Genomic DNA, 144,179 nt, shown 5'->3' on the forward strand with positions numbered 1-144,179 from the left:
AAGTGACTGCTTTGAACTGTCAAAGTGCTTACCCATTCCAGTTACAAAGTTCACCCACTACCAACCTCCCAGGAATTAAGCTACAAGATATCTCACAAATTGTTGCAAACACTTTGCTTTCCAAGACCTTTAAATCATCATGAAGATCACAGTAGGTCAGACAGCATCTATGGAGAGAGTGCAAGCTAACGTTTCAAGTCTAGATGACTCTGATGAAGAGTTCTCAGTACAGATTCCAACATCTGCAGTAATTTGCTCCTACATTGTCTTTAAATCATCCTGTCTGTTCAAGAAAGTACAGCCTCTTGAGGTAGAAACCATTAATCAAAGAACGGAATTAGTTGTAAGCTGTAAAAATGTGATCTGTAAAAAAAATCTTTATCTGTAACCAGTCTTTGTGTGGGTACATGCATGTGAGACAAAGTGAATGACTTTGTTAATTTGGGGTAAATGAGTGGGAATAAATAACCTTCCTTAGTTTACACTCATGAAACCTTGCTAAGGGTTATCTAATGGGAATACTTATTCCAAAGGTAGGGAAAAAAAACACTCTTTGCATATGAAACATATTGATTACAGACAATAAGAAAGTGTGCATTCTGTCCGCGACAGGATCATGAACTACTTACGTGTAATTATTAAGGTGATATTATTGTTCATGAGTTTAGTTAAGCTTTGAGATCTCATTTCTTTTGTGGATTAAAATCACTCAAAACATAAACTTATTACTTCAACTGTAAACATTTTGCCTTTTCTTTCACTCTATGTTTTTTGCTTTGCTTTGCCTATTGTCCGAATGTATGTCATTTCTATGGCTGTGCTGTTTATTTCTGTGTCGGTTAAGTTCATTTCATTGTATGCCTTTGTAGATGATGACCCGAAACAGAATTCCTTCTCTGAATATCCAGCCTGATATAACAGTAGCAATAATTCCTAAAATGCTCCTAGCGAACTTGTTCCAGATTATCTGCTGGTTAAAGTCTTTTTTATTCATTCAGGGGTCAGCAGTTTTATTGACTAAGCTAATATTTGTTGCCCATCCCTAACTGCCTTTAAGAAGGTAGTGGCGAGCTGGCTCCTTCAACCACTGCAGTCCATTTAGTGTTGATAAAACCACAATTCTGTGAGGAGAGTTATCTTGAACTAGCCAAGAACTAGACTTAAGAGATAACAAAGTGTAGAGCTGGATGAACACAGCAGGCCAAGGAGCATCTTAGGAGCACAAAAGCAGATGTTTCGGGCCTAGACCTTTCATCAGAAAAGGATGGAAGAGTCTAGGCCCGAAATGTCAGCTTTTGTGCTCCTAAGATGCTGCTTGGCCTGCTGTGTTCATCCAGCTCCACACTTTGTTATCTCGGATTCTCCAGCATCTGCAGTTCCCATTATCTCTCTCAAGAACTGGACTTCCCAGGTCCTTTTCCTAGCTGTTCCCCCTGAAATGTTGGCAACTTTGTCTTCCCCTCTCTATTCATACGTAAATGAGCTAGACTGGGAGGAGGAAGAGAGAGATGACAGCCCTCAGAACCCCCAGATTATCAGCCTCAAATGCAGCGAAGGAATGTCCCCCAGATTAATTTTCAAGTGTAACATTTGTCCCAGGGGTAAATTAGAACTCCACATTAGCAAAGTGTAAGTTGCAACAAATGTTTGATATTTGTAACAATGATCCATTAGCTGGGTTATTCGGTATTATTATTTCCATAGTTTGATATGCAGCAAATATGTACAAATTCCACCTGTCTTATTGTACTTCAGCAGATAATCCTTCTCTCACATAGTTTCTAATCAGGTTTCAATCCAATATAACATTCTCATGACAGATGTTCTTTACAAGTTTTAATAATCTGGCTATTAGAATACCTCCTGTGTGAAATGAAACATGAGAATTAGATACATTCCTCACTTAAAATTCCCATTGTCCCTGGAAGCTGCAAAATTCTAGCAGTCAATCACTAGAACAAGTTTAAGAATGTCACTTGAATTCTCCAAATCAAGCAATAATAACATATGGTTTATATTCCAATTTATCACTGTTTTGTGGGCATTGCCAGTCTGAATTGAATTAAAGCTGCGCAAATTTAACTTTAATTTTATGTTAAAACATTATTGAATTACCAGATTTAATGGAATTGTTTGTTCGATTAAATTTACAATGTAAATTATGTAAAAACAGCTCAACATTTGTGACAAAATCCATCATGAGAATGAAAGATTCCTTTTGGCAGGATGAAAGAGAAAAGGCAAAATACATCGTAGGATAGAATTCTAAGGGGTGTCAGAGACATAAATACCTTCAGTAAAAGTGCCCTAGGCCAAGGTTTAAAGGGGTACGCTACCTCTCTAAATGTATGAAACATTCTATCAACCCTGTGCCTTCACACCCCACACACTCCCTTGTCTTATCCATGCCAATCCATGCAACTTAAGACACTAGTCCAAACCTGAAGGCCTTTCATATTACTGTGGAAAATTAGTACCTACGTCCACCCAGCACCCTTTATCCATGTCATTGAATATTGACAAGTAAATATGCACAAAGAAGAAAAATATTGTTCTGTTACTACAATATTGCAGACTGCACTCTATTGGGAAAGACACTGCCATTCATACAAACACTATTGATAGTTCTTGAGGTAAATAAGGTGAAACCTATTGTCACTTTTTGACAATTTGAAACTTTCTGAAGGATTTATGCATCTTTTATGCACCATCTTTTCCAAATTTACTTTCCAAATGACACTGGACAATCATTCCCAAGGTATTCTGGGAGTATATTCACAGGGGGATCCCCGATCTCAAAAGTGGTTCTCTGTCTTTCTAAAAAACTGCCCTGAGAACAGATCAGCTCTTACCTGGTCTATGCTGCACACTCTGGGTCACAGACAATAGGCACTCCAAAATTTGTGCATGTGTGAACAACAGACTACCCCTGTAAAAATGGGTTGAAGATTGCTTGGTTGATTTATTGTCAGTTGTACAGAAATACAGTGAAAAGCTGTGTTTATCAACAGTACAGGCAGATTATAGAAATCAAGGATGCACAGATCAGAGGTTGTAAAACGACTTACAAAGTGGCATACAGGTTACATTGCACAGGGTGTGCACGAGGCAAGATCAGCGTTAGCAAGATCAGCATTATTTGAGGCTAGAGAGTCCATTCATCAGTCTAATTATGGCCAAGAAGAAGATGTCCCTGAACCTGCTGGTACATCTGTTCAGGCTTCTGTATCTTCTGCCTGATGGAAGAAGCTGTAGGAAGTCATTACCGGGCTGCGATGAGTCTTTCATGATTTGGTAGCTGGTCCATGTCAGGAAGCCCATGTAAATGGAGTCCATGGATGGAAGGTTGGCTTCTGTAATGGTCTGGGCCATGCATACACCACCCTCTGTAGATTCTGGCAGACTTGGGCAGAGCAGTTGCCATACCAGGCTGTTATGCACCTGGACAGTATGCTTTCAATGGTATATTTGTAGAAGTTAGTGGGGGACCTTACGGACATAACAAAACTCCTCAGCCACCTGAGAAACAAGAGACGTTGTGCCTTCTTGACTTTTGCACCTTTGTTGGAAGCCCAGGACAGGTTGTTGGTTATCATCACTCCGAGGAACTTAACGTTTTCTGCCCTCTCAACCTCAGTTCCTTTGATGCAGATGGGAGTGTGTTCTCCAACTTTCTTTCTGAAGGACTTAAGTTTCCTAATCTCTTCTAGCATGCTTGCAGCTACAGAGGCAACTTTTTCTGGTGCAAACCTAGGCCATTATGCCTGGGATGGACATACTTGAGGCAATCTTCAATTGTCCGACCAATGAAAAAGTAATCTGTGACGAGGAGAAAATAAATCTTTTAAATGAATTTTAGACCGAGGTTGTGATGGAATCTCATGAGGGTTTACAGATTTCTTATGTTGATATTATTGGTGACTCTCACATGCCTTGCACATTCTCATTACTTTCTTGTTCTCATTGTTGATCCATGGCCAATGCAATTTCCCTTGCCAGGTACCTTCTTCGTTCTATGCCATATGCCCATGATGTAACTGTGACAATGTATCTTGGCAAGGAGCTACATGTACATGCTCCTGCTTCCTTTGCGAATCATATCTCTTGAAATACCTAGTTCATCTCTGTATGTGAAAACAATCTGATTGTAACTGACACCTCTTGCTTCATGCAGGTATCCAGCACATACATCCTCCATGTCAGAATACTGCACGTGCTTTCTGTTTGGTTGTGACTTGTTGTGATTTCTAGCCACAAGCTCGAAACCAAATTTCCTCTATAGGTAAACTCAATGCCCCTTTATACCACATGACTTGCAAAAAATTTTGAAATTCTGAGAACAACTTCACGGTAAGTACAACAGATTGCTCTTCCCACACAGTTTGCTGCTTTCTGTGTCCTTGTTACAGTGCCAGTACTCATAACTGCATGTAATTCTTGTAGGGACATTCTTGTCCAGCTACAGTGGCTTCACATTTTCTCTCAATTATTAGGAGTGTTTCAACATTATGACGTTTCTTTTTTTACCAAGGTCACTTTTTGTAAAATTTCAATCAACGATGAAGCTATAACCAGTTCTATTATCAACTCAGACAGCTCAGCTCCCAAGAAATTGTGGTTATTTCCCATTTCAAATCCTCTTTGATGAACTGATCAATTGATTCTTGTAGCTGTTGTCTGTAAGGCATCAGATCCAAACAATAAGTTCTGAAATTCACTTTTACACTAAGGTGATCTTATAGCATGGTCCACAATTTAATAAAGTCCTTCCTATCCTCCTCAGGCAAGGACTGCAGTGTTGACTCTGTATGATGCCTCAATTACTAATGGCTATTTTTATTTTCACTGTGGTTGCCCAGTTATGAAAATCTTACAAATAATTAAATCCAGAGCAGAATTCAATAATTATATACATATAGTGACCTGCCTCCTTCAAATTCACGGCTCTTTGCGCATGCTGATAACTTGGAAATGCATTTCTGGACTAGAGCACTTCAAGACATTGTGGAAAATCTCCCTGAAGACTTGTGCTTGCTGGAAGTTAACTTTGAAAAGTGGGCCAAACACTGCTAAGACTGTCATTTCAGCCTTCTATGTGACTAATCCAAAGGCCAGGGAAGAACTCCACATCCAGTTCTGTGGCCAATAATTTACTGTTGACTAAAGGCCAAAATATCTTGGACACCATTCTTGCTATGCCTTTACCTACTGGCACCAACCAGTCTTCCGACATCGGAGTCAAGGCGAAGATAATCTTGAATTTCATGCAGGAACTGGCAGATACTGTTGGGGCTAGAGAGACAACACATCGCAGAATTCCCACTGACTCCCTCTTGCTTGATTGCATGGCCCTCCCTGCCAAGAAAGTCACTTTGATGGGTTACACTAAATTCCTCCCATAGTGTGACTAGGCAAGAGGAGGTATTTCTCATTGCATTTTTCATTCAGACCATAGTCAGAGTCAAATTTGACACAGTGTTAATAGATAATGGCTTGGATGTTTTCCGCAGGAGAGCTTGAGGTTTCTTTAACAGATCACTGTCGTGAATTTTCCTGAGTCACACACCAGCAACAGAGATCTGGAAGGAAAAAGAAATGAATGTACTCAACAGACCTGATAGCATGCTTGGAGAAACGGGGAAAGGATGAGACTTGATAGAGGTGTACAAGACGATCAGAGGCATAGATAGAGTAGACATCCAGAGACTTTTTCCTAGGGTGGAGGTAGCTATTATAAAGGGGCATTAGTTTTAAAGCGAGTGGAGGTAGATATAGGGGAGACGTCAGAGGTAGGTTCTTTACTCAGAGAGTGGTTGGGACATTGAATGCATTGCTGGAGAGGGTAGTGGAGTGGGCTTCATTACGGGCATTTAAGCAGCTTGAGATAGGCATATGGATGATAGTATAAGGTAGGGACGGAGATTGGATAGACTTTAGGTTTAGGACAAACGTTGGGCACAACATCATGGGCTGAAGATGTACTGTGCTGTATTGTTCTATCTGCTTCAAGCGCACACTTTAACTCCGGCCAGATTGATGAAAAGGGCCAGTGAACAGGGGAGCATAAACAAGCAGCAGAGGCTCATAACTGAGGGCCAATGATGGGAGGTTATGACAGTGCAAGCTGTAAGCTCCCAACCACCAGAGTTCTGCCTGAGATAGCACTGATGAGATCAGACTGTTTTGGGGGCAAAAAGGGGCTGGAGGGCACAGTGGCAATGACTGAGGTGGTGATAGAGAGATTGGGGAACATTGTGAACGTGTTGGATAATAGCCCGGCACAACATTGTGAGCCAAAGGGCCTGCACTGACCTGTATTGTTCTATGTTCACTGTTGGATTTGAGCAGGGAGTAAAGACACTACAGGTATGATTAAAGCTGGAGGAAGAATTGTGAGGTGGTATTGGCAGTTGCAGGGCAGGGGACTGTCTAGTTCTTCCTGGCCAGCAGGAAATAGCAAAAGGAACAGATCTTTGAAAATTTGTTTCAAATGGAATTTTCTATCTCAGATTTGCAGTTAGAAAACTCATAAACAAGGGCTACCCCTCACTCAGTGTTACATTTAAGTCACGCACTGGTCATGTCAACGGTTCTCATTATTGGATCCCCAGCAGCCTTTTATAGGAACCTCATCAACGCCTGAATTTGCTTTACTACATACTAAATTAGTGCAAAATAGATAATGTTGGTTTGTCTGAGTCACATATTTTAACCACCCCGTCAAAATGGGAAAGGAGTTGAGTTAAAATTGAGGGCTAGAATCTGTTAAAGCAGAATAGATAGCATTATATTTACTGTTTGCAACTTTTTTTTAATATTGGGAGATGCAATTTTGGATTTGTGCGAAATTCTTTACAACCCAAATATGGCTTTTGAGTTAATGAAACTCTAATTTTATGAATTCTATATACCTTCAATATTCATTTGCCTATCTAATTTGATTTACAGTTCACTGTGGCTAAGTATTCTGATAAGGATATATGATGAGACTACTTGATGGTAATACATTAAGTATAATAATTGGGAAGAAAGCTAGCTACGATCTGATAGCCTGATTAGTTGGGCCTTCATAGGATCAAGAAAATGTATAGATTGCGCATTGCACATTGGTCTCAGTGTTTGAATTAATGCAACCTGTACTCATTTTGAATTTGTCAGAATGACAACTTGGTTTGTGATTTAATCGAGAATCGATGCAAAACCTCTGTACTAATCAGAGGGGATCTTCTCTTCCGGCATGAATTAATTCAGCAACTTCAAAGATTTATTTCGCTTCTACCCAGAGATTTTTCACCTCATTCACTGAATGAAAACATTTAATGTTCTGCACTACTTCTACTTACTCAGTGTCCCCATGATTCTATCGATACGGTTGGTCCAGAGGTTAAATGCTATTGGGACAGACTTACATCCTCTGACTCCATAGAGTGAAAATACGAAGGGGCCAACAATAGAGCCACCCCTTCAGTTGTAGCAGAGGTCATAAGAAAAACTACTTTGCAGGATCCATATTGTTAGTGGAATGAACATTAATTTTCTCATTTCTAACTTGCCTTATTCTCTTTTGGAAACACACTGCCATCTGGCACTTGAATTTTTTTTTAAATGCCAAACTATTTTTGCAATCCTTTGCAGATTAATCGGTTTACTTGGATAGTCAAAGTGTTATTAAAATGTTCTGGTCTGCAACAAAGGCAGATTAGAGAAATTAACATCATAAAATTTGTAAGTCTTGTCAAAATAATATTAAGTTAAAAGCAAAATGTTTGAATGGCAAAGTTCAATTTGCTTTTGAGAAGCAGTAACAACACGGAAATGAGGCCCAGAATCTGCAGAGTGATGCAGGCTCCTGGGTGTCAAAGGGGTCTCCAATTTTATTCATGGTGTTAACACCTGACCAGCAGTATTAAAGTACCAAAGGATGGATCTGAGCCCAAGACAAATATTAACATCCGATCTAAGTGCATTGCATTGGCAGGTGAATACCCAAGACGTGCCTGTGAAAGCATTGCCTCCAGATATCAGAGCCCAAGGGATCGATGTCACTCTGACCCTGGATAAACTGCTGACGCAGAAATGTCAGAATGTTCTGGTGGGCACAATATCATCAGGATGACTAACCTTATCCCTCAAGCATTCTCAGGGTTAGCAAATTAAATTGACTCTGTTTGAAGGGGTGATGTAATACATACTAAATGGGTAACGATAAACAATTCTGAATATGTATTAATAGCAATAAGAGTAATGATTAATATTTAAGGACTGTTTTGGGCAGTCAAACCAAGAATTAGAATTTTTTCAAGTAATTAAATGGGAACGAATGTGATAGCCATGTTTGCATCCGAAAGGTCATTTTGTGTTCACAAGACTAGAACGAAAGTATGTTTTATATCAAATAATGATTGTTAATTCACAGGCTGGAAGCATGAATTAAACTTCTAAAATCAGAGACATTGAAAGAGATTGAAGTGATTTGAAATCACAGCCAAAGTTGCATACCCCAAATGGAGTAAAATGCAAAATATTGCACATTTTACATTCCAATCCATTGGACCGGAGATTGCAGGCATTTTCTGCTGACTGTGTTTTCAGCAGAGAGATATGTAAAATTGGTTGGTACCAGTTGGTTGGCTTGTCACCTTCCTGCCTATCTTTGAGCTCAAAAGAACAAAAAGGAAGTATGGCACAGGAACAGGCCTTTTGATCCTCTAAGCCTGTGCCGATTATCATGCCCTGATGAAACTAAAAAACCTTCTACACTTAATCAGTCAGTATTCACCTATTCATGTAACCATCCAGATGTCTCTTGAAAGTCTCCAACATACCTGCTTCCACTACCTCCTCTGGCAGTGCATTCCAGGCTCTTACCACTCTCTGCATGAAAAACTTTCCTTGCACATCTCCCTTGAACTTTTGCCCTCTCAGCTTGAGCCTGTGACCCACTGTAATTGAAACTTCAACCCTGGGAAAAAGCCTTTGACTATCCACCCTATTTAGGCCTCATAATTTTGTAGACCTCTAGCAGGTCACCTCTCAGCCTTTCTAGTGAGGACAACCCTAGTCTTTTTAATGTTTCCTCATAGCCAATGTCCTCAAGGCTATGCAACATCCTGGTGAACCTTCCCTGCACTCTCTCCAAAGCTTCTACATCTTTCTGGTAATATGGCAGCCAAAACTGAGCACAATACTTGAAATGAGGCCTAACAAGGGTTTTATATAGCTGCAACATGTTTTGCCAACTCTTGTACTCCATGCCTCAGCCACGAAGGCAAGCATGCCATATGCCTTCTTAATCCCATTGAAGACCTGTGTTGCCAATTTTAAGAACTGTGGACCTGCACACACAGACCCATCTGTATGTTAATGCTCTTAAGTGTTCTGCCATTCACAGTATAATTCACACCCACATTTGATTCTCCAAAAGGCATCACCTTGCACTTGTCCAGATTAAACTCCATCTGCCATTTCTGTGCCCAACTCACCAGTCAGTATCTTTTCACAATCATCAACACTATCAGCAACTCCACCAATCTCTGTGTTATCTGCAAACTTATTAATCAGACCACCCACATTTTCCTCCTGATCTTTTATATATACTACAAACAACAGAGGACCTAAGACTGAATCCTGCAGATTACCAGCCTCAATTCTGAAAAACACCCTCCCACTGCTACCCTCTGTCTTCTACGACCAAGCTGCTATAAATGGACGGAGGGGAGGCACTGGAATCAGCAGTTCACCTATCAGCAGTGGCCATTACTGAGGATGTCATAAGTGATGACGATTGGAGCGCATCACCTAATGGAGTGCACAATACCCATAATTAACCAATTTACCCAGGTGAGAATGTGTTATGGCTGAGCGGAAGGCCTCCAATGGATGTTTTATTCCAGCTGACCTTTCTACTAGGATTCACAAGCTATCAATCCCCCTGTGAATTTCAGCCCAGTGTGCTTGTAATATCCATTAAAACCAAAGACCTCAGGGATTTGTAATGACCCACATCTCCATTAGCAATGCATTAAGGCATTTACCCAAGGTACGAGATGAAACATGAAGCTTAATCTCTTGGATATTGAGCCCCTCACTAAGAGAACTTCCCAAATACAATTTATTAAATTTACCCTTGGAATATATAGAAACAGCTTATTTGAATTCACTGGGTGAGAGAAGTGCACTTTATAAACCATTCCTTTGTATGTTTAAGTACCTGTTGTTACTGTAGATCTGAGCACATAAGCTGAGGCACCGAGAGAGAAGACCCTGGTGGATGTCCCCCTTTCTCCCTCTCTCTCCATGCACCTAGTAAGATTCAAACTCTGTTTTCTGACCATGACCAGATAGGGATGATCCTGCGGTGGCATACTTCTTAAAAGAATTCAACTCAGCATGACCTCTCTTGCAGAACAACTGAATCAACCAGCCATATCTTTAAATTGGAAGCATATGGGTGATCGAAAGGAAGTCATAACACCACTCAATTTTCACAGAGTACATACTTTACTTACATTTTAGAGACCATAATTTGATCAGCTTATTCTCCCCACTCTGTAATTTAAGAGGGTGTGCATATTCAAAAATCAGAACATTTTTCATTATTTTACTTAGAATGGTAAAGAATGCTAAAATAAACTTCTTTTGTTGTTCAACTTAAGAAAACTTATCAATGATTCTTTTATGGTAACAAATGCAAGCAGTTAAATACTCACTGAATTGCAAATCTATCCTTTTCAAAGCAAACAAAAATTCCTTTGGAATCAAGTGAGGAGAGGGAAAAGAGGGGAGCTGTTTTGCAGTACTCCCTTCACCTGAATGTAACAAGACATAGGTTTATGAAAATCAGCAAAAAAATCTAATAATGTTGTGCAGAAGAATGTTCACTCAATGAGTAAATGTGAAATTTGCTACTATGTTCAAATGGATGGCAAAGATTAATTTAGGGGCAATTCAATAAGTACACAAGGGAGAAAGGAAGGGGGAGATTTGTCGATAAGGTGAAATGCTGTAAAGTGGGAGGAAGATCATATGGAGCACAACCATTAAACTAGCTTAATTTATGTGAACAGCCCGTATCTGTACAGTAAATAATATGCATCAGTATTTTATTGTAAGTGTGGGAGGTCAGGACAACCATGAGAGTTTGATCAAAACTGATGCAGTATTATAAATTTCAGCAGCTCAATATAACATCTGATATATACTACCGGGGCATATCTGATCTTACAGTTAATATTCCCTCCAGGAATTATCAGCAGTGTTAACTTAGTAAAAACATAATTATTTTATGATTTCTGTAAAAAGAAAGGCTAGTTGTGATATTCAAATTTATTTCTGGCAACATTTAGGCAGCCTCATGTTTTGATTCAGGAACATTTTCTTGCACAATATGACTGGAACACAACCCTCAAGCGAACTACAGAATGGATGTAATATAACAAAATGCCATGTTTTCTGCACCTAAAATGAAGCAGTAAGATAGGAAATCTACTGAGGACAACACTTCATATGTAAATGGTCGATTTCATTTTGTTTTACCGTAACATGATAACCATAACTTGATTTCTGTTGTTACCATAGCAGGTCCTAAAATAGAATATCTGTGTGGATGAAAATATTACTGCAAACCTTTACCAATCAACTTCATAGTGCTGCAACTGTGAATGCCTGTCATCTGTTCTTATGGGTGCACACCAGGAAGTTCCATTCTGACTGAGAGTAAGATGACTCCATTGAAATGCTTTGTTGTATCAGAGAAAATCACAAGATCTGTTTGGATGAGAAAGGTCCTTCAGGCCATTTAGCCCTGTCCTTTCACCATGACAATTCCAACATCACCATATTGCAGTATTTAAAAAATGTGTAAAATCCACATGCCACTAATTTGACATCTTAGGTTTGGGAGATGGAGTTGAAATATTCAGCATAGTGTATTGCTTTTAAAAAGACCAAACTAGACCTTGGTGTTTATAACCAAAAGAAATGTAATGTAGGTCCTGACAGTGTGATATTGTGCAGAATACTGCAATACAGAATGAATACCTGGGAATAAATTTTCATTTGGTGTATGAATAACCATTCATGTCATTTCTCTGGCAATTCTGTCAACCTTTTACTGAGGTTCTAGTGGAAGGTCAAGAGAAACTCTATTGAAATTCTACCCTCTTGAATTCTGAGACGTTCTGGAAATATGAGAGCTTTTATATTTCAGACAAAAAGGCATAGATTAGATCTTATTAAATATCTGTTTTCAAATATTCAAGCATGGACTAGCTAAATTCATGTGACAAATTCCATTACTGGCATGGATTCAAGCTCAGAGAAGGAATGGGTAATAGAAAACATAGATTTAATTATTTAAGTCAGTACAGAATGTATAGAATGTGATGAGTGGGCAGACAATGAAGATAGATTGGCATTGATTTTATGGTAATAATCATCACAAGGCTATGAATGCTCACCGGAATCATTCAGAATTGTTATGGCACAGAAGGAGGCCAATTGGCCCATCATTCCTGCAAGTTTCAAGATTTTGCAGTCACCCTCTCTTTAATGTTAGACTCTTATCAGTTTCCTGACTGATGTTAGACAAATTAGACCACAATCCCCTAACTTCCCTCTCTTAACTTTTGCAAAAAGTGGAGCTCCAGACATAAATATCCAATCTAAAGGATCACTTCCTGAATTAAGAGAGGTTTGGAAGATTGTAGTTTGGCCATCAGCAATGTCACCACCTAGTTAAAACCCTGGGTTAAGTTTTATGTGGAATACAGGACATGCACCCACTAGCTGTGACATCCACTGATCAGTAGCCTACCTGCCGCACAGCAATATGGGCATCCTTACTTCATCTAGAGTGGGACCTCTTCCCTTTTGGAACAAGAGGTTCCACTCGAGAAAGCAGTTGTATAGTCTCAACAGTGCCAGGATTGAGTAATAACCACTGCCGAGACGACAGTCAGATTTGAAGACAAAGTACTTTGGATCCTGGTGCTCAGCTAAAGCCAATCACATTGAATGACCTTGTTGCGCACACCCCAGCAAAGGTCATAAGAGTGTTAGAAACCAGGAGGGGAAGGACAAAATAGAGACTACAATTTTGATGGTGTGTTCGTTTGCACAGGGGACATTCCCAAAGAAATTCGCCATCTTCTTTCCTGCCAATAGCCCATGCAGTGAAAGTTGCTTTGTGCAGAGAAAGTTTGCCATTTCCCTGCCTTGCCCAGGCAAGTGAAGAACTCCAGCAATTTGGAAGCTGCTATGTTCTCCAACGTATTCTGGAGAAGCTCAGCCTGATGCTTTTTTCAACCCCTTATAACATACAGGGCAGAGTGGGGGTGGGCAGGAATGGCCCCCTAATTTATTTTGTGTGCCTGCCCTGCTATCAGCCAGCATGCTGGGATACAAACCAATCTGTTCTGGATTTGTCACTCTTTGAAACTGCTACAGAATTCTTCCATCTCTTCTTTCGCACCATGATTTGCAGATCATTTTATTAAGTAAATGCCTTCTTACCTCAGTGAAGAGTGGCTGTGTATTCACTGTCATTAAGTGTCTTTAGCATAAGTTTCACAACACTGACCTTAAATAAAGATGATATCATTGCATTAGACCAAGACTGTAGCTGAAACTCATTTAATTAAAAAGCCTAAAAAGCTCTGATGCAGGGTCTAGGCCCGAAACGTCAGCTTTTGTGCTCCTGAGATGCTGCTTGGCCTGCTGTGTTCATCCAGCTTCACACTTGGTTATATTGGATTCTCCAGCATCTGCAGTTCCCATTATCTCTAATTAAAAAGCCTACCTTGTTAGCTGCAAATATGTTCCTTAACTTATACAATAGGTATGGTCTCAGCAAATACCAGAGAGATGTCAGTTTGACTAGCTCCCACGGTTGTAAGGTCAATCACATGATGGTGCCACCTTCCTGTTGTCAATCTTCTCCATGTCCATCTTGCAGGTGGGAAAAGGTCAATGTCTTAATCAAGTACAAGAACATTTGTTGCTTGCAATTTTTCTCAAGGAAAGCCTGAAAAATGCATTAAATGCTGCAAATCTGCCAAATTAACCAAAGTAAGTATTTCATTCCTCTGACATGTCAACTGTGCAAGTTCCTGATGTTAGAAGAGGAAATGAGCAGAACTTGCTGGTTCCCATGTGATTCTAACGACAACGTGAAATTCTAGCAGTGCATGGAAGACAAATGCGATCGTGTGGTGGGGAAGATCTTTTCATTGGTGAAACCCACCATCAGGTACTGATAGGCTATCAAAGAGGTTTATGGTCAAACAGGGAGGCTCTTTGTCACACCCACAAATTTCTTGTCTAACGTCATTGCTAGTAACATAAACCAAGGTGGCATGCTTGGTTTTCAAAATTTAATTTAATTTGCCAATATTTCAGTTCTGAAGAAGGGTTGCCAGACCCAAAACATTAATACTGATTTCTCTTCACAGATGCTGCCCAACCTGCTGAGCTTTTCCAGCAATTTCAATTTTTGTTTCTGATTTACAGCATCCACAGTTCTGTCAGTTCTCATATTATGTTGGTTTCATGTTTCTATGTGTGCATCATCATTATTGTTGAGAGTTAAATGCACTGGCACATGGTTGGCACACATTAACATTTACAGAAGAATTATTGACATTTCTTTTTCACAGAAAAAAACAATAATGTGTTTTTATGTTCACTTTTTATTGGATGTGGTATTATGTTCAGTATTGAACTTACTAGACTGTGGGACATGGCAAAACTTGTAAGCTCAGCAGGCCCTTCCCTCTGCATTTTTAGTACAAGATTTGAACACTCAAAAGTCTCAAAGATCATGAAGCAGGGATTCTTCATTCCACAGGCATCAGTTCATTACAAACAAGCAAGAAAATCAAAGATAAACAAGTACTTTTTATACAATACATGGAATGACTATGTAGGATACATTGGGCTGAGGAAATCCTTTCCCTGTTCCCTTTCCCTTTGCAAACGCCATTTATCTCCACCACCAGCCTTGCTTTCCATTGAAGATCTGTTAGAACTACTCTAACTCTCACCGTCTCCACCTGCTGGTGGAAAGCAGAAAGAAGTGGTCAGCACCTTGCTCAGTGGTCTCCATCACTGTTGCCACCAACTTTTTGGAAGACGTTATACATTGTAAAGGTCATTATTTGAGATTATTCTCAGCCTGGGTAAAAGAAATGTTGTAGGTGAAATAAAAGCCCTACAATGACTATACTAGGAAACACCTTAAGATGAATTCCTTGAGATGTCATAGTCAAAGAGTCATAGAATTTTACAGCATGGAAACAGACTCTTCAATCCAACTCATCCGTGCTGACCAGATAGCCCAAATTCTTCTCGTATCACTTGCCAGCATTTGGTCCATTTCCTTCTAAATTCTTCCTATTCATGCCCCCCAGTCATTTTCACTTTCGTTGCACAATTGTTTCTTTTTATTCATTGATGGGATTTGGGTTTTGCTGGCTGGCCAACATTTATTGCCCATCCCTAGCTGCCCTTGAAATCATGGTGGCGAGCTGACTACTTGAATCACTGTTGTCCACCATTGGGAGGGAGTTCCAGGATTTTAACCCAGCAACAGTGATGAAGTGGCAATAAATTTCCAAGTCCTATGGTGAGTGGCTTGGAGGAGAACTTGCAGGTGGTGGTGTTCACATGTATCTGCTGCTCCTGTCCTTCCAGATGGAAGTGATTGTGGATTTGGACGGTGCTGTTTAATTCATTGTTGATGAATCTTCAGAACATCTTGTAGATGGTACACACAGATGCAACTGAGCATTGGTGGTGGTGGGACTGGATGCTTGTGGATGTAATGCTATTCAAGTGGGCGCTTTGTCTTGGGTGCTTTCAAGCTTCCTGAGTATTACTGGAGCAGCACTCATTCAGGCAAGAGGGGAATATTCCATCACAGTCCTGATTAGTGCCTTGTAGATGGATGACAGACTTTGGGGAGTCAGGTGGTGAGTTAGTTGTGCTGTATTCATTGCCTCTGGCCTGCTCTTGTAGCCAATATGCTTATTTGGTGAGCCTAGTTGAGCTTCTGTTAACCCCAAGGACATTCAGTGGTTTTAGCTGCATTGGATGTCAAGGCATTGTGGTTAGATTACCTCTTTTAGATATGATCATTGCCTGGCATCTGTGTGGCACAAATGTTAATTCCCACTTATCAGATTGCTCAGATCTGACACTGTTCTTTTGATCCTCTCGCTTTCTTAATTTGAGTAACTGTTTCAACCAAAGCCAGTAATTGTTACATGCCCCAATCTCACCCTTCGTCCTTCTTCAGATCTACTACTCCTCAGAGCCATCAGCAACACTCCGTATCCGCCCATTACGCTAATCTTTCCCTTCCTTGTTCCAAACTTTTACCCACACATCATTCTCTCCTTTTCCTCCTTTGTGTTGTAGAGCTCAAGTTAGAGTCATGGTGAATGTAGTCAACAAGCAACTATCTCTGAAAGGACTTACCCTTCCTACTTCTTTCTGCATTTTAGCTGGTTCTGTCCTAGGCCTCAAGGTTTAAACTTAATTTAAAACAACTTTTCTGTTAAACTTCACTAAAGGACTTTTGGAAGTTGAAGTACACAATCCTATGGATTTAGCACAATCAGTTTAGGTTCTCATTTCTTCAAGAGCAGAGGTGGGGATTCTACAGTGCACCTCCTGATTCTCTAAGACCTGCTCACTATCTACAAGGCACAAGTCAGGAATGTTATGGAGTAATCCCCACTTCCTCGATTAGTACAGCTCCAAAAATGGTCAAGTAACTTAACACCATCCAGGACAAAGTTGGACTTGTTACCATTGTACAAACTTGGTGAAACAGCACCTCCAGTATTGCGTTAAGTTTTGCATTTCTTATCTAAGAGAGGATATGCTTGCCATAGTAGGATTACTACAGACATTAACCAGACTAAGTCCTGGGATGGCAGGATTGTTTTTTGAGAAAGGATTGGGGAAACAAAGATTGTATCCGCTTGAGTTCCAAAGATGAGAGGCTGCTGTATATTACTAATTTCAGAGTAAATCATATTCAAGGCTTTGGATGGGTCAATTGATATGGAGTTACTTAAAAAAGTAACTTGATTCTCAACTAAAAACATATTAGAAGCCTAGAAAAGATTTAAAAGATCAGTTTATTTTTTAATAATATGTACATTTAATTGTAATGATGATCTGAATTTTCCTTCCTCAGTATTAGCAAATGTTGAGACATTGAGGCAAGAACGAATATTGAATCCTGAGGGCCAAGGATGGGGATAATGGGACTTGGTCATCAGGTGTGTCATTCCGATGGCAGATAAGGGGAGAATTGGGGCCCAGGTGGGGTGGTGGTATTGGTTGCAAAGATTTCAGCTTCTGGGGCAATGGGTGGAATTGGGGCCCAGAGGTAGAGAACAGTGTCAGGTCCCTGGAATAAATCTGGGGGTAGGGGGTGGCAGAGGTGGGGCTGACAGGTCGGGTTGTCAGGTCCAGCAGCAAGGGAAAAGTGTTGCGTTTAGGGGGAAGAGGAGTGTTTGGGATTAAAGAGGTATAGGGTGAGGGGAAGCCCAGCAATAGAGAGACATGTTGAGTCTGATATTAAGAATGGGTGTGTTGTCACATCCAGGGAGAGGGGGTAATGTTGGATTGGGTGGCATGTGACCCCTTCGATTAAATGGATACTGTTGAAGGGTTCCAGGTGTATTGGATTTGCTCAGCAGAGTCTTACATTGCTCAGGAAATTTCCTGGGAGTGTTCCAGATCAGAGATTGCAAGAAATCCACAGACACAGCTCCCATCTATCCTGCAGGAACAATTATGTGGCTATTGAACAATCCAGGCAGTTTTGTTCAAGCGTTTCATCTCCACCTCATCAGGACATTTTGAAGAATGCTAATATAAAAGCCAATAATATTTCATACTATATGAGAGGTGAGTGCACTTTTTTTTGAGGGAGATATGAAAGTTGAAAGGAATTCAAGAACATAAGGCCCTGTGCTGAAAGTCTAACCAGCAGCAGTAGGGTGAATGAAGTAGAGGGCCAGAATTCTTGAAGTTCTTCAGGTCAGACAGGAATTTGATATGCGAATTTTAGAACTGAAATTTGCTGACCTGGGAAAAGCTGGGGTGAGTTACTAAAGATCTGAGGAATTAACTGGACAAAATGCAAATAAGGATATAGATTGTCTTGATGTTAATGAGTTCAAGTTTCTGAAGGGAGGAAGACGGGAAGCCAGGCAGGAAATTATTGAAATGTTAAGTCTAGAGATAATGAAAACTATGAACATGGATTTGAGCAGTTTCTGGGCTGAGGCAGGGTGAAGACAGTCAAAAACATGGAGGTGAAAGTAGGTAACCCTTGTGACAGGAATGATAAGAAAGAACAGAGTTTTTGTCAGGGGGAAAGAAGATAATTCTTCCCAATGTTCAGTTAGAGGAAATATGAGTTCATCAAAGGCTGGATGATGAACAAGAGTGGGAGAAACCTTATTTAAAAACACCCCAATTTTGTTGACAGAAAGACCTTCCACTTCTGAATATACACGTTATAGGATGCTTTTACTGTCTACAAATATCAAGGAAAGGGGCTCTGCAATATGTTTCAGCTCATTTTAAAATCCTGTTGCAGCCTTGCAAAACCTTGCACAACTTTACCAGATAAAAAGTTTTGGACTTGGGCACTACTCAAGAGGAATCCTAGTTAAACTAAAAGCAGAACATACTGGAAATCATCAGCGGGTCAGATAACATTTGTGGATCTATAGGAGGTGCAAATAGGATGGTAGTAACTTGAACAATAGTTACTCTGAAAAAATGGAATCAGAAGTTAAGATTTGAAATCATTGAACTTGATCTTGAGTCAGCAATTCCGTCAAGTGCTTAATTGCAAGATGTGGATTGATTTGTCAAGCTTATGTTATGCTTCTTGGGAACAGTCCAGGAGATGGCACAGAGAGATTAGGGTAGAAGTGGGTTGAAGAGGTCAGGTACAGTGATAGCCCAAGTTGTGTTTGGTTTCCACAGTCCAGAGGCATCAATCTGGAGGTGGTGGAAATGGGATGGGAAGATCTATTGAAGGTGAAGTCTGTATAGTTGTTAAATTTTCTTGCCCTTATCATCCTTTTTTCATCATGGAACTTGAATTTCTGTATACTTTTATCCTCTACAAAGACAACTTGAGACCTCTTCACTTCCTCTTGAACATAGATACCACTGGTCTCAAACTCCAGGGAGGGTGGGCCTGACAAATGAGGAGAGATTGATTAGTTTGGGATTGTTTTTGCTGGAATTCAGACGAATGAGGTGGGTATCTGATAGAGACTTATAAAATTCTAATAGGACTGGACAGGGTAAATGCAGGGAGGATGTTCTTGATGTTGGGTGTGTCCAAAACCAGGAATCACAGCATGAGGATTCAGATAGATGATTTAGGACAGAGATGGGGAGACATTTCTTCACCCAAAGAGTGCTGAGCCTGTGGAACTCATTACCACAGGAAGTAGTTGATGCCAAAACATTGAATGTATCCATAAGGCGACTACATATAGCACTTGGGGTGAATGGGATCAAAAGTTTTGGGGAGAAAGTAGGATCAGGCTATTGAGTTGGATGATCAGCCATGATTGTGAAGAATGGTGAAGCAGCTTGAAGGGCTGAATGGCCTCCTCCTACTTGTATCTTCTATGTTTCTATGTTTTCAGATTGAACAACTTCTCCACTTGCTTTCTTTGAATAAAATATGTTACCGGGGGAACCCGAAGAGGCTCTGCCAGCCTGAGAAATGGCAGCCTCAAGCTCATCAACTCCTGCCATTACAATTGAATGTGTATTCCTCTCGACATGTGGGAGGCCTTGCCTAAAGGTAGCCCGCCAATCTCGGAGGTCTCGAGAGACAGCTGGATATGTTGGGTTTGAACATGGAGCAGTGACCATCAGGTCTGCGATTTATGCTGCTGATGAGGTGGAGGTGTTGGTGCAGACTGGTCATTTCTTAGGAAAGAATCTGTTGCAGATTCTAATAGAGCCACCAGATATTCAATGACTGTCAGAAGTGAAGGTAAATACTGGTGTTGTTGCAAATCCATTTTATAAATGGAAACTCTGCACTCTATCTCTCCTGCACTCTCACTCATTAAGGGAGATTTGCAAGTGCAACTAGGGCCAGTCTGTTTTCTTTGATTGCAACTATCAGGTTTTCTTGTGTTTCTCATTCTTCTAAAATGTTACAAAAACAATAATAAGTCATCCTGCTGACAGTGAACTTGTTGAATTGAGCACTTTCTCCTTCTCCACTGTCACTGCAGGCTATTGCAGCTAGCTTCAGCCAGAATAGACCTTTTAATGACTACATTCTAATTTCCAAACAATCAAGTAGCCATGAAACAACAAATAAAATATGTAGTGGCTATATTAAGGTCAAATACTGTTTGTGTTACTCTCACTTGTCAAATTTTGTGAATCCAGGAAGGGTCCATTTGTAGTTATAAAAATAGAAATTGCTGGAAAAGCTCAGCAGGTCAGACAGCATATTGGAGAGAAATCTGAGTTATGTTTTGGGTCAATTGACTCATCCTCAGAACCCTGAAGGTCTGAGGAGGGGTCATTTGACCTGAAACGTTAACTGTGATTTTTCTCCAGACCTGCTGAGCTTTTCCAGCATTTTCTATTTTTGTCTCTGATTTATAGCATCTGCAGTTCTTTAGGCTTCCATGTGTAATTATTTTGGAAGGCAATTACACTTTTGGTGACCAGAAACCCTCCTTTGGGATATGCTTAGGATTGGATTTTGTAACTGTGTCCATAAACACAAAAACATTTGTTGTATTATGGCATAGGTTGTAGACCATGTAGGCATTGTACCTTTATGGCTGTTGTGCAAAATGTGATATTCCAGTATAAAGGTTCCTGCTTCAGCCTGAATTACTGTTTATGTGTAATGTGTTCATTCAGTCAGCAAAGTGGTGTACAAATAACATCATTAACCACAAAACTTCACATGTGTCTGTGATATTATTGTATGCTGTAGTAATGTAGCCATAGTCCCAGAGGGCTAATGTGTGATTAGAGAGAGATAACTGGTGGTGGCTTTAACCTGAGGGTGACTACACCTCACGTAAGTTGTGAGGTTGAGAAGGTAGGACTTTCATGGTAGTTGAATTGAACCCACACTGGAATTGAACCCAAGCTCTTGGCATCACAAACCAGCCATTCAGGTAACTGAGCTACCCAGCCCCTTTTAGTCTGTGGTGTATGTTACACGGACTAACATGTGGAAAACCATGGAGTGCAAGAATGTTCTGACCTTGGAGAAAGGCTGTGTTAAGTGCCTGATGTACTCATTAAGCAGTACATGCAATTGGTGATAATAAAGTGCGGAGCTGGATGAACACAGCAGGCCAAGCAGCATCTCAGGAGCACAAAAGCTGACGTTTCGGGCTGAGACCCTTCATCAGAGAGGGGGATGGGGTGAGTGTTCTGGAATAAATAGGGAGAGAGGGGGAGGCGGACCGAAGATGGAGAGAAAAGAAAATAGGTGGAGAGGAGAGTATAGGTGGGGAGGTAGGGAGGGGATAGGTCAGTCCAGGGAAGATGGACAGGTCAAGGAGGTGGGATGAGGTTAGTAGGTAGGAAATGGAGGTGCGGCTTGGGGTGGGAAGAAGGGATGGGTGAGAGGAAGAACAGGTTAGGGAGGCAGAGACAGGCTGGGCTGGTTTTGGGATGCAGTGGGGGGAGGGGAAGAGCTGGGCTGGTTGTGTGATGCAGTGGGGGGAGGGGACGAACTGGGCTGGTTTTGGGATGCGGTGGGGGAAGGGGAGATTTTGAAGCTGGTGAAATCCACATTGATACCATTGGGCTGCAGGGTTCCTAAGTGGAATATGAGTTGCTGTTCCTGCAACCTTTGGGTGGCATCATTGTGGCACTGCAGGAGGCCCATGATGGACATGTCATCTAAAGAATCTCTGCCTCCCTAACCTGTTCTTCCTCTCACCCCAAGCCACACCTCAATTTCCTACCTACTAACCTCATCCCACCTCCTTGACCTGTCTGTCTTCCCTGGACTGACTTATCAGTCCAGACCTATCCTATGATGCAAACCTACCTCCCCACCTATACTCTCCTCTCCACCTATCTTCTTTTCTCTCCATCTTTGGTCCGCCTCCCCCTCTCTCCCTATTTATCCCAGAACCCTCACCCCATCCCCGTCTCTGAAGAAGGGTCTCGGCCCGAAACGTCAGCTTTTGTGCTCCTGAGATGCTGCTTGGCCTGCTGTGTTCATCCAGCTTCACACTTTATTATCTTGGGTTCTCCAGCATCTGCAGTTCCCATTATCTCACATGCAATTGGTGATGATGTCTTTAATCTGCAATAACCTTTGAAAAAAATAATTCATTGTAGCAAATAAACTGTTTATATATTTAATCTGATTATATATATATATCATCAGAATTATCTTAATCTGCTAACATTCATTCCTGACAGATTTTCTAAACTGATTCAAGCACAATCATCTGTGCTTGTTTTGCGCTCTTGTGTCAAAAATGCAAGACAAAAAAAACTTTCTTCAAATTTAGTAGGTTTCAATTCTTAACATCCTGACTGAGCTTACCCATATCTGAAGAAGGGTCCAAACCCGAAATGTAAGCCTTGCTGCTCCTCTGATGCTGCTTGGCTTGCTGTGTTCATCCAGCTCCACACCTTGTTATCCCATAACTCAAATGCCAGGTTTGTGTCGGGAGATTGCCATGTTCTAGTATTGATAGCTGCTATGTTCTCATGGGATCAATAAACCAAAAGGATCAAACTTATTTACTGACAGAAATAAAAAAAGCAGGTGGGCAGAACATCACTCTGTATAACTTTCCCTTTAACAATCAAAAAACAACAAATATCAAAGATGAATTGACGGGCAACACATTCCCCTCTCCGTCTACATAAAAATGAGATGATCTTTGATCCAGAATCAATACAATCTGGAGTTCCATGAATTCTTTAAAAGGTCTATTGATTCTGTGATTGTCTTTAAGAACTTTTAAAAAATCTTTTTAATAGTTTGCTTCAATGTAAATAGATCAATTGTAATTTTCCTGAATTGTCAGAACAACTGATCCACATGACCTGGCAACGTTCTACCTTTAAGCAGGAACGGAGCTGAGAAAGGAGCAGAGTTGCTGGCAGACACAATCATTGAAGACAAAAAGGGGAGTTACATGTAGACGAGGGTGAAGCTACTAGTGCACTGATGCAAACATGTGAGAAGCCAGTCAGGGACAGAAAGAGGAGTTGCTAAATTTTGTAGAAGGGAAGAAGTAAGTTTTTTTTTCCCCAGCTGGAGGGTTATTTTTCTATACGGCAGCTCTTGAAGTCCTTGTGTGAACTAGCTAAGATGGTCTAACTTCTGGAGTTAGAACTTATAGAAGGCCTAACTTCTGGAAAGCTGAGTAAATACTTCAGTGATGCTAAAGAAATGGGCATTTTACCAGAAATGACAAAATGGTGAACTGAGGTTTTAGATAATAAGATTACAAGATACAATCATAGAGTCATAGAGACAGAGATCATGTAAACAGACCCCTTGGTACAACTCGCCTGTGCTGATTAGATATCCTAACTGAATCTATTCCCATTTGCCAGCATATGGCTTATATTCCTCCAAACCCTTTCTATTCATAAACCCATCCAGATGCCTTTTAAATGCTGTAATTGTACCAGCCTCCACCACTTCCTCTGGCAGCTCATTCCATACATGCACCACTCTCTGCATGAAACAGTTACCCCTTAAGTCCCTTTTAATTCTCTCCCCTCTCACTTTAAACCAATGCCCTCTAGTTTTGGACTCCCCTACCTGGGGAAAAGGCCTTGACTATTCACCTTATCCTTATATATTTCCAAATGCTTTACTATTATATCATTCAGAATAGAGTCTAATACCTTTCCAATGACAGGCTTTAAACAAACTTACCTGCAGTTACCTGAATTTTTGTCTTCTTCGCCTTTTGAGGAAAGGTATTACAGTTAATTGTTTTCTAATTTTCTTGGACGTTTTCAGAGTCTCAGGTTTCACGGAAAATTACTACCAGCACATGCACTAACGCTAGCTAATTTGTTTAAAATCCTTGGTTGAAACCCATCAGGTTCACAGCACTGTCTAAAATCTTTAGCATACTTGTTTCTTCCCAATCTTTTCACTCTCAAACTGAAAGCTACATGGTATGGTTGCTGTTTCCTAGCAGATCTTTTGCTCTGAAATTGAATGACGCTTCAGACCCAGCTCCTCAACTCAGGTCTGAATTTGTTAAGCTGCAAAAACTTCCTAAAGCTGAGTTTATCCTAGATCACCTTTGTGCCTTGCAGCTCTCACATGCTGCAGCATAAACACATCACCTGTCCTACCATCACTGGGTCATATTTCATTTTAACCTTATTCATTTATTATTCTAGAATCTCTGCTCTTCATTGTTTTTTTTAAATACCAGTGCCAATTTTGTACTTAACAAATTAAAAAGGAGAGAAAAGACTAGAGACCTAAACATAAACTGAAGGCCTTATTTTTACTTTACAGTCGTAAATATTGGCCAAAGCTACTTGTCTGAGTTAATGTTTTAGGTCTGGTGACCTTTTCTCAGAACCCTGAGATGTAATGTTGGAATTTCTGGGATCATGGTAAATTTTAATGGAACACACGATATCAGATAAGCTTTGAGATTAAGAGTATTTTTTTTAAAAATTGAGAAAATTTAATACACATTCTCATTGTATTCAACAATTAAGTTTCCACTTCAGGACAGTAATTATCCCATCCAGCTCCCAACCATATACCTGCGTTCCCTACTCATTCAGGATGCCTTGCTGAAATAATGCTCAAAAATTAAATTCAAAATAGTAGCAACTGGGAGGAAGATTGAAACGGTATTAGCAGTGTTGATATTGTAATGACTGGGGAAGTAACATCCATCGACAACCTGGGTGGTTTTAATGTAGGGTTGGGCTCTAAGGATCCTTGAACTTAACAAAGTACCTCAATGGAGAGCCGAAATAAGCCATGACACTTAACAAAACAGGTAGTTGTTTACAGGTTGCTATAGGCTTTACTTTACATTTTGACTTGGGTCAGAGCACTGTAAGACCTGTCGTGTGATCTTCTCCTGCTTGTGGTTCTCCACCATCATGATGTAATTGTCCTTTTTGAAGTCATCATTCTGCAATGTGAGATAACAAGGTGTCGAACTGGATGAACACAACAGGCCAAGCAGCATCAGAGGAGCAGGAACGCTCTGAAGAAGGGTCTAGGCGCAAAACGTCAGCTTTCCTGCTCCTCTGATGCTGCTTGGCCTGTTGTGTTCATTCAGCTCGACACCCTGTTATCTCAGATTCTCCAGCATCTGCAGTTCCTACTATCTCTTCTCCATGTCACATGGGTTTTCGGCTCTGCTCTTCTTTACCCAGTCTTCTCGACGACTTGTTATTATGTGATTAAGGTAATTTTGTATGTCCAAAAGGTATGCTTCAAACAAAGTCAATATAGCTTCATAACAATTCAATTAAAAATAAGAACCAACGAGGGTTGCAATCATACTTTAGCAATTGTACTATTTAACTGAGTCCATTATACACACATGAACAGTTTAAAATGCGTAAAACTAATCACCATGAGGACCTGCAGTGCTATCAGTTATTTCTAAATGGAATGCTAAATGCTGACTATAATTGAATATAATCCCTTTGAATATTATAAAATTATTACAATCAAATTCCTAGCATCATTTCCATTTGGGGAAACAGAAGGATTCCACATTCCAGTAAGTATATTTTAAAAATTAACCTTGTTAGTATGACCTATTGTCGTCCTTACAAGGACATCCTATAAAACTGTATACAACCTTGCATGGCATCACCCCATCCCCTGAACAACATGAGCTGTGGTGAGTATTTTAGGAAAATTGGATGAGATGTCCAGCGAGGATTCCGGATGTTGCCAATTTCCAGCCAACTGTTGGATGGCAAGATGGGATTTTCATTCATTAGTGACGAGAGGCCTTGACATAGATTATATATAGCCCATCATTATTACCCAATTTCACTTCATCAGTATACAGTTTCTCATCTCCCACCCATTGAATATAAACTAGATGTGGGCAATTCCCACCATGAAAGTCAATATGTATGCCTGGTAACTTCAGATCAGTACTTGTTGCTCTTGACCCTTATTTTGAACGCTGGGTTTCTGACACCTCAATGCGCACTCCATGGGTAGTGATTACACAAACCCTACTTTCATAAGTATTGGCATTGTAATGCAACAGTCTTACTGTAGCCACACTCCACTCCTCTTAGTGCAAATTCATTTTGTGCCCACTTTCGTTCTCACATCATCCCTGTGTTGCCCTGCCCTGTTCTCCTTGTTTTGCTTTTGGGCACTTGAGCTCCTCAGTCAGAGTTTATAGCTTCACAGTACTTGATTTCCTTGTCTTCTTGGGCTGGGGATGGTGGGATGGTGGTAGTGGTGGGTGTCACAAAGTCAAACAGCTTGTCATGTTTGTCAGCAATCATCATTCAAGGCACTGGGCATGTTGCTGTCTAGCACTGTCCTATGTCTATGTTACATCTTTACCATGTGCCAGCATCTTGCAAAGTAAACACACAGCATATACTTCAAGCAAACAGCCGTATCTCAAATTCTAATGGAATAATGATCGGTCAAGTCCAAACAGGTAACCTTCAGGCAGGGGTAGTCCTGGTACAGTAAGTCAAAGACAGTCTTCGATATCAACCCACAGGCTTGAACAAGGTTAGCTGGCTGCTTGGAGTAGTCAGGATCATCTGAGATGTGGGCTACTGCTAGCCACAGGGGTCCAGTGCAATCAGTCTGGGATTCACAGGAAAGTAGTTGGGGAGCTAAATAGAAATTGGTCAAGGTTTTGGTCGCTCATCATTTGGGATTGTCTGGTTTGCTTGTTCAAGGACTATCTTGGGATCTAACCGCTAAGCATCAAGGGAGTGGTTGTTAAGGGCCACTGCTGCAGCCAGGAAGCTGGTAAACAACTGTCGAGTCAGAATCGTAGGATGCTGAGTGGTTTATAATGGCTAACAGGACAACTCATTACATATGGGAGGTGCTGATGGAGAATTGAAGGGAAAGAGAAAATATGGGAGTAGGCGTCATTGACATTTAGCTGTAGGGAGAGTGTATTGCCTGATCTGGTACGTTTACTCGCAATGCCTGAGGTTATGTCTATAGTGGGCTGTTGAGGATTTGATGTTAACATGAATTGCAAATGCTGGAGTCAGAGGCAACAGTGTGAAGCTGGAGGAACACAGCAGGTCAGGGGGCATCATGAAGTAGGGTAGTCAATGTTTTGGGCAGAGGCCCTTCATCAGGACAGGTGGAGGGTCTAGGCCTGAAACAATGACTCTTCTGCTCTTCTGATGCTGCCTGACCTGTTGTGTTCCTCCAGCTCCACAGCTGAGAATTTGGTAGCTGGATTGAGTGGGGATTTTGGGAAGTTCAAAGCCTTTGAGGTTGATGAGCAGCACTACCAGGGTGTGGACATTTGGAAATGAGCCTGAAACTAACTTCTTGAGGAGCAACTCTGTTTCCTTCCATCATGTTGTCCATGTTCAAATGCAACAAGATCTGGTCAATATCCAGGCTTGGGCTGACAAGTGGCAAGTGATAATTGCCCGGATAAATGATAGGCAATGGCCATCTCCATGGAGGGACAATCTAACCACTGTCTTTGACATTAAATACAATCACTGGACTTCCCCACGATCAACATTTTGGGGGTTACCATTCACCACAAACTCAACTAGACTTGTCACATAAACACAGTGACTCCAAGAACAGGCCAGAGGCTAGGAATATTGCAGCAATGGGCGTAGAAGGATGGGTTAGTAAATTTGCAGATGACCCCAAAGTCAGTGGAGTTGTGGATAGTGCGGAAGGATGTTGCAGGTTACAGATGGACATAGATAAGCTGCAGAGATGGGCTGAGAGGTGGCAAATGGCGTTTAATGCGGAAAAGTGTGAGGTGATTCACTTTGGAAGGAGTAACAAGAATACAGAGTACTGGGCTAATGGTAAGATTCTTGGGAGTGTGGGTGAGCAGAGAGATCTTGGTGCCCGCATACATAGATCCCTGAAAGTTGCCACCCAGGTTGATAGGGTTGTTAGGAAGGTGTACGGTGTGTTAGGTTTTATCGGTAGAGGGATTGAGTTTCAGAGCCATGAGGTCATGTTGCAGCTGTACAAAACTCTGGTGCAGCCGCACCAGATTGTGTCCAATTTTGGGCCCCACACCTCAGGAAGGACATACTAGCCCTGGAGGTTGTCCAGCGGAGATTCACACGGATGATCCCTGGAATGGTAGGTTTAATGTATGATGAACAGCTAAGGATCCTGGGATCGTACTCATTAGAGTTTAGAAGGTTGAGGGGAGATCTAACAGAAACGTACAATATAATGTATGGTTTAGAAGGGGTGGACTCTAGGACATTGTTTCCATTAGGCAGGGAGACTGGGACCGTGGGCACAGTCTTAAAATTAGACGGGGTAAATTTAAAACTGAAATGAGACGACATTTCTTCAGCCAGAGTGTGGTGGATTTGTGGAATTCATTGCCACGGAGTGCAGTGGAGGCCGGGACCTTGGATGCCTTCAAGGCAGAGATCGACAAATTCTTGATCTCACAAGGAATCAAGGGCTACGGGGCGAGTGCAGGGAAGTGGAGTCGAAATGCCCATCAGCCATGATTTAAATGGCGGGGTGGACTTGATGGGCCGAATGGCCTTACTTCCACTCCTATGTCTTATGTTCTTATGGTCTTATGGAGTATTGTGTACAGTTCTGGTCACCGCATTATAAGAAGGATGTGGAAGCATTGGAAAGGGTGCAGAGGAGATTTACCAGGATGTTGCCTGGTATGGAGGGAAGGTCTTATGAGGAAAGGCAGAGAGACTAGAGGCTGTTTTCATTAGAAGAAGGTTAACAGGTGACCTAATAGAGACATACAAGATGATCAGAGGATTAGATAGGGTGGACAATGAGACCCTTTTTCCTTGGATGGAGATGGCTAGCATGAGGGGAAATAGCTTTAAATTGAGGGGTGATATATAAAGGACAGATGTCAGAGGTAGGTTCTTTACTCAGAGACTAGTAAGAGCATGGAATGCCCTGCCTGCAACAGTAGTAGACTCGCCCAGTTTAAGGGCATTTAAATGGTCATTGGATAAATGTATGGATGATAATGGAATAGTGTAGGTTTGATGGGCTTCAGTTTGGTTTCACAATTTGGTGCAACATCAAGGGCCAAAGGGCCCGTACTGCACTGTAATGTTCTATGTTCTATGTAACTCACCTCCTGACTCCTGAAAGTGTGCCCACCATCTGCAAGGCACAAGTCACTGACAGAATATTTCCCACTTGCCTGAATGGGTTCAGGTCCAACAACACTCAAGAAGCTTGACATCATCCAGGACAAAGCAACCCACTTGATTGGCACCATATCCACAAACATTCACTCCCTTCACGACCAATGCTCAGTAGCACCACTGTACAATATACAAGATGCACTTCAGAAATTCAACAAAGATCCTTAGACAGCACCTTCTAAATCCACGACTACTTCTATCCAGAAAGCCAAAGGCAGCAGACATATGGAAACACCACCACCTACAAGTTCTCATCCAAGTCACTAAGCATCCTGACTTGGAAATATTTCACTGTTTATTCACTGTTGCTAGGTAAAAATCCTGGCATTCTCTTCCTTAAGGCATCATAGGTCAACCTTGAGCATGTAGACCGCAGTGGCTCAACAAGGCAGCTTATCACCTTCTCAAGGACAACTAAGGATGGACAATAAATGCTGGCCAGCCAACAACACTCACAACTCATGAAAAAGAAACAAATGTGCAATAGAGCTGAAAATGGCTGTGACAACACAATGGGTGAGTTAAGTCATAGAAGCATAGAGGTCTACAGTGTGGAAACAGGCCCTTTGGTCCAACTTGTCCATGCCTCCCAGTTTTCTCAATTAATCTAGTCCTATGTGCCTGTCTTTGGCCCATATCCCTCCATATTTATCCACCACTACCTCTAGCAGCCTGTTCCAGACACTCACCACCCTCTGTGTGAAAAAATTGCCCCTCTGGGCCCTTTTGCATCTCTCCCCTCTCACCTTAAACCTATGCCCCCTAGTTTTAGAGTCCCCTGCAGCGGGGAAATGCTGTTGGCTATTTACCTTATCTGAGCCTCTCATGATTTTGTAGACCTCTGTAAGGTCACCCCTCAGTCTCCTACATTCTGGGGAAGAAAAGTCCCATCCAATCCAACTTCCCCTTATAACTCATACTTTCCAGCCCAGGTAGCATCCTCGTAAATCTCTTCTGCACTCTTTCTAGTTTAATATTAAATGTTTTGGTATGTGAAGGAGGAGGTTTCAATTTCAAGTATGTGAGGTCCTTCAAAAGGCAACAGCTTTCGACAGACACCAATGTTTGAAAGCTGAAATACAGCTATCCTACTGTCTAGAAATCAGATCTTTGCCCTAAGCACACTTGAGCACACCATGAACAATATAAGTCAATCCCATTACTAGCTATGATGCACAAGCAAAACTTTGCCACTGGAAAGTTTGACGCTACTTGCCAAATTGCAATTTATCCACAACCTGCACATGGTGCAGGAACTGCTCACTTCACACTTTGAACCATCAAACATTGTGTAGCATGAAGGATGACTATGCTCTGTACCTTCAATCTTGTAGTTGTGGGTAGACAGATATCCACGTACAAATATGGTAATGTTTCACCCATTTCACCTATGTGCCCCCAGTAGGTCTTTTTCAGTCTTTCCCTCTGACAAGATTTCAGTGCAGGTTCCACAGCTGAAATGGATGGAGTTTGCCCAATATTGGAGCCCTGTGGCCTTGGAACTTGGATTGGGTGACCCTAGCACTATTTGTGCCAAGTGCTTCTAGGCATGCTGACCATGTCCTGCCCAGAGTCAGATGCACACTTTTCAACCAGACCCTCCTACAGGCCCAGGGTGGTAGGCAGGAAGGCAGTGGAAACTGTGGCTGCCTCCGGCGTGTCTTAACAGAAAACCTCTAGAAGGCAGTCCACAGCTGGCTGCTCGCTGGCACCTCCTGGAGAAGTGTGAATTGGACTGAGGTCAAGTGGGAGTGTAGTCCAGCAGAGACAATACTTCTTACTTGATTGCCAGTCTTGCTCCTTGCCAGTAAGGTCCTTCCAGTGATCTCCAACATCCTCTCTTTCTAGAGGAGGGGTGTGAAGAACTCATTGACGCACCCACCTGGCTCTTTAGGCTCCTTTTATGGACTGCTTTCTCTGGGAATGAATCAAAGGGAGGGATTGAATGAGATGCAAGTGGATGGCACAGCTCTTAGTGCTGGTGCAGCTGAGGTGTCTTGAGTGAATGAATGAGCAGCGCAGAGGGTATGCACGGCTAGTTGCGTGGGGGGGGGGATTGCACATGGGTAAGAATGAGTGAAAGAAATGCTTCATGTAATATCAAGAATGGTGGAGCATGAATATTAGTGAGAGGTGTGTGCAGTGGTAGAGATAGAGTGGGGTCTTAGAGTGAAGGTGGTGACATTTACCCTGGCACAGCAGAGAAGGTTCAATAAAAACCGAGAAAACTGCAGAAGCTGTAAATCAGAAAAAAAACCGAAGTTGCTGGAAAAGCTCAGCAGGTCTGGCAGCATCTGTGAAGAAAAATCCAAGTTAACGCTTCGGGTTTGGTGACCCTTCCTTAGCAGAGAATGTTGTTGACCTCCTTGCAGGACTGTAGGGTATATGACCGCCTTGCTGATACCACACTGTCCCAAGTGGACCAGGCTGATAGACAATGGTGATGTGGATATCCCTTCTGGTCCTGGGGGCAAGTGCATCAGCACCAGTTTGCTGGGCTTCCAACTTGTTGCCTGCGAAGCGGATACCCTCTTGTCTGCCATGGTCAAGGCAACTGTTTCAAACTGTATTTTAGCTGTTGACTATCAACATGTTACCAGGAGACACATGGCCTTTTAAACATGGTACTGGCAGTAGGGATCCCAGGATATCCCAGCAGTGGTAAGAATCGGGCGGTCATTGGATGAACATAGGGGTATTGTACCCAGTTAGTGAGGCAAGTTTGGAATGATTGCGTGAGAAAACCCTCTAAGCTTCACAGTGAAGAAGCCTCCATGCAACTTGATAAAAATTGCACTTAGTCAGTTTCTGGGAAGATTAAACCCTTAATTTTCCTGAATGCAATCACCAAGATGCCAGCTGCTTCAGGGCAGCCTAGTATTTGCAGAAAAAGCTTCAGACACAGGTTGAGTCCCTTAAATGAGTATATTTGTTTCAGAGGTAATTCTTGAATGCAGATTCATTTTCTTAACAAAGTGGCAGTCATCTCACAGGTATCTGAGCTTCCTGCCTGCTATGCAATAAACCTCGTCTCTTGTATGCCATAAAAAATGGGTATTACACAGTTGAAACTCTGCGTCAAAAAACTTTCTTTTGTGCTACACGTGATAAACAACTGGCTTCAGATTAGTATTTAGAATACGTTACAGTGGCATCTTATCAGTACATCAGCTTGAAAAAAATGGTCATATGTAGACACAGACATGTGTAAACAAAATAAAATTCTCTTAATTAGCACTCTGCACTCACATGCACCTAATGGTACGTTGATAGGATTTCAATATCTGATATATAAAAAACTTTAACATCAGCACAGCTGTGGAGATAGGTGTTTATGATATGGAAACAGACAGTTAACATTCAAAATAGCATGTATGATGAAAGCCTGGATGATCTGTCATGGCCTGCCGCTTCAGGCATTCCTCAAAGACAGGAAAATGAAATGGTTACTCATTGAGTACAGGCACACTTTGTACTTCTCAGATTCAGAACAGTAGTAAATCCTTTCTAAAAATACAGTTAGTCCCTTCTCTGACATTTTCTATGAGAGTATTTCCAATTGTTACTTAACTGCCCAATAATACTTTTCGAAACAAAGTTGAATATTTATTCTTAACAAGTCGCTTGGCTTTGCCTTTGGAAAGACTGATTTTTCTCTTTGTAAGGATTTAAATGGTTAAATATATACCTTCCTTCTGCTACACCTTTATTTGTGTCACTTACTCAAAGATGAAACTGCTTCAAGGGTTCTGCAGTGTAATCCACTTGGTGAATTTGCCATTTATTAGAGTCTGATAGACAGCTAGTGATGTTCCAATCAGAGTAACTGTTGACATACAGGATAGTTTTGATTGCTTCCGTGCCAGTCTGATGCCAGGTATGCAGGTTTTATATTTCAATGATTTGGCAGACGCAGCCAAACAACATGTCCTCTTGACCATTCACAGTAAGCACTTTGTGATTGTGCTCAACCAGTCTGCACTTGCAAACGTCAGAAAAATCATGTCCGACAGAACTGCAGATTGTTTACAACATAAAAGGAAGCCATTTATCTCATTGTGCTTGAAACAGCTCTTCAAATGAGCATCTTTGCCTCGTACCAATTTCCTTCTTTGTCCCTGTGCCATTGTAGATTATTTTCAACCAAATAATCACTCAATGCCTTCTTTAATGCCTCAATTGAACCTGCCTCCACCATACTTCCAGGCAGTGCATTCCTTTTGATTGTGATTCTGCTGTTGGACATTTACTACATAAACCTGACTGTGCTTATAATTACCATAAGACCATAAGACCATAAGACATAGGAGTGGAAGTAAGGCCATTCGGCCCATCGAGTCCACTCTGCCATTTAAATCATGGCTGATGGGCATTTCAACTCCACTTCCCTGTGCTCCCGCTATAGTCCTTGATTCCTTGTGAGAAACCCATGCAGGCACAGGGAGAATATTGCAAACTCCACACAGTCACCCAAGGCTGGAATTGATGACAGGTCTCTGGAGCTGTGAGGCAGCAGTGCTAACTATTGAGCCACTGTGCTGCCACACAAAGAGGTTTTCTCTTCCACAAATGGTCTTCCATAACGGCAGTGGACACAGGACCACTGTTAATTGTCAATCTGAGATGGATACATTTTTGTTAAACAAAATTATTAAAGGGTATGGGCCAAAGGCAGGTGCATGAATTTAGGCCACAGATCAACAATGATCTCACTGAATGGTGGAACAGGTTCAAGGGGCTGAACGGCCTACTCCTATTCCTATGTAATGTATTTGTGTGGATAGATGCTAAATGTATTAAAACACAGCATCCTGTTCTTAGTAGAAAAAGGCATTTTTACATATATGCTGCCTTTTTCATTGGCATAAAGGTCCGGGGAATTGCAAATCCCTGATGCATTCACCATGGTAACATACTGATTGATCAGAATCTATCTGCCTGGCCTGAGATTTTCAGTTAATTTTGGTTGACAGTTAATGTCAAAGAAAGCAAAACACTGCATTTGCTGGAGATCTAATGTAAAAACGGAAAGTATTGGAGTAACTCAGCAGGTCTGATAGCACGTGTCAAGTGAAAAACAGGAGAATGCTTCAAATGCAATCTGCCTTCTTCACAACAATGTCATCCTTTTTCTCAATTACGACCACTCCCCAGGGCGTCTTGTTTGCATGCAATTGATCTCAGTACAACTGATCTATTTAATATCATTCATGCCTACTGTTAAAACCTATTTTTACCCATATCCCCCTTCCACTATCATTTGCCTTACCTTTGTCTTTCACTGTGGTTATACATTGTTGTCAGGAGGCCATGGGCCCAAAATTGGACATTCCAAACTGACCCACAGCTAAAGAAGTCAGCGTGAATCAAGGAAGATTGGCCAAACTAAATGAAACAGCAGCCACACCTATTGGCTACAGAGAGCAGGGGAAACCAAGATCAAAGAGGTCACAAAGGCTCAGGGGGAATGAGTTACGACCAGCCCGAGTGTTGTGAATTGGAGATGTATCAATCAGACTTTCCAGCACCCTCTTCCAAGCAGTGCCTGAGAACGTGTACTTTATACCTCCTGGCATGGCAACAATGAAGAGTTCTGGCCTGACCCCATGAGATGTTTTGGACCTCATTCATTAACAGGATGCAGAGCTGGGCAAAGAAGTGGCAGATGGAATTCAACCCAGGAAAATGTGAAGTGATTCATTTTGGAAGGTTGAATTGGAATGCAGTATATAGGGCTAATGGCATGATTCTCAGCAGTGTGGAGGAACAGAGGGATCTTGGGGTCTACATCCATAGATCCCTCAAAGCTGCTTCCCGAATTGATAGGGTTGTAAAGTAAGCGTAAATTGTGTTAGCTTTCATTGGCAGGGGAATTGAGTTTAGGAGCCACGAGGTTATGCTTCAGCTCTATAAAATCCTGGTTAGACCTCACTTGGAATATTGTGTTCAGTTCTGGTCGCCTCATTGTAGGAGATTTACCGGAATGCTGCCTGGACTGGAGGGCAGGTCTTATGAGGAAATGTTGAGGGAACTAGGGCTTTTCTCCTTGGAGAAAAGAAGGATGAAAGGTGACTTGATAGAGGTGTACAAGATGATGAGAGACATTGATAGAGTGGATAGTCAGACACTTTTTCCCAGGGTGGAAATGACTATTATGAGGGGGCATAATTTTAAGATGAATGGAGAAAGTTACAGGGGAGATGTCAGAGGTAGGTTCTTTACACAGAGAATGGTGGATGTGTGGAATGCACTGCTGACAGTGATAGTGGAGTCAGATACATAGGGACATTTAAGCGACTCTTGGATAGGCACATGAATGATAGTATAATGTAGGGTATGCAGAGTAGTTTGATCTTAGAGTAGGATAACAGGCTGGCACAACATCGTGAGCCAAAGGGCCTGTACTGTGCTGTACTGTTCTATGTTCTATAATGTTATTGGCAAAAGATCACAGAAAATTCTGGAAGTACCAGGGTGAAACGGAATAAAAACACACACAGGTATGGAAGCCACCCCTTCAGCAAAGACTTGCAGGAAGATTTGTGGCAGAAGACCATGTGACAATCCAAGAAGACGCAGGAGAAGATCCGCCCAGACCTGCAAGACCTACTTCCATGGAAGTGAGCCAGGCCTATGTCAGAGAGGAAGGAGATATCAATGGCCCAGCTCAAACATGTAGATCATTGTGGGTAAGATCTTTTCTCAGGCGGAGAGAGAAAGATAAAGAGGAAATAATCTGCATATTTTGGAAATGCTCACATTGTGTTTTTAGTAAGGGATAAGAGGGAAAAACACATTTGATCTTATCTTTACCAATGTGCCAGCTGCGGATGCATCTGTCCATGGCAGTATCAGTAAGAGTCACCATCGCACAGTCCTTGTAGGAACAAAGACCCACCTTCACATTGAGAATAACCTCCACTGTGTTGTGTGGCACCATCACCATGCTAAATGGGACAGATTTTAAACAGATCTAGCAACTCAAGACTGGGCATCCATGAGGCACTAGATATTTCAGCTTCTACTCAATCCCCACTTGCCTGGATGAATGCAGCCCCAACAACACTCAATAATCTTGACACTATCCAGGACAAATCAGCCTGCTTGTGTGGCACTGCGTCCACAAGTATTCACTCCCACCACCACGGACGCTCAGTAGCAGCAGTGTGCACTGTTTACAAGATGCACTGCTGAAATTCACGAAAGATCCTCTGAAAACACCTTCTAAACCCATGACCACTTCCATCTAGAAGGACAAGGGCAGCAGATACATGGGAACACCACCACTTCCAAGTTTCCCTTCAAGCTCCTCACTATCCAGGCATGAAAATAATCACTGTTCCTTCACTGTGGCTGGGTCAAAATCCTGTAATTCTCTCCCGAATGGCACTGTGGGCCAACCTACAGCTGGTGGACTGCAGCAGTTCGAAAAGGTAGCTCACCACCACCTTCTCAAGGGCACCTAGGGATGGGCAAGAAATGGTGGCCAGCCAGGAATGCCCACATCCCACATAAAGGAATAAATTTTTTAAAATGTTGCTAATAAAATTGAGTTGAAGTATAAAGTGAATTCTGTGTCCCTTTGTCCACTTCACCAATAAAAGCATGAAGTGTTTTCAACATATAACCTGAGTGAAGTGTCCAAACCATGGAGAATATTGCAGCCCTTGATTAGAAATGTTTGTATACCCTCTGAAGTTGAAACCCACCAACTTTAACAGACAGCCTGTACCTGAATTAACAGAGCAGCTGTCGCATATGACGACCAGGATTCAAGTGGGTGGAAGAGATTGAGTCATAATCAAGTACTTGTAATGTGAGAAGGACAAGCAGCCAGAAGTGTACAGGATTGGGGATCCACTGTAAAGGAAATCAAGCACAGGCTAGTGCAGGGTCAGGAACCTGCAGGAAACAGAGGCAAAGAAGCTGAATGCAGGGTCAGAGGACACATCAGGTGTTGAGAAACCAGACATTGGGGTGAGGGCCCCTATTGAGGAGGTAAAATTAATTTTAATGTGCTTGAGCCCCGTGATCCATTCTGCCTTACCCAATCGTCAGATTGTGGGAGCTAGGGGAGCTAGGAGAGGTGATGGCTTTGTGGTATGATTACTAAACTCTTAATCCAGAGATCCAGGTAACATTCTGGGTACCTGGCTTCGAATCCCACAACGGCAGATGGTGGAATTTGATTTCAATGATAGGATCAGGGACTCCTGAGGTAAGAGATAGCAAGAAGAGGCTGAAGTCCCAAAGAAGTGGTAAAAGCAGCTAACGCAGGGTCAGAGACATATGAGAGAGAGCAGTAAACTGAAACAACAGGAGAAATGGCAGAGTGCCTAGAGTGTAAGGAGATACTGAGAAAGTACCTCAATTTAAAAATGGATGCATCGATCCTTGCAGTCAGCAAATATCAGGTCCATGACCCATGGGACTGAAAATCTGAAAGGAATTGTGTGTTAAACCTCAGCAAAGTTAGAGGTATAGCCTTCTGCATAGAATAGCTGATAGGTAGAGAATGGGAGAAGGTGAAGCTCAGTTAGGAGCTGGAGGAAGTAAAGCAGGAACTGGAGAAAGTGAGAGGCAAAGCAACCGATCAGGAGCAGAGGACTTGAGACAGTTTCAGGCCCAGTGTGATAGAATGCACCAGGAGGCACAGCTTACAGTGAGTGATAGGGACCCAGCCTGAAAAGGTGTGGGCAAGGTGATGGAGAAGTGTAAAAACCTACAGGTTATGCTCAGAGTCCTGCACCAGGCAGGCAAAGGAAACAGAGCCTGCCTGTGCACCATTCAAAATATTTTTGAACAGCGTCTGCAAACACAACGTTCTCCATGGCCTTGACAATGTTGAGGAGGCAAAATTATTATTAATGTGCTTGAGACCCATGATCCATTCTGCTTTACCTAATCCTCAGAACATGGGAGCTGGGGGTGGGGGGGGGGGGGGGGGGGGGGGGTGATGGTCTTGTGGTATGATTGCTAGACTATTAATCTAGAGACTCATGTCATATTCTGGGGACCTGGCTTCGAATCCCACAATGGCAGATGGTGGAATTTGAATTCAATTATAATAAATGCATATTTAATATTGACCATATTTGACCAAATGCATATTTACTGTCAAGAGGAAAACTCCATCTGATTCACTAATGTTCTTTAGGGAAGGAAATCTGTCATCCTTACTTGGTCTGGCCTACATGTGACTCTAGACCCAACGCAAAGTGGTGGACTCTTAACTACCCGCTGGGTAAATAGGGAGGGACAATAAATACTGACCTAGCCAGTGTTGCCCACATCTCATGAATGAATAAAAAAGGCTGAAGGCCATGAAAATGGCAATCCTAGCAACAGTGGAATACGAAAGGGGAGGCCTTGTGCAGGTACTGAATAAGTATAAGCGCTGATAGGGAGAGCACCCAACCACATTTTGCAGGTGCCTGTGGACACAGTGCAGAGGGGTCTTCAATAACCTAGCTCAGATTACACTGACACCACAAAAGATGACATATTGGACTGAAACACATATCTGACAAGGCACTGAGGCAGTGGGAAAATCTGGTGAAAATTTTCATCCCATAAACAAACCCTCTGGGCAATTAGAGATGGGCAATAAATGCAAGCCTAGCGTGACACCCTCATCCTATGAATGAATAAAACAAAACAGATGACACTATGTGCTAAGATAACAAGGTGTAGAGCTGGATGAACACAGCAGGTCAGGCAGCATCAGAGGAGCAGGAAAGCTGACGTTTCGGGTCTGAAGAAGGGTCCAGACCCGAAACATCAGCTTTCCTGCTCCTCTGATGCTGCCTAACCTGCTGTGTTCATACATCTCCACATCTTGTTATTTCAGAGTCCAGCATTGGCAGTTCCCACTATCTCACACTATGTACTAAGGAAGTTGGCCTGAGCTTGGGAGAAAAAGATTCATGAATCAGTGTATCCTAAATCGGGCAAGGGTGTAATCTACCCAGTAAAAGCCTCAAACCCCTGCTCACATTTGAAGTAATGAAGGGAGCAACCAAAGCAAGGGGAGCTATTATCAGAGCCATCCCCCTCCACATGCCCATCCCACATTGAGAGATAGAGCAGGGAGCACTGAACCAGCAGCCATCACTGCAAGGGGAATGGTATAATTGTGGGGCACACAGGCCACTTCACATGGGACTGTCAGTCTCAAGACACTGATCCGTTCTGCTGGAAGGGCTGAAGAGAAAAGCAGCAGTTATCTTAGTGGGGGGGATCACACAGTCAAATTTAATGGAGGAAATCCCACTTTCTAACTCCATTACTCCCCAGCCCGGTTGGATCCACTCCTCTAAGTGTGACACAGCTGTGCTTCTCCTCAATGGACATACTGTGCCAGATGGGGCAGTGTGGAACGACCCCATGTAGAGACCGAGGTGGAAGGCTGCCCTGATGAGTTTTACGGGACACTGTGGACTCCAGAATGACACTTTACGCATCCCAAGATTTTAATAACACACGGCACACCCATAAGAAAATTCTTTTGAGCAGATTCACTAGACATCTAAAAGGCGGGCGGAGCAAAGGTCTACAGAATTTAAACTGGGAGATATAGTCTTCCATCACCCAGCAGTGTCGGTTAATCTCCATGTAGACGCTGAGCACGTTTTAGGCTCAGGCCTTATGAGGATGTGTAATTTAGCATTATCAAACTTAACAAATGCCTGAGCTCAATGAGATCCCAGTGGAGATTGCAACAGGCACACATGCACAAAGAATCTGTACTATGGGGGCATTGTGGATTAGACCCACTGAATTGGGTAATGTAATGAGAGGCATTGATAGAGTCGATAGCCAGAGACTTTTCCCCAGGGCAGGATTTACTGCCACAAGGGGTCATAGTTTTAAGGTGTTAGGAGGAAGGTATAGAGGAGACGTCAGAGGGAGATTCTTCACCCAGAGAGTTGTGAGCGCATGGAATAGTTTGCCAGTGGTAGTCGTGGAAGCGGAGTCATTAGTGACATTTAAGTGACTGCTGGACATGCACATGGACAGCAGTGAATTGAGGGGAATGTAGGTTAGGTTATTTTATTTTTGGATTAGGATTATTCCACGGCACAACATCGTGGGCCGAAGGGCCTGTACTGTGCTGTAATTTTCTATGTTCTATGTTCTATGTTCTAATTGACTGAAGACACAGCAGCACAGGCAATTCTCACAGAGCACAAAAATTTCTTTGCCAGTCACAAACATGACTGCAGTCATGTAGAGAGTGAGGTAGGGCTAGAAGCACTGGACCCAAAGTTACAACGATAATATGTTTTCCCCAAACAGGCAGACGGGGAGGTCGCTAAGGTCATTAGCAGCTTGATTGATTGATTTATTATTATCATTGTACCGAGATAGTGAAAAGTGTGGTTTTACAAACTCTACAGGTACATTATATCATACAAAGTGCATTAGGTAGTAGAACTGAGTGCAGAACATAGAGTTACAGCCACAGAGTGTAGGTGCAGGGAAAGAAATCAACATTAACATTTGAGAGATCTGTTCCAAAGTCTGATAACAAGAAGGTAGAAGCTGTTCTTGAATCTGTTCGTGCATGTATTCAAACTTTTATGTCTTCTGCCCAATGGAAAGGTGTGGAAGAGAATATAACCATGGTGGGCGGGTTCTTTGATGATGTTGGTTGCTTTCCCAAGATGGTGGCAAGTATTGATGGAATCATGGATAGAAGTCTGCTTTGCATAATGGATTAGGCTATGTTCATGACTCTTAGTAGTTTCTTCCTGTCTCGGGAGGACCAGTCATCATACCACACTGTGAAGCATTCAGATTGAAAGCTTTTTATGTTGCCTCTATAAAAATTGCTAAGAGCCCTTGTGGACATGCTGAATTTCCTTAGCCTCCTGAGGAAGTAGAGGTGCTGTTGTGCTTTCTTGACCGTCCCGTTGACATGGGCAGACCAGGACAGATTGTTAGTCATTGTCACTCCCAGGAACTTAATGCTGTCAGCCATTTCACCTCAGCATGATTGATGCAGACAGGAGTGTGCCCTCTACTCTGCTTCCTGGAGTTAATGATCAGCTCCTTCATTTTGCTGACGTTGATGGAGAGATTGTTGTTTTTACACCATGTCACTAAGTACTCACTCTCTTCCCTGTATTCTGTCTTTTGAGATCTGACGTACAACGATGGTGCCATCAGTAAACTTGTAAGTGCAGTCAATGAGAATTTGGCCACACAGTTGTGAGTGTATAAGGAGTACAGTAGGTGTCTGAGAATGCAGCCTTGTGATGCACGGGTGTTGAGGATTATGGTGCAAACGTATTGTCACCCCAGTATGGATGGGGAAGCCAACACCGAGGACTGGGAGTTTAGAAATGAGTTTGTTTGGAATTATGGTGTTGAAGACCGAATTATAGTCAATAAGTAAGAATCTAAAGTGTTTGTTAAAGTTTATGCACATTTGATAGAGCCAGGAGTTCTACACCCTGTAGCATCTACAAATAATGTGGGCTGCACGGTGGCTCAGTAGTTAACAGTACTGTCTCACAGTGCCAGTGATCCTGGTTCGATTCCATCCTCGGGTGACTATCTGTGTAGAGTTTGCACATTCTCTGGGTGCTCCAGTTTCCCCCCACAGTCCAAAGATGTACAGGTTGGGTGGATTGACCATGCTAATTGCCATAGTGTCTAGAGATGTGTATGTTAGGTGAGTTAGCCATGAGAAATGCATGATTGCAGGGATTGGGCAGATCTGGGTGGAGTGCTCTTCAGAAGGTTGGTGTGGACTTGTTGGGTCAAATAGCCTATTTCTACTCTGTAGGGATTCTATGAATAACTCGCTGATATGGTCAGTTAAAAAGATGGATAGCTCATGGTGGCGAACCATTGATTACGGAACAACCAGCCTAATCATGGCACCGACAGTGGTGACTAGGCCCACAACCATGAAGCAGCAGGCCCCATGGGCAAAATATTTCACCGTACTAGACACTGTTAATGGATTTTGGTCCATCCCCTCCACCGACACTGCCAATATAAATTCACTATCACATTTCTGCACCAATGAAATCATGGACCTTCCTGTACCAGGGTTTTCACAATTCTCTGCCAATATCTCATCTGGGGCTATCTAAAGGGCTAGGGACATTGGCCTGAGTGGATTGCTTAGTGTGGATGATCCCCTCCTGCTGACAGAGCTAAGGCGTAAGCATTTGACACTGTGAAAAGAACTGTTAACCATCCTCACCTCCCCGGGACTAAAGGTTAATCCCAAGCAGGCCCTCATCATGAGGTCCCATGTCTCATATTTGAGAACTTTGAGAGCTCAGTGAAACACAACATAGGGAAGCACATCAAGGCCATAACCTTCTTGCCCCTCCCCAAGGATGAGAGCTCATTGGGTTCCTCTCTGGGTTTAGTGCGATATAGTCAGAACCACGTCAATGGTTTTGCCATTAAAGCCGCCCACTCTCTGACCTACTTAAAGGAATGCCCCAAGTGAATGGACTGAACAGCACTTGGACATTATTTCCAAATTAGTACAGGCTTCTGCAGCAGGTACCTGACCCAGAACTACCCTGCACCTGGAACTTGTAGCCATACCAGCAACTAGGCTTCTGCAAGAATGACAGAGTAAACTCGGACTGGTAGCCTCTGTCTCCTGGACTCTTTCACCAGGACAGCACGACTTCTCTACATGTGGGAAATATTTGGTAGCCATGTTCCGAGCAGTACATTTTGCCTTTATCATCTCTCCCTAACCATTCCGATGGAGCACACCCCTATTGAACACACACACACACACACACACACACACACACACACACACACACACACACACACACACACACACACACACACACACACACACTTGTTGCCAGGCAAATTCAATAAAACCAAATCTTGCAAGGAGTTTTGCTGAAACTCCTTTTCTCAAGACCAGACAGAGTTACAAAAAGTCTGCACTAGTGGAGAAGGATGGGGGGGTATCTAAACTTGGTCAGACATAAGGATACGAGGATAATAACAAATGCCACCTAATGCCCTCTCCAGGATGACGACATACATCCTGTTGGTCTACATCATTGGCTGGATTGCCAGGATGCAATTGTTGAAAATGTTAATTGGGCAAGTGTACCATATCCCAGCTCAATGTCATTTGCCCCACCAGCGGCAGGCAATTGTGAAGATGGTGTTTTGTTGATCCATCCCAGCAATTCTGTGATGTTTGAGTGTAACAACCAGTCGACTGTGTATAGGAAGACAAATAGGAATTCCGATATCGCTACTTGAGCACAGACCCATGGGTGCTTGGTGGGGTTTTTCCACAAATGGATGTGCAGAAATGGGAGTTTGGCTATTGGCTGGAGAAAGTACTAGAAATTCTGCAACAAGCCCCAGGAAAGTCAAAAGAGGAACTACGTGCAGTCCGAAATTAGAAATGGGATAAAAACTGCCAGGGGTGTATCCAAGATAACAAAGTGTGAAGCTAGATGAACACAGCAGGCTAAGCAGCATCTCAGGAGCACAAAAGCTGACGTTTCGCGCCTAGACCCTTCATCAGAGAGGGGGATGGGGAGAGGGTTCTGGGATAAATAGGGATAGAGGGAGAGGCGGACCGAAGATGGGGAGAAAAGAAGATAAGTGGAGAGGAGAGTATAGGTGGGGAAGTAGGGAGGGAATAGGTCAGTCCAGGGAAGACAGACAGGTCAAGGAGGTGGGATGAGGTTAGTAGGTCGGAAATGGAGGTGCGGCTTGAGGTCGGAGGAAGGGATGGGTGAGAGGAAGAATAAGTTAGGTAGGCGGAGACAGGCTGGGCTGGTTTTGGGATGCAGTGCGGGGAGGGGGCGAACTGGGCTGGTTTTGGGGGAAGGGGAGATTGTGAAGCTTGTGAAGTCCACATTGATACCATTGGGCTGTAGGGTTCCCAAGCAAAATATGAGTTGCTGTTCCTGCAACCTTCGGGTGGCATCATTGTGGCACTGCAGGAGGCCCATGATGGACATGTCATCTGAGGAATGGGAGGGGGAGTTAAAATGGTTTGCGACTGGGAGGTGCAGTTGTTTGTGGCGAACCGAGCGGAGGTGTTCTGCAAAGCGGTCCCCAAGACTCTGCTTGGTTTCCCCAATGTAGAGGAAGCCACACCGGGTACAGTGGGTACAGTATACCACATAGGCAGATGTGCAGATGAACCTCTGCTTAATATGGAAAGTCATCCTGGGGCCTGGGATGGGGGTGAGGGAGGAGGTGTGGGGGCAAGTGTAGCACTTCCTGCGGTTGCAGGGGAAGGTGCCGGGTGTGGTGGGGTGTATCCATACATGTTTGTCTGAAGACTACCCCAGGACCACTAAATGGGGTGGTTTCGTATCACACAGACAATACCTGGTACGACAGCATACACCGTGAATTGGTACCAATGGTGCGAGTTATATCAGGAATATATTGCCAGAGTGGTGCCCTTTCCAACTTCAGAAATTATATTTGAACCATCAGCTATTAGGATGGGAAACATATAAGACCATAAGATATAGGAGCAGAATTAGTCACATTTGGCCCTTCAAGTCAGCTCTGCTATTCAATCAAAACTGATATGGGTCTTACCCCAATTCCTCTTGTAACCCTTTACCAGTCAAGAACCTATCTCTCTCTCTCTCTTAATGACTTGGCCTCCACACCCTTGTGTCATTGACATGAGGAAGGCCAGAGCCAGGTCAGTGGGAGGTCGTAAAAGAGATGTGTTGAATGATTTAGCAACAGTTTATGGAGTCGGAATATCCACAATCAGTACACTCAATTTGGCTAATTTGGAAAATAAGCTCAGATTTTTAGCCCAGCAGGTTAAATAGATCTTGGATAAAATTAATCTGGACGGTTGGCAAGCTATCGACGGGGGAGTAAAAGAAACTCAGGCAGACCAGCACTTGGTGATGATAGCGAGTTTTGAGAAGATTTGTAGCTCAGGTTGAGGTTCTGGATGTCAGATTGCTCGCTGAGCTGGAAGGTTAGTTTTCAGACGTTTCGTCACCATTCTAGGTAACATCATCAGTGAGCCTCCGACGAAGCGCTGGTGTTATGTCCCGCTTTCTATTTGTCTGGTTAGGTTTCCTCGGGTTGGTGATGTCATTTCCTGCGTTGGTGATGTCATTTCCTGTTCTTTTTCTCAGGGGATGGTAGATTGGCTCCAAATCAATGTGTTTGTTGATGGTCATCAAAAAACACATTGATTTGGAGCCATTCTACCATCCCCTGAGAAAAAGAACAGGAAATGACATCACCAACGCAGGAAATGACATCACCAACCCGAGGAAACCTAACCAGACAAATAGAAAGCGGGACATAACACCAGCGCTTCGTCGGAGGCTCACTGATGATGTTACCTAGTATGGTGACGAGACGTCTGAAAACGAACCTTCCAGCTCAGCGAGCAAACTCACATCCAGAAGTTGGTCATGATGCTAGAAAAGCATAAACAAAATTGACGAGGGAGATGGATGATGATAGAGGGCAGCAACAATGACACTGTGCAGCATCTGTGGCTCATGGGCGATCCAATAGTTGAGAGAGAACCTTGAGCTGGATAAACAAGGACAGGTCCCGTCTTGGTTCAGTGACGAGCGCATAGAGCACTTGCTCTGTGGGAAGAGACACTCCAATATTTCAGATTTTCAATTGCAGTGAATGACTTGGGTCTGTTTTAATGACAATTGTAAGAGGGCCCTGGAAAGGCCATGCAGATGGTACTGGGGAGCCCGATCATTGAATCAAAATGGGTTAGAAGTCTTTGAGGTGGAAAACATTGGTGTGATCCAGGAGAGAGTATGGTCAGAATATGACAGCACCCTTCTCATGCTTTTTAGAAAGAGGGAACGCTTGAAGGTACCATCAGGATGAATGTCAGCAGGCTAAAGAAATAATTGTAATTACCACATGTATTAAAACGCGTATTCCTTGTGTAGCTTTCAGACAACTTCTGTTTTTCACAAACTAGCTGTGTGCAAATTGCCTGCTAATTCTTTATTTAGGTCACAACGGTAGCAACTGATCAGCTATAATTGCCTGTGGAATTCTTTGTGATGTTCTGAGGTCATGAAAGCAGCAATAAGGATGCAAATTTGTGTATATTTTATGTATACTAACTGTTACTCTGCTTATGATGAGAATAAAAAGCTTTAGAATGGGGTTTCCCACAATATGGGTGACAGTAAATAGAAGATTGCAATTGTTATTTTGTACCCAAATTATTTATCCAGATATCACACATTGTACTAGGTTTGCCTGTCAACTCAACAGTGGCCTTAATGATTTTCCTCCTAACGTTGCTCATATAGTACAGGAACTTCAGGTAAGTTGCACAGTTAAATGGAATGTACAAACTTTCCTGGCCAGGTTGCACTGCATCATTGTTAGCCATGTGCAAATCACATGTTTCCATCTGGTTCCCTATTGAAAATTCATCAAATAACATAAATTTGCAGCATTTCAGCCATAAGTGTAACATCTTGCCATTTTTTGAACAAGTAACCTTTTAACGACATGGTGCTGTTAACTATTGCTGGGAACCTCTCAGCAATGAAAGTGAATCATTACAAGTGTGGATTCTCATTTCTTTTGGGGATCCTAAAATGTCAAGTCTTAAAAATTCTTTCTTTTTTTTCTTTGTTTCTTTCACTCATTCTTTCTTTCTTTTGTTTGTTCTTTTTTCTTTCTTTTGTTCTTCCTTTCATTCTCCCTTCCTTTCTCTCTTTATTTATCTTTCTGTACCTCATTTGATATTAAGTTCATGCACTCAGCTTTATTTTTCTATCTTAGTTGTTGAATGTTTGGTTTACAATCCTTCAATCTGATCTTAGGCTTAGAGAGACACTCTGTACTTGTCCTGCTCAGTCAGTGTTCAATGCCTGATATATCTCACTGCACAGGTTTCACTTCACACTTTCTGCAATTTGCCAAGCAATGTTATTAAACATGTAAATACAGAAGGGCATCTCAACTAACAGAAGTGCCATTAGGAATTCTCCATCATAATTTATATCAAAATAGAGTCTAACGACTGATCACTACAACATTCCTCTGCCTCTGGGGAGGAAGAGGGCTGGTGTTAATGTCAGGAACAAAAAAAAAGTTGCTGGAAAGGCTCAGCAGGTCTGGCAGCGTTTGTGGAGGAGAAAATAGAGTTAACATTTCAGGTCCGGTGACCCTCCCTCAGAACATGGGTGGTAATATCTCTAGACTAGTAATTCAGAACACGAGGCTAATGTTTTGAGGACGTGGATTAGAATCCTTTCATGGCAGATGGTGAAATCTAAATTCAATAAAAAATCTGGAAATACAAAATGGCAACCATGTAACCGCTGTCAATTATTGCAAAAACCCATCTACTTCAAAAATGTCCTTCAGGGAAGGAAACAGCCATCTTTACATGGTCTGGCCTACATGTGACTCCAGGCCCACAGCAATGTGGTTATCTCTTAACTACTGTCTGAAATGACCTGAGTTAGCCACTCAAATCAAGGAGCAATTAGAGATATAGGGATCAAGGCAATAAACACAGGCCTAATCAGCAACACCCACAATCCATTAAAACAAAAATCCACCCTTCAGTACCATGTTCTCAAAAAATAACAGAAATTGCTGAAAAAGCTCAGCAGATCTGGCAGAATCTGTGGAGTGAAATCAATGTAAACATTTCTGATTCTGTGGCCTTTCCTCAGAGCTCAACAGAATGTTAGCACCACGTTCTGTCCTGGTTCACATTTTAGTTTAATTAGTGTCTCATGTGTGACCTTTCCAGGGTTTCTTTAAAATTCAAACAAACAGTTGGTGCCAGAATAGTTACTTCCTGAGTACTTTTTATTTACCAGGTATTGGTTACAAAGAGATGAGAAAATAGGAGCAGGGGTAGACTATTTGGCCCTTCAAGCCTGCTCTACCAATCATTATGATCATGGCTGATCATCCAACTCAACAGCCTGTTCCCACATTTCCTCATATCCATTGATCCTTTTAGCCCCAAGTGATATATTCTAAATGATTTATCATGCATCCTTGTAAACCCTGGTTCCGAACTCCCATGACATTGTTAACATCCTTCCTGCATCTGCCTGCCTTGCCCTGTTAGAAGTTTATAGTTTCTATGAGATGCCCTCCCTCGATCTTCTGAACTCCATTGAATATAAGCTTAACTGATTCAACCTTTCCTAATATGTGACTCCTGCCATCCCAGGAATCAATCTGGTAAACCTTTGCTGCACTCTCTCTATAATAAAAACATCTTCTCAGATAAGGAAACCAAGATTATGCACAATATTCCAGTGTGGTCTCACCAATGCCTTATACTATTGCAGCAAGACATCCCTGTGCCTGTACACAAATCCCCTCTCATGTTAGACCACTTGCACATTTGCTCACTTTCATGTTACCTCACTTCTATGTAGCACAACACTCCAGCTGGATTGTTACAATTGCCAGACCATATTGAAACATTGAAAGACAAGCAGTTTGCTATTTAATGTGAAACCTTAACTTTTGTACACTCTTCAACACAATCTAACCAGTGTTTATTATTGCAAAGTTGGTATACTACTTGTGGATTGAAAAGCAAAATATCCACCAGAGAAGATTTTCAACTGTTGAAAAGGAGTTATTAAGTTTGGTACTGGACTTACAACATTTTAATGCTTATGTTGCAAACAATATCTCGGAGACAGTTGTGTACACTGATCACAGCCCTTTGACATTTTTGGAAAGACTTAAAGATAAGAACACCAGACTGTTTTGTTGCAGTCTTATGTTACAATCAGTTAATTTTGATATTGTACATGTTGAGGGTCATAAAAAATTTATTGCAGATGCATTATTGCCAGTTTAAAAGGAAAATGTATATGTAAGATAGACACAGTAGTGTTGAATGTTATATATATGTATACGGAATTAGTATGATTAATGACCTATGATTCTAATAATAATGGTGTTAAGATTTGGAGAAAATATATGAAGCCATCTTTTCATAATGATGGTTCATTTTTTTCTTAGGCGGGAGACGTTCCAAAGTTGGTATTGTACTTATGGATTGGAAGGTAGGACATTAGGATTTGTTTGTAAAATGATTGTGGGAAAGAGTGCATGGTCCCTTTAAAAGGTGTGTCTTTTTAGACTTAGAGATTTTTAAAAAATGTTTGCAGGTAGCAGGAGATGCAGAGTTTTTGAAATTGAAACATTTTATCAAAAGGTTATGCTGTTAGCAGGTAAAACAGCATTTTTACCAAGATAACAGGTTTTTAAATTTAGCGAATTAATTTAATCCAGTCCCTAGATACCAAAGCCCAATTAAATTTAAATTTGATGGTTTTGACAACCTCTGATCAATCCTATTATAAGAAATTAACAGGTCATCAAGTGTATAAAAGAAGAGGGCATTTGAAAATTAGTGTGAGAGCAACTGCTATTTGTTAAGTGAACAGTTCCCAACAGCCATCAGCTGTAAAGAAAGAGAAAGAGAAAGAGAAAGAGAAAGAGAAAGAGAAAGAGAAAGAGAAAGTCATTGATTCTCACAGAAATCTCTAAGCTCTCAGTGTAAGCACAATCTAAATAAAGATACTACAGAACTCTTAGCTAATATTCTTGACACAAGAATTTGACGGAGGAAGGCATTTCTGACTAGAGAACAGCGGAGAAAGGAAAGAACATTCTAGAAGACTTATCCTGGCTATAATTTTGAGAGGCTAAGTTTACCCTTATTTTTCTTATTTCTTTGGTTTATATAAGTAGGACTTATATTTATTTAAACAGCATACTATTAGAAGTTTGCTTTATTCAGGAATAATTAGTTGATAAGGCTAGAATCGTTCAGTTTGTCAGTAGTTCTATTAATTTGCTCATGGTTACAGTTAGATAAATAGATTGTTGCTTATAAAGGTGAGTATCAAGGATTTTTCTGTTTAACCACTCCTTTAGAAGTGTTTGGGAGTATCACAGGCAGGTTATACCATTTTTCACATATCCTTTAACAGATTACGAGGCAAAGTGAGTTTCTCTGGGTGTCTTGGCTTTAATTATCAGAGCGATGTCAACCAGCCCCTACGTAACATAATCTATATCCTATGGACAGCTGGAGTTTGTATAATGGATGCTTTCCATTTATAGTGAGTGTCTGTTTCCTGTCAGTGGACTGCATGTTGAAAATGATAGAGCATGTGGCCAATTGTCACTGGGTTTGATATATTATTGTGCCATATAATTAGAATTATTGTAGTACATGATTTTGAACTGTAGATAGATTGTCCCACATGATTAGAGCTAATTATGTTATGACATCTGTTTTTGATTTCATTTCATATTACAGGACAATAGTATATAACTGACTTTAGAAACAACATAACTTACATTTGAAATTAAAAGCATCTCAACACTAATCATCCATACTCAGTCAAATCCTGTCATAACAGTTAATTTCTTAATTCGCCAAACTGCAGAAACAGGCCACAGGCATTAACATGTAGAAAATTGTTCAGTTATGTCCAGTATGCCAAAGCAGGATAAATCCACCCTGTAGTTTACCGTCTGATCAGTCTACATCCCGTCCTCAGAAATGTGATGAAAGGGATTGTTGATAGTGCAATCAAGTGGCGCTTGCAAGCAAACAGCCTGCTCACTAATGCTCAGTTTGGGTTCTACCAGGACTACTCAGCTCCTGACCTCATTACTGCCTTGGTTCAAACATGGAGAAAAAAGCTCTAAACCAGAGGGGAAGTGAGAGCACCTGCTCTTGACATCAAGGCAGCATTTGACTGAGTGTAGCATCAAGGAGCTCAGTGGGATTCAGGGGAAAAAATAAACTCTCCAGTTGGAATTAATCCTGGCATATTGGAAGATGGTTATAGTTGTCGGCAGTCAATCATTATGCTGCAGGACATGACTTCAGGATTTCCTCGGTGTAGTGCCCTAGGCTCAAACATCTTCTGTTGCTTTCTCAATGACCTTCCTCCATCATAATGTCAACAGTGGAAATGTTCACTGGTGATTACACAGGGTTCAACCTTAGTTGCAAATCCTCAGAGACTGAATCTGTCTATGTCTGTATGCAGCAAGACCTAGACAACATCCAGGTTTAGGCTGGTAAACAGAAGTGATAGTTGTGCCACACAAATGCTAGGCAATAACTATCTCCAACAAGACAGGTTTTGACCATTGCCTCTTGATAATCAATGACATTACCATGCTGAATACATATCAACATCGACGGGATTATTATTAATGATTGAACTAGACCAGCCATATAAATACTGGGGCTATAATAACTAGGTTAAAGGCTATGAACTCTCTGGCAAGTAACTTGTCCCCTGTCTCTCCAAAGCCTGTCTACCATCTAGAAGGCACATGCCAAGAGTCTGATGGAGTACTCTCCAGTTGGATACATGAGTGCACTTCCAAAAATACTTAAGGAGGCTGACAAAGCAGCTGGCTTGATTGCCACTCCATCTGTCACCTTCAATATTCACTCCCTTCACCACTGATGCACAGTGACAACAATGTGTGCCTTCTCAAAGATGCATTGTAGTAACTCACCAACATTCCTTCAACAGTACCTCACAAACTCTTGAACCATACCATCTAGAAGGACAAGGACAGCGTATGCTTGGAAATACCACCCGCAAATTCCCTTTGTAGCCACCATCCTGTCTTGGAAATATACTGCCATTCCTTCACTATCACCAGGTCAATATCTTAGAAATACTTTCCTAAGAGCATTGTGGATGTTTGTGTAACCCATTAAATTGTGTCAAGACAGTGACACCCACATCCCACGAATTTGTTTTACAAAACTCAATTTGACCTGCCACTACTACACAACATTGCTCATAAGTCATAGAGTCATACAGCATGGAAACAGACCCTTCAGTCTAACCAGTTCATGCCAACCATGTCCACAAACTAAACTAGTGCCACCTGTCTGCACTTGGCCCATATCCCTTCAAACATTTGCTGGACAAGCATATGGACGTACATGGAAAAGTGTAGGTTAGATGGGCTTGAGATCGGTATGACAGGTCGGCACAACATCGAGGGCCAAAGGGCCTGTACTGTGCTGTAATGTTCTATGTTCTATGTACTAATGAATTTATGTGAACATCTTTTAAACATTGAGACTGTACTTTCTCTGGCAGTTTATTCCACATAGAAACCATTCTCTGTGTAAAAAGATTGCCCCTGGTGTCATATCTAAATCTTTCTCCTCCCACCTTAAAAATATGCCTACTAGTTTTGAATATCCCCAGCTCCAGGGAAAAGAGCCTTTTTACTAGAACAGCCCAGTTTCTTTGTTTCTTCATCAGTGTTCTTTCTCATGAAGAGGGATATGTACATTCATCGTTCATCTTTCCCTCATGCATAATGCTACACCTTTCAACAGAATTTGGTAGCTACATTAGCCTATGATCCATAGGCCTGATTTCTGCTCAAAACATAATCAAAAAACTTGAAGATGGTTTTCTCAACACTCCTATTTGATAGTTAATAAAAATAGTAAAAACGAAGTGTTCTCGCACTGAATCCTTGTGAAACACTACGTTTGTCCCCGACTCCGTTGAGATTCATATCTGTCTACCATGACTTCCGGCCAAATTTAAGGAATGAAGCATTATATTTTCAAAATAAACATTGAAAAAATCTGATGGATTAGTATTGGAATGAAACCCTGTATGTAAACATGATCCAAAGAAATGACTTCAGCTACAGTGAGAGACCCAAAACGATCAAAACGATTGCTCAATCTATCTTCCCAGAATATACTTTAAAAAGTAACAGGCAACAGAGATACATAAGAACGTAACAACCAGGAGCAGGAGTAGGCCATCTGGCCCCTCGAGCCTGCCCCGCCATTTAATAAGATCATGGCTGATCTTTTTGAGACTCGGCTCCACTTACCTGTCTGCACACCATAACCCTTAATTCCATTACTGTTCAAAAATTTATCTAGACTTGCCTTAAAAATATTCAGTGAGGTAGCTTCAACCGTTTCACTGGGCAGGGAATTCCACAGTTTCACAACCCTTTGGATGAAGAAGTTCTTCCTGAACTCAGTCCTACATCTGCTTCCCTTTATTTTGAGGCGATGCACCCTAGTCCTAGTTGCACCTGCTAGCGGAAACAATCTCCCTGCCTCCACCTTGTCTATTCCCTTCATAATCTTAAATGTTTCTATAAGATCTCCCCTCATTCTTCTGAATTCCAATGAATATAATCCCATCCTGCTCAGTCTCTCCTCATAATCCAACCGACCCAACTCTGAAATCAACCGAGTGAACCTCCTCTGCACTCCCTCCAGTGCTAGTTTATCTCCTCTCAAGTAAGGAGGCCAAAACTGCACACAGTACTCCAGGTGTGGCCTCACCAGGACCCTATACAGCTGCAGCATGGCCTCCCTGTTTTTAAACTCCATCCCTCGAGCAATAACAGACAAAATTCCATTTGCCTTTTTAATCACCTGCTGGACCCGCAATCCTACTTTTGGTGATTCATGCACAAGGACACCCAAGTCCCTCTGGACAGCAGCATGCTGCTTTCTTTTACCATTTAAAACGTAGTTCATTTTACAGTTATTCCTATCAAAATGGATGACCTCACATTTATCAACATTGTACTCCATCTGCCAGACCTTTCCTCACTCACTGAGACTATCTATATCCCTCTGCAGACTTTCAGTGTCTTCTGCACACTTTGCTCTACCACTCACCTTAGTGTCATCTGCAAATTTTGACACACCACACTTAGTCCCCAACTCCAAATCATGTGTGTAAATTGTAAACAATTGCGATCCTAACACTGATCCCTGAGGCACACCACTAGCCACTGACCGCCAACCAGAAAAACACCCATTTACCCTTACTCTTTGCTTTGTACTGGTCAACCAATCCTCTATCCATGCCAATATATTACCTGTAATACTGTGTAACTTTATCTTATGTAGCAGCCTTTGGTGTGGCACCTTGTCAAATGCCTTCTGGAAATCCAGATACACCACATCCACAGGTTCCGCATTGTCCAACATGCAAGTAATATCCTCAAGAATTCCACCAAATTAGTTAAACATGACCTACGCTTCATGAACCCATGCTGGGTGTTCCCAATGGGACAATTTATATCCAGATGTCTTGCTATTTCTTCCTTAATGATAGATTCAAGCATTTTCCCCACTATCAAAGTTAAGCTAACTGGCCTATAGTTACCTGTTTTTTGTCTACTTCCTTTGCAAAAAGTGTTGTCACATTGGCTGTTTTCCAATCTGCGGGAACTACCCCTGAATCCAGTGAATTTTGGTACTTAATTACTAATGCATTTTCTATTTCCCCCATCACCTCTTTTAGTACTCTGGGATGCATTGAATCAGGGCCAGGAGACTTGTCTACCTTTAACTCCATTAGCTTGCCCAGCACTGCCTCCTTAGTGATAATGATAGTTTCTAGGTCCTCACCTGCTATAACCTTTTTGCCATCAGTTTTCGGCATGTTATTTGTATCTTCCACTGTGGAGTCCAACATAAAATAACTGTTTAATGCCTCAGCTATCTCCTCATTCCTAATTATTAAATTGGCCTTCTCATCCCCAAAAGGACCAATGTTTACCTTCACCACACTTTTACGATTTACTTATTTATAGAAACTTTTGCTGCCTGTTTTTATATTTTGAGCTAGCTTACTCTTATAATCTATCCTACTTTTCTTTATAACTGTTCTTGTGGTTTTCTGTTGGCCTTTAAAGTTTTCCCAGTCTACTAGTTTCCCACTACTCTTTGCTTTTTTGTGTGTGTTTTTTTTTAATCTGATACTTTCCTTTATTTCCTTAGACATCCATGGCTGTCTCTTTTCCTACAGTTCTTCCTTATCACAGGAATATTCTTCTGCTGAGCACTGTGAAGAATCATTTTGAAAGTCCTCCATTGTTCCTCAATTGACCCACCATAAAGTTTTTGCTTCCACGTTACCTTAGCTAACTCCTCCATCATTCCTTCGTAGTCTCCTTTGTTTAAGCACAGGACATTGGTACTGGATTTAGCCTTCTCACACTCCATTCATATTTTAAATTGGACCATATTGTGATCACTCCTTCTGAGAGGATCCCTAACTGTGAGATCATTTATTATTCCTGTCTCATCACACAGGACTAGATCTAGGATTCGTTGCTCCCTCATAAGTTCCATTACATATTGTTCAAGGAAATTATCATGGATGCATTCCATGACCCCTCCTTAAGATTGCCATGATTGACGTGATTTGACACATCGATTTGTAGAATAAAATCCCCCATGATAATTGCTATACTGTTTTTACACGCATTATCTATTTCTATGTTTATTGCCTGTCCCACCATGATGTCATTATTTGGTGGCCTATAGATCATACCTATCAGTGACTTCTTCTTCCTGCTATTCCTAATTTCCACCCAAATGGAGTCAACATTTTGATCAGTAGAACCAATATCATCTCTCACTACTGCCCTGATATCATCCTTAAAAATCAGAGCGAGACCACTTCCCTTACCTTCCTGTCTGTCCTTCCGAACAGTTTGATACCCCTAGATATTTAACTCCCAGTCATGGCCATCTTGCAACCATGTGTCTGTAATGGCCACTAAATCATACCCATTTGCCATGATTTGTGCCGTCAACTCATTCACCTTATTTTGAATGTTCTGAGCATTCAGGTAAAGTGCCCTTATGCCAGTTCTTGCAGTCCCTACTTCTGGGTGGGAGGCCTAGGTTCAAGCTCCACCTGCTTGAGAGGTGTGTACCAACATCTCCGAGCAGGTTGTTTAGGAAAGTAGATTAAATTTTTAAAAACTGTGGAAAACTGATCTTCTTTGCGAAAGTTTTTAAATTTAAACATTTCCCCCTATTGTACTTTGGTACTAAAATGAATATTGAAATTGGTTATGATTACAGCAGTGAATATAACCATTGCTCCAAAAATTCATGAGATTTGAGGAAGACTTCATTGACATTTAAAGTGCCAAAACTAGTTGGCTTTTCACACAAGAAATAAGCAAACTGTGGTATGTTTTTAATGCCAGCCAATTGGCCTGTACCTTTAAGCCACTGTTCAAGATATCCTACTGGAGCAAAACTCAAATAATTTTCTAACTATTTATCTATTACCTGAAAGTCAAAGGGACAGAGCTTGATTTTGTGTGATTTGTAAAATGTGTGATAGCATATCAGGATCCTATTCTGAATGTCTCCTGATTTTTATTTCCATCGAAATAATACAATATACAAGAGACTATTTGACCCATGGAGTTCATAAGAACATAAGAATTTGGAGCAGGAGTAGGCCATCTGGTCCCATTGAGCCTGCTCCCACATTCAATAAGATCATGGCTGATCCTGTTGTGGACTCAGCTCCACTTACTCACACACACACCATAGCCCTTAACTCCTTTACTGTTCAAAATTCTAACTATCTTTGCCTTAAAAGCATTCAACGAGGTAGCTTCAGCTGCTTCACTGGACAGGGAATTCCACAGATTCACAACACTTTCAGAGCAGATGTTCCTCCTCTCCCTTATTTTAAAGCTGTGTCCCCTCGTTCTAGTATCACCTGCCAGTGGAAATAACCTCCCTGCTTTTATCTTATCTATTCCCTTCATAAATTTATACATTTCTACAAGATCACCCCTCATTCTTCTAAATTCCAATGAGCATAGTTCCAGTTAACTCAATCTCTCCTCGTTAGCCAAACCTTTCAACTCTGGAATCAATCTTGTGGCCCTCCTCTGCACTCCTTCCAGTACCGGAACATCCTTTATTAAAGAGACTGAAACTGTACACAGTAATCCAGGTGTGGCCTCACCAACACCCTATACAGCTGGTTTGGCATATTCTCCCTGTTTTTAAACTCCATCCAGTTTAAAGTTTAAGCTCGCAATGAAGGACTATGTTTCCTTTGCATTCTTAATTACCTGTTGCACCTGTAAACCAATGACACTCAGGTCCCACTGCACAGCAGCATGCTGTAGTTTTTCACCATTTAAATAATAATCCAGTTTGCTATTATTCTTACCGAAATGGATGATCTCACATTTACCAACTTCTGTCAACCTCTTTCCCATTCATTTAACCTATCTATATCCCTCTACAGGCTTTCAATGTCCTCTGAACATTTTGCTCTACCACTCATCTTAGTATCATCTGTGAACTTTGACCAACTATACTTGGTGCCCAACTCCATATCATCTATGTAAATTGTAAACTATTGTGATCCCAACACTGATTCCTGAGGCACAACCATTGCCACTGATCTACAACCAGAAAAACACCCATTTATCCCCACTCTTTGCCTTCTCTTCGTTAATCAATTGTCTATCCACACAAATATGCTACCTGTGAGGCCTTGCACCTTTATCATATGAGCAACCTTTTGTGCAGCATTTTGTCAAACGCCTTCTGGAAATCCGAATACACCACATGTACTGGTTCCACTGTGCCTGTAATATCCTCAAAGAATTCCAGTAAATTAGTTAAACGTGACCTACCTGTCGCAAACCCATTCTGCATCTGCTCGATGGGACAATTTCTATCCACATATCTCACTATTTCTACCTTGATTGCAGATTCAAGCATATTTCCCATTACAGAAGTTAAGCTAATGGACCTATAGATATCCGCTTTTTTGTTTACATCACTATTAAAATCAGCGGCGTCACATTTGCTGCTTTCCAGTCCAGTGAATTTGGTAAATTACTATGAGGGCATCTGTTGTTTCCACCCATTATCTCTTTTAGTATCCTGGGATATATTCCATTAGGTCCAGGAGACTTACTACCTTTAGTCCCATTAGTTTGTCCAACACTACCTCTTTAGTAATAATGATTGCTTCTAGGTCCTCATTTGCCGTAGTTTCAGCTATGCCAGCTCTCTGCATGAGTAATTCCACTGCTTCTACTCTCCTGCTTATCTCCATAGCTATGCAATTTTTTTTCTTCAAGCACTTAGCTATTTAACCTTTGAAAGCTGTAATTGTATCACCTCTGACATTTTATACATTCTACGTCACAATTCCTTACTGCATAGAAAGGTTTTTCGGCATGTGCTTTGTTTTATTTGGCCAGTTCCCTTAAATCAGGATCATCTGACTCATGGGATAACAAAGTGTGGAGCTGGATGAACACAGCAGGCCGAACAGCATCTTAGGAGCAGAAAAGCTGACATTGGCTTAGGCTTAAAGCATTAGTGAAGAAACTGAGAAACTTGCAAAGACAGGGGCTGATACCCACCTTCTTTTGGCAGACAGCCTGCTATTTCAATCCTACCCTCAATAGAGTTCCTTTGTGATAGAAATAGCCAGGATGTTGATTTTCTTGTAGCTCCTCATGGTCTTACCAATCCATCGCTACTCTATTTCACATTATTTGGGAATTCTTACTCATCTATCAAAAGAAGTAGGAACACTGATCAGACAGTCACTCAGTGAGGCAGATATATCAGTTCAGGATATTTTTTAATATTCAGAGAATCATTGGAGGCCTAAAGAAAAGAAAATTGAAAGGACATTTGATAGAGGTTTCCAAAATCATGAGATATCATGACATGGAATCACGGAAACATCAAATATAGGAGCAGGAATATGCCATTCATTCCTTCAAGCCTGCTTCGCTATTCAATATGTTCATGGCTTATCATCCAACTCAGTGCCCTGTTCCCACCTTTCCCTATATCTTTTGATCCCTTTAGCCCTCAGAACAATATCAATATCTTTCTTGAAAATCTTCAATGTTTTGGCCTCTGTCCTAAAAGTCCTACACCTTATAGGGGAGGCATGGCCTAATGGTATTAGCGCTGGACTGTTAATTCAGACGTCCACATGGCAGATGGTGGAATTTGGTTTCAATAATTATCTGGGATTAAGAATCTAATGATGACCATGAATCCATTGTTGATTATGGGAAAATCCCATGTGGTTCAGTAATGTCCTTTAGGGAAGGAAACTGCCTCCTTATTTTGTCTGGCCTACATGTGACTCTAGACCCACAGCAATGTGGTTGAGTCTCAATTGCCCTCTGGGCAATTAGGGATGGACAATAAATGCTGCCTAACCAGTGACAACTTCATCCCATTAATGAATAAAACCAAACCTTATCATTAGATGTTGACATCTGGTTCTGGACTCACCGGTTATTGAGAATATTCTTCCCGCACCTACTGTCTCTAATCCTAATTAAGCTTCACAAAGTAGATCAAGAGTGACTGTTCATACAGGCAGAACAGTCATGAGTCAGATGGTGAGGTAGTAGGAACTGCAGATGCTAGAGAATCCGAGTTAACAAAGCGTACAGCTGGATGAACACAGCAGGCCAAGCAGCATCTTTAAATCATTTAAATCATGGCTGTTGGGCATTTCACCTCCTCTTCCCTGCACTCTCCCCCTAGCCCTTGATTCCTTGTGAGATCAAGGATTCATCGATCTCTGCCTTGAAGGCATCTAACGTCCTGGCCTCCACTGCACTCCGTGGCAACGAATTCCACAAGCCCACCACAAGGCTCTAGACCACGTGCTGACAAATGGAAGTAAAAAGGTAGCTGCTTACTGACCAGCACAGGGATGATGGGCCAAAGAGTCTCTTTGTGTGCGTTTATTACACTAAATTGTGTCTGACAATGCATCCTTACAAGATATGTGCAAAACATAGGGCTTTTAACATCTTTTTGTTCCCTCACTACATTCAGTGAAATCATTTTGAAAAATGCACTAATGGCAACAAAAAATCCCTGATCATTAAACACAAACACAGGAGTTGCTGGAAAAGATCAGCAGGTCTGGCAGTATCTGCGCAGAAAAAAAAATCATAGCTAATGTTTCAGGTCCAGTGACTCTTCCTCAGAAGGGTTTCTATGATCATTAAATGTAAGGTGACTTGTCAACATTTTTAGGGAGCTAAGTTAAATCTGCATGCTACTCCTTTGGGCAACACTTCACCAGGGGTTCTCATGTCTGGAGAAGGATTTATGGTTCTTCCCTTCCAAACTCTCATTTTCTAACAAAATATGCAGGATCCATTGTTGGAAAAACAGTAAATAGTAAAACAACATGATCAGTTTTTCCAAACTGAGTCAGGAAAACACCTAAAAGTTTGAAGTTTACATTTGAACACCTGGATTCATGAAAAGATGCCACATTGTTGAGTCTAATCCAGAATGCACTGCCTTGTTAGAAACAATGGTGAAATCTTACAATTAAAAAGACAGCACATCAGAAGTATACATGACCAGCTTATGGGACAGTGATTCTAGTAGTGAAGATATCGTGTCAGAAAACAGTAAATCACCTACATCAAATGATACATCTTCATCCATGTTCCACTGCATAAAGAAGCTACACTGACAAAGTGTGAGACTGTATATGGTCCACATCTGATCATAGAACATAGAACATAGAACAGTACAGCACAGTACAGGCCCTTTGGCCCATGATGTTGTGCTGAACTTTTACCCTAATTCTAAGGTCTATCTAACCTCCACCCTACCTTATACTATCATCCATTTGCCTATCTAATAGCCGCTTAAATGCCTCTAATGAGGCCGACTCCACTACCCTCTCCGGCAATGCAGTCCATGCCCTGACCACTCTCTGAGTAAAGAACCTACCTCTAACACCTCCCCGAGATCTACCTCCACTCACTTTAAAACTATGCCCCCTTGTAATAGCTACCTCCACCCTAGGCAAAAAGTTGTTGCTTTTCATCATACCACAAGTTCACTGAAGTGCTATGTAATTGCATAGGGGAAATTTATCTATATGAAATTTTGTACATGTTTATCAGAAAGGAGGTTGCCACTTGTTAAAAGGAAAATGAAGGATGGTTATTATAGCAGACATTCCGAACAGACAAACCTGCATCTTTGAGACAGTTATATGACATTGTAACACGTGACTTTTCAGTATAAAAGTACATACCCTGCCTTCACTCACTCTATGTAATGGAGTCACTCTAATGTGAATGGTCAGTCAGCTAAATGCAATGTGCAGTAACATCAGGCTGAGGAGTGGCAGATGGAGTTTCATTTAGATAAATGTGAGGTGTTGCATTATGCATTCTCCACTTAATGGTGAGGTCCTGGGAGTATTGCTGAACAAAGAGACCTTGGAAAGATTTAAAAGGGATCTTTCAAAGGGGCAACTTTTTCATGCAGAGGGTGGTGTGAGCATGGAATGAGCTGCCAGAGGAAGTGGTGGAGGCTGGTACAATTACAACATTTAAAAGGCATCTGGATGGCATTTGAATAGGAAGAGTTTAGAAGGATCCAGGCCAAATGCTGGCAAATGGGACTAGATTTATTTAGGATATCTGTTGGTATGAATGAGTTGGACAAAACGGTCTGTTTCCATGCTGTATACCTCTCTGACCCCATGGCTGTATTTGAAAGTACAGAACTCAGACTATTTACATAAGTCTGTAATATTGCAGCATTGGAAATAGTGAAGTAAATAAATTCAACATATTTATCTCAACAAGATCCTGATATTTTGTGGAAAATGTTACATGAGCTAACATATAGAAAACCAAAAAACACCTCACATATTTCCTGCCACCCAATCACAACGAATTACTAAGTAGGCATGCAGCTTTATCTATTCACAGAGCAATGAGGGTCAGGTGGGAAAAGTGGAATTAAGATTACAATCAATCAAGATGTTATTAAATGGCAGAATCTGCTTGAGGAGCCGAATGGCCTAATCTGCTTCTAATTTGTATACTCTTAATTTTAAAGTTACTTTCTTATGCTTACAAGCGCCTCCCAGAAGTTCCTTTCTAAATTATTTGCTGAACACTTTTCTTATCCCTATTTAAATCTTCCAAGTTCCTTTCCATCCCCTTACTACACATTATATATTCCTCATAATTTTCTTTATTGCAATGTCTGGATTTTAAGAACTGCATCCTTTTTCAAAGTTTCAGTTTGAATTTACCCACGAAGATTTATACTTTGAGGACCTAGAAGGAATGTATTCATTTTATAGCCAGTCCTTCCCATTTTTGAAGATTTCCCATTGCCAAGTCATCATCATATTTGTTAATGTTTTATTCTCTCATCGGTATCTTTATCTTCAATTCATTATCGCATTTTTTATTGCAAGCTAGTCAATTAAATTCTTGTGGCAATGTTTTCAGTACTTTCCCGCTGCCCATTCCATATCTACGGTCAAATGCCATTTTTATCTGTGTGAGTGTATGTCTCTTAAATATAATTATGATAAATACATTTTTCTGTTTCTACTTGTTCTGAAATCATTTCAAAGAAACTTTTGCATTATATTTAGCTAAAATGCAACAAAAGCAGTCCTTCTGAGTACATGAGGGGTACAAAATTTGTAGAGGACTCCACAATAGCCTGTTATATGTAAGAATGAACAATTATGTCTCAGTGTTAACTATTCAGTTAGATTCAAATTTTACAGTAAATATGCAATTTGCATCAATGTTGTCCTTTTACTTTTCTTAATCTAACTGATCAACCTGTTCAGACATGTTATAATACACCCCTTGGGTAGGTATAACTTGAATCTTAACTTTCTGGCTGAGAAGTGTGAACATTGCCACACTGCCACAAGACCCTAAATGTCTTCTGATTCATTTGATCCATGCTGGGACCTGTGTAATGATGAATCATATAATTTGGGTTGTAGATATTCCTTCAAACTAATCAGATGGGAAGAGGGTCCAAATGAAAGCGAGTTTAAAAAATCAAAAAGAAACAAGAGCAGAGGTATAGGGTAAAGAAGAAGCAAACGATAATTAAAGTGTGACAGGAAGGGGCAGAAAATATAAATGGAAGTGTGCAGCAGAAATTAGAACCAGAATAAGTAATAATGGTAAAAGGTCAAAGCTTAAAATGTTTTATCTGAATGCAGGAAGCATTTGTAACAAGACTGTTGCATTGACAGCACTAAAAGAAATACAGGAATGAGTTGACAGCAGTTACGAGACTTGGTTGCAGGGTGAGCAGGGCTGGGTACTAAGTATTCAAGGGTATTTGATGACCTGGAAGAATAGGCAAAAAGGAAAAGGATGTGGGTTAGTGTCATAAGTAAAGGTTACACATGATGCGAAATAAGGGTTTGGGTCAAACCTCTGAGATCTGCAAGCATCCTCACTGGTTTCTTGTGGAATTCTTCTCTTCCCCATTCAGTGTAGGGAAGTCTCTGTCCCAAGCCATCACTGCAGTCTCCACTTCACAAGGAATAAGGATTTATGTACCCGGCATCTTTCTGACTATATGGACTTGTTTCCTCCTGTTATGAACCATCAATTCTGGTAAACAGAAAGAATAAGTGAGTGTCTTGCATATCAGAACAGAAAATGCTGGACAATCTCAGCAGGTCTGGTAACATCTCTGTAGAGAGAACCGAGTTAACGTTTTGAACCCCATATGACTTGGGCAGCACGGTGGCTCAGTGGTTAGCACTGCAGCCTCACAGCACCAGGGACCCGGGTTTGATTCCAGCCTCGGGCGACTGTCAGCTTGGAATTTGCACATTCTCTCTGTGTCTGCGTGGGTTTCCTTCGGGTGCTCCGGTTTCCTCCCACAGTCCAAAGACGTGCAGGCTAGGTGGATCGGCCATGTTAAATTGCCTGTAGTGTTCAGGGGTGTATGGGTTATGGGGGATTAGTCTGGCTGGGATGCTCTAAGGGGTAGTGTGGACTTGTTGGGCCGAAGGGCCTGTCTCCACACTGTAGGGAATCTAATCATGACTCTTCTTTGGAGCAGAAGTTGCCAAGTACCCACTCTGACGTTTTTAAGGAGAATGAGTGGTATGATAGGAAACAGTATATAGATGAGACAAAATGTGAAGTTAATAAAGTCATCAACAAGCAATGATCCCCCTGAAAGACAACTCTGTGTTGCCATGTGAGAATCATAGAAACATATTTAAAAGATACAACAAATTGCTCTTGACTTTGACATGGAACTCACTGGACTTCTCAGGTGATTCTACTGTATTTCTTGCCATAGCCCACTGTAAGATCCTGCCCATGGAATTTAATATAGGAAAGTGTGAATTCATGCACTTTGAAAGGATACATCAAAGCACAGTCTGTTGGTTAAATAGAGAGAAAGAGACTCTAACAATGTGTAACACAGAGGGATTTGGATGTTATTGTGCATGAAGTTCAAAAAGCAGCAGAGAAGACAAATGGAATTCTTTCTTCTTGCGTTCTTGTGACAGTTAAAATGACCTTAAAACATACAGCAAAACAAAGTTTCACAGTTGTTTTCCAGCAATATGCATTGTGGAGACTCAAAACCAGAGAAATCACACAACTATCTCAATTCCTTAATTTCTACTCAACTGGGCTCATTTCAGTTTATTTGCCATGGACTGTGGAGGCAAGTTGAAGACTCCTTTCCAATTCTGCCAATAGGAATGTTTCACAGATCCGAAAAACTAGACTTTTTCCGTTCTAAAACCTGAATATTTGTGTAGATTGAGTCTATAAAAGTGTTGTTCTGTGGATAACAAATCATTTATATTAACAATATGTGTAGCCAAGGATGTTTTTGGTTGCCCATTCAGACAAATTGATTTACTGTTTACTTTGAGCCATCAAATCTGCGCTGACTAACCTGCTTTAAATCTATACTAGTCCCACTTTCCAGCACTTAGCCCATACCCACTAAAGTTATGACATTTCAAATGCTAATCCAAGTCCTTTCTAAAAGTTGTGATATTGCCTGCATCTATTACTTTCCCAGGCTGCACAGGACAGATTCTCAACACCTTCTGGGTGAAGAAATGTTTCATCAGATCCTCTCTAAACCTCTTGCCTTTCACTGCAAAATTATATCCCCTTGTTACTGACCCTGGCATCTACCCAACAATGTGGAAAATTGCCCATGTATGTTCTGTACACAATAAGCAGGGTAGATCTAACCCAACCAATTACTGTCCCATCAATCCACTCTCAGTACTAGTAAGGTGATGGATGGTGTCATTAACAGTGCTATCAAGCAGCACCTGCTGATTTGATAAGGCCTTAAATTTAATAGCTCCCCAGAAACAGGTAACAGCACTATTATGATTCAATGACTTTAATTGCTCCATTATTAATGCTTTGTTTCCTTTGGACAATGCGGCCAGCTCCAAAATGTGTTCCTTAATGCTCTCCACCTCTTTATCCAATTTTAAGGATCTCCTTCAATGTTACTCAAAATCTCCTTATTCGGCTCCCCGTAAAATCTTAACCTGATAATGTTTCTGTGAAGCACTTTGGAACGTTCTATCATGTTGAAAACACCTTATGATTGCTAGTTATTGATTGAAATCTAAACTAATCACAACATTAAATGTTCATTAGAGAAGAAAAATACAAGAAACAGGAAAAGATCAGCTCATGAGAGCATCCCACAATCATTGCAGATAGCAGAGTTTAACAGCTTTGAGTTGAAAAATGTCTGAATCTTCAAAATTCCAAAGCATACAATATTTTTTAGTGAACTGGGCATTCTATTTTGCTGTGTTTTGGAAGAACGGGTAAAACTACCAAGTTTATAAATTGGATCTGCACTGAAAGACCTCCAGGAGAAGCTAAAGTCTAAGATTGCTTTGTTTTCTGCTGCGTTCTCAGGGGTATATAATGAATGAGATCCATCAACAATTCCTGGAATATCATGTTATATATATTGCTACCTAACTGGTTTATCTGGTTTTGAAAGCAAAGATTTTATTACTTCCTCTATCACTAATGTGTCAAGAAAAATTATATTTGCCGCTCATCAACTGTAAATTTAATTCATTAATACACTATTGGATTTAGTTTGATTGAAGGCGTAATCTAATGTAAATGATATCCCTTAAGTTAAAAACAGCTTTACACACTCTGATCGGTGAAAGGATGATGTCAGCCATATAATTTTTGGAATATTAGAGACTATTTGAGTCTAAGAATGGCTGAAATATTAGCTTGAGATTTAATGCTTTGATATGGCATTACTTTGTTCATTTAAAAATATATCAATGTCCCAGCTGAAAGAGAAGGAATGCCATACTAACATGTTTCTATGTGAGTATCATAGACAGTAAGTTTTTAGCATGTGTTCGCCTAAGTAGGAAAATGTGCTCACAATTAGGGGATTTTAATAGAAGGTGATCTCATGGTCTACCAAATTTGCAGGCAATTAGCAGAAAGGGACCATGGAAATGAAGGTGGGGTATTGCCGTGGCATCACCTTCCAAAATTCCCATCACCCAGTCCAGTTACTTCAAAGCATGGAAAAGGACAGATAGGCCCAGATCTTTGCTGAGCTTAGTTAGAGGATGTTATGGTTGCTATTGAAGGAGTTCCATGTCAGTAAGTCCCTGAAGGCTAGCAGGCAGGTGCAACAATCTGTTAGGAAGGCTAATGAAATGATGGCCTTTATTGAAAAATGACTTAAGTACAGAGGTAGTGGTATCCTGCTCCAATTGTACAGGCCACACCCAGAGTACTTTGTACAGTTTTGGTCTCATTATTTCAGAAAACATATTATTGCCAGGGAGGGAGTGCAAAACAGGATCTACATGCACTTGGAAAGGCAAGAATTAATTAGAAATAGCATGGCTTTATGCATGGGAAGTCATGTCTCACAAACTTGCTTGAGTTTTCTGAAGAGGTGACCAAGATGATAGATGAAGGCAGAGTGGTAGGCATTGTCTACCTGGACTTTAACAAGATCTTCACGAAGGTTCCACATGGCACACTGGTTACGAAGGCTATAACACATGAGACCCATGGAGATGTAGGCAGTTGGATATAAAATTGGTGGTGGCAGAGAGTTATTAATCAAACTGGAGGCTTGTGACCAGAAGTGTCAATCAAGGTTAGCGCTGGGTCCACTGTTCATCATTTATATAAATGACTTGGATGAGAGTATAGGAGGTATGGTTAGTAAGTTTGCAGATGACACCAAAAGTGGGGGTATAATGGACATGAAGAAGGTTATCTGAGAGCACAAGACCTTGATCAACTGGGCCAGTGGGCAGATGGAGTGTAATTTAGATGTATGCGAGTTGTTGCATTTTGAACCGGGGCAGGTCTTGCACAGTTAGTGGTAGGGTCCTAGGGAGTGTTATTGAACAGAGAGTCCTAGGGGTACAGATACATAGTTCCTTGAAATTGGTGTCACTGGTACACTAGGTGGTGAAGAACGCATTTGGCATGTTTGACTTAATTCGTGAGAGCACTGAATACAAGAGTTAGGACAGCAAGTTATGGCTGTGCATGACAATGGTAAGGCCACATTTGGAGCTCTGCGTACAATTCTGATCACCCTTCTATTGGAAGGATTGAAAGGGTGCACAAAAGTTTTACAAGAATGGTACTGAGACTGGGGGATTTGAGCTATAATGAGAGGCTGGATAAGTTGTGAGTACTTTTCCCTGGAGTACAGGAGGCTGAAGGGTGGCTGCATAAGGGGTTATAAAATTATGAGGGGAATAGATAAGGTGAGTAGCCAAGGTCTTTTGTCTGGAGTAGGGTAATCCAAAATCAGAGGGCATAGGTTTAAGGTGAGAAAGGAAAGATTTAAAGAGATCTGAGGGACAACTTTATCACACAGAGAGTGATGCGTATATGGAATGTGCTGCCAGTGGAAGTGTTATAGATGGGTACAATTACAAGATCTAAAAGACATTTGAACACTTACATGGCTAGGAAAGAGGGATATGGGCAAATGGGGCTAGTTCAGTTTAGGAAAGCGGATTGGCATGGATGAGGTGGACCTAAGGTTCGAGCGAGGAAGGTCCTAGAAGCATGGTATTCCAACCGGAGCTCCATCAACAAACACATTGGCTCCAAATCAATCTACCATCCTCTGAGAAAAAGAACAGGAAATGACATCACCAACACAGGAAATGACATCACCAACCCAAGGAAACCTAACCAGATAAATAGAAAGCGGGACATAACACCAGCGCTTCATCGGAGGCTCACTGATGATGTTACCTAGAATGGTGACGAAACGTCTGAAAACTAACCTTCCAGCTCAGCGAGCAAACTCACATCCACCTAAGGTTCTGTTTCTACAATGTATGTGTCGACAAGCCTATGACAATGAAGGTGCACTGGACTGCTTTCTGTGATGGCAGGGCAGTCCTATGAAGAGAGATTTGAGTGAACCGAGACCAGTTCTCCAGATTTTCAATGTATGAAAGTGTGGAAACAGGCTCTTCGGCCCAACAAGTCCACACCAACACTCAGAGTATCCCACCCAGACCCATCCCCACATAACCCACTTAATCTACATATCCCTGAACACTATGGTCAATTTTACATGGTAAAGCCACCTAACCTGCACATCTTTGGGCTATCGGAGGAAACCAGAGCACCCGAAGGAAACCCACGCAAACATGGGAAGAATGTGCAATCTCCATGTAGATGGTTGCCCAAGGCTGGAGTCAAACCTTGGTTCCTGGTGCTGTGAGGAAGCTGTGCTAGCCCCAGAATCATCATGCTAAAAAGTTAAAGCCTTATTTAAAAGCTAAATAAGCATCTTATTAAAACTTAGAAAATACTTAAAGAGATAAATAAGTTAAATGCATTTCAGAAGTTTTCGCTCATTGGGGAGTCTTGAATCAAGGGACACAATTTAAAACTAAAGGGAATGCCATTTAGGGCTGAAGTGGGGAGAAATGTATTCACTCAAAGGGTTGTGTGCATCTTTAGAATTCTGTATCCCATAGGACTGTAGAAGATCAGCACGTTTAAAGTCAACATTAATAGATTTCTGATTACCAGTGGTGAAACAAGTTACAGAGACAAGTGAGTGAAATGCTTTGAGACGTTTGATTAATTATGACCATCTTAAACAGTGGATCAGGCCTGATGGGCTGAATGGCCTACTTCTATGTTTCTATGATGTCTGTTTCAGTGAGATTGTGAAAATAAACAAGGAAAAATTATTTTATTACCTTATGTTATTGATGCTTCATGTTCAAATCATTTAAATCGGGGTCATTACTAATGATTCTTAAAGCTGTGATTTCAAGAATGGGAGAAATTTAAAACCAAACTTTAAAAGGATATTTTCTTAAAGATGCCAGGATTCCTGACAGTATCCACATATTTAATATTTTGGTATTTGGCATTTCTTGTTGATGATGGTGCTATATGAGGGGCTAAATTGAAAATTAGTCTCAGTGATGGTGATCATGAGAATTATCATTAAATGTTCACAATGTTTTTGAGGGGAAATAAATCAGCTGTCCTTACCTGCTATGGCTTACATGTGACTCCAGACATCCTGCAATGTGGTTGATTCTTAACTGCCCTCTGCAATATTCAGTTTAAGGATAATTAGGGCTGGGCAGCAATTGGTCTGACCAGTGAACCCCCCTATGCCTGAAGTGAATAAGCAAACTGTATAGAATTACACAGAATCATACATCTCTTTGACAAATACGACATGAAGCAATGAAGCTACTTTAAAAAACAATGTATAAGTCCACCTGGCATACAAGACGATCCAATTTTTCAGCTTCAAATTTCAAGTTCATATATAAGCTTTACTGCTGAGAAATGCTATACTCATATTAGGAATTAGCCTCAATTAATCAACTCAGAAAATGATGAGGTAATAGCACAGTGGTATTTTCTCTGAACAACTCATCCAGACTGAAGTGATATGGATTCAAAACTCAGTATTCAGATGATGGAATGAAAATCGCTAAATGTTTCATGATGACAATGAAACCATTGTCAATTTTTGTAAAGCCCATCTGGTTTACTAGTGCCCTTTAATAAGGAAATCTGCCACCCTTACCTAGTTTGACCTACATGTAACTCCAGAATCACACCTGTGCAGTTGAGTCTGAACTGCCCACTGAAATGAACTAGAAAGCCACATAGTTGCATCAAAATGCTAAGAAGGGTGAAAGGAATGAAATTGAATGACCACCTTCCATTGACTGCAATGGTAAACGTAGCCCTGCAAAGTACTCTTTATTAACATCTGGGGGCTAGTGACAAAATTAGGAGAGCTGTCTCATAGACTAGTCAAGTAACAGCCTGACATAGTCATGCTCACGGAATCATACTTTACAATGTCTCAGATACTGTCATTACCATCTCTGGATATGTCCTGTCCCACCAGCAGGACAGACCCAGCAGAGGTGGTAGCGCAGTGGTATACAGTCCGGCGGGGTCGGAGGTGGGGGTGGGGGTGGTGTGGGGGGAACTGGTGGTGTTGAGAGTCCGGAACATTAATTCCAAACCCTGTGAAATTTCATTGCATCATAATGAAAACTTCATACTGATTACAATGTGTACCCCTCAGCTAATGAATCAGTACTCCTCCATGATGAACAACACCTTGACAAAGCACTGAGGATGGTAAGGGCACAAAATGTACTCTGGGTGGCGCATTTCAATGTTCATTGCCAAGAATAGCTCGGCAATAGTAGAGCTGATCGGACCCTAAAGGACATAGCGCTAGACTGGGTATGTAGTAGGTGGTGAGGGAACCAACAAGATGAAGAAATATACTTGACCTCATCCCTATTAATTTGCCTGTTGTAGATGGATCTGTACATAACATTAATAGTGACCACTGCACAATCCTCGTGGAGATATAGTGCCAGCTTCGCTTTTGAGTTGTGTAGCACTATCACCATGCTCAATGGGATAATTTTGAATAGATCTAACTATTCAAAACTGGGCATCCATGAGGTGCTGAGGGCCATCAGCAGTAGCAAAATTGTACTCCAGCACAACCTGTGACCTTATAGCCCAGCATATCCCTCACTCTGCCATTACCATCAAACCAGAGGATCAGCACTGATTCAATGAAGAGTACAGGAAGTCATGTGTGGGACAGAAATAGGCATTTCTAAAAATGGGGTGTCAAACTGGTGAAAGTACAACACAGGCCAAGCAGCATCTTAGGAGTACAAAAGCTGATGTTTCGGGCCTGGACCCTTCATCATTTTTCTGGGGTCTAGGCCCAACACGTCCCCTAAGATGCTGCTTGGCCTGCTGTGTTCATCCAGCTCCACACTTTGTTATCTCGGATTCTCCAGCATCTGCAGTTCCCATTATCTCTAAGGTACAACACAGGACTACTTGCCTCCAAAATGTGGAAGCAGCACATGAGAGCCATTCTAAGAGGCCACACATACAATGGATCAGGTCCATGCTCTGCAGTCCTGCTGCATCTAGATGCCAACGGTGGTGGACAATATTCTCATCTTCAGTAATGGAGGAACTCACTAGTTTCAAAAGGTAAGGTTGAAGCATTTGCAACAATCAACAGCCACAAGTGTCATGTGAATGATCAATTCTGACATCCTCCACTGGTCCCCTGCATCACTGGTGCAAGTTTTCAAACAATTTAGTTCACTCTACATGTTGTTAAGGAACAGCTGAAGATACAGGATAATGCAGAGGCTATTGACTTTGACAATATTTCAGGAATATTCCTGAAGCCTAGTGCTCCAGAGCTTGCCTCACCCCAAGCTGATCCAGTACAGCTATAATATTGGCATCTACCAGACAATGTGAAACGTTTTCCAGGTAAGTCCCGTAACACAAAAAACAGGGCAAATCCAACCAAGCCAATAACTGCCTCATCAGTTTTGTCTCAGTCATTAATAAATTGATGGAAGATGTCAAAAACAGTGCTATCAAGCAACATTTACTTTGTAATCCCTACTCAATGGTGCCCAATTTGGGTTCCACAAGGGCCAGACCTCATTAAGCCTTGGTTCGAACATAGACAAAAGAGCTGAATTCCAGAGGTGAGGTGAGAACGTCTGCCTTTAATATTATGGCTGGAGTTGACCTACTATGGTATCAAAGATCCAGGGCAAAACTGAGGGTTAGTGGGAATTGGGGGTAACCTTCCTGCTGGTTGAAGTCATACCCGGCACTAAGGAGGATGGTTGTTGTTGAGACAGAAAACAAAGAATGCTGGAACTAATCACGGGTCAGGCCGCATCCATGGAGAGAAAGCAAACTAATATTTTGAGTCTGGATGATGCTTTATCAGAGCTTTGAAAAATCATCTAGACTCGAAACATTAGCTTCTCTCCATGGATGCTGCCTCACCTGCTGTGATTCCCAGCATTTTTTTGTTTTCTGTACAGATTCCAGCATCTGCAGTAATTTGCTCCTAAGATGTTTGTGTTGTTGGAAATCAATTATCTCAGCTCATCTTTGCAGGAATTCCTCTGGGTAGTGTCCAAGGCCCATCCATCTTCAGCTATTAAGGTGGCTGAATAAATTTTAAAAATGCATGCCTTATGGATTAGCACATACGGTCACGTAGCAACTCTGTCCGCATTTCCAAGAAGACGCACTGGAGTTTAAAGCAGATTCACACAGTACAAACCAATCGTAGCAGATGAACAGAAATGTGTTGGCCAGCAAAACAAATGAAGTGTAATGCTGATTTCAAATTAAACATTGTACGAGTAAGGAGGAGGAGGGAATCTACTTGAAGATGCACAAGACTGGGACCAACAACCTCTCCAACCTCGAGAAGTATTTATTGGAATGGATCCTCGAAAATTAACAGGATAATTATGTCATTAGCAGAAATGCAATGTTTTTATCCAGAGTCGTACACATTTAAGACAACAGTCACATGATGGTAATATCGCTGTATTTATAACCCAGGAGGCTAAGCAAATGTTTTGGGATATTGTTTTAAATACTACCTTGGCAACTAATTTACCAATGTCCTTTAGGAAAGGAAATTTGTCTTGTTCTGATCCACATGTCGCTCCAGACTGATAGAAAATGTTGGCTATTACCTCCCCTCTGAAATGGCCTTCAAGCCACAAGGGCAATTAGTGATGAGCAACAAAAGCTGGTCATACCAGCGATTGCCGCATTTCATGAAAGGTAAAATAAAGTGGGCCAAATCAAGCAAGGACTCCAGCAAAGATTTCAGAGCGATAGTTAGTTGTTGTAGGCACTTGCTGAAATGAAAGTGTCTGATTTTACAGCAGAAGACTAAGGATGGATGCTTATTAGGGCTTGAGCGATGTGGGCTGTGATGAAATTTGTGGTAGAATTGAGAGAGGAGTCTGGTGAGACTTATCTAGACATTGGAAGTATCTTACTCTGCCTTTAATCTGTTTGTTGAATGATGAGGCGAGTTTCTTGTTGGGCAGCTAATTACTGAGGGTTATTGCCTTTTAAACAACTTATTAACAGTCCAACTGTCCTTATTACTATTCATTTTCCCATCTTACCAAATCCACTGAAACAATCTAGATGTTGAGAATTCTCAACATGCAAACCAGAGTGAGTATATGGTGACTTCAGCTCACCACTTGCTCCAAAGGACCTCCATGTTCTGGGCATCAATATCTCAGGGTATGTTCTATGGACACTAACCACAAACAACTCACATCCACGAACATTAGCATCCAATGTCAGTCTACGAACTTGCAAGGCATATCTCTGATCCACTTCTAGAATTCCTCTGCTCCTACAGTTCAACACTGCACTGGAACCTATCATTGCAGTGCTGCAGCTAGGATCCTGTGTGCTCAGGGACACACCCCCAATGCACGCAGTAGAGCAGGCTGCACCTCTGGGCTCTTCAATGGCTACCATAGCACACAGTCACTCTGAGCCTACCTGGATGCTCTCAGCATCCCTACCTTGAATTGTTTTGTCTTACTTCTTTGCACTTTGCCCCCTCAGCTGGAGATACAAGGCTCTTATTACTACTATTTTGTTTTACAGTTTAGCATAGCCGCTAGGTCAGAAAGCTTGTCGTGGTTGTCAGCATACCCTACTCAAGTCAAGGGAAGTAGATTTTAGTTACAGGCTCCCAGCACCTAGAGTCAAGGGTAATGTCCGATCCCAGTCAAAGGGCTTAGACATGGTCAGTCAGTGACTCGGAATGATCAGAGTCTGCATAATATCTGCATAAGTGGTAAGGCCCAAAAGTAGGCAGTGGAGATGGCATGCATGTCTGTGGTTTGGGTGTGTGACTGTTGGTGGGAAAGATGCTGCAGCCTAGAGTAAGGGTGGTAGAGCATGATCCCTTGGTGGGGTCTGGGTTTAGTAACAGAGTTGGAGTGAGTGTAAGGTATTAGAGAGAAGATGTTGGTACTTGCACTGGCAGAGTGAAGAGAGTCAATGGCCTTTTTCATATAATGCTCTGCATTTCTCCAGAGGCACTGACATGGTGGCAGCATTGAACTAGGCTGGCATGGCCTGGTGTCATGATCTCCACTGCCAGTCCTAGGCAGAAAATGACATCCTATGTTCTCATCAGCTGGTCCAGCAGGATCGCCAGCTCTCTGCCTGCAAAGCAGTGTGCCAGTGTCCCCTTATCTGTGGGAGAAGGAGATGTTGGTCTTTAAGTGAATAATTGGTGCTAATTGGTGAGTTGTTCGTGGAGCAGCACATGTCAAGATGGGAATAGAAACGGATTGGAGGGATGCCATAGGGGTGGAGTAGGTAGTTAATGAGGACTGTTTTGTCATCTTGCTAGGCCTCAAGGTACGAGTCCCTCCAAAAATCTGATGTAACTCAAACTTTGCCATAAGAAAATAAGTTTCAGGTCTAAGATTGCTCAGAGTCGACCAAAAGACATAGTTACCAAAATTACCAGTTTCTAGCAATTTATTATCATAAAGTAGCAAAACCACAAACTCCTACTATTTCCACATTGACAATATCAATGAAACACCCACAAACTTTTGTATGCCCAGCAGCCAAACTGTGAATGGGAAAGCTTTTTAAAACAATTCCACTGAAAACCACAAGACTTGAGAAGACAAGATTTACAGTTGTGCTAGACTGTATGGAGGACTGAAATTAACGTGTGGTAATTTTCAGATATAAAACATGCCGACAATCAAATCCCCAGCAGGAGGTTTCATGCATATCCATGATGTTTGGATGAATGAGGATAAACTAGCCTTGTGGATTGTGAAGTCGGACCATTCTATGTAAAAGTCGCAGCTTTCTAGTGTGCCATGTGTTCATGTCTCTGTGAGCTGTAAAGAAGCTTAGAGCATTAAAAAATGGGAAATAGGAGCGAAGAAGGTCGGCTGGGCCCTCTAGCCTGCTGCACCACTCAATAATATCCTGTCTGATCTGCCTCAGGCCTTAAGTTCTTTTTAGTGTCAGCTCTTCATGGTCATCTACACATTGAGATTTCAAAATGCAATCTACGTACTCTTTCAATACTTTCATTGATCTAACCTTCACAACTCATGGCGGTGGAGAATTCCTGACATTCACTAGCCGCAGGAAAAAGAAATTCCTTTGTACCTAAGTTTTAAATGAATGTCCCCTTATTCTATGTCACCTTCCTTGAGTTTATGATTCCCCCACAAGTGGAAACATCTTCTCAACATCTAATCTGTCAATCCCCCTCAGAATTTTGTATGTTTGAATAAGATCATCCTTCGTTCTCCTAAATTCTAATTAATAAAGGCCTAACCTGTTTAACCGTTCTGAAAGTGTCAACTCCTCCATTCCAGGAAACAACCAAGTGAATTGTTTTGAGCTGCCTCCAATGCTAACATACCTTTTCTTTAATGCTGGGAACAAAACTATACACATTATTCCAGGCACAGCCTCACCAATACTCTGGACAGTTGTCATAAAACTTACCTAATTTTAAATTCCAAACTCTTAGACATGAAGGCCAAAATTCAATTTACTTTCTTAATAACATGCTGCACCTCTGTGCTAACCTTTTGAGTTTTAGACACAGGAACACCTAGATCCCTGAATTTTCCTCTGCAATTTTTTGGAGTCTCTCTCTGTTTAAATAATAGCTTACCTTTAAATTCTACTCACGGCACTATATAAACTCACACTTTCCTCCATCAAACTCCATCTGCCAAGCTTTTGCCCATTCAATCAACCTACCTGTAACCCCTTGCAGATTCCTTATGTCCTTTTCCAAACATGCCCTCCCACTTATTTTGTATTGACAGTCAACTTGGATGCATTATACTCTGCACCCTCCTTCAAGTCATTAACATAGGCAGTAAATAATTGAGGCCCTTGAACTGATCATAGAACATAGAACAGTACAGCCAATACAGGCTCTTCAGCCCACGATGTTGTGCCGACCTATTATTCCATTAAGGTCAATCTACCCTGCATGCCCTACATTTCACTATCCTCCATGTGCCTATCCAAGAGTCATTTAAAAGTCTCTAATGTATCTGAGTCCACTATCACTGCTGGCAGCGCATCCACATGCCTACCACCCTCTGTGAAGAACCTACTTCTGACATCTCCCCTATGCCTTCCTCCAATCACCTTAAAATTATGACCCCTTGTAATAGTCATTTCCACCCTGGGAAAAAGTCTCTGACTATCCACTCCATCTATGCCTCTCATTATCTTGTAAACCTCTATCAAGTCACCTCTCATCCTTCTTTGCTCCAATGAAAATAGTCCTAGCTCCCTCAACCTTTCCTCATAAGATCTGCCCTCCAGTCCAGGCAGCATCCTGGTAAATCTCCTCTGCACCCTCTCTAAAGCTTCCACATCTTTCCTGTTGTGAGGTGACCAGAACTGAATACAATATTCCAAGTATAGTCCAACCAGAGTTTTATAGAGCTGCAGCATAATCTCACAGCTCTTAAACTCAATTCCCCTGCCAATGAAAGCCAACACACCATATGCCTTCTTTATAACCCTATCAACTTGGGTTGTAACTTTGAGGGATCTATGAACATGGACCCCAAGATCCCTCTGATCTTCCACACTGCCAAGAATCTTGCCATTAACCTTGTACTCTGCATTCAAATTCGACCTTCCAAAATGGATCACTTCACATTTTTCTGGGGTGAATTCCATCTGCCACTTCTTTGCCCAGCTCTGCATCCTGTCAATGTCCAGTTGCAACCTACAACAGCCCTCCATGCTCTGGATCCCTGTGAAACTCTACTAGTTATGTTGTTCCAACTTGAAAAAGACTCATTTATCCTGACTTTGTCTTCTGAGCATTAACCAATCCTCAATCTATGGTTCACATTATCTCCAAAAATGTGAGCTCCAACCTCGTACAATAACTTTTTATGTGGGAAATTACTGAATGTCTTTTGACCAAATACACGATATCTACCAGGTAACCTTCAGCAATATTGTTTGCTCCATCTTCAAAGAACTCTAGCAAATTTGTCAAACATGTTTTCTCTTTTACCAAAGATAATGGGAACTGCAGATGCTGGAGATTCCAAGATAATAAAATGTGAGGCTGGATGAACACAGCAGGCCAAGCAGCATCTCAGGAGCACAAAAGCTGACGTTTCGGGCCTAGACCCTTCATCAGAGAGGGGGATGGGGGGAGGGAACTGGAATAAATAGGGAGAGAGGGGGAGGCGGACCGAAGATGGAGAGTAAAGAAGATAGGTGGAGAGAGTGTAGGTGGGGAGGTAGGGAGGGGATAGGTCAGTCCAGGGAAGACGGACAGGTCAAGGAGGTGGGATGAGGTTAGTAGGTAGCGGGGGGTGCGGCTTGGGGTGGGAGGAAGGGATGGGTGAGAGGAAGAACCGGTTAGGGAGGCAGAGACAGGTTGGACTGGTTTTGGGATGCAGTGGGTGGGGGGGAAGAGCTGGGCTGGTTGTGTGGTGCAGTGGGGGGAGGGGACGAACTGGGCTGGTTGAGGGATGCAGTAGGGGAAGGGGAGATTTTGAAACTGGTGAAGTCCACATTGATACCATATGGCTGCAGGGTTCCCAGGTGGAATATGAGTTGCTGTTCCTGCAACCTTCGGGTGGCATCATTGTGGCAGTGCAGGAGGCCCATGATGGACATGTCATCTAGAGAATGGGAGGGGGAGTGGAAATGGTTTGCGACTGGGAGGTGCAGTTGTTTTTTGCGAACTGAGCGGAGGTGTTCTGCAAAGCGGTCCCCAAGCCTCCGCTTGGTTTCCCCAATGTAGAGGAAGTCGCACCGGGTACAGTGGATGCAGTATACCACATTGGCAGATGTGCAGGTGAACCTCTGCTTGATGTGGAATGTCATCTTGGGGCCTGGGATGGGGGTGAGGGAGGAGGTGTGGGGACAAGTGTAGCATTTCCTGCGGTTGCAGGGGAAGGTGCCGGGTGTGGTGGGGTTGGAGGGCAGTGTGGAGCGAACAAGGGAGTCACGGAGAGAGTGGTCTCTCCGGAAAGCAGACAGGGGAGGGGATGGAAAAATGTCTTGGGTGGTGGGGTCGGATTGTAGATGGCGGAAGTGTCGGAGGATAATGCGTTGTATCCGGAGGTTGGTAGGGTGGTGTGTGAGCACGAGGGGGATCCTCTTGGGGCGGTTGTGGCGGGGGCGGGGTGTGAGGGATGTGTCGCGGGAAATGCGGGAGACGCGGTCAAGGGCGTTCTCGATCACCGTGGGGGGAAAGTTGCGGTCCTTAAAGAACTTGGACATCTGGGATGTGCGGGAGTGGAATGTCTTGTCGTTGGAGCAGATGCGGCGGAGGCGGAGGAATTGGGAATAGGGGATGGAATTTTTGCAGGAGGGTGGGTGGGAGGAGGTGTATTCTAGGTAGCTGTGGGAGTCGGTGGGCTTGAAATGGACATCAGTTACAAGCTGGTTGCCTGAGATGGAGACTGAGAGGTCCAGGAAGGTGAGGGATGTGCTGGAGATGGCCCAGGTGAACTGAAGGTTGGGGTGGAAGGTGTTGGTGAAGTGGATGAACTGTTCGAGCTCCTCTGGGGAGCAAGAGGCGGCGCCGATACAGTCATCAATGTACCGGAGGAAGAGGTGGGGTTTGGGGCCTGTGTAGGTGCGGAAGAGGGACTGTTCCACGTAACCTACAAAGAGGCAGGCATAGCTGGGGCCCATGCGGGTGCCCATGGCCACCCCCTTAGTCTGTAGGAAGTGGGAGGAGTCAAAAGAGAAGTTGTTGAGTGTGAGGACGAGTTCAGCTAGGCGGATGAGAGTGTCGGTGGAGGGGGACTGGTCGGGCCTGCGGGACAGGAAGAAGCGGAGGGCCTTGAGGTCATCTCCATGCGGAATGCAGGTGTACAGGGACTGGACGTCCATGGTGAATATGAGGTGTTGGGGGCCAGGGAATTGGAAGTCCTGGAGGAGGTGGAGGGCGTGGGTGGTGTCACGGACATAGGTGGGGAGTTCCTGGACCAAAGGGGAGAAAATGGAGTCCAGATAGGTGGAGATGAGTTCGGTGGGGCAGGAGCAGGCTGAGACGATGGGTCGACCAGGGCAGGCAGGTTTGTGGATATTGGGAAGGAGATAGAAACGGGCCGTGCGGGGTTGGGGAACAATGAGGTTGGAGGCTGTGGGTGGGAGGTCCCCTGAGGTGATGAGGTCGTGAATGGTGTTGGAGATGATGGTTTGGTGCTTGGGTGTGGGGTCATGATCGAGGAGGCGGTAGGAGGTGGTGTCGGAGAGTTGGCGTCTGGCCTCGGCGATGTAGAGGTCAGTGCGCCAAACTACCTGCCTGCCCTGGTCGAGTGATCGAGAACGCCCTTGACCGCGTCTCCCGCATTTCCCGCGACACATCCCTCACACCCCGCCCCCGCCACAACTGCCCCAAGAGGATCCCCCTCGTGCTCACACACCACCCTACCAACCTCCGGATACAACGCATTATCCTCCGACACTTCCGCCATCTACAATCCGACCCCACCACCCAAGACATTTTTCCATCCCCTCCCCTGTCTGCTTTCCGGAGAGACCACTCTCTCCGTGACTCCCTTGTTCGCTCCACACTGCCCTCCAACCCCACCACACCCGGCACCTTCCCCTGCAACCGCAGGAAATGCTACACTTGTCCCCACACCTCCTCCCTCACCCCCATCCCAGGCCCCAAGATGACATTCCACATCAAGCAGAGGTTCACCTGCACATCTGCCAATGTGGTATACTGCATCCACTGTACCCGGTGCGACTTCCTCTACATTGGGGAAACCAAGCGGAGGCTTGGGGACCGCTTTGCAGAACACCTCCGCTCAGTTCGCAAAAAACAACTGCACCTCCCAGTCGCAAACCATTTCCACTCCCCCTCCCATTCTCTTGATGACATGTCCATCATGGGCCTCCTGCACTGCCACAATGATGCCACCCGAAGGTTGCAGGAACAGCAACTCATATTCCACCTGGGAACCCTGCAGCCATATGGTATCAATGTGGACTTCACCAGTTTCAAAATCTCCCCTTCCCCTACTGCATCCCTCAACCAGCCCAGTTCGTCCCCTCCCCCCACTGCACCACACAACCAGCCCAGCTCTTCCCCCCCACCCACTGCATCCCAAAACCAGTCCAACCTGTCTCTGCCTCCCTAACCGGTTCTTCCTCTCACCCATCCCTTCCTCCCACCCCAAGCCGCACCCCCCGCTACCTACTAACCTCATCCCACCTCCTTGACCTGTCCGTCTTCCCTGGACTGACCTATCCCCTCCCTACCTCCCCACCTACACTCTCTCCACCTATCTTCTTTACTCTCCATCTTCGGTCCGCCTCCCCCTCTCTCCCTATTTATTCCAGTTCCCTCCCCCCATCCCCCTCTCTGATGAAGGGTCTAGGCCCGAAACGTCAGCTTTTGTGCTCCTGAGATGCTGCTTGGCCTGCTGTGTTCATCCAGCCTCACATTTTATTCTCTTTTACCAAACCGTGTTGACGTTGCTTGGTTGCCTTAAAATTTCCTGAATGTCTTGCTGTTTCTTCTTTAATAATGGATTTGAACATTTCCCAATGAAAGATCTTGGATTAACTAGCCTATAGTTTCCTGTTTTCTGTACCCTTACCTTCTTAAATAGGGACACCAAATTTACAAGTTTCCAGTCCATTGAATTCCTCCTTGAATCTAGTGAGATCTCAAATATTTTGTCTAATGACTCCAATATCTCTCCAGCCATTTCCTTTGGATGCAGTACATCAGGTCCTTGTGCTTTGTTATCTTTTAGTTCAATTAGTTTGGGAGATAATTTGTCACTTGTTACAGAGCTTGTTACAACCTTTTTCCTCCCATTAGCATCTTGTTTATCTGTTTTCTCAGGGATGCATATAGTTTCCTCCACCTTGAAGATCGACACTGAATATTTGTTTAAATCATTAACCATTTTCTTGTTCCTTACTAATTGGCCAGTTGTATGCACAAGGGCCCCAGCATTTACTTTCTTTGAAACTAAAGTTGTCATAGTCCTAGAAATACCACCGTCTCAGTGAGAAAAGACTCGTGCTGAATTTAATCTGACAGTTAGCACTCCTCTGAAAATGGCTGAGTTTGAGAAGGAGACAACTTCATGGTAACCTCAGTCAGTACAGGAATCAAACCCATGCTCTTCGCATCACTGTGCATCTCAAGCCAGCTGTTCAGCTAACTGAACTAACTGATCCTGTATACTCTCTTTTTATATACCTGTCAAATCACTTTCTGTTTGCTTTCATATTTCTTGCAAATTTACTTTTATAGTCAACTTTATCCTTCTGTATTAGCATTTTTGATATATGGCACTGGTTCATAAAAAAAGCCCTTATCTTTTTCATTCTTCAAATGCACCTAGCCCTCCCATTGATTAATATAAAGTCCTACCTACAACACTTGTTGTACAATTCACCAGGACACTGGTCCCAGCATTGTTCAAGTGAAGCTCATCCCAGTGATGTAGTACTGGTGCTAATGAACAATGAATCAGAAACTATTTATCCCATGGCAATCTTCAGCCATATATTTATCTCTCTAAGCTTACCTATTCTATATCAATTTGCATGTAGCTCAGATTGAAAATTGAGGGTTATACCTTTGTGGTTCTGCTTTCTAATTTAGCCCCATGCTGCTCATAATCTCTTAGCAGAACTCTTTCCTACCTATGTCATTGGTAACTATGTGGACCATGAAAACTGGATCCTTCTCCCCTCGCTCAAAGTTGCTCTTCACCCTAGAAGAGATGTCCTTAACCTTTCCACCAAGTAGATAATACAGATTTTGAGATACTCTGTCTTTGCTGCAGAGATCAGTATTGATTCCCTTAACTATGCCATCCTCTATTCCTACTACATTTCTGTTTCTCCTTCCATTTGATTGGTGCTGCAGGCAATGGTGCAGTGGTCAATTGGCTCATCCTCCCTGCTGTCGGTGTCCTTGTGCACTGCAGGAGCAAGAATTTTGTGCCTATTCGTAAAATGGTATCGGCTACAACTTCTTCAAAGCTTAATTCCGGATCCCCATAACTACTTCACTTGTGTTTTTACATACTCTTGTCTCAAGTAATTGACTAGATTTGGTGTACTTAATCTAAGAGATGCAATTGATTCAGGAGGCAATGTTGAGGTAACCTCCCCCAACATCCAGCTCTAACCCAACCTGTCACATGTCAGCTGTATCACAGCTCAGATTCTAGCTCACCTACTCTGAGCTGAAGTTCCGTGACCAACCAACACATGGTCATCACAGATTGCAGTGGTTCACACCAGCTCCTACAGACTACAGCTGCAACACATCACTGGCCTAGCCACCTCTATTGTACTTAATTCATTAATTTGGATGTTAAAGATTTTAAAAGTAAACTTCTTAACTGTTCTCTTCACCTTGAATAAAATTTCCAGATTTAAATCTTGCAGGCAATTAAAAGAGTCTGAGAAGATAAACGATAAACTATCAGTTTTTCTGTGATATAACATTTTGACTTTGACAAGTAGAAATAGGTTGAAGGGCCACAATTATTTTTATTCCCTGCCATGCTGCTTACCTCTACATTGGTCTGCTCTCCATGAGAATGGTCAATCACTTTGCTGTGGCTTGGGGATTGCATGTTAGCCAGACCAGGTTAAGAATTTTTTTCTATTCATTTGTGGGACGTAGGCATCACTGGCTGGTCAGCACTTCTTACCTGTCCCTAGGTGCCCTTGAGAAGGTGGTGGTGAGCTGCCTCTTGAACCGTTGCAGTCCACCAGCTGTGGGTTGCCCTACAATGCCATTAGAGAGGGAATTCCAGGATATTGACCCAGCGACAGTGAAGGAACGATGATACGTTTCCAAGTCAGGATGGTGAGTGGCTTGGAGGGGAACTTGGAGGTGGTGGTGTTCCCATATATCTGATGCCCTTGTCCTTCTAGAATGAAGTGGCCGTGGGTTTGGAAGGTGCTGTCTGAGGATCTTTGGTAAATTTCTGCAGTGCATCTCGTAGATAGTACACACTGCTGCTACTGAGAGTTGGTGGTGGAGAAAGTGGATGCTCCTGGATGTAGTGCCAATCAAGCGGGCTGCTTTGTCCTAGATGGTGTCAAGCTCCTTAAGTGTTGTTGAGGCTTCACTCATCCAAGCAGGTGGGGAGTATTCCATCTCACTCCTTACTTGTGCCTTGTAGATGATGGACAGGCTTTGAGGAGTCAGGAGGTGATTTCTTTCCCTGAAAGCTTTTGAGGAAATAACATCCAAATTGCTGGTATACCACGGACGTCTGTCCAGAGTTTGATTTTAGAATATGGCCTTAGCTCAAGAATCATATTGTCATCAAATTGAATCAGTGGAATTTATATGGAAAAAGAGTAGAAAAATGCATTCTGCACTCCTTACTGATTCATCTGGTTGTGTCATTAAATTGTGGGATGGTATTAACATATGGAATATACATTTCTACAAATATAGAGGAGCAGGAATTGATGTGGAAGGAGGCTGAAACAAAAGGCACCATTTCATTCCAAAGTGAATCAGAATGAATTTGGTAAATACTTTGAAGGCAATGGCTATGCTTTTTTTTGAATGTTTTGACTGTGGATGTTTGCTTAATTAACTTAGTCACTAAACTGTGCATCATTAATTTAATTTGAATTAACAATGTCCTATTTTGTTTCATATTTCAAAATGGCAAATACCTATACCAGTTCCGGCAGTTCACATTGGCGTATAACCCTCTTTTAATGGAGGGATTATTGAGGCTTCATATGCCAAGTTATATGCCGTGAACTAAGGTACCAAAAGACCTAACATAAGCTACGCACAATATTGAAGCCTGACGTGAAGCAAACTACACAGAAAGCAATCACTGTCAATACAGGGAAAGCTTCCACCCTACTGACAGTAAACAAAACTTTCTAGTCAAATGGAAGCGCTCTTTAATGTGCTATAGCCAGTGGTCCACAGTTGCATGAGGAAGATTCACTATTGTTTAGAACTGTCCCATTAATTTTCTTCCCAATGAATGTGTCTTCTCAATGTCAGAGGCCGTTAATGTTTTTCAGGAAGATCAGCTGTCTAGGTCTGAGAAGTAATATGAATTGCACCTCAAGTAGCAAATATTACAACAACTGAAATAGATATATCCCAAAGTCTACATTTGGTACGCACCTAAAGGAATAAGATCCCATAATCTACATGAAGTATCCTGGCAGTATCGTAATGCATTTATAATAAGGAAATCTTCTACTTTATTATAAGTCCCTTTTAATTCTTAACTGGTAGATTTGTGCCATGCTGTCTTACCTTGGCAGTCTACATGCTTTATTAGACATGTGGCATTACGTCAAGTCTAGCCATACTGATTAATGTTTTCTTAATATTAGGACTGCACTGGTTTGCATTGGCTGCATGCCTCATACCTTTTTATTAACTCAAGGCTCATCTTGTCCCTTATTACACATTTGTGAAACCACATCTACGTTAGGATTTGCCTGTTTCTACAAGACAATGAGACTGATTACCAATACCTTTTAACCTCAAGACTGCCTGTCTCTTGTGGTACCATCTTGTCAAAACTCATTGAACTAATTACCGTCCCACACTAAATGCTTCTATAAATCTGTTCCCTTTATTGTCTCTTTCATCAGTTTCCTATAACTTCAACAAGTCAGATTTTGGTAATAATAATTCAACTCAGTTAAAATAACTTGACCTTCAATAAATTGTTTTCTAGTAATTTAAATCTAATAATAGGCTTACATTAAGTTAACTAACTATTCCATGAAAATAGTTCTTCAGAAAACCATATATTCAAAAAAAGTTCATCTTCAACACTCAATGAATTAGTTTTAAATAAACTATCTGAATATATCCAGCAGAAATTGCATTTCAATGAATTGGTTTAAATAATTTGTATTTCATAAATTAAGGTGCCATAAATCAGCTAGACATTTGATGCTTTAAGCTCTCTGTTTTTTTGTCACATTTCAATTCTCTCCAGATAACTTTATGTTATTGTTGATCTTTCCTTTAAGGCTATCGTTACTCTTTTGTTGTTTTTGATCGTTACCTAGTCACTTGCCTTCTCGTCTTCGAGTTCCTTACTGCCTGCTATCTTTGCTGAACGGATTCATCTGAAAATCCGCTGTGGGCTTGTTTCAAGCTTTGTGATATGTTTGCCCCATCTTCATGAAGTTATCACAATTGTTTCTTTTCTGCACCTTTATCTAGTTTTGTTCCATTTTTTTCAAAATGCAATCCTTTTGTTTATCTTGAATATTTTTTATTTTATAACTGCATGTTTTATTTGAGTACGATCCTTTTTTGTCAGCTTTGTACTCCTTTATTTTTCAAATCAATTTTTTTAATGTTTTGCAAACTGCATTTCTCTGAGTTTACTTATTGCTTTGTTTTCCTCTGTTAGTTTGCAGATTTTGCCAATGCCCTTTATCATCCATGCTGTTATACGTTAGCCCAATGTATTCCCTAACATACCACCAAAGCCTTTAGCATGGGTAATTCCTAACAAACCAATTAATCAGGTTATTGGAACCAGATCTACTTAAACAAATTCCAACCTACGTGTTCCATAAACACTGCAGACAAGCAATGGTTTCTTTAGCTGTGTTTTTCCACATCAGTGGAAATATCATTTTAGTTGCTGGCAGCCTGGCACTGTACATGATCAAAGAGGGCTTAGAGGAAAGTGGACAGCGAATGGTGAAGAATTATCCTTTTGAGAAAATTTACAGGCCAAGAATAATTTGATATTGACAGAGAAGCAAGACCTTTGTTTTTTATTTCATCTCAGCAAAGACATATTCACTAACATATGCCAGGTTCATTACATGGTGACCTGGAGTCACTCTCTTTGATAACAAACATGTTATGCACAGTCATGAGTTCCTGCACTATGGTCTCTTTGCAGGCACCAGAGGATAATTACTCTGTATATTTCTCAGCCCAGAATGCCAAACTACATCTGGGAGGTCATAGGTCCACTGCAAGTGAAAGCTTCAAGATTCATTAACTTTTCTGTGGGTGAGGAGAATACTCTGTGGGCATTTATCCTTTCTCTTTTTTTTTAATCACTCTATAGGTTCCCTCCTACATTATATTCTCAGATGCTGCCTTCTTTCACTAGCAAAACAATAATTCCTCTTGTCACATTTTCTCCTTTCCCAAAAATTGAAGCCAAGCTTAGAATGTATCTATATTCACCTGATTTGCAATAAAAAGCATTCATTATGTGGGTGACATGCAATTTAAAAGTCTGGTCCACTGTGATTAATTTTCTTTTTAATGGCCTAACTCAGACGTTTGGATCCTTATTGACCAGGAAATGTTGTGGTAGGGGCTGCACCCAGGAAATTTGGTGCTGTTTAAGATAGAGATTGTAGGTGGTGAGGGTTTGGAGTTTCAGGGATAATTACAGGGGACAGGGAAGAAATTAGTTGCAGAGATGCGAGGTGACCATGGAGAGGTTAGAGGGAGAGTCAGGGATTGGAAGAAGATTGGGGAACATCTAGAGGAGAATTCTCAGATTGCTGGGAGAAGTAATCTTTCTAGTGAAAGAGTGGAAGACGGGTGGTCATTGTTCACAAGGATATCAGAGCAGACCATAGGCCACTGTGTTTACTGGCTTCCTCTTCCTATATAACAGTACTGTGAAGATACTTAACACAAATCTGGCACATCTGGTCATCACTTACATGCCACCGATTCACTCCCAAACCCAGCTGATTGGATTATAGTTAGCAACACAGTTAAAATGAAGACAATGTCAAATCCTTGAGAGATTTCAATAACTTTCACTTCCAGGTCAAGCAATCCTCAATCCACCTCCATTAAAGATGAAAGTCAGTATTTGTGCAATGGGTTGGATATCTTTTTAAGATTTTTCACATCTTATCTTTCCACTTGACCTGAACAGAACCATCCCTTGCGGGTAAAATTACCTCCATGTTATGAATCTGGATTGTATTCTGGTAACTATGCTTATCTTGCAGGTCTGAATGTAAGAACATGAACTACACTCACATACAGATCTGTTTACTATCCGCTTGCTGAACACACAAAAACAGGTAAAGGAATTATTAGAGTTAATTAGAAATGTTTTAATAGAGACATTCATGCTCACATGTTTTGAGCATGGCTGACTTCATGTATATGGCGTTACATAGAAATAGGAGTCACAGGAAACATGCTGTGAGATTCAGTTCTTCTTCAATAGAGTCATAAATTGATCTATCTAGCACCAGAAGTCACTTAAATATGCTAACTGCATCTACACAGTTTTACTTTTGCAATGTACTAGGACTTTACGTAGGGATAAAACATTGCACTTGCCACTAAAATGTTCATTCAATTTTCAGACTTTGCCTTGGAATTGACAAAGTGACAGGCAATGTCAAAGTAATTGGCAACCCAACATAGAGGAAGCAAATAGAGGCTGCATGCAATTGGCAGAGTGATCATGTTGCCACATGTACCTAAGCACAGTGAAAAGTTTTGGCGGGTTTTGAGAAGATTTGTAGCTCAGGTTGAGGTTCTGGATGTGAGTTTGCTCGCTGAGCTGGAAGGTTAGTTTTCAGACGTTTCGTCACCATTCTAGGTAACATTGTCAGTGAGCCTCCGGTGAAGCACTGGTGTTATGTCTCGCTTTCTATTTATAAGTTTTGAAAAGTTTTGGTCTGCATGCAGTACAGATAGATTATAACATACAAGGGCATATAGTACAAATCATACGCTTAGACATATAGTGACACACAGATGGAGATACTGATACTGGCAGATGCACGCAGACACAGACAATCACACAAACAATTCCACCCTCTGGTGACTGTCTGTGTGGATTTTGCCCGTTCTCCACATGTCTGCGTGGGTTTCCTCCAGGAGCTCTAGTTTCCTCCCATGATCTAAAGATGTGCAAGTTAGGTGAATTGGACATGCTAAATTGCCCATAGTGTTCAAGGATGAGCAGATTAGTTGGGTTATAGCGGGGTGGGTCTGGGCGGGATGTTTTGAAGGGTCAGTGTGGACTTGTTGGGTGGAAGGACCTGTGTTCATGCTGTAGGGATTCTATGTAGGGTGAGGCATACAAGGTTATGGCTTCACAGGAGAGATGCAAAAACTGTCTCTGATCCCTCTGTGATGGCTGGCAAAATGGATTTTCTATTGCCTAGGGATGATGTCTCCAGAGCAGAGTCATGTAGAATGCTTGCAAGGAGTAGGTGGGGAGGCTGAATGTGGTTTGCATTACCTGCTTAACCGGGGAACAGACATCAAAGAAGTCATTCAGGGACATGGCAATGAAAGATGAGCCAACTCCATTAAATGCCAAGCAAGTGACAGATTCTACAAAGTGCTGCTTGTCAATCTGTTCTAAGTTTATTGCTTGCCCATTCCAAGTCTTCTCACAAGCTTGTGACAGGCCAAGTAGTACTCTGTAGCCCACTCTGTCACAATGCTATGAACAATTGAAACATTTGCTCTACTCATACATTCTGAAAGCTTCACTCATAGAGCAAATCTAACTGAAGTGTGCCCACATATTGGCAACAACACAAACGGCAACTGGCCTTTAACATTGATAAATGCTCCAAGTTGTTTCCCAGAGGAGTGAAAACAGGAAAGAAAACAGTAAAACTTGCGCATGATGCATACTAGTCTCACCTGTGTTACATGCTTCAGAATGTTACATGCTTGATGTCCTAAGGATTACTGAATGTTGTTTACTAGATATTCCCTTCTGATGTAGAAATATAAGTCCACAACAAAGGAAAAGGTGAAAATAGGAAAGGCTGAATTGGAATTTTAAAAGTGGAAAGGGAAATGGAGATGCTTAGGAAAATGGATTGTTGGAATAAAAGGAATAGGGCAGAGACAGTCAGATCAAGAAGCATTTTGACTGGGAGTTTTTGTAGGGCTGATGGAAAATAGTGAGGACAAAGCATGATCAATGTATTTGAATATATTTGAGGTGTTGGGTACAGAATTCATTGTAGGCCTGTAGTTTTGTCTACCCTTTTGATATCCCTGGAGTCTCCGGGAATTAAAATAATTCTGGGCGTTACTAAGAGCAGTTCTGAGGAATTCTGAGTAGAAGTATTTCTTTTATTCATTTATGAGATGTGGGCCTTGGTGGCTAGGTCAGCATTTATTACTCATTCCTGATTTCCTGGAGGGCAATTAAGAGTAAATTACATTGTTGTGGGTCTGGAGTGACAAGTAGGTCAGACCAGGTAAGGATGGCAGTTCCCTTCCTTAAAGGATGCCTGGGAACCAGATATGTTTTTCAAACAATTGACAATGGTTTTCATAGCTATCATTAGATTTTTACTTCCAGATTATTAATGAATTCAAATTCCACCATCTTCCACGGCAGCTTTCGAATCTGCATCTCCAGAACATTACCTGGGTTTCTGGATTAGTAGTCTAATGATAATACCATTCAGTTCTTCTTTCATTGACCACTTTCATTTATTCATTCTGAAAATATTGACAATGGGAAGAAAAGTTGGGTGACCAGGCAGAGTGGTCAGATGTAGAAAGGACTACAGTTGGCAATGTACACAATGCAACTAGATGGAATTGTATGCAAATAGCTCAGTCTGGAGGCAGCAAGACGACAACAGGAGTTTTATTGATAGATTGAGGTTGGAATGAAGGCAAGTGATAGAGCAGAAGATGAAGTAATGGCTTTCAGAGCCATGAAGGCAGAAAACTGAACTTCTGAGGCAGCACTCAGACTAAGGGAAAAGTATTGGATTCTGGTGAGGAGGAGAAAGTAAAATGCCTGAGCTTATATCAAGTGCAACTCTGAGTCAGAAAAGAAGAAGTATAAAGCAAGAAGTTGGGTTAGATATGCAGAGGCCATAATTATAAATTCATTCCATGCTGCCAGTGACCATAGCCTTAATTTCTCCTTCCCACGATGGCCAGCATTGTCTCTCCATTTGGTTTAAACATATAAACATGCCTATTCTACTCCTGTTCTCTCCTGCTGAGAACAAGAGTTAGGGAAGGCAGTCCATTTCTCAAGAAGTCCTCTCACCCCTTGGTTTCTTTAGTGCACAAAAATTCATCAGTATAACTTTAAGTACATTCCATCCTTGGTCCTCTGAGGTAAAGAATTCCAGAGGTTTCTAACCCGCGAAGCAAAAGCAAAACTTCCTTATCTCTGATTACAAAGTGTGGAGCTGGATGAACACAGCAGGCCAAGCGGCATCTTAGGAACACAAAAGCTGACATTTCCGGCTGAGACCCTTCATCAGAAAAGGGGGATAGGGAGAGGGTTCTGAAATAAATAGGGAGAGAGGGGGAGGCCAATCGAAGATGGATAGCGGAGAAGATAGGTGGAGAGGAGAACGTAGGTGGGGAGATAGGGACGGGGTAGGTCAGTCAGGGGAAGACGGACAGTTTAAGCGGGCGGGATGAGGTTAGTAGGTAAGAAATGGAGATGCGGCTTGAGGTGGGAGGAGGGGATAGGTGAGAGGAAGAACAGGTTAGGGAGGTGGGGACGAGCTGGGCTGGTTTTGGGATGCAGTGGGGGGAGGGGAGATTTTGAAACTTGTGAAATCCACATTGAAAGCATTGGGCTGCAGGGTTCCCAAGCGGAATATGAGTTGCTGTTCCTGCAACCTTCGAGTGGCATCGTTGGGAACCCTGCTTCCCCATCTTAGCTCTTTCTGCCCGAATGGGGCTGTTTTCTCCTATGATCAGACAAATGGAGGGATTGAGTGAGATGAAAGTGGATGTCACAGTTTTCAGCAGGTGCAGGTATGAGAAACATGATGAGGCATTCTGAGTGAGTGAGTAGGCAGTGGAGGCATGATGCACGGTCAGCATTGTAGAAGCTGTTAGGGTGGGTGAGTCTGAGTGAGGGAAGGTAATGCATCCATAATGAGAGCAGTAAGCATGAGATTTGGTGAGAGGTATGTGCAGTAGCAGAGATAGAGTGAGTGTGGAGATGCTGCCTGACCTACTGAGTATTTCTATCATTTTTCTGTTTCTTCCTTTGTCCAAAGGAATCATTCCATTATTCAAGCATTCAGCTGATAATTAAAAAACTCAGCTCTCCTGTAGACTGCAAGCAAGCACTTTCAATATGTGACAAGTAAAACCTTAAAACTATGCTAAGTTCATTGCCGAGAATATCTGCCGGGTATATGTTTCTTTAAGCACGACGCAATATGATGGGAGGAGAGGAGCTTGGTGATTAAGCATAAAACATACTGGAGGAAAATAATATGTTGCTTGATTTCTACAATTTGCAACTTCTGTGTGCAATCATTTTATAATAGGTATTAAGTAATGATTGAGATATTCTGTAAAATATTTCATATTGCATGGGTCATATACCAGGAGTAAAATTAGCTTAAGTCAATCATCAATAATGGGAAATTTAAGGGGACCGAAGAATGACAAATCCCCAGGACCTAATGGTTTCTACCCACAGCTATTAAAAGACAGAGGAAAGCACATTGCCAATGGCTGAACTAGAGTTCCTTGGATTCAAGAGTTGTAATTCTGGATTGGAAAATTGCTAATGACAATCCATTCTTTAAGAGGGGTAACAGAAGGAAACCAGGGAATAACAGACCGGTTAGCCTAATGTGTTGTGGGGAAATCATCAAGGATAGGATAACCAATCATCTTGAAAAATTTAAGTTAATCAGGTAGAATCTGCATGGATTCGTGAAGGATACATCAGGCCAGAAATTCCTCATAGAGCTTTTTGAAGAGGTGAAACTTTTGGCAGACAGAGGTAAATCAGACTGCAAAAGGATAAGTTGGGGTGCTTTTTAGAAGGCACAGAGTTAAATATAGTGAATACTCAATGAGATTTAGGAGTTTAGGTGCTCAGCTCTTTGAAATGCCATGAATGGATGCAGAAAATCATCAAGAAGGTTAATGCAGTGCTGGTCTAACTAAAGGGCTGAAATTTAGGAATGCAAACATTATGCAGTTATACAGAACGGTAGCTAGACCCCATTTAGAGTACCTCGAGCAGATCTAGATACCACACCTTAGGATGGGTATTTTGGCCTTGGAGGGAGTTCAATGCAGATGTAAAGGACGATATGTGGACTTCAGGGGTTAAGTAATGAGGAAAGATTAGACAAATTAGGCCTTTATTCTCAAGAATTTCGAAGATTAATGAGTTAATTAATCAAGGTCTACAGCATATTAATGGGGAATGTCAGCATAGATAAAAATAAACTATTTCCACTGGACAAAGATTCTAGAACTGGGGGATGTAGACTAAGAATTAAAGCCAGTCAGGAGACGTGTTAGAAAGCACTTTTACTCAGAAAGAGTACTGGAGATTTGGATGTCCTCAAATGGCAGCCAATGTTAATTTAATTGTTAAAGTTATATCTGAGATGGATAGGTTTTTATTAAGCAAGGCTATCAAGGGATATGAACGCAAGATGATTTTACTCATGATTTTATTGAATAGCAGGGAAGATTTAGAGAGGCTGAATGGCCTACTCATGCTCTTTTGTTCCAATGTGTCCTTTCTTGTGATCACAATATTGCAATGTTTGAACATGTGCTTATGTGTAGTTAGATGTGAAATTTAAGGCTATTGCTGAACAATGGCTCATTATCACAATGGTCTTGTCAGATTAATTTATCATGTGGACCTCCCAGGACTATTTAAGGACATAAAAAATACCTCAGCAGTACAAATGGATGTCCTCGTATTCACCTCACCAGATAGAAGACGTTACAAGTGAATCCATTGATGATAATGAGGATTTCAGTCTCCATTTGAGGCACATTGGCAGAACTAGAGATTGAAAGCTCTCAGATTGTTGCTAGAAACTTGCCTATAGCTGCCTGTACAGCTCCTTATAAATAAAGGAGACCCTCAGTGTCAAAATAAAACAGATTATTTCTCATAAACCCTGAGGACATTCAGAATGTACAATACATTATTTGAATGCCAAGCAAGTTCTCAATCAAACCTCTTAGCAATCCAACAAGCATATTGGAATATACCATATAGTCATAAGCAAAGCAGTCAAATGTTCCATACAAGGGATAAACATGATGGAATATCACACTACTGCACAAATTTATCAATGTCATTGGTTTTCCGTAAAAAAAAGTAAAATACTTCTGTATATTTTGAAATTGTTGCTTTCTTTCCAACTTTAAATAAGCAGAAGTAACAATGAGAGGCTATTGCATCCTAAGCTTCATTGTTGATCTTCAACTGCATAGGCCTCACTTCATTTGTAACTCTCTAGTGTGCTGCCTGCAAAACCCAATTACAATTTTGTTAATACTGTATTTTGGAATGTACTAACCCTGAAAAATATTCCAGCATGCCTAGCATGAACTTGACAAAATCCTTGCCTCTTGCATCTGGTTGTTGTAAGATGTGTGCTGTGAATTCAAACCATTTTTTGACAGGTTAACCAATATCTCAGGAATCAACTGTACAATCTTTTGTCATTGTGGAATCAGCAGGGAATGCAGCACAGCCATAAGATAATGAGTTGTGACCACTCCCTCGAAAGTTTGAGAAATACAGATAATCGTAGACCATTAAATATTCATGCAGTGCTTTCTTTTGCTGTAGATGTTGTATAAATGTTTGAACGGGCACTTAGGCATGTGTAGTCATGTTGCTTTGCAGCTTAGAAATGCCACTTTGTTAAATGAAATCCTGCATACTTCTTTGATACTGCTGAATGCCGGTGCTGAATCTAATGAAATGTAATATTCAGAATGTCAAAGAATAAGAAGTTGTGATATATCCCACAGTATGACATCAACCATGCATTCCAACAGACCTCACATTCTTTAGAAATACAGTATTAGAAATACAGCCACAGTTGTTATATAAACAAACAGCAGAATCAATTTATACAACATGAGATCCCATAAACAGTAACAGACACAAATGATTAAATAATTTGGTTAAATTAAAATGCTGACAAGGATGTTAAGAGAATTCTTTGATCTTGTCTGACTCCTCAACAATCAATCCATGCAGGAGAGAGCATTTGGTAATGTTAATGCCAATTAATAAACAGAAATTGACTCCACCCTGTTCACATCTCCTACCCCAATACTTAATTTCAGGCTGGTTCTGTTTTGGAACTGGCCAAATGCTGTAGGATTTATGACCAATTTCATAGAAACATAGAAGATAGGAGCAAGAGGAGGCCATTCAGCCCTTCAAGCCTGCTCTACCATTCATCACCATCAGATGACATGTCCATCCTGGGCCTCCTGCATTGCCACAATGATGCCACCCGAAAGTTGCAGGAACAGCATCTCATATTTCACTTGGCAACCCTGCAGCCCAAGGTTATCAATGTGGACTTCACAAGCTTCAAAATCACCCCTCCCCTGACCACATCCCAAAACCAGCCCAGCTAGTCCCTGCCTCCCACTTCAAGCCCCACCTGCATCTACGACCCACTAACCTCATTCCGCCTCCTAGACTTGTCCGTCCTCCCTGGACCCACCTATCCCCTCCCTAACTCCCCACCTACATTCACTTTCACTGGCTCTAAACCCGCCTCTTTGACCTGTCTGTCTCCTCTCATCCTATCTTCTCCTTTATCCATCCACTTTCTGCTTCCCACTGTCTCCCTATTTATTTCAGAATCCCCTTCCCCTCCCCATTTCTGAAGATGGGTCTAGGCCTGAAACGCCCAGCTTTCCTGCTCCTCTGATGCTGCTTGGCCTGCTGTGTTCATGCAGCTTCACAACGTGTTATCTCAGATTCACCAGTATCAGCAGTTCCTACTATCTCTGTAATAATCGGTACTGGGTTACCTGCTGTTGAGCTGTGGGTCATCATCTCTTTTATATTATTATCGTCGCAAAAATGACAGCGGCACGGCCCGTTTCTATCTCCTTCCCAAAATCCACAAACCTGCCTGCCCTGGTCGACCCATTGTCTCAGCCTGTTCCTGCCCCACTGAACTCATCTCCACCTATCTGGACGCCATTTTCTCCCCTTTGGTCCAGGAACTACCTGGAACTAAGTCCGTGACACCACCCATGCCCTCCAACTCCTCCAGGACTTCCAATTCCCTGGCCCCCAACACCTCATTTTCTCCATGGACGTCCAGTCCCTTTACACCTGTATTCTTCATGCAGATGTCCTCAAGGTCCTCTGCTTCTTCCTATCCCGCAGGCCCGACCAGTCCCCCTCCACCGACACCCTCATCTGCCTAGCCAAACTCGTCCTCACTCTCAACAACTTCTCTTTCGATCCCTCCCACTTCCTACAGACAAAGGGGGTGGCCATGGGTACCCGCATGGGCCCCAGCTATGCCTGCCTCTTTGTAGGTTACGTGGAGCAGTCCCTCTTCTGCACCTACACAGGCCCCAAACCCCACCTCTTCCTCCGTTACATTGATGACTGTATCGGCACCGCCTCTTGCTCCCCAGAGGAGCTCAAGCAGTTCATCCACTTTACCAACACCTTCCACCCCAACCTCAAGTTCACCTGGGCCATCTCCAGCACATCCCTCACTTTCCTGGACCTCTCAGTCTCCATCTCAGGTAACCAGCTAGAAACTGATGTCCATTTCAAGCCCACTGACTCCCACAGCTACATAGAATACACCTCCTCCCACCCACCCTCCAGCAAAAATTCCATCCCCTATTCCTAATTCCTCCGCCTCCGCTGCATCTGCTCCCAGGATGAGGCATTCCACTCCCGTACATCCCAGATATCCACGTTCTTCAAGGACCGCAACTTTCCCCCCACAGTGATCGAGAACGCCCTTGACCGCGTCTCCCGTATTCCTGCAACACATCCCTCACACCCCGCCCCCGCCACAACCGCCCAAAGAGGATCCCCCTCGTTCTCACACACCACCCCACCAGCCTCCGGATACAACGCATCATCCTCCGACACTTCCGCCATCTACAATCCGACCCCACCACCCAAGACATTTTTCCATCCCCACCCCTGTCTGCTTTCCGGAGAGACCACTCTCTCCGTGACTCCCTTGTTCGCTCCACAGTGCCCTCCAACCCCACCACACCCGGCACCTTCCCCTGCAACCGCAGGAAGTGCTACACTTGCCCCCACACCTCCTCCCTCACCCCTATCCCCGGCCCCAAGATGATCTTCCATATCAAGCAGATGTTCACCTGCACATCTGCGAATGTGGTATATTGTATCCATTGCACCCGGTGCGGCTTCCTCTACTTTGGGGAAACCAAGCGGAGACTTGGTGACCGCTTTGCAGAACACCTCCGCTCGGTTCGCAACAAACAACTGCACCTCCCAGTCGCAAACCATTTCCACTCCCCCTCCCATTCTCTAGATGACATGTCCATCATGGGCCTCCTGCAGTGCCACAAGGATGCCACCCGAAGGTTGCAGGAACAGCAACTCATATTCCGCTTGGGAATCCTGCAGCCCAATGGTATCAATGTGGACTTCACCAGCTTCAAAATCTCCCCTTCCCCCACCGCATCCCAAAACCAACCCAGTTCGTCCCCTCCCCCCACTGCACCACACAAGCAGCCCAGCTCTTCCCCTCCACCCACTGCATCCCAAAACCAGTCCAACCTGTCTCTGCCTCCCTAACCTGTTCTTCCTCTCACCCATCCCTTCCTCCCACCCCAAGCCGCACCTCCATCTCCTACCTACTAACCTCATCCCACCTCCTTGACCTGTCCGTCTTCCCCGGACTGACCTATCCCCTCCCTACCTCCCCACCTATACTCTCCTCTCCACCTATCTTCTTTTCTCTCCATCTTCGGTCCGCCTCCCCCTCTCTCCCTATTTATTCCAGAACCCTCACCCCATCCCCCTCTCTGATGAAGGATCTCAGCCCGAAACGTCAGCTTTTATGCTCCTGAGATGCTGCTGGGCCTGCTGTGTTCATCCAGCTCCACACTTTGTTACCTTAGCCCAGATTATATTGCCTTGCCTTTTCCTTTTAAAAAGATTTGCTTTTTAGCGTTCTTTTCTTGTCTTCACTGAGGTCTTTTTCTCACTTACGTTACACTTGCAACTATTTTTGGCTGTATCAGTTCTCTTAAATAACACTTTTTAGAAGTACAAGTTAAAAATGCTCACTGTACTTTGGATTTTGACCCATGGTCATGACACTTATAGGTTAAGCTGCTGGGAACGTCGTGCAGATGCAAATTTATCAACTTTGGGAGAAATGTGATTACTTATTCAAACAAATTCATGAGGCATAGAACTTATCACTGATGTTGTGATGTTCATTTAGTGCTTTCTAAATGGTTACAACCATTAAAACATTTTCATGTCAATTAATGCATATCATCAAGAAAATTTAAAAGGAACCAGCAGCAAGATAGTTAATATGAAGAGCAGGCAATTCTGGGAACATCACTTTAAGTTGGAAGCTAGAATGGATCCTGTAAGCTCCTAAATTGAAACATGTTTATTTAAATAAACCTGACAGTTAGACTGTTCCAGAGGCTTTTGGTCAAGGAGGTAAAATGCACTTTTTCTCATCTGCTCTTGGGTTCAATTGTCTTTGAACACTGCCTTTCTCTTGATAGAATCACCTATGTACGATTAAAAGAAGTGGATTAATATCACCCTGACTTACCGCCTGAGGGAGAGGCAGAGACAGGAACTGTTGGAAAGAGGAAAGAAGGATAAAAGAAAGGCAATAAAATGTATTCAGAAACACAACAAAAAAAACCTGTGCGTAAATTCTTATTTTATAGTGGAAAGTTGAAGAACTCTGCTACACTGCCATATCGGAATGTTTGCAGGTTCATGATTTATTAGGAATTCTCACACAGTTGACAGCAATCAATTTGAATTCTTGTACAGCCACTACCGTCTGCTGGATGTTGCAGTAAATATGAATGGATACTTCAATTATTGTTAGGTTCAGGGGAGAATTGAAGTCATCATTACAAATAGTTCTACAGCCAGAGAGGCCATATAACCCCTATTGTGGAAATACCTCGGAACAACCTTGCTTACCTAGCCATCAATCAGCCACCTTGAGTGCCTGGGAGTATTAGACCGACTGGATTTTCAGCATCAATCTTCACAATAGTAATGGGTTTACCATGTTGTCTGCACAGTAATAGATTAAAGAAATTGACTTTATGTCTGTCTTCCCAACACTTCCTTTTTGGGTTCCGCACCAAAATAACATATCGCCTTATTATGAGTTTGCTGTGGTTGTTCTTTCCATTCCAAGTCTTTTCCTTCACTGTGGACTCCAGTGTCACACATTATTCCTGACCAAGGTGGAAAGACAGCCAGCTACTTCCAGGCCTCTACTGAGCTGCCCTAATAGCAGTACATGATTTAAATAAATTGCCTTCCTCTTTCCCATCCCAATTGACAAGAAAGCACCTGATCTTCACTTGCCTTCTCCCCTCACAGTGAAGCTGAGCTGTGGAACCTGCTGTTTGAAGAGGTATGGGCAGGAACCCCAATCCAGCATACTCTGTAATGCTGCTGCTTACAGCTTTCATTAGTTCCTTTATCAAACAGCACATTATTCAACATTAGGTTAGACTATTGAGAAAAAGCCTTTTGTATTACATGAATATGGAATTTTCAGGGCATTCTTTAATTGCTTCCTACATTTTTAAAGTATTTCTTCCAAGAGATTTGGACAAATGTAATTTTGGCATTGGAGCTATAATAACTCTTTGAATTTTCTGACTCTTTACAGTATTACCTCCCCTGGAAGTAGCACAGCTGCCTGGTGATAATGATTTCTTGTCCTTTAAAGTTCTTTAGATAACAACCAGGGACCCCATGGCTTCTCAAGAACTCAACAGCATGGTCAGATTGCAGGCCACAGATTCTATTAGCCATTCTTAAAGGCATCAGTCAGATATTGGTGACATTCTGAAGTACTCAAATGGCTTTGATATTATTGTACAGGCACCAGGTTTTCAGTTCAATCTTCATGCTAGTCTTGGTCTTTGATTTAGCTTATAGCTCATGTTTTATCACCTCTTTTTCTTAGGGACAGATTCCGACTGGCCTAGAAGTGTGTGACCTACAATTAAACGATTTAACAATTCATGCAACTGTTATTTCTCATTTAAAAAGCCATCACTGTAAAAGTTGTGGTTTTCTCTTTAACCTAATTTTCATTTTTAAAAATGGCTTAGTGCCATCTTCTTGGTACGATGTGATGTGATTATGCACAGCAAAGCCACTGCTAGGGAGACTCATTATAGGAAGCTGAAGCCACAAGAATGAACAAAGCAAGTAACTAGATTCCAGGAGATGCAGTTCACAAATTCAGTATTGTATTAACCTCTTTGAACCTCAGGGGCTTCAGTGGATGCATAGACATTGAGCTGGGTATTGATTTTTCTTATCTTCATCACACAGCTGCAATCATTCTGATATTTTATAAACACCTTTCTACTTTTTGGGGTGAATGCACACAACAACCATATCACCAATGCACAGAATACTGAGAGAGCATTGCTTTCTTCCCAAGCTTTGTCAGCATTTCGTTTCTATCTACGTGGTTTTCAAAAAAGAAACTCTTCTGAATGCTGCATAATGGGATTATCCAAGCACATTGAAGAAATAACTAAGTCAGTTTTTTAAAAATTCAGCCATGGGATGCAAGCATCACTAACAAGTTCAATCACACGTGATCTTGCGAAGGGAAGGATGATGAGCTGTTTGAAGCTCTGCAGTCCATGCAGTGTAGGCACACATGTGGGAAGAGAGTTCCGGTACTTTGGTCCAGCCAAAGTGAAAGAACAAGCTGTTTCCAAATCAGAATTGTGTGTGACTTAGAGAAGAATTTACAGTGGCTGCTGTTCCCATGCATCTACTACTTTGTTCTAGGTGGATGAAATCACGAGTTTGGAAGCTGCTGTCACAGGGTCATTGGCAAATTGATGCCATGCATTCTGTAGACAGGATACTCTGCTGTCAATTTGTGCTAGTAGTGGAAGGAGTGAATAAGGTGATGGATAGGGTGCCAATCAGAAAGGCTACTTTATCTTGGATGCTGATGAGCAAATCTTTGTGATCGATGTGCAATTGAATGTACGTGCCAGAAATAGAGGTACAATAATTTACAACAACAATTAGAAGAGACATGATCTGGTTGTAAATTAAGATCCTTTTACTTTAATACTGATGCCTTTTCTCAAATGGGTGATTTTTTATACCTGGAATGCATGATGCACCTTTGCAAGATTAAAGTAATTATTTTTAAAAACAGAGAATCAAAAGCAATGGGCTCTCACAGTTGAGTCAATATCTGTGACTACTTGGATGTTGCGGTGAATATTTTCCACTTTGTCAGTTGTATTTAAAGGAAAAGCATCATTATCAGAGTATCTGTCAGTTAGTAAAACTGTCAGGTTGTTTCAGAAACCTGTTTGGGTGGGAATCCAAGGTTTTTTGAGATTTACCTGGAGAACAGTAGTGGCAGTATTCAATATTTTGTGCATTTGGAGTTATGTACCATTGGTGTCCTTGCTGTGCTTTGGAATATATTGGAAAGCCTATACGTGAGTTCATAATAATTGGAATATTCACACAGATTACTGGTAGCCGCAGAATAAAGCAAGATCAATCTTAAGATATACCTGTGTTATTTATAACAGAGAGACAACAAGTTGTAGAGCTGGATGAACACAGCAGCCCAAGCAGCATCAGAGGAGCAGGAAGGCTGACGTTTCAGGCCTAGACCCTTCTTCAGAAATTTCAGGCTGGAATCGTCAGTTTTCCTGCTCCTCTAATGCTGCTTGGCCTGCTGCATTCATCCAGCTCCACACCTTGTTATCTCAGATTTTCCAACATCTGCAGTTCCTTCTATCTCTGAAACAACTTATTTATGACACATCTTGATTTTGTTTTGACCATTCAATTGAAATAGAAAAAGTGCAGTGTAATCTTTGGCTGTGTTTGTAAGTTTGCAGACAATACAAAGACACGTGGAGTTGTGGATAGTGTCGGAGATTGTCAAAGGATACAGCAGGATATAGACTAGTTGCAGATGTTGGAGGACTAATGGCAAATGGATTTTAATCAAGGTAAGTGTGAGGTGCTGCACCTTGGGGAGTCAAATGTTAAGGAAAAGTATACAATTAATGGCAGGACCCTGAACAGCATTGATATACAGAGAGATCTAGGGGTCCAAGTCGATAGCTCCTTGAAAGTGGGCTGACAAAAACATATGTAGGAAAGAAGGCACATGGCATACTCTCCTTTACTGGTCAGGGAATTGAGCACAACAGTCAGGATGTCATGTTGCAGCTTTAGAAGACTTTGGTTATGCCACACTTAGAGTATTGAGTTCAATTCTGGTCACCACATTACAGGAAAGATGTGGAGGCTTTGCAGAGGGTGTAGAAGAGGTTTACCAGATGCTGCCTGGATTAGAGGGTATGAGCTATAAGGAGGGGCTAGAAAAACTTGGTCTGTTTTCTCTGGAGCAGGGGAGACAGAGGGGATACTTGATAGCAGTCTATAAAATTATGTGATGCATAAATAGGGTTAACGGTCAGAATCTTTCCCCAAAGTTGAAATGTCTGAAACTAGGGGGCATGCATTTAAGGTGAGAGGGGAAAAGTTCAAAGGAGATGTGGGGGACACTTTTTTTATACAGGGAGTGGTATGGATCTGGAATGCACTGTCAGGGGTGGTGGAGGTAGGAATGGTACGTGTGTTTAAGGGACTTGTAAAAAAACTCATGAATATGCAAGATATGGAAGGATATGGACCAAAGTCAGGCAGGAGCAATTAACTTAATTTGACGTCATGTTCAGCACAATCCCATAGGCCTAAGGGCACGTTCCTGTGCTGTACTGTTCTATGTTCTCTGCATATGTATATATTATTGGGGAGGCGATGCCTAGCGATATTATTACTGGACTGTTAAACCACAGACCCAGATAACATTCTGGGGACTCAGGTTCAAATCCGACCATAGCAGATGGTGGAATTTGAATTCAATAAATATCTGGAATTAAGAATCTAATGATGATTGCGAATCCATTGTCAATCGTTGGAAAACCCACCTGGTTCACTAATGTCCTTCAGGGAAGGAAACTGCCATCCTTATTTGGTTTAGCCTACATGTGACTCCAGAACCACAGCAAAGTGATTGTCTCTTAACTGCCCTCTGGGCAATTAGGGATGGGGAACAAGTGCTGCCTGGCCAGTGATGCCCTTATCCCATGAATAAATAAAGAATTTTAAGCTCCCACCAGGGGTTCTTTCAACAAGGGGGCATTTAACCAGGGCGGTCTGCAACCTCTTGTCCACCCTGTAATACACAAGGTGGAAGGGCACTCAAATTGGCAGACTACCCACCATGTGTAAATAAACAATGAAGGGTCATGTGAGCTTGCCGACAGAAACTGGCACCCAATGTCCCTCTTCTTGAGCTCTAGGAAATTTGCCCACTGTGAAATTCTGGGGCAATTATGTTCCTCTTCCTGCAGTACCGACAGTGGCCACACCTGAGCACTGGTGTTGCTGGTAGTGATGGAACCTCCAACCAATCAGATTGGCCAGTAGCTCCTAATGATGGGACTTTCTACTGAATGATATGATACGACACTGGTAGCCAATTTAGCCCACCTTCAGTAGGACACCTTGGATACCAGACAGGCATAAAAGAGGCAACGCAGCTTCCCCTGCTATTCCTTCAGGGTTGGAGGGGTGCATTGGTCATCAGCCCTGGATTTCCCCCTTCCACAATAAACTTTTGCCCTTTGTTTATCAAATTTTCATTGATTGTTGTTCCTGTCTTTCCTGATTCCAAAGCAGAAAATAATAATTATCTAGAAATTGCCAGTCATGAATGTTATTTGTAACTTACCAGTCTGAGCCAGAGTGTTTTCCCACGTCTTACAGCTAGATGACTGATAATTGGCACTGAGCCCTGTAGGCATCAGTGACCATCATCACTTCTGATCCTATTCTGAAAGAGCGTTGATGAGAAAAAGATTGACTAGGGATATTGTTTGTAGCTCAGGAACCATGGTGGGAAGAAGTTGCCCCTGATATTGGGAAGAAGAGAGAGAAGCAGCCTCAACAGAGGCATTCCCCTGATCAGGAGAAAACTAGAGAAGCACAGAGAGAGGCTGCAAGAAGAAGGCCCTTCCCCTGACATTGGGTAGATTGCCTAAGAGTCAGCTTCTTTAATCTATTTCATAAGATGCGGGTGATTCTAGCCTTAAACCAAGTGATTAACAATTAAACGCATCATATTTGCCCAGCATATAAGATATTGCTTCCAATCAGGTGCACATTGAAGGAGATGAGAGTTGTAAAACCTGCTCTTTTCAAGTTTGATAATTGAACTGTGCCAGGCGCCAGCTAATTTGAAAAGGGATTTGGTATTAATTTGGTGAGCTGCCAAAGACACCATCCAGACAAATAAATCTCAAGTGTGCAATAACTTCAATGGCAACCAATGACAACCTAGCATGGGAGAAGGCTGATTGCAGGAGTAATCATAACCTATGGAATACTAATCTTGTTGTATAACTTCTGGCTGTTTTATTCTCTGTGCATAATAGTTTTGGCATTATTCACAGGTAAAAGAAAGTGCAGATTGTGAAAAATTGCAATGAAACAGTAATGCTGTTGTGTCTAGATCGGCAGAACATGGCATCTCAAATTTGAAATTATTTTCATACCAGGGTGCACATCTGTTATCAAGTTGCTCCATCCGTCCTTACAAATGTCACAAAAACTCAGGGTTTTAACATGTGATTCTTTTGACTGTGAGGCACTTGACTCAGTCCTTTATGAAAATAATAGACCGCATTGATATTGTTCGTACACCCTCCAGACAAGGATTTATCAGCTTCCTTTTTTAATGGTCTTTTTGATGTCACTCTCTGTCGTTCACAGTCATTAGGTTTTCGTCAAGATGAAACCAGTGAGTTTGATTTCAAAAATCCGTTGGATAAACCTTCAAGCAGATTTCAAACCAAGCCAATCACCTTATACACAAATTACATTCATCATTCATTTTGTATCTGGTAGCTGCTGAAAAATAAATGCTCAGCAGCCAACTTTACTGCCAGTCAATATTATGCATGAACTGTCACCCTATTTCTTAAGAAATGAAGCAGCAAGAGGCATGTATAAACATAAAGTGGCTTTTATTATTTATTCACAGGATGAGGGCATTGCTGACCGGGCAGAGGGCAGTTTAGAGTCAACCACATTGCTGTGGGTCTGGAGCCCCAACAATCAGCAATGGATTCATGGTCATCATTAGACCCTGAATTCCAGATATTTATTGAATGAAAATACCAACATCTGCTGTGGCAGGATTTGCACCCAGGTCCCCAGCACATTATCTGAGCCTTTGAATTAACAGTCCAGCGATAATACCACTAGATCATTGCCTCACCTGTCTTCATTGAGCCCCAAATCTTCCATCTATTGAGATAGAGAGTTCCAAAGTAACACATTTTTCTGAGAGAATAAATTTTACATTTCTGTCCTAAGAAGGTGATATAATTTTAAAATGGTGCCTCCTAGTTCCAGTCTGACCCACAAGAGAACATATCTTTTCCACATCTACATTATCAAGACTATATCAGGATCTTAAATACTTCCATTCAATCACTTCTCACTCTTTTAAACTCTATTGGAAATAAACCCAGTCTCTTCAACTTTTCCTCATAATGCAACCAACTCATTCTAAGTATCAATCAAGTAGAACCCCTCTAAAACAGCTTTATCAACCTTTGTTAAATAAAGAGACTAAAATTGCTCATAATATTTAAGATGTGATCCCACTAATACCGTGTATAACTGAAGTAGAGCGTCTACTTTAGCATTCAATTCTCTTTATAATACAAATAGTTCAAAAATGTATAACTCCACGTTTTTGTTATTTTCCCGTAAGTGTATGAATTCTGTGATATTGTGGATCAGGAAGTATTTGCCATAATAGTTGGAAATGATTGAATACAAATAATGCTTGATTGCAGCAAAAAGAATTGAGATGTCATGTAAGTATCACAGAATTTCATTAATCATGCTGAGGAAACTGTGTGGAGTAAGCTGATGCTTGCTGTTTCCTAGGCTCAGCTTCTCAGATGATTAAACTTTGATGAATTCCTGCAATGCCAAGCATTGCCAATGACTGGACTATAATTCATGAACTATTGCTTGTTCTGCCTTTTATCAGTTGATTATGCATTGAGTTGCTCACGGGCCAGTTGTCCAGTCTAACTTGTGCCTCCTTATCAACCTATTTAAACATGGAATAAGAACGTAAGAACTAGGAGAAGGAGTAGGCCATCCAGCCCCTCGAGCCTGCCCACTATTTAATAAGATCATGGCTGATCTTTTTGAGATTCAGCTCCACTTACCCACCCACTCGCTGTAACCCATAATTCCTTTCCTGTTCAAAAATTTATCAAACCTTGCCTTAAACACATCCAGCAAGGTAGCTTCAACTGCTTCACTGGGCAGGGAATTCCACAGATTCATAACCCTTTGGGTGAAAAAGTTTCTCCTGACCTCAGTCCTACATCTGCTTCCCTTTATTTTGAGGTGATGCCCTCTGGTCCTAGTTTCACCTGCTAGTGGAAACAACTCCCTGCATCCACCTTGTCTATTCCCTTCATAACCTTATATGTTTCTATAAGATCTCCCCTCATTCTTCTGAATTCCAATGAGTATAATCTCAGCCTGCTCATTCTCTCGTCATAATCTAACACTCTCAACTTTGAAATCAACCAAGTGAATCTCCTCTGCACTCCCTCCAGTGCTAGTATATCTCCTCTCAAGTAAGGAGGCCAAAACTGCACACAATACTCCAGGTGTGGCCTCACCAGGACCCTATACAGCTGCAGCGTAGCCTCTCTGTTTTTAAACTCCATCCCTCAAGCAATGGCAGACAAAATTCCATTTGCCTTTTTAAGTACCTGCTGTACCTGCAATCCTACTTTCAGCAATTCATGCACAAGGATACCCAAGTCTCTCTGCACAGCAGCGTGCTGCTTTTTTTTTCTATTTAAAACGTCCATTTTACTGTTATTCCTATCAAAGTGGATGATCTCACACTTATCAACATCGTACTCCCTCTGCCAGGCTTTTGCCCACTCACTGAGACTATCTATATCCCTCTGCAGGTTTCCAGAGTCTTCTGCACACTTTGCTCTACCACTCATCTGAGTCTCATCTGCAAATTTTGACACACCACACTTAGTCCCCAACTCCAAATTATCTATGTAAATTGTGAACAAATGTGGTTCTGACACTGATTCTTGAGGCACACCACTAGCCACTGACCGCCAACCAGAAAAGCACCCATTTACCCCTATGCTTTGCTTTCTACTAGTCAACCAATCCTCTACCCATGCCAATACATTACCTGTAATACAGTGCAACTTTATCTTATGTAGCAGCCTTTGGTGTGGCACCTTGTCAAATGCCTTCCGGAAATCTAGATGCACCACATCCACAGGTTTCCCATTGTCTACCATGCAAGTAATGTCCTCAAGAATTTCTCCAAATTAGTTAAACATGACCTACCAATCATGAACCTGCGCTGGGTGTTTCCAATGGGACAATTTATATTCAGATGTCTTGCTATTTCTTCCTTAAAGATAGATTCAAACATTTTTCCCACTACTGAAGTTAAGCTAACTGGCCTATAGTTAGCAAGGTGTGGAGCTGGAAGAACACAGCAGGCCAAGCAGCATCAGAGGAGCAGGAAGGCTGATGTTTTGGGCCTAGACACTTCTTCAGAAATGGGCACGGGGGAGGGGCTTCTGAAATAAATAGGGAAAGAGGGTGAGGCGGAAAGAAGATGAATAGAGGAGAAGATAGGTGGAGAGGAAACAGATGGGTCAAAGAGGCGGGGATAGAGCCAGTAAAGGTGAGTATAGATGGTGAAGTAGGGAGGAGATAGGTCAGTCCAGGGAGGATGGACAGGTCAATGGGGCAGGATGAGTTTAGTAGGTAGGAGATGGAGGTGGGGCTTGGCCCGTGGGAGGAGTGGGAAGAAGGACATGTTAGGGAGGCGGGGCGAGCTAGACTGGTTTTGGGATGCAGTGGGGAAGGGGAGATTTTGAAGCTTGTGAAGTCCACATTGATACCATTAGGCTGCAGGGTTCACAAACGGAATATGATTTGCTGTTCCTGCAACATTTGGGTAGCATCGTTGTGGCACTGCAGGAGGCCCAGGATGGATATGTTGTCTGCGGAATGGGAGGGGGAGTTAGAATGGTTCGCGACTGGGAGATGCAGTTGTTTAGTGCGAACCAAGTGTATGTGTTCTGTAAAGCGGTCCCCAAGCCTCCGTTTGGTTTCCCCGATATAGAGGAGGCCACAACGGGAACAGCAGATGCAGTATACCACATTATAACACCTACGCTCGATTCACACTAAACAACTGATCCTCCCAGTCACGAACCATTTCAACTCCCCCTCACATTCCTCAGACGACATGCCCACCCTGGGCCGCCTGCAGTGCCACATCGATGCTACCCGAAGGTTGCAGTAACAGCAACTCATATTAGGCTTGGGAATCCTGCAGCCCAATGGTATCAATGTAGACTTCACAAGCTTCAAAATCTCCCCTCCTCCTACTTCCTCCCAAAACTAGCCTAGGTTGTCCCTGCCTCCCCAACATGTCCTTTCTCCCATCCATCCACTCCTCCCACCTCAAGCCCCACTCCCATCTCCTACCTACTAACTTCATCCCACCCCCTTGACCTGTCTGTCCTCCCTGGACTGGCCTATCTCCTCCCTACCACCCCACCCAAATCTTTACTGGCTCCATCCCCGCCTCTTTGACCTGTCTGTCTTCTCTCCACATATCTTCTCCTCTATCCATCTTCTATCTGCCTCCCCCTCTCTCCCTATTTATTTCAGAACTCCCTTCCCCTCCCCCATTTCTGAAGAAGTGTCTAGGCCCGAAACGTCATTCTTCCGGCTCCTCTGATGCTGCTTGGCCTGTTGTGTTCATCCAGCTCTATGCCTTGTTATCTTAGATTCTCCAGCATCTGCAGTTCCCACTATCTCTGGCCTATAGTTACTTGCTGTTTGTCTAATTCCTTTTTTTAAACAGTGGCATCACATTGGCTGTTTTTGAATCTGCAGGGACCACCCCAGAGTCCAGTGAATGATACACAAGGTTTACAAAAACAATTTCCCTTCTACTTTTGCACACTACGTAAGTAACTAGTTAGCAAACAAGTTTGTTAAATAAAGTGTAAAGACAATTCTAGCAGCACAAACATATAATATTGTTGTTTGTCTCAATACCTACTCTGCTACCACATATTATCTGGCCAAGCTGTGGCTCCTGGGTTATTGTTTTCCATGAAGCTTGGGCAGTTGACATTTTTCAAATTATTTTTTCCACTTTTTTTCAGAAACAAAATCTTTAAGTACCAATGTAACTTGCTACCTTACCCCATGCTAATTGTCATCTATAAATATATTTGAAAAATTCTAAAAGCAGCCAGCAACTTCTAGAGTTCACAAATGCAGAGTAAAATGAGGAAATTTAGAAATTGTTGTCAGTGATTTAAAGCTTCCCTAACCTCTGTAGATTGCAACTGAGTAGAAAACAGAGAACTGTCAAAAAACTCTCTTTTTCTGTTCTTCATTTGATTGTTAAAAACCCTTGAATAGTTGAAATCTTTTGAATGAGATGTTATTTGATTCTGAATGATGTACTGATTTTATTAATACTACTAAAAACCTTTCCTGACTCTGAAAAACCAATGTTATATTTATGCGATCTTCTTCACGGCTGAATGGCAAGAACTGAAATTTTGGCACTGAATTATATCAAAGTATTCAATTAATTGGCAGCACAGTATTTATGTAGGAACACAGTCAGTTAAGTCATTCCAGAGCAAAAAGAGCAAGCTGAATCTTACCATATTTTGACAAAACGTCATCTTTGTTGAATTTTTTTCTCTCCATGAGATCTAGTGCATTGTCTCATGCAATTTCCCAAACTCATCTCATTAAATATCCATCATGCTGCAGTGGTGCTTCTCAGTGGGATGTTAGCCTAATTCTCTCACTCACCATAGCCAGCATCTCTCACCATGGCTGGAATATCCAGGGATTGACACCATGTTTAGAAAGCTGTTTTGCACCCAGCTAAGCATCAGCGGTCTGGAGCAGCTCTGCATGAAGTCTTGATATTTTCCAGACATGTTAGATATGGGGATGTTTGTGTCCATCTTTGCAGACAGACACCTGGAGGATGGTGCAGAAGGGGATCCTCTTCCAACAGACTGGCTGAGGATTCCATGACACTAGACTTCAACAGCCTGATCCAAGGTTGCTCTCCATGTCAATGAGGTTTCAGCCATATTGAGGAATACCCAGCAGTGTAAGAAGAATTTTAATGATTTCTCTGCTCTACATGGAGACGTGCAATTCTCTCTGCCACACCACATTTCTTCTATCTCTGCTACCGTATCTATCTTTCACGAAGGCCCATTGTTCTACCACTATTACCAATGTCTCCAGCATCTTCCTCCTCTCGCTCTCACCACCTCAAACCTGCAGACTACTAAACCTACATGCCTCCTCTGCTGTCTATTGATTCACACAGCACCCTTCACCACCTGCACCCACTTTCACCAGCTCTAGCATCTGTGCTGCTCACTTCATCTCATTCAATCTCTTCCTTTATCTCATTCCTGGAGAAAATAACCCATAAGAGTACAGGAAGAGCCAAGACAAAATGTTTAATAGACATCTGGATAATTACATGAATTGGAAGGGTTTGGAGGGATATGGGCCAGGAGCAGGCAAGTGGGATTAGTTTAATTTGGGATTATGTTCGGCATGGACTGGTTAGATTGAAGGGTCTGTTTCTGTGCTGTATGATCCTGACTCTATGAGGAGAGGATCCTGATACTAACCTGCACTGAGCAGCCAAATGACAATGCTCAAACCTGTGGACTGATATTGAAGGCCCTTAATGTACTGTGCTCAGATCCCTGACAGATGGCTACCTCCGTCACCTTTACTGAAGCTTACCAATAGAGATGAAGGCATTTGGTTGAAGCTCATGCAGTGTTTTTGTCATTTATGTCCTGGCATATGGTTCAGGCATGAGAGTGATCTAGTACTGTGCCTTACTTTTTAAAAAAGTGTCCATTCAGAGTATATGGGCATCACTGGCTAGGCCAGAATTTAGCATCCAGAGGGCAGTTGAGAGTCAACCATATTGCTGTGGGTCTGGAGCCACATGTAGGCCAGTCCAGGTAAGGATGGGCAGTTCCATTCCCTACAGGACATCAATGAACCAAATGGGTGTCTTTTTTTCCCCATCAATCAGCAATGGATTTGTGGTCATCATTAGACTCCAAATTTGAGGTTTTTATTAAAATCAAATTCAAATCATGTACCATGGTAGGAGTTGAAATTGTTTCAGAGATAGTAGGAACTGCAGATGCTGGAGAATCTGAGATAACAAGCTGTAGAGCTGGATGAACACGGCAGGCCAAGCAGCATCAGAGGAGCAGGAAAGCTGACGTTTCAGGCCTAGACCCATTTCTGAAGAAGGGTCTAGGCTCAAAACATCAGCCTTCGTGCTCCTCTGATGCTGCTTGGCCTGCTGTGTTCATCCAGCTCCACACCTTGTTATCTCATGGGAGGAGTTGAACCTGAGTTCCAGAACATTTCCTGGGCCTTCAGATTAATAGGCTAGCAATAGTACCACTAGGCCATCACCTCCCCCATCCTGTACCATAACCTGCCCACTCATAGCGTCATAGAGACGTACAGCATGGCAACACACCCTACAGTCCAAATCATCCACACCGGCCAGATATCTATTGCCGATTGTTGGAAAAACCCATCTGCTTCACTTGTGTCCTTTAGGGAAGGAATCTGCCATCCTTGCCTGGTCTGGGCTACATGTGACTCCAGACCCACAACAATGTGGTTGACTCATAACTGCCCGCACAGCAATTAGGAATGGGCAATAAATGCTGCCTAACCAGTGATGCCTCATCCTATTAATAAATAAATAAATAAATAAAACCCCAAAACCGATCGAATTCCCTTTACTGGCATTTGGCCTGTTTCCCTCTAAACCCTTCCTGTTCATGTACCCATCCAGGTGCCTTTTAAATGTTGTAATTGTACCAGCCCCACCACTTCCTCTGGCAGCTCATTCCATATGCACACCACACTCTGTGTGAAAAAGTTACGACTCAGGTCCCTTTTAAATCTATCGCCTCTCACCTTAAACTTATGGCCTCTTGCTTCGGACTCTGCAACCCTAGGAAAAAGCTCATCTCACCATACCTATGCGCCTCATGACTTAATAAACCTCTATAAGATCACCCCACAGCGTCCAACACTCCAGGAAAAATAGCTCCAGCTTATTTAGTCTCTCCCTGTAGCTCAGGCCTTCCGAATCTCGCAATATCCTTATGAATCTTTTCTAAACACTTTCAAGTTTAACAATATCTTTCCTATAGCAGGGAGGCCAGAACTGAATGCAGTAATCTAAAAGTGGTCTCACCAATGCCCTGTACGGCCACAACATGACCCCCCAATTCCTATACACAATGCACTGATTGAGAAGGCAACCATGTCAAATGCCTTCTTCAGCAACACTTTCCAGGGTCCAACCATTAAATCTATAGGTTCTGCCCTGAGTTGCCCTACCAAAATGCACACCTCACATTTGTCTAAATGTAACTCCATCTGGCACTCCTTGGCCCATCAGACTGATTAAGGCCCCATTGCACTCTGAGATAATCTTCTTCATTGTCCACTGCCGCGTGAATTTTGGTGCCATCTGCAAACTTACTAACCATACCTCCTATATTCACATGCAAATCCCTTAGCCTGATGACTGTTGTCTCACTTCTTGTCTTTCTGTCAAGTCAGAAATACTATGTACATGTGAACTCTGGCTATAAGTATAAAGAATTGAAGAGAGAGCAAGGTAAGGCAGGGATGCTAATAAGTGGCTGAGCAATATGTGGCTGAATGCTAGGAACAAATGAGCAGGTCTAAGGTGCTGCCTGGTCCAATCTATTAGCTACATTTCCGTCCCTGTGTGCAAATTATCCTTGAGTAGCTTTCCAATGATAATCACCAGCATATCCTAATGTGCAACATTACAAAATAGAAGCGTTCTGTGAATGAATCATGGATGTGCCACGATGGTGAGGAGAGTGTAGCCTGGGTTGACAGCAGCATCTCTGGATGTGGAATATGCATAGCTGTCTTGCAAAGAGTCTGTCTGAGACTTTGGATTCTAGATGGAGATCTAGAGCAGCATGCATTGAGCTGATTCACCAAGTACTCAGTTTAATTTTTCATGGTGGGAATTTTCAGCAGCTAGTTTCTATTTGACTGGCAATAGAAAAGGAGAGTGTATATTGAAGAGGCAAGGTGAAGTAATAGTGAGGGTGAAAATGAGCAATCGTCCATAATAATAGGTCTCACTGCTCACAAACAAGAATCTCATCTTGACTTCTGGATGATAGTTGGAAAGTGTGACTTGTTGCTTCCAATGTCAACAAAGGGGTTCTTCCAAATTTCTATGGATTCTTCCAAATTTCTCATTACAGCCCATGTTGCTCAGGTCCTGGGAAGATTCTGCCCAGTATATTTGATAGTAATTCATAGCAAATTTTGAAGTGCAAGACAAATAGATCATGGGCAACGTAAATAATTTGATTGTGTTAGAAATTATCTGTGAGTAAATGCAATTTAGCTGGATAAAGCTTACACATTTTATAATCTATGCATAACTTGAATTTCCATGGATTCCATTCAATCCTGGTCAATTTCCCAAGGGACATAACCCATGAAAGGTAAACCCCGCTAAGTGCCAATGCTCTGAAACTGTCAACAGTTCCTGTGGGCAAATGAAATCTGCGATTTGATTTCAACCATTCTTGCTTCTCTGGAACCACAGTCAGATAAAGTAAAAGCTGTTGTAGCTTTTGGTTTGGCTGCTGTTTATCTCATCATTACCACAGAACATAAACTGGATATGCTATCGTTATTTTGAACTTTAGTTACAATGTAAAAAGAACCAAAGAACTGAGCACGATGGAAATCAGACACAAAAACAGAAATTGCTGGAAAAGCTCAGCAGGTCTGGCAGCATCTGTGGAGAGAAGTCAGAGTTAATTTTTCAGGCACATTGACACTTCTCCAGAACATGTCATAAAAATCCATCTGGTTTACTAAAGTCCTTCAGGAAAGGAAATCTGCTGTCCTTATCTGGTCTGACCCATATGTGGCTCCAGACTCACAGCAATGTTGGTAACACCTACCTGCCTCTGAAACAGCCTCGGAAACAGCATATTCAAGTGAAGTTAAGAATAAACAATAAATGTTAAATTTTCCAGCGATGCACACAACCTATGAAAGAATTTTAAAAAAGCTTGAACGGCTGAATGACCTACTCTTGCTCTTTGTTTATATGTCTGCATGCAAAAAATGTTACTGCCTGATCCATGATCTAGGGAGGCAAAGTTTTAGTCATGCCAATAGGGATCAGTACAAGGTGGGGCCACATTCATGAAATGGGTAGATCAAGTCAAGACCAATCCATTCTTGCTTCATTCTAAAACCTGTCCACTCATTCTCAACTTTGCTTCTCCAAAATTATTGCTTTTATATTTCAGGTAGGCTTAGTTAAAGAAATAAATGAGGATAATATTATTCTAACCACCCTTTATAAGCTTAGAGCATTTAGATCTGTGGCAAGTAAAGCTGTCCCAGGCACAAAATAGCTGATCTGATCAGATCCCACCAGATTCCTGTTTAAAATAGCCTTTTGGGTGGCACAGTGGTTAGCCCTGCTGTCTCACAGCACCAGGCACCCAGGTTTGATCTTAGCCAAAGGTGACTGTCCCTATGGAGTTTGCACATTGTCCTTATGCTTGTGTGGGTTTCCTCTAGGTGCCCTGGTTTCCTCTCACAGTCCAAAGACATGTAGGCTAACTGGATTAGCCACAGGAAATACACAGTTGTAGGACGGGGGGGTAGGATACCCTTTGAAGTATTAGTTTGAACTCAATGGGCCAAATGGCCCACTTCAACACTGTAGGGATTCTATGAGCTAATTAGAACAACATCAACTACTTTGGATAAAGCCAATTCCAGAATTTTGAAGTTGACTACATTTAAAAATATTATGCCTTTGTCATGAAAAATAACGAGTAATACAAATTTCTTTTGAATTCTTTGTGTTCTGAAGAAGATTCACCGGACCCGAAACGCTAACTCTGTTTTCTCCTTCACAGATGCTGCCAGACCTGCTGAGCTTTTCCAGCCACTTTGTTTTTGTTCCTGATTTACAGCATCCGCAGATCTTTTGGTTTTGAATACAAAGTTCTTCCTTTGTTAGGTATGGCAAACTAAAAAATTGTGAACTGCACTTGCCTTTTTAATGTTGAATAAGTGACTACATTTTACATCATTTTGAATGTTTTACTGAGAACAGTGATTATTTTCGTGATTTAAATTAGTTGACAACAATTTCTATACTTAGCCTTTTGAGAACAGAAAGCAATAAATTTTGATTTAGTCATCATCCATTGCTTAAGTGATTGAGAATGCTGAATGTTTGGATGTCATTTCAATTAATATTGTTGTGCATTTATTGCTATTGGTAAATTTACTGTCCTTTATTATAATGAAAAATGGCATTATCATAAATAAGAGAGCAACTTTTAATATTTCTGTTTGTCTTTTCATGAGGAATTATTTCTTAAGTTCTCTATGCTATGGAAATTAATTCCAGATAATAGGCACTTCTGTATCAAGAAGTACTGTGCAACTAGCTGGTCAGGTGAAAACAGTCCTTTTAAATTTAAAGGACGTTGAGCATATTTCATCAATCCATCTGAATTTTGATTAACGTATTCCCAAAATATCTCAAATGTGTGGAAAAAGGACAGATAAGGTAAATCAAATTTATCATGGTGATCAAAATGTGCTGGGGGATGACAGTAGCCAAGGAAAATACCCTCCAGTGAATCATTTACCTTGTATTATGTTGGTCACAGGAATTCATCCAACTACCTTTCTGTTTGCAGCAAGTCCAGTCTTTGCATTTGTTGATGTCTTGGTCCAGTTATTGAAGGCTGTGAAAAACAATGCTTCCTAATATCTAATAAGGTTTGTGAATACATAAATTGTATCTATGTCTCTCGATCCTCCCCGACTCACAGAGGCCAAAGAACTAACCAAAATGGATGTTTCATCATTATAAAGATTTCAATCAAAACTCCAAGAAAAACTGCAAAGAGGGAAAAACGGTGAATTCTCCAAATCTGTTGCGCTGACCTAGAAGATATAAGCTTTCATTCTAATAGTCAATCTTCTGAACCTTTCCCAGGGCTAAATCACCCACTGCCCCAAAAGAAAGGAGGTTTTCTTGATGACACCTGACCAAGGCCAGACATAGAGACAGGATAATATAGCTTGTTTTTCATTCTTTATTCTAGAAATCCATTTGAACACCACATTTGCCATGGACTTTCAATAGCTCATACATAATAGTCCCAGATATCTCGTCACACCCCCTCCCCTGCAAGATGTTTTCCTGTAAATGAATGCTTTGTGCCTCGTTTCTCCATAATAAAAGACATCTGCTAGATATAGGCCCATTCCCCCATCACATCTGCCTGCAATATGTTTCTTTTCATGGAAATTTATAACATTCAAACATAACTTTGTTTCATCCACAAATTTATAGACATAACTTTGTTTCATCCACAAATTTATAGACATTCTCCATACACCCTTCATCCAGATTGTTGATATTAAGAAGGCAATGGCCTAGTGTTATTATCACTAGACTATTAGCCCCGAGACCTAGATAATGTTGTGGGGACCCAGATTTGAATCCCACGATGGCAGATGGTGGAATTTAACTTCAATTACAAAAAACAAACTGGTATTAGGAATCAGCTGATGGCAATGAAATAATTATTGATTAGCAGAAAAATCCATCCGGTTCACTAAGGTTCTTCAGGGAAGGAAACCTGCCATCCTCACCTGGTCTGGCCTTCATGTGAGTCTAGACCCACAGCAATGTGGTTGACTCTCAATTGCCTCTGAAATGGCCTAGTGAGCCACTCAGTTATACCAAGTGCTACAAAGTCCCAAAGAAATGAAACTGGACGGATCACCTGGCATTGGCCTGGGCACTAGAAAAGAAACAGCCCCGTTGACCCTGCAAAGTCCTCCTCACTAACATCTGGTGGCTAGTGCCAAAATGGGCAAGCTGTCTCACAGACTGGTCAAGCAGCAGCCTGACATTGTCTGTAAGGTATGATTCTGTGAGTATGACTATGTCTCAGACACCACTGCCACCATCCCACTGGCAGGATGGACCCAGCAGAGGTGATGACACAGTCGGGAGGGTGTTGCTGTAAGAGTCCTCATCATTGACTCCTATCATTGACCGCATTAAGCCTCATGTCTTCAGGTTAAACATGGGAAAGGAAACCTCTTGCCGATTACCATGTACTATTCTCCCTTAGCTGATGAATCAGTACTCCTCACTGTTGAGTAACACTTGGAGGAAGCACTGAGGATGGCAAGGGCACAATATGTACTCTTGGTGGGGGAGGTGGATTTCAACATCCACCACCAAGAGTGGCTTGGCAGCAGTACTACACATTGAGCTAGTTGGGTCCAACAGGACATAGCTGCTAGACTGGGTCTGTGGCAGGTGGTGAGGGAACCAACAAGAGGAAAAAACATACTTGACCTCATCCTTACCAATCTGCCAGCTTCAGTTGCATCTGTGCATGACAGTATTGGTAAGAGTGACCATCGCACAGTCCTTGTGGAGACGAAGTCCTGCCTTCACATTGAGAACAACCTCCATACTGTTGTGTGGCACTATCACTGTGCTAAATGGGACAGACTTTGCACAAATCTAGTAACTCAAGACTGGGCATCCATGAGGTGCTGTGGGCCATCAACAGCAGCAGAACTATACTCCAGTACAATCTGTAACCTCATGGCCCGGCATATCCCCCACTCAACCATTACCGTCAAGCCAGGGGATCAACCCTGGTTCAATGGAGATTGCAGGAGGGCATGGCAGTAGCAGCACCAGGCAAACCTGAAGAGGAGGTATCAACCTGGTGAAGCCACCAAACAGGTCTACTTGCACACCAAACAGCAAAAGCAGCAAGTGATAGACACAGCTAAGCAATTCCACAACCAACAGATCAGATCTAAGCTCTGCAGTCCTGCCACGGCCAGTTGCAAATGGTGTTGGATGATTAAACAACTCACTGGAGGAGGGTGCACCACAAACATTCCCATCCTCAATGATGGAAGAGCCCAGCACATTCGTGCAAAAGATAAGGCTGAAGCGTTCACAGCAATCTTCAGCCAGAAGATCTGAGTGGATGATCCATCTCAGCCTCCTCCAATGGTCCCCAGTATTACAGATACCAGTCTTCAGCCAATTCGATTCACTCCACATGATATCAAGAAACAGTTGAAGGCACTGGGTACTGCAAAAGGCTATTGCCCCTGACAACATTCCAGCAATAGGCCAAGCTGTTCCAGTACAGTTACAACACTGGCATCTGTCCGAAAATGTGGAAAATTGTCCAAGTATGTCCTGTACACAAAAAGCAGGGCAAATCCAACCTGACCAATTACCGCCCCAACAGTCTCCTCTCGATCATCAGTACAGTGATGGAAGGTGTCATCAACAGTACTATCACGCAGCATCTGCTCAGCACTAACCTGCTCAGTGACATCCATTTTAGGTTCTGACAGGACCACTACTAGATGGAAGTAGTCGAAGGTTTGGAAGGGGTTGACAGAAAACCTTTGGTGAATTTCTGCAGTGCATCTTTTAAATAGCACACACAGTTGCTACTGAGTGTCGGTGGTGGAGGGAGTGGTGCATGTGGATGCAGTGCCAGTCAAGCCCGCATCACAGCCTTGGTTCAAACATGGACAAAAGAGCTGAATTCCAGAGGTAATTTGAGAGTGACAGCCGTTGCCATCAAGGCTACTTTCTGCTGAGTGTGGCATCAAGGAGCCCTAGCAAAACTGGAATCAATGGGTAGCGTGAGGGGAAACTCTCCAGTGGTTGGAGTCATAGCTGACATAAAGGAAGATGGTTGTGGTTGTTGGAAGTCAGATCTCATTTTCAGGACATCTCTGCGGGAATTCCTCACAGTAATGTCCCCTACCCAAACATCTTCAGCTGCTTTATCAATGACCTTCCCTCCATTATAAGTTCAGAAGTGGGAATGTTCACCAATGATTGCAAACTGTTCAGCACCATTCATGATTTGTCAGATACTGAAGTAGTCCATGTCTGAATGCAACAAGATCTGAATAATATCCAGGCTTGGGCTGACAAGTGACAAGTGACATTCACACCACAAATTTGCCAGGCTTTGACTATCACCAATAAGAGAAAATCTAACCACTGCCCCTTGACATTCAATGGTGTTACCATCACTGAATCCCCCACTATCAACATCCTGGGGGTTACCATTGACCAGAAACTCAACTGGACTCACCACATTAACACAGTAGCTACAACAGCAGGCCAGAAGCTAGGACTACTGCAGTGAGTAACTCACCTCCCGACTCCTCAATGCCAGTCCACCATGTACAAGGCACAAGTCAGGAGTGTGATGGCATGCTCCCCACATGCCTGGAAGAGGGCAGCCCAGCAACATTCAAGAAGCCTGACACTATCCAGGACAAAGCAGCCCGCTTGTTTGGCACTGCATCCACAAGCATTCACTCCCCCCACCACTGATGCTCAGTAGCCGCAGTGTATACTATGTGCAAGGTGTACTGCAGAAATTCACCAAAGATTCTCAGACAGCACCTTTCAAACCCACAACCACTTCTATCTAGAAGGACGAGGGCAGCAGAAGTATGGGAACAACATCACCTCCAAGTTCCCCTTCAAGCCACTTACCATCCTGACTTGGAAATATAGCACTGTTCCTTCACTGTGGCTGGGTCAAAATCCTGGACTTCCCTCCCTAATGGCACTGTGTGTCAACAATGGAAGGTGGATTGTAACAGTTTAAGAAGGCAGCTCACCACCAAATTCTCAAGAGCAACTAGTGATAGGCAATAAGTGCTGGTCAGCCAGTGATGCCTATGTCCCACAAAATGAATTTTAAAAAACCTAACCTCTAAAATCATGTTTGCTATCAGCTACCTAAACTGCTGCTTGAGAGAGTGATGATGGGAACTGCAGATGCTGGAGAATCCAAGATAACAAAGTGTGAAGCTGGATGAACACAGCAGGCCAAGCAGCATCTCAAGAGCATAAAAGCTGACGTTTCGGGCCTAGACCCTTCATCAGAGAGGGAGAAGTCAGGATAGAAATATTGCATTAGGTCTTAGGCAAAAGCAAAATACACAGGTACTGGAGCTATGCTGGTCTGGTAATACCTGTGGATAGAAAAACAGAGTTAACATCTCCAGCCCAATTTGACTCTTCTTTGGATTCCAGATTTTCTTTCTCTGTTGACAGTTATTGCTTGACCTGCTGGGTTTCTCCAGTACTTTCTGTTTTTATATTAAGTCTAAAGACCTACTGCAGTGTACTTTCATCATTCTCAATGGTGATGCCCTCTGTTCTGTCCCTTTCCATTATAGTTAGGACTTTCCATTCAAATAGGTCATGGAGACAGACTGTTTCTCCTGTGGTGCCATCTGTTGCTGGTGATGTGTAGGATCTTGTCCTGCAAGAAAGGTTGAAGCATGTGTGTCTTCTGGTTCCCAGGAAGTTAAAAAATAATCACACTTTACCCTACAAATGCTGCAGCTTCAACAAATGTATTTATTGCTCCTTTGTATGTGACTGTTGAACTGACATATTGTTATTATTCATATCGCAACAAAATATGGCACCCCAAATATTTTAGTTTTTTTGATAGATAGTCACTGTCACCATGTCTTATATTGTAGTTCCAATAAATTCAAAATAATCACACCTTAAACTCACATCGCTGGAGCTTCATCGTGTGTTTCTGCACCAACCCATATAACTGGTGGACAGATATACTCAGCACATGGCTTTTAGATATGGTACCCTGGATGTACATCAATTTATCCCTACATCTTAATGAATAATGCCAAAATATAACAGTGAGTCTGTGAGGAAATACAAAAATGTGGTTGCTATGGAAATATATGTGAGTTATAGATTGTGGTTAAAAGATGGTTATGTTGTCAGTGACTGTAAGAACATGCGGTCAATGGATTTTTTTTGGCTGAAGGAAGATTTGTAGTGGAGTTCCTTGGGGACGGGGGTTGGAGGTGTGGGATGGAAGTATTGGGATCCCTGCTTTTCCTGATAAATATTATTGATTGAGATCTGGGTCTGGAGGGGGCAATTTCAAAGATTTCAAATGACACAAAACTTGGAAGAATCATAAACTATGAGAATGACAGTTCAGGATTTCAGAAGGACTCAGAGCAATTGGTAGAGTGAGCAGATAGGTAGCAAATGATTTTCGATACCAAGAAGTGTAAGGCGATTTTAGTATGGAGAACATTGAAATTAAGTATAAAATAAAGGGTTCAATTCTCCAAGGCGGGGAGGTGCACTGGAGCAGAAGATCCTGGTCGTATATGTGCTCAGATCTTTGAGATATAGAAACATAGAGGACAGGAACAGGAGTAGACTGTTTGACCATTTGAGCCTCTTCTGCCATTCAATGTGATCACAGCTAATCATCAAGCTCAATAACCAAGTCCTACCCTCTTCCCATATACCTTGCTCCTTTGAGCCACATGAGTTATCGCTACCTCCTTGTTAAAAACTCATAATTGGCCTCAACTCCTCACTGTTGTGGTGAATTCCAAAAGCTCACTATTTTCTGGGTGAAGTAAATTATGTTCATCTCACTCCTGAAAGGTTCAGCCCTTATCCTTATTATATGACTCCTAGTTCTAGATTCCCCCACCATTGGGAACACCCTTCCTGCATCTAACCTTTCTAGACCTGTTGGAATTTTATAGGATTCTATGAGATTCCCCCTGCATTCTTCTAAATTCAGTGAATACAATCCTAATTGATTCATTCTCCTCATACATCAGTGCTGCCATGAATGTATCAGTTTGATAAACCTTTGCTGCATTCCCTTTATAACAACAGCATTCTTCCCCAGGTAAGGAGACTAAATCTGCATATAATATTCCAAGAGTGGCTTCACCAATGCCCTGCATAATTGCAGGAAGACATCCTGGCCCTTATACACAAACCCTTTTGCTATGAAAGCTAATATTTTGCCTTCTTTACTGTCTGCTGCACCTGAATGCTTATTTTCAGTGATAGCAGGAACTGCAGACGCTGGAGAGTCTGAGATAACAAGGGGGAGAGCTGGATGAACACAGCAGGCCAAGCAGCATCAGAGGAGCAGGAAGGCTGACATTTCAGGCCTAGGCCTTTCTTCAGAAATGGTTTTTGTTCTGAATGTAGACATTGTCATGAGTTGGGTCCAAATTGGGAAGGCCTGAATGTGGACTGTAGTCGATTGGGGAAGATCTGGCTCTGTAGCCAGGTGCTGAGGAAGGTGATGTGGCTGTGGTACTTGGTTTGCTTCAGGGCGTGGTCGAGCAGAAGAGATTACAAGAGAATTGCAGTGGGAGAGAGATCCACTGAGGTTTCTCCAGAGGGAGGAGGGTAACTTCTTCAGGGTAGGCATCCTTAGAAGAGACTTTGCAGTGGGGTTAAAATTGTCAGCAGGCCAAACAGCGTCAGAGGAACAGGAAGGCTGGCATTTGTCCCATTTCTGAAGAAGGCTCTAGGCCCGAAACATCAGCTTTCTTTCTCCTCTGTTGCTGCTTGGCCTGCTGTGTTCATCCAGCTCTACACCTTGTTATCCCTGCTTACTTTCAGCAACTGGTGCATGAGGACACCCAGGTGTCACTGAACATTCCCCTCTCTCAATTTATAGCCCTTAAAATAATAAGCTGCCTTTCCATTTTTGCAATCAATGTGAATAACCTCATATTTATTCTCATTATACTGCATGTGCCATGCATTTGTCCACTCACCCAGCCTCGCAAAAACAGTAACATCTCTGCAGCATCCTCAAAGTTTACCCTTCCACCCAACTTTGTGTCATCTGCAAATTTTGAGGCATTACATTTAATTCCTTCAACTAAATCATTAACATATATTGTGAATACTTGGGGTGCAATTACCAATCCCTGCAGAACTCCATTAGTCATGGCCTGCCATTCAGAAGAAGGTCCATTTATTTCTACCCTTTGTTTCCTATCTGCTAACCCATTTACTATCCATCTCAATACATTATTTCCAGTCAAATGCACTTTAATTTTGAACAATAGTGTCCTATGTAGGATTTTGTTGAAAGCCTTCAGAAAGTCTAAATAAATCACATTCACTGGCTCGTCTAATCAGCTCTACTAGTTACATCCTCAAAGAATTCCAATTTGTTGAGCATGATTTCCCTTTTGTAAATCCATGCTGACTGTGTCAGAGTCTGACATTGTTTACGAAATGTTCTGCTGTAAAATTCTTGATAATGAGTTAGAGTATCTTCCCCACTACCAACATCAGGTTTACCATCTACAATTCCCTGTATCTCTCTGTTTTCCTTTTCAAACAGTGTTATATTAGCTACCCTCCAATGTGCAGTGTCTGTTCCATTGTCTAAAGAATCTTGGAAAATAACCACCAATGCATCCAATATTTCTACAGCCACTTCCTTAAGTACTGTAATTTGTGGATTATTAGGCCCTGAGGACTTATCAGCCTTCAATTCCATCAATTTCTCCAACATCATTTCTTGGCTATTACAGATTTGCTTCAGTTCCTCCCTCTCACTAAACCCTGTGTTCCTCATTGCTTCTGATTCTTTATTTGTTTGTGAAAATAGAGGTGAAGTATGGATTTAGTTCATCAGCCATTTGTTTGTTCTTCATTATAAATTTATTCATTTCAGACTGGAAAGGACCTTCATAAAGTTCTCACTGATCTTTTTCTTGTTACATATCCATAGAATCCTTTACTGTTAATTCTTATGGTCCCTGTAAGCTTACTCTCATACAGTATTTCCTCTTCTTAGTCAATCTCTTAGTCCTTCTTTGCTGACTTCCAAAATGCTTCTAATCCTCAGGATTGTTGTTTTTCTCTTGCCTATTGTATGTCTCTTTTTGGCATCCAATACTACCTCTAACGTCCCTTGTAAACCGTTGTTTGGCCACGATCTGTTTGAACTCTTGAAGGTGACAGGACAAGTAGAGGGGGAAATTAACAAAGCGTACAGTGTTGTGTGCAGATCTGGGCACCACATTGTAGGAAAGATATAGACACATTGGAGAGAGCGGTGAAGCTGTTTACAAAAATAATTGCATGGTTCGTGACGATAAATTGAAGAATTGAAGATTGTTCTCCTTGGAGTGAGGCAGTCTATGAGGAGACATAATTATGTTCTAAAAATCATAAGCAGATTGGACAGAGTTGACAGGGAGCTGTTCCTGCTCATAAAAGGATAAGGTATGAAATGGCATAGATGTCAAGTGATATGTATTAGAACTCAATTGCGGGAAATGAAATTTTTCACATAGTAAGTAGTTCATGTATGGAATGCACTCCCTGGAAATTTGGCGAAGGCAGGTTCAATTGAGGCATTCAAGAGGCATTGGATAAATTCTTGGATAGAAATAGTGTACAAAGGTAGCTGGGGATTGGCACTATCCCTTCTGCACTGTAACAATCCTGTGATCATGAGAAGAATGTTTAGAAAATGATGGTGCACTGGTTGCTGCAGAACTCAGGGCAGTAGGGGAGGACAGTGCTTTGAGTGCTGTAAATGTTGATACTGAGTGCTGCAGCTGTGATGCAAACATATTTCAGCATCTTCCCACACTTCATAAGTCTTGGTAACTCCAGTCAAGTCACGGACTTGGGGGAGGAGGGTGTTGCTCCCCACATTGATGTTCTCAACAATCTCCTCCCAATATCTGCTGAATGAATGATGAAGAGATCATTGGAACGGAGGTACATAAAAAATATCCCTCCTGTTCCATGACTGCTTTTAGTGTTTTCCTCACTCCTTCCTTCAGCTATAGAATTATGTTATTGTATTTGCAAATAAAATGCCCGTTAAGAAGTGTTCTGGAATTCTGGATATTGCTTTCCCATCAAACTCTGATAGGCGTGCTGCCACTAAATAGTGTTGGGCAGCATGGGCTGTACTTGCAAATCATTTTAATCAGCAGGTACTGTTGCTTGTGCGTGTTGCCTGGATTAGCAGTAATTATCACAGATTGCTGGGTTCCCTCTCCCACTCTAATTTCCGGCATGATCCGATCTCTTTGGACCGGATTTCCAAAATAATGACTTTTTCCAACTTCAGCTGAGTGGATCTATTTCAAATGTTATATATTCCTGTTACATTTTAATATTCTCGGTGTTTCTGATTATTCTTTATTTCGGAAAGCATGGTGCTAGCGGAAGACAGCCACAATATTCTAAGGAGCAAATCTATTAAATATTCTGCTGAATATGCTTCAGCATGTCAACTTGAGGGAATACAAATAATTTTTGCAAACGCAAGGTACAGTTGATGTCATGCCCAGATTCTTTTACTGACACTATTATCTGTGCAAATACAGATTCATCTATCTGGCTCCAAAACACCAAATGACAACAGCGACAAAGTTTAACATTTAATTGCACCTGTTATACCTTTTGGACATACTTAACAGTCAGAGACGAATGCATTTCTGGCAAAGAACACCATATATAACACATCCAGGTGCTTAAATTTAATTTAATAGAAGGACTGTACATTATGCTAACAAATTCATGAGAATCAATTAAATGGAAGTGGATATTGAGCTGGAGGGAAAACAAAAATATGAAAGAAATGAAGACTTTAAAGCGGAATTTGAGCTGAAGAAAGGGGTTTTTGGAAGTGATTTGAACTAAGGAGAGTCATGATTTGGTGGAAGGCTATGAAGAGATATATCCAGACAGCTAAATGATTATTTTGTGTGGTTTTCACTGGAGAAGATATAAGGAAATTCCCAGGATTAGAAATCCAAATGATTAGGGGAAATGAGGAGTAGAGAGGAAATTAGCAAGAAGGTGTACTGAAGAAATTAATGGTGCTGAAAGTTGATCAGTCTCCAGGACCTCATGGCGTGCATTACTGAGAGTTAAAGGAGTACAGATAGTTGATGCATTGGTCAACATTTTCTAAAATTCCTCAGATTCTTGAAGGATTCTGATAGATTAGAAGTCTGCCAATATCACCCCACTATTTTAGACAGGAGCAATGGCAAGGGGAATAAACAGGGAACTGCAGATCTGTCAGCTGTGCATCACTCTGAGACAATAGAGGAACTATTTGTGAGAAACTAACATAATGAAGATGAATAAATAGACAAAATAAAAACCAAAGGAACTGTGGATGCTAGAAATCAGAAACAAAAACAGAAATTGCTGGAAAAATTCAGCAGGTCTGACAGCATCTGTGGAGAGAAATCAGAGTTAAGGTTTCAGGTGCAGTGATCTTCTTCAGAATGGAAAATTGTGTTTGACAAACTTGGAGTTTTTTGAGGATGTTACTAACAAAATTGATAAAGCGGAGTTGATGGCTATAGTATATTGGACTTTCAGAGGTTTTTGATAATGTCCCATTAGAGGTTGGTTAGCAATATAAAATAACATGGCATAGGAGTATAACTCACTCAGAGATAGCAAGGGCTGCAGATGCTGGAGTCAGAGATAACACAGAGTGGAGACGGATGAACACAGCAGGCCAGGCAGCACCAGAGGAGCAGGAAAGCTGATGTTTCAGGTTGGGACCCTTCTTTAGAAATGGGGTGGGGGAAGGGGCTCAGAAATAAATAGAGAGAGGAGTAGGTGGGGCTGGGGGAATGTAGGTGGGATAGTAATAGATGAGTGCAGGTAGGCAGTGGTGGGGATTGGTAGGTGAGGTGGTGTGGATAGGTGGCAGAGAAGATGGACAGGTTGTGTCAGGTCAAGGAGGCAGAGATGAGAGGGGGGGGGGTTAGTCATGGGATGAAGCCAGGAGTGGGGAGATTTTGTAACTGATATAATCCAAGTTTAGGCCATCGGGCTGAGGGCTCCCAAGGTGGAATATGAGGTGCTGCTCCTCCAGTTTGCAGGTGGTGTCATTATGACGCTGAAGGAGGTCCAGGATGGACATGTTACCCAGGGAGTGGTAGGGGGAGTTAAAATGGTTGGCAACTGGAAGGTGTTGTCATTTGTCATGAATAGAGTGCAGGTGGTCTACAAAACGGTCTCTGAGCCTCCGCTTGGTCTCACCGACGTAGAGGACGCCACATCAGGAGCAGAGGATGCAGTAGACTGTGAATGTGTTGACATGAATTAAGGATTAGCTAACAGAGAGACAACAGAGTAGGAATAATCGGGTCATTCTCACATTGACAAGTTGACTAGTACAGTACGACAAAGGTCAGTTCTTGGGCTCCAGCTGGTCACAATATATATCAATTATTTGGATTTGGGGTCTAAGCTTAATGTTTCCAAATTTGCAGATAATCTAAGCAGGAATGTGGGTTGTGAGGAGGATGTAAAACATTTTCAGGAGGAATTAGACAGGCTTAGTGTTTTGGCAAGAACATGGCAGTTTGAATACAAAGTGGAAAAATGTGACGTTATCAACTTTTTGTAGGAAGAACAGATGTGCAGAGAACTTATTAAGTGGTGAGACGTTGAAAAGTGTAAGTGTGAAAAAGGAACTTGGGCAACTGTGTCAATAAGTCATAAAGACACACATGCTGGTATAGCGAGCTTTTATGAAGGTCACTGAAATGTTAGCTTTTACTCCAAGATGTTTTGAGTTCAGGTTTAATAACATGTTGCTTCAAATTTATCGGAGCTTCGTTGGATCACACCAGGAGGACAATGTGCAGAATTGGTTTTCTTATCTCAGAAAACACAGAAACATAGCAAATAGGATCAGGAGTAGGCCATTCAGTCCTTTGCACCTGCTGCACCATTTAATACGATCATGGATGATCAATCAATTCAGTTCGCAGTTCTCGCTTTCGCCCCATACCCTTTGATCCTTTTAGCCCTATGAAGTATATTTAACTACTTCCTGAAAAAAGTAATTTTTTCGCGTCAACCACTTTCTGTGGCAGAGAATTCCACAGGGTCACCACTGTGTTGCTGAAGAAATTTCTTCTTATGTCAGTCCTAAAGGTCTACACTATGTTCTTAGATTGTGATCCCTGGTTCTGAATTCAGCATTTGCCATGTCTAATCCTGTTAGAATTTTATTGGTTTCTGTGAGATCCCCCTCATTCTTCTGAAATCCAGCAAATACACTCCCCAGCTACCTACTAACCTCATCCCACCTCCTTGACCTGTCCGTCTTCCCTGGACTGACCTATCCCCTCCCTACCTCCCCACCTACACCCTCTCCACCTATCTTCTTTGCTCTCCATCTTCGGTCCGCCTCCCCCTCTCTCCCTATTTATTCCAGTTCCCTCCCCCCATCCCCCTCTCTGATGAAGGGTCTAGGCCCGAAACGTCAGCTTTTGTGCTCCTGAGATGCTGCTTGGCCTGCTGTGTTCATCCAGCCTCACATTTTATTATCTTGGAATCTCCAGCATCTGCAGTTCCCATTATCTCTCATAATTGATCCTGTCTGTTTTCATACGTAAGTCCTACATTCCAAGAATCATTCTGATAAACCTCTGATGTACTTAGCCAGAACATCCTTCTTCAGATAAGGAGACCAAAACTGCATGCAATTCTCTAGGTGTGGTCTCACTAAGGACCTGTACAATTACACAAGATATCCCTGCAACTATGCTCGAATTCTCTCGCCATGGAAGCCATCATTCCATTTGCCTTCTTCACTACCTGATGCACCTGGAAGCTTACTTTCAACAACTGGTGTACGAGGGCACCCAGATCTTGTTGCACCTCCCGCTTTCCCATTCTAATGCAATTCAGATAACAATCTTCTTTCCTTTTTTTTGCTACTGAAGCAGATAACTTTTCATTTATCCACATTATACCTCATCTGCCGTGCATTTGCCCATTCACTCAATTTGCCCAAATAACACTAAAGCATTTTTGCATCCTCCTCACAGTTAATCATCCCACCCAGCTTTGTGTTGTCACCTCAAAAGATGTTATTCCATAGAGGAAGTGCAACAAAGGTTCACCAGACTTGTTCCCAGGTTGTGTGGACTGTTTTATGAAAAGAGATTGAGCAAACTGGGCATGTGTTCTCCAAAGTTTCAAAGATTGCGGGGTGATCTCATTGAAACGTATAAAATTCTTTTAGGAATAGGCAGGGTAGATGTGGATCAGATGGTTCCCCTGGTTGGGAAGTCTAGAAGCAGGGGACTCAATTTTAAAATTAAGGTGTATGCTCCAAGGACCAACACGAGAAGAATTATTTTTTACTCAGAGGTTGGCGAATGTTTGTAATTTTCTAACCCAGAATGCTGTGGAAGCTCTGTTTTTGAGTAGGTTTAAAGTAATGGTTGATAAATTTTTCATTATCAACTGTGTGAAGGGCTAGATGATCATTTGTGTAAAAAACATTGACGCCATGAACATATTAAAAGGCAGAGCAGGCTGAAAAGGCTGAATGTGAGGCTGGATGAACACAGCAGGCCAAGCAACATCTCAGGAGCACAAAAGCTGATGTTTCGGGCCTAGACCCTTCATCAGAGAGGGGGATGGGGAGAGGGAACTGGAATAAATAGGGAGAGAGGGGGAGGCGGACCGAAGATGGAGAGTAAAGAAGATAGGTGGAGAGAGTGCAGGTGGGAGGTAGGGAGGGGATAGGTCAGTCCAGGGAAGACGGACAGGTCAAGGAGGTGGGATGAGGTTAGTAGGTAGCTGGGGGTGCGGCTTGGGGTGGGAGGAAGGGATGGGTGAGAGGAAGAACCGGTCAGGGAGGCAGAGACAGGTTGGACTGGTTTTGGGATGCAGTGGGTGGGGGGGAAGAGCTGGGCTGGTTGTGTGGTGCAGTGGGGGGAGGGGACGAACTGGGCTGGTTTAGGGATGCAGTAGGGGAACGCATCATCCTCCGACACTTCCGCCATTTACAATCCGACCCCACCACCCAAGACATTTTTCCATCCCCTCCCCTGTCTGCTTTCCGGAGAGACCACTCTCTCCGTGACTCCCTTGTTCACTCCACACTGCCCTCTAACCCCACCACACCCGGCACCTTCCCCTGCAACCGCAGGAAATGCTACACTTGTCCCCACACCTCCTCCCTCACCCCCATCCCAGGCCCCAAGATGACATTCCACATTAAGCAGAGGTTCACCTGCACATCTGCCAATGTGGTATACTGCATCCACTGTACCCGGTGCGGCTTCCTCTACATTGGGGAAACCAAGCGGAGGCTTGGGGACCGCTTTGCAGAACACCTCCGCTCAGTTCGCAACAAACAACTGCACCTCACAGTCGCAAACCATTTCCACTCCCCCTCCCATTCTCTAGATGACATGTCCATCATGGGCCTCCTGCACTGCCACAATGATGCCACCCGAAGGTTGCAGGAACAGCAACTCATATTCCGCCTGGGAACCCTGCAGCCATATGGTATCAATGTGGACTTCACCAGTTTCAAAATCTCCCCTTCCCCTACTGCATCCCTAAACCAGCCCAGTTCGTCCCCTCCCCCCACTGCACCACACAACCAGCCCAGCTCTTCCCCCCCCACCCACTGCCTCCCAAAACCAGTCCAACCTGTCTCTGCCTCCCTAACCGGTTCTTCCTCTCACCCATCCCTTCCTCCCACCCCAAGCCGCACCCCCAGCTACCTACTAACCTCATCCCACCTCCTTGACCTGTCCGTCTTCCCTGGACTGACCTATCCCCTCCCTACCTCCCCACCTACACTCTCTCCACCTATCTTCTTTACTCTCCATCTTCGGTCCGCCTCCCCCTCTCTCCCTATTTATTCCAGTTCCCTCTCCCCATCCCCCTCTCTGATGAAGGGTCTAGGCCCGAAACGTCAGCTTTTGTGCTCCTGAGATGCTGCTTGGCCTGCTGTGTTCATCCAGCCTCACATTTTATTATCTTGGAATTCTCCAGCATCTGCAGTTCCCATTATCTCTGAAAAGGCTGAATGGCCCACTTCTGTTCCTATGTCCCTGGCAAATGTTTGGCAACAAGAATTTGTTAACTATGGAAGGATTCAAGAAAGATTGTGAAACCGGTGTCAGAGAGGTGGAAAATCTGTTTGGAAGCAACTACTGAGATAGACTGGAGCTGGGACATGGAATTAGAAAGTAATTCTAAGCCTGATAAAGTCACAAGGTGTTGCATTTACAATGTAGGGTTAAATAAAGCATGAAGAAAATTTTTGAGATTATGCCTGTTTACACCCCACCCCCTACAAAAGATTCAAAAGTGATCCAGAGAACCTGGATCTGATACAGCTGAAACCACTCTTAACGTATATGATAATATACTTTATAAAAGATAATCCTAACAAAACTAGATGGTCAAAATGATTAAAAATGCGTAGAAAATAAGCCTCTTCCTATATTACTGCTAATGAGGTCAGTTTGCAATTATTAACATTTCTCATGCCGCTGAAAATCCACTTCTGTCTGATAGCAATAGTGCCACAGTATCCCCACGTATTTAGTGGGTACCAAGTGAATAAATACTGCAACGTCACCTCCTGCCTGTGTTTGAAGGTTGAGTCTCACAGTGAGGCACTCCTGGACCAAATGTTTTGGTGGCGCACAGAAAAACAACTGCCTGATTTTGGCATTTATGCTGCACACTTGTGGATGCTGGAATTTGTTACTCAATTTAGTCTTTGGTAAACAGTTATTTTTACTGCAAAATCTAGGCTTATTGGACAAACATATCAACTTCTTGGCTATCTAACTCTGCAAGGGAAGCACTTGTAGATCATTGAAGAGAAGAATCATAACATTTGGATTAGTACTTCAAATACCATAACATTCAAGGAAATGGGACAAGTGCAGAAAATTGGAATTAGTGCATTTTTAATGGTAGTCATGTTGGTGCCGATTCAATGGGCTGAAGGGCCTTTTCTGCACTGTATGATTCTATGATGGCAATATATGTGCTGCCATTGACCAAAACAGGTCTCCGAGTACACAATTACATGAATGCCTGGGCATAATTAAATAGACGACAGCTTGCTTCCTCCTTATCCTAACTGCCAATTATGTCATGACATATTAAGCAAGTTGTTATTTAAAGCATTTCACATAAAGGATAAAGAAAGTTGAGGGAGAGAACTTCTAAGTACAGAGAACTGCCAGATATGTAATTTCATTTTTTTTTGAAATGGAAGGAACATATCTTGAAATTAATGAATCATTTTATGCTCTAGTGGAGACACAAAATGACTCTGGCAGGAAAATCACTCCTTATGTCATAGCAAGGTGATTTTTAAAAATATGACAAAGGTTGTGCCTTGCACTCAAAATATTTCATCAAACCTTCATTTGTTACTTAAATAATAACTCGCACTAAGCATGCATTCCAGAGAACAGCGAGGCATATGCAGTTATCTCTGATGAGGGAATATGTTAATTTAACAATACCACAAAATAATTATACAATTTACTTTTTCATCCATCTGTATCACAACAACTGTCTGATGATTAAGAAGCAAAGAAAAAGTGGAAAGTGCTTCCATTATCATTCTTTTACAATCATCCTTTAAATGGAGGCCATTTCAAAAAATACTTGACGGTCACCCACAATGTTGTGGGACTGATGTTGCATGCGAACCAGATGAAATAGGGATGGGAGGTTTCTCTCCCTAAAGGATCTGGTGAAGCAGTTGGTCCTCCACAGTTTCATGATCACTTTTATATTCATTTCAGTATTTTCTAACTGCCAGAATTTTCAAAATTAAAATGAAATTCTTAAAGCATCGTGGCAAGAATTCAACACACATTTCTTAATTATTAATTCAAATTTCAGCATTTTTCGCTGAGCATTTAAGGTTTAATCTTGAATTCACTCATCTTTCCTGTCAGCTACTCTTCTTTCCACTCTAACCTTTCACATCTACTAACTATCTTTCAATCCGCATGTCTTTATCCCTCTTATTTTATGTACTATTATTGTCACCATAAGATTCTAATGTGGCACCTTAGCAAAAGTTTTCTTTGATAAACCTCTACCACTTTTTATCCTGTTAATTCTGCTCTTTTTCCAAAGAGTTTGATTAATCATAACCTCCATTTTTAGAAATCTTTCCTGTCTCATCCTAAAAATTCTTTGCCAAATGATTACCAAGTTCATTCCACACTTTAAACGCTGGGGATGTTTTGCTGCTGGCAGACAGCCTCGTCCCTAGGCAGGGCAAATTGATAATTTGGGTGTGTGCTACTCGTGATATTCTAACCATTAATTTTAGGGCGTTTCTGGAATGACAGTTGCTGTCTGTAAAGGAGACAACAAAGCGATTGAATAAGCAGCTGTTCCCTTTCAGGAGACTCAAACACTGTTGACAACTACCAATCTCTCAAAAGCTGGGAAGTAAAGCCTCACCAGTAATGGTATCCAATCCTGCTGTACAAAATCCAATCAGGCGGTTTAACCACTCGACATTGAAGAGGCTATATTTGTGTAGACTGGATGAATGCCTCCACAAGCTGTCACCCATTCGGATGTCTGGCATCTCTTTAATTCTGACCCGTCGCTGGCAGTGGTGCCAGTGCTGGCACAGCAGCGAGCAGCCGGTGTGGTCGAGGCCCCAAACAACAGGTCAGCTGGTTGGCCAGTCAGGTAGGTCCTGGGTGGGAAAGGGGCCTATCATTGTGGAAACATTTACGAAGCCCTTATAACCAAACGGGTCCTGAGTGAGGTCCTTTCAGGAAGTCACCCCCTCAAACAGGGTCTGTAGGGAATCCAACTTTCACTGAGTAGCCTTGCCACTTCCGCCGCCACCCCCACACTCCCTCACCACAGCCATCCTGAAGGCTTCAATTTGACTCTAGACAGGAAGGCCATCCTTGACATTTCCTATCACTGCCTTCATCAGAGAGAGGATGGACTCTCCGAACTATGCCCTCACGCCCAATTCTATGGCCTCCCATTCCTAGCCTTAATCCCAGGGAGATGTGGGATATAAATTCCATACAAAATGTGTAAAGCATGACTCCACTCCATTGCACACACTCCTCTGCCACTTGAACAGGAGCAGATGTTGCCGTAAATGAGTCAGAAAGGGTTAATACTGAGGGGTGTCATAAGCACCACCCATTATGATGATATCATTTAGACTTATGGGCAGAACTGCTTAGGATCACAGAGGAGTGAGACACATCAATAGGGAGGAGATGGACTAGTGACATTATTACGAGACTATTACTCCAGACGTGGAAGTAATGTTCTGGGGATCTGGCAGGTGGTAAAGTCTGAATTCAATATATTATTGGGGTTCACTGATGCCCTTTAAGGAAAAATCTGCCATCATTACCCGGTCTAGATCCAGACCCATAACAATGTAGTTGAATCTTAACTGCCCACTGGCAATAAATACTGGCCACACCAGCGATGCCCATATCCTGTGAATGGATACTAAAAGAAAATTCCTGCTCCTCCTGACAGTCTGTATAATGATGTCTATCCTATCAATGTAATCTGTAATATGTTGCTTACATGCAATAGGCTATTTCTTATTCAGTACATGGGCTTCTTCTAGTTAAATCAATCCGTGTTTTCCTTGACTACAATGGACCAAGCAGTGGATTATAACAGCAAACCTTCCACATGGTGGGTTGATAAACCACATATAATCATGGATATCAGGGAGTATGAAGACCCTGTCAATTAGAGGAAGAATGTCCAGAAATAGGAGTTAATGAGTACAGAGATGAACCTCTGAGGTCAGCTGTGATGTCACTATGATCTCAGTGTTCATGTTTTGTGAAGAGTTTGGGCCCAGAAGGATATTGTCTACATCCTTGCCATTATGTAGTTGCAAAGTTGGGTAGAGTATTTGTGGATTAGAAGGCAGGATGTTAGAATTTGATGTTACAAAATGATGAGGGGGGGGGGGGTGTACATGGTCCCTTTAAAAGATGATGTGCTTTTTCTATGCTTAGAGATTAAACAAGAAAAGTTTGTGGGAAGTTTGTGGGTTGCAGGTGCATAGAGATCTCCTCAAATTGAAGCACTATATCAAAGTACATTGAGCAATTCAGACAGCAGTTTTGTTTTGTTAGCAAGGCTACCAGTTTGAATATAAGACAATTAATTTCAATCAGGAATTTAGAGACTAAAAACCCAATTAAATTTAAACCTGGTGGTTTTGACATCATAGGGCTAATCCTAATGTAAGAAATTGATATGTCATCAAGGGTATGAAAGAAGAGGGCATTTGAAAATCAGTGTGACAGCAACTGACATCTGATAGAGTTGACAACCATCAGCTCTAAAGTGAAAATCACTGGTTCTCACAGAATTCTCTGAGCTGTCAGAGTAACCATGATCTAATCAGAGGTACAGCAGCACACTTAGCTAATATTCCAGACACAAGGATTCGACAGAGAATGGCATTCCTGACTGAAGATCAGTGGAGAAGGCACAGAACATTCTGGAAGACATTAACTTGCTGTAATTTCAAGAGACCAAGTTTTAATTTTTCAAATTATTTTAGCTTCTGTAAGTGGTACTTGTATTTATTGGAACAGTATACCACTTGAACTTTGTTTTATTTGGGACTAATTAGTAGATAAGGAGGAGTTGTTTGGTCTGTTAATGGTTCAGATAAATAATTTGCTACTTGCTGATTATAGAGTGAGTGAAAGGATTTTATTTCATTTAACTACTCCTTCATAACAGTTTGAAGGCGAGAAGCACATTATGCCGCTTCTCACACTTTCTTTAACAGATTATAGGGCAAGGCCAAGCCTCTTTGGGTGTTTCAGTTTTAGTTATCAGAGGAGCGTCAACCTCCACTTCATAAAAATGGTCACTGTGATGATAATCTGGTTAACACTCTGGTTTCATCTTGTAATAAGATCCAAAAACCTGCATGACAGCTTGTCTGAGTGAGCCACATTCAGACAAGGCAAAAGATTGGTGCCAGTCCTCAATCCCTGCCCTTCCTGAGGCTCTTTGATGTGGTTGAATGTCTAGTGCTTATACTTAGATGGGAAGTCTTAAAGACGCAGTTCCACACAGAGCCACCTCATGTCTCATTTGAATCGGCAACTGCTCCAAGTTAGCACTTTCCCACATGCAGCGCTGTTTCACTGAAGGGATCTTTATCAGGCAAGGTATAAATGAACTCACAGTCCTGACTGTGATTCATGCTGTGCAAGCAGCAATTTCTAAAAAGGTTTCCACTGGTTCTTAGCAGACCTTGTGTGAATCTTCTAAAGAATTGAACCCATACTCTTCCCAATGATTTACTTACCTCTTTATCTTAGAACTGATATGTGACATGGGAATCTCAAGATGTTGTCCTGCTATGGCAACTGAATGGTGATACTCTTCGGTTTGTTGTTTAACGAAGCAACTTCACCATTCAGTATGCTTTCGTTGTCAGTTATCATGAAAGGAATAAAAGCAACTGGCACCTAGTCAAGAGGAAACAGTACACTCTAGATAAGCATCCACCTGTCTTCCCGCCAACACAGCAGCCACTGGCCCTGTGACCATTCAGTGCTATGCACTCTGGGATACTGTTCCTAATGCTAACATTTTCTTTTCAGCAGCTACAAACACATTTACAGACCAAATGTCCTGTCATTGTCCTCTCATTGGTACAACACTTGGCTCCATGATAAACGGACTTGGGAAGAGATGTGGGGTTGAAAATGCATTTAGCTCTATGACGAATGCCTTCAGTTACATATTTCTGCTAATAATATTGAGAAAATGCTTTTCAATGGAAACCAGAAAAGAGGTTGAAGGGAAGTTGGGGAGGATGGTGCCACATCCACCAACACTGATTTGCACAACCACTGATGCTCCATAATAATAGTGATGTCATGGGGACTGAACTTAAGTCGAGACGTCACAGTGTAACAACGTCAATGGTTTTGAGACAGGATCTCTTAATATGACTCTACATCACCAGCCAAATTCTTTGGGAAACTTGATACATCATGATGCACCAGGGTATCTAAAAGATGTAAATTATGCATGTTGTTTTTCACTTGGATTCCTTGAAACAAAGAGGCACCTCACCTGCCAGTTAGCCTTGCTCATGTCTCCAATGACTCTAGTCTTCAGGCTGGCTTCACAAAATCCTAACAGAGAAGGAGGCTATTTGTCCTTTGAGCCAGTGCAGGCTCTTTGAAAGAACTATCCAATTAGTCCCTGTTCTTTCCCAACGAAATCAAAGTTGCTGGAAAAGCTCAGCAGGTCTGGCAGCATCTGTGGAGGGGAAAACAGAGTTGATGTTTCGGGTCTGGTGACCCTTCCTCAGAACTGTTCTTTCTCAAGCCTTGCGTTGTTTTCCTTTTCAAGTTTTATCCAATTTCCTTTTAAAAGTTATCGTTGAATTTTCTTCCACCATCCTTTGAGGCAGTGCATTCCAGTTCATAAAATTATACACTTTCTTCCCTTTCATGTCACTTCAGGTTGTCTCGCCAATTTCACTAAATTTATGCTGTCTGGTAACAACCCTTTAGAAATTGCTTCTCCTGATTTTGAATTTCTCTCTCAAACCTCCCCTTAACCTTCTGTGATCTCAGGAGACTATTTCCCACCTATTTAGAACAGGCGAGCTTCAATTCCTTCATAATCTTGGGTGCACTGCCCACTGCAGACCACCCAGTTGCTGATTCCACCCTCCATGTAAAATCTCCAGACCCAGGATGCCCTAATTTTGCTACTAATGCTTGCGACTATGTAGAGGAATCCTGGCTAGCTTCCAATAACGAAGTTTGCATATTGTGGTTTTCCAACTTGTTGAGCAGTCGCACTGTACTGTTCTTTTATTGTAAACATCTGTCCCAGATTGCAGCAAGCAGACTACAGTTCAAAGATGAAGTTACGTAACATATATACATCAATAAAAAAAGCCAGTATATTTCCTTTGAACTCACTGCTAATGTACATCTGTGCTCAATTGCAAGTTTTTTGATAACTCATAACTGACTGTAGAACCACAATACACTACAAGGGCCTACTATATTTTTTTGCTGTTTTCAGTCATTCTCAGCACATCAGTGTCTCTTTCCAAGTCATGCATTTCTTGCATGACCCTTGCTGCCCACTGACGCATCGTAGTGGGTCGGTTCTTAAACAACGACGAGACAGAATACCGGCAGGAGATAACAAGCTTAATGGCATGATGCCAAGACAACAATCCTTCCATCAATGTTAGTGAAACAAAACGAGCTGGTCATTGACTTCAGGAAGCAGAGTGGATGACATGCCCCTGTCTGTATCAACGGTGGAGATGTTCTAGAATTTCAAGTGCCAAGGAGTAAATATCACCAATGTTCTGTTCTGTCCGTCCACGTCGATGCTACAGTCAAGAAAGCATACTAATGCCTCCACTTCCTCAGAAGGCTAAAGAAATTCAGTGTGTCCACAAGGACTCTCACCAATTTTTTTTAGAAAGAATCCTATCCTGATGTATCACAGCTTGGTGTGGCAACTGTTCTGCCCAAGACCACAAGAAATTACAAAGTTGTGAACACAGCTCAGTCCATCACCAAAGCCGGCCTTTCATCCATTGGCTCCATTCATACTTACCATTAGAACATAGAACATAGAACATTACAGCACAGTACAGGCCCTTCGGCCCTCCATGTTGTGCTGACCTGTCATACTGATCTCAAGCCCATCTAACCTACACTATTCCATGTACGTCCATATGCTTGTCCAATGACAACTTAAATGTACCTAAAGTTGGAGAATCTACTACCATTGCAGGCAAAGTGTTCCATTCCCTTACTACTCTCTAAGTAGAGAAACTACCTCTGACATCTGTCTTATATCTTTCATCCCACAATTTAAAGCTATGCCCCCTCGTGCTCGCTGTCACCATCCTAGGGAAAAGGCTCTCCCTATCCACCCTATCTAACCCTCTGATTATTTTATATGTTTCAATTAAGTCACCTCTCAACCTTCTTCTCTCTAATGAAAACACCCTCAAGTCCCTCAGCCTTTCCTCATAAGATCTTCCCTCCATACCAGGCAACATCCTAGTAAATCTCCTCTGCACCCTTTCCAAAGCTTCCACATCCTTCTTATAATGCAGTGACCAGAACTGTACATAATACTCCAAGTGCGGCCACACCAGAGTTTTGTACAGCTTCACCATAACCTCTTGGTTCCGGAACTCGATCCCTCTATTAATAAAAGCTAAAACACCGTATGCCTTCTTAACAGCCCTGTCAACCTGGGTGGCAACTTTCAAGGATCTGTGTACATGGACACCGAGATCTCTCTGCTCAGCTACACTGCTAAGAATATTACCATTAGCCCAGTGCTTTGCCTTCCAGTTACTCCTACCAAAGTGCATCACCTCACACTTGTCTGCATTAAACTCCATTTGCCACCTCTCAGCCCAGCTATGTAGCTTATCTATGTCTTTCTGCAACCTGCAGCATCCTTTGTCACGATCCACAACTCTACCGACCTTAGTGTCGTCTGCAAATTTACTAACCCATCCTTCTACGCCCTCATCCAGGTCATTTATAAAAATGACAAACAGCAGTGGACCCAACACCGACCCTTGCGGTACACCACTAGTAACTGGTCTCCAGGATGAACATTTTCCATCAACTGCCACCCTCTGTCTTCTTTCAGCAAGCCAATTTCTGATCCAAACTGCTATATCTCCCACAATCCTATTCCTCCGCATTTTGTACAATAGCCAACTGTGGGGAACCTTATCGAACGCCTTGCTGAAATCCATACACACCACATCAACCGGTTTACTCTCATCTACCCGTTTGGTCACCTTCTCAAAGAACTCAATTATTTTTGTGAGGCACGACCTTCCCTTCACAAAACCGTGCTGACTATCCCTAATCAATTTATTCTTTTCTAGATGATTATAAATCCTATCCCTTATAACCTTTTCTAACACTTTACCAACAACTGAGGTAAGGCTCACTGGTCTATAATTACCAGGGTCGTCTCTACTCCCCTTCTTGAACAGGGGAGCCACATTTGCTGTCCTCCGGTCATCTGGCACTATTCCTTTAGACAATGACGAGTTAAAGATCAATGCCAAAGGCTCGGCAATCTCCTCCCTGGCTTCCCAGAGGACCCGAGGATAAATCCCATCCAGCCCAGGGGACTTATCTATCTTCACCTTCTGAAGGATTTCTAATACCTCTTCCGTGTGAACCTCAATCCCACCTAGTCTAGTAGCCTCGGGAAAACAGCCAACATATTTAAAGACTTCTCCCACCCTGCTTGTACTATCTTCCACCCTCTTCCATTGGGCAGAAGATACAAAAGCCTGAAAACACATACAACAGATTCAAGCACAGCTTCTATCCTTCTGTTTTCAGACTTATGAACAGACTTCTCCAGTTGCAGCAGGGGTCACTGCAAACAATTATATTTGTGCTTATATTTATCTTACATTTGAAAACTGACTCACTACATTGTTATGTATCAGGCAAAGGGGTGGCACTGGGACTGACCTAAGAAGTTGGTTTTAATGAACACTGACCTTGGTTCACCTTGGGCTGGCCTGAATGAATTCATATGAAATCGGTCATTCAATGTGGGTTGCAATTCAGATTTTCCTCCTCCCCCAGCCTTCCCCTTGTAGGTTTTTACTAATTACAGTCCCCGTCACTCACTCACTCACTCATCCACTTACCTAATCAGTTATTCTCTCACTCACCCAACCTACTGACTCATTTGCCCATCCACTCACTCACTCTCACTCACTCACCCACTGTGCCTCCACTCACTTATTTGTCTGCCCCAACAATCACACACTCACTTTCTTATCCAACATCTCCAGGCTTGCACTTATTTAGCCACATAACCAGTAATCCACTTATTCACCCATCTGCCCAGTCACTCATTCACTCACTCACAGAATCACTCATTCAATCATGCATTCAGTTACTCATTTATACACTCATTCACTTACACCTTCAACCACTAATTCACTCTCCAAAACCTCCAGTCACTTACTGATCTACCCACCTACCCAGTCACTCATTCACTGACTCTCCCCAGTCACACCCACAGTCACTCACTTACATACTCAGTCACTCATTTATATACTTATTCATCTACAGTCCCCGTCACTCACCCACATATACCCTCATTCAAATTCCAGTCACTCACTGAACCACCCCCAGTAACTCCCCTAACATGACCCTATCCCTGCAGCCAGACAGTCTGACTGCAGCGTCCCCCTAACTCTCCATTCGTCAGCATCCCACCCCAACATCCTCCACAGCAGTATCTCACTGAAAGCTTCCCAGTCCCCATGATGCAGGGTCACTGGTGTATCTCCAGGCTTTGTGCTGAGTTAAATCACTCTCATTGTGCTGCTCCTCCAATCACAGGCTATTTCCTTCCCAGCCTCTAATTGGAAGAGCAGCTCTTTACAAAATCTTCCACTTGGACTTTAGCCACATTCTGAACAATGATTCAGTGGCCACGATAGAATCACTGGTTGTATAGCCTAGTTTTGAGGTTGTAACATGCATCCAGTAACTCTTCATTTCATTGAAGCAAATATGAGAGGAAAGAAAAACATAATTTAACAACAACAACTCAAGCAAGTTCTCAATTTCTAATGGGATCACAATTTCAGTGAGGTGCTGTCACCTTACACTAGACTTAATGTCTTAGGGCTATGTCCAAAAAGGTTCTGCAAACCTGGAGTCCACGTTGATTATCGGATACTTAATCCCAGAGTCATTGTTTTGAGAGGCTAACTGAGTTATGGGTTTTTCTTAAACATTTGGTAGAAATTACTTATTTAAAAGGAGTTATATTTTAGTAAAACATCAATGTTTCAATCAATGCTCCACATTATAATTTGAGAATCACATTTATTGAATATCTTTATTGTCCATCTTCATCATTAATTGAATTTTCAGGACCATACTTTACAGTTGATAAATCAAAGGTAGAGTGAGTGCAAGAACCTATAATAGGTTAAGGATTGCACAGTGTCAAAAATGAGCCACTTTTATTTTGTTAGTCTATGATAAGCCAATTTACTTACTTACTAGGACTTGAATAAAAGCAAAATACTGAGGAGGCCTAAAATCTGAAACAAGCTCAGAGAATACTGGAGAAACTCAGCAGATCTGGCAACATCTGTGCAGAAAGAAACAGAGCTGACATTTCAAGTTCAGTATGACTCCTGTTCGGAACTGAGTGAAACATTCTCTGTGTTAATTGTTTTAAAGCTGCCAACTGACACTCTCATTGTTGACATTGAGACTGGAACTGAGTGTGTGCAGTAAATGGTCCCCAATGTCTTGTAGTATAAATAAACAAAGCCTTTAATTAGATCACAGTTGATCTACTTCCATCTACCTATCTTTCTTGTCATACAAAAAAGTCTATTAATCTCAGCTTTGAAATTTTCATTTGACTAGCCTCAATTGCTTTTTGAGGGAGAAAGTTCGAGATTTCCACTAGTCTTTCTACAAAATATTGCTACTGAATGGCATTGTTCTAACTTTAAAGTCTCATCTTCCTGTTCCAGATATCACCAGCAGAGGAAATAACATATCTCCATTATCTTACATGATTAGGTGACCCTTAACCTGCATTCAAGTCTTGTCTGCACAACCTGTCTTCATAATTTACGTCTTTCAGACTCACTGTTGAAACAGGCCACTGAAACTATCCAAGCCAACTTTGTCAGCGGTTTGACACACATATTTAATATTTCTCTTAGAAATGAATTAATAGAGATATAATGTTTATTAGTAAAAAAAAACAAAAAAGGGACAAAGTTATAAACAGATGAGGGGGGAGTCATGCTCCCCTCTTCTACGTAACTCCCCACTCTCAGTCATTTGCAACAACTTTGTAGAATTTCTTTCGTATATGGCTATCACTCTTCATTTAAACTTAGTAAGCCAATCAACAGTGTGAAGGAAAGTTAATTCCAAAGCTTTCTTGAGTTAAAGAGAGTGACGTTTTTGTACTTACTTCTACCATCAAAATATATTAAAATGTGACAACAAAAACTGAAGACAGTTTACAAAGTGGGTGTGGAGGAAGCTGTGGGGAGAAGAGAGGATCTAGTAGACAGGAAAGTGATAACAGTACAGCTTACAGTTTGATAGCGCCTTCGAGTTGTGAGACCTGTGTCTCAATTTATAGCTGTTGTCATCGTTGCAGATAACTTTGATTTCTCGGTCAATTTCCCCCGAGTTGTCTTTTCACTGACACTGACTTGTTGAGATTGAGAGAGGAAGAAGACCATTTTTATACCCTTGATGTGATCAACGTACATTACTTTTTCTCTATTTACTGCTCAACAGCAACAACTGAAATATAGTTTGTTTGGATCTTTCAAATCTAACTCCATTTTGTTTTTCAAACTAAACACTCCAAAGGCAATATTTGTCTTTCAATATTTGATGTTACCATCCAGTTGTGAGTAAAATAACAGACATGAGTTTCAGCGTAATTACAATGTTAATTTCAAGGTAGCCTGTTTTGTATATTCCTCGTATGTACTTGGCAGGTAATGGTAGCTGACATTTTACATTGAGTGTTCTTTTTCAAACCATTTTTAATTTTCTGAAAATTAAAATCAGACACTGAAAGTTGAGTATTGAAAGTCTATTTTCACTACGATCATAATGCATAGGCAAAGGCAAGAAAATCATGTTCACAATTAAAATGTCATTTTCATCATTTCATTTAGTATATTCTGCCATAAAATTACGCCTGATGGCTGAATAGATGGCTTGAAGAAAAATATCGAGAGAGGGCTACGAGTCATTGTCTAAATATCTAATGTTAGAAAATAAAGGAAACAATGAAAGGAAACAAATCAATGAAAAGCCTCAGGCTTCTCACCAGGCTGTGTATTTGACAGTGGTTGAGTTCCTTCGTTGGCTGAGTTTATTTCAAAGACACCGTTTTGTTGCATGCCAAGCTGACTATTTGGTGTACATTTATGAAACTTAACACTACATTTTGGCTAATACCAAGTAAAAGTAATACGTAATCTGGAAATACAAAGTAAAAACAAATAAATTAAAAGTACACAGTAAGTTATGCAGCATCTGTGCTACATTACAGCAGTCAGCATAACATCCGACCAAAGTCCCCTGGACCTGTTAATGGCCATTGAGTTTATGAGCAGGGTTTTCCAGTTCCTGTCATGCTGAGAAGAATGATGGGCAAATGATATTAATCAACCGAGGAGAAAAATATCACATTCCCTACATCGAGACATCTTTTGCTGCTTGGTCAAGTGTGTCTCCTACAGGTGGTGAGAGGCCTATCTTCAATTATTTACATCTCATTAAACGTGTAACTTTCTAAACTAAAGTTTTCTTTACACTTCAACCCAATCAAAAAGTCCAAGATTCAGAAACCCAACAGCAGAAAACAAGCAAATACCTGGGGAGTAGCCTCTTCACCCACTGGTATTTAATTCTTTGGACTTGTAGTGACATTGTTTTTGATGATGCTTACAGTTTCTGGCACTGTTACTTCTTCAAGAACAGTTGATGTGTCCAAGAGGACCCAGCCAACGAGTCTCCCTGGATCATCTTAAACACAACTGGCTCAAGGCAGTTAGAGAGCAGCTTACGGTGCAAGGGCAAACCTTC

General features: G+C 42.1%; 1 long non-coding RNA gene across 1 annotated transcript; it reads right to left on the reverse strand.

Annotated features, from left to right (window-relative positions):
• Positions 1 to 3,021: 3,021 nt before the first annotated feature.
• LOC132206831 (uncharacterized) lies at positions 3,022 to 69,718 on the reverse strand. The gene is made up of 3 exons (XR_009443196.1): positions 69,628 to 69,718; positions 63,509 to 63,690; positions 3,022 to 5,579 (listed from the first exon to the last, which is right to left on the reverse strand). It is a non-coding gene; the product is annotated as an uncharacterized LOC132206831 (long non-coding RNA).
• Positions 69,719 to 144,179: the final 74,461 nt, after the last annotated feature.

Source organism: Stegostoma tigrinum, chromosome 2, assembly GCF_030684315.1.
Source record: "Stegostoma tigrinum isolate sSteTig4 chromosome 2, sSteTig4.hap1, whole genome shotgun sequence".
Taxonomy (NCBI): domain Eukaryota; kingdom Metazoa; phylum Chordata; class Chondrichthyes; order Orectolobiformes; family Stegostomatidae; genus Stegostoma; species Stegostoma tigrinum.